This window comes from Pseudophryne corroboree, chromosome 9, assembly GCF_028390025.1.
Source record: "Pseudophryne corroboree isolate aPseCor3 chromosome 9, aPseCor3.hap2, whole genome shotgun sequence".
NCBI classification, from domain to species: Eukaryota; Metazoa; Chordata; class Amphibia; order Anura; family Myobatrachidae; genus Pseudophryne; species Pseudophryne corroboree.
In genome coordinates, this window is record NC_086452.1 from 172185872 (window position 1) to 172330050 (window position 144179).

A 144179-nucleotide genomic window follows, 5' to 3' on the forward strand; every position below is an offset into this window, starting at 1 on the left:
TGAAAGACAACAGTAAATTCAAATGCACAGATATAATTTGTACTGGTGTAAAAATGGCCAATCAAGTGTCCATTTCAGTCACACACCTTCTGTATTTGGATATTACACTTTGGGTATGGATATTACGGACTGCTGGCACATGCTCAATGCCTAAAATCCTAACATACTCAGTAAGCAGCAAACTGGTTTTAATAAGCAATATTATAGCATAAAACTGGAAGTGAGGCATTATTGATTGTGGTTTATTCTCATCAGTAACTACTTTTCTCTATTGTTCAATTTATTCCTATTCCATCCCTATTTTCTCCAGTCCCGTTACAGTTTTGACAATCTTGCGCTTGGTTACTTATTTAATGAAACACAATAACTAGTTTATAACAAAGGGGGAAAAACATAAAATATGACCACAGACACAAAATAGCATTGTGAACAATCTGTCACTTTAAGCGTTAGATAAAATTTCAAGTCCTGGCCAACAGGCTGAAAAGTTTAGCAAGCAGATTTAGGGGGTCATTCAGACCCGAAGGCAGCCACGCATGTGTACACAGCGGCTGTATTCGGGTGGCCTGGGCACACGCACCACGACCTTACACATTGCGGATGTGGCCGCAACATATAAGGTCATGTACGCGGATGCGGCCGCAGTGTTATTGAAGCAGCGGGGAGGCAACGTGGTGATGGGGGTGTGGCAGGACGAATGGGGGCAGGAGCATTTTAGGGGTGGCTGTGTGATGTCACACACAACCGCTGATAAAACAAAATGGTGGCAGACCACCTGACAGCGCAGCCAGACTGCGCTGCCAGGGGTCAAACTTAACTTGATGCATCCGCAATGTAACTGCAGACACATCGGGAGGTGGATGCAGATCTGGCTACGTATGCAGCGATCTGCATCAATCTCTGAATGAGGTCCTTAGTCCACAGTAGCCATACGAAAAGTTGTTAAAAAAAATAAACAAATCCTAATCAATGGAAGCATTGACACTTGTGCAGTGTTTTTGGTGCAGATTTCATCTTAATTTTAAAAAAAAAGTTTCTACAGCAATTTCACATTTGCTACCATTCATACATAGCAACCAATTATATTGTAGCTATTATCTTCTAATCTAGAAGGTCCTAGATAAATAAGTAGAATTTGATTAGTTGCTATGAGCAACATCTCCACTTCTATAAACCAACACTTTAGTATACATACACTATGCAGTGGGGCAAAGTACTGTACTGTGAAAATTAAAAAGGAATTTCAAGGGCTATTATAGCCTGATGTACTTACATGCATCAGGCTAGTAGCTCTGCGCAATCTCACCACTACATCATCCTACAGTCAACTAAACATGGATTTAATTGCATTTTATTATATCATATTAAATAGGGTTGTTTAATAAATATGAACTTATGAAGCCAATATTGGAGGGGGAGACAATCGCACAGTATCACAGACTCTGCATTGTTGGCTACCAGAGACCAGAAATGTGTTTGTCAACTCTTTATAACAAGTTCTCATGATCAGATTTTACAGGTCCTAGATTGCAATGTGCTAGAAGGTGTGACTGGAGGTGTAAAATATCCGCACAGCATGGATAACAAGACGTTTAGGGACTTGTGCATTTGCATTACATTGTTATGTAGAGAAGAAATCGCAATTATATTAAATGCAAAATATGCCCGGTTTGGCACTGAGTATTGCCACTTTAAATCCCGCAGACAAAACCGCTGACAACTAGCAGCTTTGAAAACCTACCACATATTAAATATGCCACCTAAAATTACAGTGCATGCAGTACATCTGGGCGATTGGAGACCTGTCACCTACATAAAATGAGACATTAAACAGACAACACATATATATACACACATTATATTTCCTGCATATTATGCCTGCTCAGTTTGGGCGCTGGTATACAATTTTTATAATTGTTTGGAACATCTATAATGGCCAGATCTTACTTGCTGTGCTTGGTAGAAGCTGCGTGACCTCAGAAGACTGCAGTAAGATACTCCGGCTCCTGCTTAGTTCTGAATGATGATTGGTGCCACAGAACCAAACCAACCATTGATTCCCTTAACATTATAGCCCGAACCACTAGACCATGGGGATTTTCTAGCAGATTATTTTGTGCAAACTTTACCATTGAAGTTTAATTTCAAACATTTGTTTAATCTGAAAAACTATTCAGCTGGGTACACACTAGATGATATGTCAATCCGATCCAGCGGATCAGACCGTCATGTTGGGCACATCGTCTAGTGTGTACCCACTATGTCCCTGATGATGCTCACACACACGGGTCATCAGCGGCATCCTACATATGTCCTGCATGCAGGAACAATGGGCGACATCGCTAGCACTCCCGGCATCGGCCAGTGTGTATGCACTTGCCAATGCCAGTCCACTCTGCCGGGTACCGTTGCTAGTGATAACGATGTGTACCCAGCATTAGACATATACTGCAGACTTTAGCAGGTGTTACTTGGCAGCCACACTGTTCTTTACATTGCTATAGACCAGGCCTGGACAACCTGTGGCTCTTCAGCTGTTGTGAAACTTCAAATCCCAGCATACCTTCTTACCGATCAGCTGGTAAAGCATGCTGGGACTTGTAGTTTTATATCAGCTGGAGAGCCACAGGTTGGCTTAACATGCTATATCCTATTCCTCTGTAACAATGCTATTAAAATATAAGCAGGGATCATGCACATTTACATATAGAGCTTAGACTAGCTGTTAAGGTCTAAATTTTAGCACATGCAAGAAAATAATTTAAAGAATGTATATGTTATGCCAACTCGCCGAAAGTGACTTCTCTATTCCTCATTCCTGTAGATCCATCTAGAACTTTAGAAACTCATTTTCGGTTTATGAAATGTAATAAACTATAGCTTAATGACACACTTTGGTGCATATGTTTGAGAATGCTACGTGTCAAGTGGTTGATATAAAAGAGAAGCAATATGTTGAAGCTTTTGCACAGGCAGCCTGGCCAGATTTCTCTTCAGTTTGGCCACAATTAGAACAGGTTCAATTGCTTGTTTCTATGATCCACAATTAGTGTGGTTGACCAAAGCCACACACAATGTTGTATCATAGCCATCAACAATTAACTGCCATTTTCACCAATCCCAACTGACGTCTGATATATGCTGCAATTGTCATAGTAGTCTATTCGTGAAGCAGTGAAAAGTGTGGAAAAGTAAGCCAGTGGAGAAGTAATATTTATAATTTGCATACTATACAATTGTATGGAGCAGCTAATTGGTTGCCATGGGCAACTTCTCCAGAGGCTCACTTCTCCACTATTTTTACTGCTTCATAAATAGACCAAAATTAGGTTTACTGGTGGGAGATATATCAAACCTTTGAGATAAAAGTAGAGAAGTTACAATCTAATAATGTCATTTTATAGACAGAGCTAGATAACGGATAGCTAGAAGCAGATTGATTGATATGGGCAACATCCCCCCACTTTATGGGGGAGATGTACTAAGCAGTGATGAGTGTGGAGAAATTAGCCAGTGGAGAAGTTGCCCATGGCAACCAATCAGCTGCTCTGTATAATTTTATGGTATGCAAATTATAAATGTTACTTCAATGCTGTCTGGTTGCCATAGGCAACTTCTTCACTGGCTCATTTCTCCACTCTTATCACATCTCCCCATAGTCTCTAGAACAGGCCAATCGGTGGTTCGACAGCTGTTGTGAAACTACAAGTCCCATCGTATCCTTCCTCAGTTTTGCCATTAAGGTATGCAAAAACTTTGGCAGGGCATGCTGAGTTGTATAGTCTTACAACAGGTGGAGAGCCACATCTTGGCCAGGCCTGCTCTAGAAGCTTTGATACATCTGCCCTAAAATTTATCAGCTGGCCCCCAGGGTGTGTGAGAGCTACTTTAAATGCAAAAAAAAAAAAAAGAAGAAAAAAGAAAAAAAAAAGGCCAGAACAAAATTCCCAAAACAAATAAATTGTATATATTTCTGGAGGTAAGAAAACTTTATGTATGCATGCATGATGCTAAGATCAGCTTGTAGAAAGGACTGGTATGAGAATGGCTATTTTGTCAGCTTTGAGATTTAAAACTACAGTAGTTGAGGAAGCACAAGACCAGTTAATAAAAGGCCATTAGCACAATTGTCTCCTTTAGGGGGACATGTACTAAGCAGTGATAAAAGTGGAGAAGTGAGCCAGTAGAGAAGTTGTCCATGGCAACCAACCAGCATTTACGTAACATTTATAATTTGCATACTATAACATATACAGAACAGCTGATTGGTTGCCATGGGCAACTTGTCCACAGGCTCACTTCTCCAGTTGTACTACTGCTTAGTGTACATGTCCCCCTTACTGTAGTTCTATTTCATAGCCACTTAAGAGCCTTGACGGGTTTTCAGTCCTGCATTCAAACGCAGGTATTCAGTATGTGTAGAGATTGTGTGTGGTGAATGCAAACAATGCTGTGTACAAAAACAGCATCCTGTTGTCATGGAGGTACAATTCAAAAAGTCCCTGTACAAGCCAGACAATAGGTATCACTTTTTGGGCATTTTATAAACCACATCAGTTAATGGGCGGGATGTACTAAGCGGAAAATGCGGTAAACTCCCTGTTTACCGCATTTTCCTGATGTACTAACCCCCGGCCGGCAGGTCAGCACCGCGGCGGGGTACGCCAGCTTTTGCTGGCGATAGTCCATAGAAGCCTATGGGCTTCTCTCAACGGCACTCTGTTAGGGATCCGATCGGATCCCTCCCAGCATGCCCTGCGGCCGCCCCCGTCACCCCGCGCATGCGCAGACTGACTCCCGGAAGTCAGGCTGCCGCTGTGCATTGCGGAGGACAGCTCTTATCGGAAGAGCTGTCCTCCGCAATGCTGATCGCATATGTTAGTACATATGCGATCAGCATCGTGGCACAGGGCGGCGATGTACATTAGTACATCCCGCCCATAGTATTGTGGGTGTAGCCCAAGAGCAGTCCCAAAAACTGTATTTTCTTTCATTAGAACTTTCAAGACCCAATTTAACAATAGCATTTTAATCTTTTATTACTTAAATACACCATACTAGAGCAAGTCTCTGAAAATATCACAAATAAAAGATTTCTTCAATCAGCAAGTAGGTGAAAATTTCTACACAATAGCAGATTTCTTTTCCCGCATCTTCCCCCTTTTTGCTATGGGAAGTAGCAACAATAGGACAAACAAAAACAATAAAAAATAAAATAATAACACATACATGCATACGTACATTGTATTTTACAGAGCGATACAATAAAAGTGTTTGTGATAAAGTACCACATTAGCTACAACTCCCCTTTATCTTATGTTCAGTTTGATTGGAGTATTCTTCCTCACAGCACGTAAAATATACAAAGAGTGAGTAGAGTGTTATCAGGGGAAAAGGGTGCAAATGCCGGACAGTGCCCTGCTAATCGTACATGAGAGTAATAAGCAGTTTCTGAATGTATCTTCTAATTGGTTTCATTAGTCCATTTCACCCTCATAAAAGAAGTCCTCTGCTGAACTGCTCATTTTATTTTTTCCAAGAGTCTCCCCCATTCACCCAGGTTCTAGGAGTCCTGAATATGTGTCTTCAGTCATTTTCATACACCAACAAAATGTGGGAAGGAACCAAGAGGAGAAAAGGTGCAATGGCATGAAGCTGGCACGGATGCTAGCTACAAAAGGTGACTTGTCTAGTGGAGACATATGGGATCCATCTGTGATGAACAGAACTTGAGATGAAGGCACGCATTCTGTTGTATTCGGACCTTTTAACAAACCTAGAAAGCAAGGAACAAAGTGGTAAGTACTTTTGATCTCGACCAGCCTGAGGAAAATTAGGTGTGTGGTTAAACATGTACTTAAAAGGTTTTCTTCACCAACATTAAAGTGTAGCCATTTCCTGCTCCAGGTGAGGGCTTCAACTGTAGTGACTGAATCAATAATCACCATTGTTCTACCTACTAAAATTCACAAAAGTGAAGGTGCCCAATTACATCCAACAAGGTTTCTCTGTATCTTGTAAAGACAGATGAAATACTGAAATTGCACTATTAGGGAGAGATTTATCAAAGTTTGGAAAGTTAACGTATTAACCAACCACATCGACTTCTGCCATGTTTGATAAGTGACAGGAGCCGATTGGTTGGTACTTTCTCTCTCCACAAGCTTTGATAAACACCCCCCCCCCCTCCCGTTGTAAAGTCAATTGGAGTGAATAAAATAACTGTATTACTACACACTCCTATTATGCAACATACATTTAACACACAAGAGTTATAGCTGCTACTTATTGATGCAATGGAAGCTCGCTCCCCCACACACACAAAGAGTAAAAAGATGGCCAATTGGGAGTCATCACCACTATTAAACCTTACAAACCATGCAAGACTGAAGACTTGAGATTTCAAAAAGGATATAAAATACCTCTCATACGGCAAGACTGGCTGTGACCACATAAAGCTGGGTACACACTGGCCTGGGCAAATTACAGTGATACAGCATTTCAAAGGCACTCAAGGTTCCCAGTGTGTGAAACCGGGGGTCAGTGATAAACTTTACAAACATAAATGGAAGCACTTTGGTTGGTGCTTTCATGTATGCTGCCTACTCTCAGTAGGTATATTGGTCTATGCCCTTCATGTTCCGTCCTATAACTTACTACTCATCCCTTCCTGTTATTTCTCTTGACAGGACCTCACATGCTGCAGTTATAAACTTGATATACATTTTATAACAGGGCCAAGCTCACATTCCACACTTTGAGACTTATGTAATAACCTGTGAGATGCAGGCTGTGCAAGAATTCCGGTCTAGTATACTCTGTATTTTTAAAGAGGCAATCATTTACAAGGCAAAACCAGGTTGTTTCTGCCTTTTAAACGATTGCCGTTTTAAAAATAAGGGCATACCTGCCGGGACTCCTGCACAGCCTGCAACATCTTGCAGGCTGTTACATAAGCCCTTTAGTGTCACCAGATTACCCCTGTAAATCCAGATACACATGAATTACACGTTCTGCATGGACTTAGTTTATGTGCATGCTACATACGTGCATAGTGCAAACAGCACATATGTAAAGTGCAACAGAATATGCTGGTGCAATATAAGCAAATGTTAATAAATAAAGTGACTAAGCTATGCAGCATGTGTACACCGAACAAGACTTACATGCCAATCTGCATGCAATATGGTGTTACGATGTCTACGGTCTCTTATTTGATGATGATATGCAACAATTTCATTAAAATGCTTAAAAAAAAAAAAAAAAAGAAGGACACCCTGCTGTGGTTAGGGGGATGTTATAAGTATGTGAAGGGGGCACCACAGGTGATTATTAATAATCACTACCTGTAACCACAAAATACAATCTAATTCTAACAAATCTCCTCATAAAGTTAGCAACACTTTATACAAGACAAGTATTATACGCAGGAGTTTCTGGATAATGTTCTGAACTTACTAGTGGCACAGAGTTCGTAAAAGCAGAGGTCTATGAATAAGTTCAGGCCCCCGCACCCCCTCCATCAGCAACACCACACTTTCAAGCTAATTAAAGTGGTGCAGGAGTAGAGCTTCAATTCCCAAGAGTTGAAGCTCAGTGTGAGAAAGGTAATTTGGCTGTCCAGAACAAAAAGAGATTAGAGAGCAGCGAGTGAGCATATTTAATAAATGAGCATCAAATGTCCTCTGCTATGGACACAGACAACTCCAATTATATAACAACCAGGAAATTGTTGAGTGATCTATAAACTAGTTTTTTTTCTTCTTAATATCCAGTAAAGTGAATGGTACAGACCTGCATTCAAAACAATCCAGAACAGATAACATAATACACTAAATGTTGATGGATGGTACAGGTGAGTTTGCTCGCTGTCACCACTTTCCACCCCCCCTTGTCAAACACAACAAAGCACTGTTTACTCACTTGTTAATGAAATTATTTGAGGGGTACAGACACTGGTAACAACTAGTAACATTGCTATAATTACTGGAATTTAAGTTCTAGATTTTATATATCTACTAAAATCAGTACTAAAATCAGACAAATACCAGCAATAGTGGTCTTAGTGCTATATTACTATTATTTTGTTTTTCACTTTCACTCCTTTTAAAAGCAAATGTGATAGATCCTAATGGGATATTCAGAATTTGTATTTGTTTGCAGTACTTGCTTGTAGGTCTTTTTCGAGGTGTAAAAAAAAATAATTTTTTTTTACAATACTATTTTATACTGGCACTGATTTATATTAAAAGGTTGTTCTTCAGATGTACAGTATTTGTTTTTGGATATGTATCCAAATTAATGATCATTAAGTATTACAAAGTAAAAAAAACCATTACATTTATTAGCAGTTTCTTATATAGCGCAGCATATTCCGTAACGCTTTACAATTAGAACAACAATTATAGAACAAAACTGGGCAAAGACAGACATAGAGGTAGGAAGGCCCTGCTCGCAAGCTTACAATCTATAGGGAAATAGGCATTGATACACAAGGATAGATGCTACCTGTTACATAATGGTTCCCCAGGTTGCTAGGTTCTTAATGGGTTGTATATGATATGATCACCCAGCAATGTTGGAAGACAAAATGTGAGTTTATGTGGACTGTACAGAGGGGATGTAACTTGATAGGGAAGCTGTTAAGGTTATGTGTGTGGGTCTGAAATTTGGTAGGCTTGTCTGAAGAGATGAGTTTTCAGAGAACGTTTAAAGGTTTGGAGACTAGAGGAGAGTCTTATTGTGCGTGGGAGTGCATTCCACAGAGTTGGTGAAGCCCGGGTAAAGTCCTGTAATTTTGAGTGGGAACAGGTAATGCATGTGGATGAGAGACACAGATCTTGTGCAGAGCGGAGAGGTCTGGTAGGAAGATATTTTGAGATGAGTGAGGAGATGTATGATGGTGCAGTTTGGTTAATAGCCTTGTATGTAAGTAAAAGTATTTTATATTTGACACGGTAGAAAACCGGTAACCAATGGAGGGACTGACAGAGCGGATCAGCAGATGAAGAACGTCTGGCGAGGAAGATTAGCCTCGCAGCTGCATTTAAAATGGATTGAAGTGGTGATAGCCTATGTTTGGGAAGACCAGTAAGGAGACTATTATAATAATCAATGCGGGAGATGAGTGCATGGATTAGAGTTTTTGCAGTGTCTTGTGTAAGATAAGGGCGTATTTTGGATATGTTTTTAAGGTGCATGTAACATGATTTAGAGACAGATTGAATGTGTGGAACAAAGGACAGTTCAGAGTCAAGGGTGACACCTAGGCAACGAGCTTGTGGGGTGGGGTGGATAGTTGCATTGTCAACAGTTATAGAGATATCAGGTTGGTAACTACTCTTAGCTGGTGGGAAAATAATTAATTCGATTTTGGAAATGTTGAGTTTGAGGTGGCGAGATGACATCCAAGATGAAATGGCAGACAGGCATCCAGTGACACGAGCCAATACTGGTGGTGACAAATCTGGGGAGGATAGGTAGATTTGAGTATCATCAGCGTACAAATGATACTGAAATCCAAAGGAGCTGATTAGTTTACCAAGAGAGGAGGTATAGATTGAGAAAAGCAGAGGACCTAAGACTGAGCCTTGCGGTACTCCCACTGATAGAGATAGAGAAGAGGAGGTAGAATCAGAGAAGTGAACACTGAAAGAGCGATTAGATAGGTAGGATGAGAACCAAGAAAGGGCTGTGTCCTGAAGACCTAGGGATTGTAGTGTTTGTATGAGAAGAGAGTGGTCAACAGTGTCAAAAGCAGCAGAGAGATCTAGAAGAATAAGTAGTGTGTAATGGCCTTTTGATCTAGCAGTGACTAGATCATTCACTACTTTGGTCAGTGCCGTCTCTGTGGAGTGTTGGGCACGAAAGCCTGACTGAAGTGGGTCCAATAAGTTGTGCGAGTTAAGAAAGTGTGTAAGGCGAGTGTAGGCAAGCCTCTCAAGTAGCTTGGAGGGACTGAGTAGCTGAGAAATGGGACGGTAGTTAGAGAGTGTGTTTGGGTCAGAGTTGTGTTTTTTTAGAATGGGAGTAATGACTGCATGTTTAAACAGAGAGTGAAAGATATCAGGAGAGAAAGAGAAAGAGAAAGAGAAAGAGAAAAAGAGAGAGAGAGAGAGAGAGAGAGAGAGAGAGAGAGAGAGAGAGAGAGAGAGAGAGAGAGAGAGAGAGAGAGAGAGAGAGAGAGAGAGAGAGAGAGAGAGAGAGAGAGAGAGAGAGAACAGATTTTAGTTAAGGTTGGGATAAGCACAGGAGACAAAGTTTTCCTGACCTGTGAGGGTATAGGATCAAGAGGAGAGGTAGTGGAGTAGGAGGATGAAAAGAGTGTTAATACTTCATCTTCACTTGTGGGATCAAATGAAGAGAAAGTGCCAGAGGGTTCAGGTAGGAAATTGAGCAGGTCACTGGCTGAGTTCGAGCATACCATTTCATCTCGGATTTTATCAATCTTATCCTTGAAGTAGGAAGCAAGTTCTTGTGCACGGATAGTAGCTAGTGGGGGAGGTGAGGGAGGGTAAAGAAGTGATTTAAATGTATTAAAAAGTCGCTTGGGGTTGTTGGCATGATAAGAGATGAGAGATTGGAAATATGTTTGTTTGGCAGTGTCCAGGGCCTGACGATAGGAGTGGTAGGTAGTCTTATATGTGAGAAAGCCCATGTTCTCAAATCCTCACAAGTTACATTTGTACAATTTGGTTGCCCGCAGGCTTATGCAAGCGCAGTTTAAGAATATACAGCATGCACAAGTTATCAACTATTGTGTGATTGAACACATACACACACACAATATTGACAGTCTATGGACACTATCCTTTGCACAATCATGTCAGAACTAAATTTGGTCCATGCCCCTGATCAAACTGTGATTGCCTTGCAACTAAACAGCTAGATCTGTGCAATTCAGTCTTCACACGTGTGTTGATATTGCCCATATATCCTGCAAGTGGGCTAAGGATGGTATTCAATTAGCTCCGGTAATCTCCGAGTTGTTGAATTCACCCCTCCTGCCTATTCAATTGGGGGCCATTTTCACCAATGCCTTTTCACCTTTTTATTTGTGTGAAAAGGCATTGGCGAAAAATGATTCAAAATCAGCGAAAATGGCCTGGATTTTTTGGCAGCGCAGGTGAAAAAACATGTGGATTCGTCGATCCACATGTTTATCGGTCCTGCTGAATTTTTCGCCAAGGCGAAAAAAAAACAGCCCTGCTATTGAAAAGGGCGAATCCCCATTTCTAAAGTAATGTGTTTCGTGGTTTTGAAAAAAGAAATCATCCACTTAGCCCCTCTCCTACTGCATTCTGCATGGGATAATCTTTGTCTAAAACAGTGAATTTCTTAAAAAAAAAATTAAAAAAAATCTTGCAATTAACAAAAAGCGTCCAGACAGATATTACCCAGCTAGTGCCACACAGCAGGAAATTGCTTTTCTTCTTCCCTTCATTTAACCTCATAATTGCAACACTTAGTCACAAAGCATTTATATCATCTGTGTTTTCTAGATCTACTTTTGATTGTTAAAATGGTGCATTGTTCTATTAATTCTCCAGGGATGTATTAGCCATATATTTAGAATCAGAATCCGCTTTATTGGCCAGGTGTACTCACGTACACCAGGAATTCCTTGAGGTACAATGCATCGCCAAGCAGCAACATGAAGGAGGAATACATTAATTATTGTGCCTAGACAGATTTTGTTCTACCCCTGGTGTTAATCATGATCATCATTTTATATAGTGCTACCATATTATATAGTAAGCTCCAATGGGTGGGAGAAATCTTAATCTGTGTCTATGGGGGGTATTTATCAAAGCTAGAAGAGGTAAAATGGTGATAAAGTACTAACTAATCAGCTTCTTCTACCTTACATTTTACAGGCTGTGTTTGAAAAATAGCAGTTAGGAGCTAACTGGTTGGGACCTTCTTACAATTTTGGAAACTAGGAAAAATCTTGGTGATGTATACAGCGCTATTTCTTGAATGATTTTAAATATGTTCAGTTCTTCTTTCTTAGAAGAAAAGGAAATATCAGTCCGAAGAATACAACATGTCCATCCAAATTTAAAAACCAAAAAAGAAAGTTTATTATTTAAAATGTCACTAAAACATCCTTGGCTCAAACGTCACAACTAATCAGATGATTTTCACAGATCAGCGTTAGTCACCAGACAAAAAGAAAGGGGTTTATCTCACCGGACCTCCCGGACGTTGGACGGATTGCTCTGGCCTTCCCTCTGCTACCGGAGATGTTGCTTATGCCGGAGCTATGCGTCTGAGGGCTTCACCACCGTTAAACGTCCTCTGGTCTCACTGCACGTGAGGCGTCTATCTTATCCCCCTGTTACCGCTGCTATGCGGCTGGTCTGTACTGGGACGTCCCGCTCTCCTATTCCACTCCGGTGCGTCTGTGATAAAACACACGTCCTGCTCCTTCCTTACGCTTGAAGTGACCAGATCAACCTACTGCAGCCGACGCGTTTCCACCCAATCAGGGTCTTTGTCGAGGCATAGGTGGGTCTGGTCTGGTCACTGTTACTTGAAGTATACTGCACCTTTAAAAAACCCGGCATGTATATAAGAAACGATGGAACATGTATAATGAAAAACAGGGCTGACACACCGGGTCTCCCGGACAAGGTATAAATTAGTGACCAGACCAGACCCACCTATGCCTCGACAAAGACCCTGATTGGGTGGAAACGCGTCGGTTGCAGTAGGTGGATCTGGTCACTTCAAGCGTAAGGAAGGAGCAGGACGTGTGTCTTATCACAGACGCACCAGAGTGGAATAGGAGAGCGGGACGTCCCAGTACAGACCAGCCGCATAGCAGCGGTAACAGGGGGATAAGATAGACGCCTCACGTGCAGTGAGACCAGAGGACGTTTAACGGTGGTGAAGCCCTCAGACGCATAGCTCCGGCATAAGCAACATCTCCGGTAGCAGAGGGAAGGCCAGAGCAATCCGTCCAACGTCCGGGAGGTCCGGTGAGATAAACCCCTTTCTTTTTGTCTGGTGACTAACGCTGATCTGTGAAAATCATTTGATTAGTTGTGACGTTTGAGCCAAGGATGTTTTAGTGACATTTTAAATAATAAACTTTCTTTTTTGGTTTTTAAATTTGGATGGACATGTTGTATTCTTCGGACTGATATTTCCTTTTCTTCTAAGAAAGAAGAACTGAACATATTTAAAATCATTCAAGAAATAGCGCTGTATACATCACCAAGATTTTTCCTAGTTTCCATATGTGACACGCTGATTAGCCGATCAGCACTTGCTTGGTGATACAGCTGCTGTTGATTCCACAGCGCTTTTGAAGGATTCCATTTTTTTGTTTGTTCTTACAATTTTCTCTCTTCAAGCTTTGATAAGTACCAAAAACAAGACATGTATTAGCGATGGTACTGGTTCCCAGCGAGCAGACTATCTATTCAGCTCACAAAATGTCTGCTTCCACAGTAAGAAGATAAGCTCATTTTAAGGACAGCATAGTTATATATTTTGTGCAAAACTTTGCACAAAAGTCTAAAGGTGTATTTTAGTGCATTACTGTACAGAATGCAGCTATTATGATAATCGATCCTCTGTGCAGCCACAGCAGCTCGTCGTGTTTCACTGTGCTGCAAACAATAGACAGCTGCATTATCACTAATTAGTTGACAGTGTTGACTGTAGCCTAGTGTCCTGAGCCAAGCTACATGTGTGTAAGTTACACAGCGATATCACCACGTCAGAACAGACTATTGTGCAAACCTTTGATTGAGCCTATCCCAACCAATGAGACATTTCTATCACGTAGATTTTTAGAATACTGATGATAGGACACTGGCCACCATTAGAAAGCAAAGAGTATTAAGCATTTTGCTCACAATAGTGACCTTGTAGGCAAGTACTCTCACTTGGTTTTGCTGATAGTTCATGTAAGACCAAAATAATAATCTAAAATGAAAAACACCAATAATAATGTTGACAGGAAAGGTTTTCTACTCCAAATAAAATAAAAAATACTGCAAACCCTAATCTATGGGATCAAAATGGGTTTAGTCAACAGAAACAGTCTAAGAGTACATGGACAATGACGGCATGTCATCATTATGCAGTATTTTTTCTTTGCATAAGCTGGGTACACACTATACGATATATTGTGCGACGCTGGTACTTTAGACCAATCTGCACGACCATCATATAGTGTGCACCCACAGTCCTTCACACCTGGCCATCATTCGCTGAATCGTTCCAATGCATGTGCTGCACGCCCAATGGGACGATTCCATGGGTGACGCGGTAACGATACATCACCCAGTCGTAAAGCGGATCACGTAGTGTGTGTAATGGGTGTAGTATGGTATGTCGGCTGTCGGGGTCCCGGCGCACAGCATCCCGACCGCCGGCACACCGACAGCGTGGCGAGCACAAATGAGCCACTTGCGGGCACGGTGGTGCGAGGGGGGTCGTGGACCCCCAAGAGGGAGAAACTGTGTCAGTATGCCGGCTGCCGGGATTCCGGCGCCGGTATACTGTGTGCCGGGACCCCGACAGCCGGCAAACTGAAGACCACCTGGTGTAATGTACACTGCATTGGTGCCTTGCTGGGATGCACTGTTGTTCAGGTGTGTACCCAGCTTTACAGAGAAGGCACCAGATTACTTACCGCCTGTTTAAAAAGGATAATATTGTTTTCTCTTCTTCCCATGTAATCCTATATACAGTTAATAGCTTCTAGAAACGGCAGAGAATATTTGGTTTACATAATATATTAACATACGGGAAAGCTTTTACAAAATAGGATGGTGGGTTTACACTTCCACCTGGATACGAACAGTAGAGAATAAGAGCATTTTCCTTCCTTAATTCTCAGCATATTAATGAAGTGTCTATTTCGGATCTATAGCGTAGCAGCAACTGAAGTATGCATTTTTTGTTTCGCTGCAATAACTCAGTGCAGCGTGATTGCTTGGGTTAATGATGAAAAAGTCAAATACGCTATCAGAGCTGATGGAAAAATCTATCACCAATTTGAAATTAAAATTCATATGTGGTCAATAAGATTTACTACCCATGCAAGTGGAGCTGTAAAGAGTAAATGAATCAATGTCATCAATACATAATCAGTATGAAATATGATGTGAATACAATTATGTGCAGGAGTCGCGTATTCCTTCTCTTTTCCCCTGAACCAGTGTGGAATGAGCAGACTTGGTGAGGACTGACAGTAATTGTTACAAATTAGACACAGCAGTTATCAAAATGCACTCACTAGAATAGCAAGGAGACTTATTAGGAAAATGGAAATAGATCTTAAACAGTCTCTTTCGCAGAGATATTGTACAACTGTTGATCTGACTGCTGGTCTCAAAACATGCACAGTCTCATTTATATCTATTGGGCAAGAAAAACATTATGTATATCGGAAAAAAAAAAAGAAGCTATTTGTTTTAATTCTGTTGTACTATTTGGCAGTACTTACAGTGTAATTATATTTGCAGACCACTGTTCGATAACCCTGGTTTCAGAACACGTTCTTTACCACATTTTGTAGAATGCATACAGTATATATTCTATACCTACCCCATGGGGGTTTGGTGCAGGATAAAAATGACATTCAAATGATACACATCTATGTATTTTACATTTATTTTATTCTATTTTGTTTTTGAAATAGAATGTATATTATACACTAGGCCTGGTTGTATGCGCAAATTACTGAAGCAAACAATTACAGTACGTCTGTCTTGTTTATCAGATAAAGGGGGACATTTACTAAGCAGTGATAAGAGCGGAGAAGTGAGCCAGTGGAGAAGTTGCCAATGGCAACCAATCAGCACTGAAGTAACATCTATAATTTGCAGGATATAAAATTATACAGAGCTGCTGATTGGTTGATGGGGCAACTTCTCCGCTCTTGTCACTGCTTAGTAAATGTCCCCCATAGTCTCCACCTAGAACAAGTCTGCTAACATAGTAAAAAAACAAAACAAAAAAAGAAAAAGGAAATAAAGTAGTACAATAAATATGTGGGAAAGAAAATAGTCACTCCATCGAACAGTAAGGCTGGAAAGGACATGGACTATGCTACATGCTGGAAGATACTACAATATAGGAAACTACCATAGTTCAGACTATTTCTTAATTGATGTCTTTTGAAAAGTATAACAGCATGAGTGAGGTTTATCAAATCTTGGAGACCGCTAAAGTGGAGAAATTGTCCATAGCAACCAATTAGCAGTCTGTCATTTTTCTAACACAGCCTATAAAATGACAGTTAGAAGCTTAATGGTTGTTACATTATCTTTCTCCACAATTTTATAACTCTCCCCCTGTATATTTCACATATCAATAGGTTTTCCTTCCATACACTGCTATGGCGCCCAGATTCCTTAACGGACCAGAAAATGTAACCCCACAGGCACTGCATTTTTCTTTACTGGCTATGGCGTGTTCTAAGTGCGAGATTCAAATGTCCACCCCATATCGCGCCCGTCGGCAGTATTCAAAAGTTGCTGTTAACGGGCACCACATCAGCATTTCAGCTTGCTACCTCTGGGGGTGGCGAGCTGAAATGTGCGAAAAGGGACCTGTTTGGCCGCCCAAACGGGACTTTTCGCATCGTGCCCAATAGTTTAGTCGGGTTTAGCCACTTTACACGCCTAAAGTAATCTGCTATGAGCACGATCAGCACGAAAACGGGGACATTTGAATATCGCCCCCTCCGATCTCCAGTCCATTCAGATGTGAGATAGGGGGCGATAACATTTGAATCTCGCCCTAAGACACATACAGATGTAGCCAATCTTACCTAATTTTTTAGTAACCGTTTCTTACATAGCGCAGCATATTCCATTGCACTTTAAAATTTGATCTCACCTGCGATGCGTAAGCACGGGGGACTCACTGGCTATTTACACCCGCAATCGCACAAAATAAAGTGAATGGACTGCGGGTGCGAATAACACCTGTGGCAAACGAGACGCAGGTGCCTAGTCGCAACCAAGCTGAGCTTGGCTACTTCTGTATAAGGGCCCATTATAATCAACTTGTTAACAAGATTCAGAAATACAAATTCTAGGCCCTAAAGCCTTTAAAGTTAAAAATGAGATATCCCTAGTGAACCTTTATGTGCAAGTCCCTCCCCTGGAACAGCAATATTAATCCTAATGAGCATGCACATCACATTTGGTAAGTAAACGTCAAACCTTCATCAATGTACATATTATACAGATTGCCTCTAGCTTGTGATCACTCCTGCCAGCTTTAATATGGAGTAATAAAAGCCTGGATTTACTTGTCACCTGGGACCTGCATGTTCATTTCAATTGATTTTGATATACTAATTGTTATGATGAACTGTGGGGTTTGGAATAGCTGACCTGTACAACAGCAGCCATGAATATCTGGCATTCACTACTCCCAGATCGTATTTACATTTGATTGTTGATAACATGCCCTAACTTGGAGCCCCCTTCATTCAATCTAGACCTACAGAGAAGATGAACGGACACCATCAATTCATCACTACATTTTAGTTTCCTAGTCCATACAGTTTAAAAAGGGGTAACACCTGCTGTCTTGGTTCTTCCAGAGTGAAGGCCCGAAAACAAACTTTCAGGGTTATGTAGGGTCGATATCAAGGACTGGCGTTATTAGGACTATTCTTTGTACAAGATGCAATACCAGCTAAAGTGAACATTTCTAACCAGATTTTTCATGTATAAATATTTCATGAGCGCCACAAACTTATAAAGATAGCAGAAATTATGTAGTTTAGTACAACAGTGTCCTTCACTTTAACATCACAGCAAAGTAATGAATTCATCTGTTCATCACACCAGAGTATGTTAAGAAAAACTGCACAATATATTGGTGGCAATTAGCATCCAGGTAAAACAAAAAAGCCTATTAATAAAAAGTCATGTATTCACCTTCTGGTCTGGCAGTAGTGGATTGCTCTGAAGTGAATTCAAATGACCATTGATAAGAGCTGTAGGTCTATCATGTTCACAGAATAAACTGCCATTGATGTAGTGAAACCGGTCCCCTGGGACAAGGCGATTCCGACAGGTTGAGCACGTAAAACACTATGGCAGAAAAGGGGAAGGCAGTGAAACAAATGACTCAAACACACACACAAATGTTAAATATAGACCACAGCTTCAATCTAGCAAGTGAGCAGAATCCAAAAGGATTGTGCTAGAGGCCGTCAGATACCTATTATTACGGATGCCATTAGTGACAGTGTTGTCAGTATGTAGACCAGTCAACCAATTAAATAATGCAGTTACCTTAAGATGATAAACGTTCCCTTGTGCCCTCATGACCAGTTCACTGGCTGGAATTGACTGTCCACAAGCACTGCAAGCTCCACTATTGCCAAATAACCTATACAAAAAGCACAAGGTAAAGAGAAAGTTAAAAGACGGTGGTCACAAAGTACACCTTACAGTCATAAACACAATACAGTGGAAAACAGATGTAAAGAGGAACGAAGAACATCATTTGAAAAACTGGTGCGAGGCTTATAAATAATACTATATACACACTATATTATTTACACAAACACACCTGTAAATACATACACAGACACTACAAAACCTGTGGGTATAACCGAAAGATGCGATCTTCCTCCTATTTGCAAGGAGTCATATGATTTAATAAAAAACACTGACTTATACCACAAGCAAATACAGAACAATTCTGTTATACACACATATCAGATAACCTGATTCATCATAAGAAAAAAAAAATAAAATTATAATTATATATATATATATATATATATATATATATATATATAAGATTCATGACTACAGTTTAAATGAATTGTGTCCTTGAAATTATTTGAAGAACTCTTTTTTTTGTGCTTTAATCATATCAAGAGATATACGAGTCATCAAAAGGGTTAAGGGGATTTGATTGTATATCTAAGAAGACATCATGCTCTGTGTATTGAAACTCCAGCAAACCGCCATCAGAGCACAGTTTCCATTAGGAAGTCACTGCTATCCAGGTTGATATATAATGTGTATGGGTTAACCTTTTCAATCATAGTGTCAACACTTTAGATTTGCCTCCGCTCATCTCTTTCATTCTAACCTTCTCTCTCTCTCTCTTGATAATGAAATGCTTGCTCCGACTTCCCTCTATCTGCTCCTGAGTCCACAATTTAGATTACTTCATCTCTGCTAGCAACAAACTGAATGAAATTTCGATTTGAGCAGAAAGTAATTTACCGGGATCTGGACCCATTTGTCATCATATCTCTCTGGGTGTTTGTTGTATCACTGCAGTTTTCCTATGCAATCAAATGAGACCACAACATCTGCTATAGGGGGAGTGAAGAAGGGAAAGTGAAAAAAATATATAATTTTCTTTTAATACATTTAAGCACTTGCCAAAACAGTGCACATGGAAGTTAATGAAGATTTCATTATACATCCACCATGCATGGGATAATTTAATTTAGTTTACATGTTAGGGCTTTGATAGGCTGCTGGTCAGTGACTGGGACTGTTCTTCTGATAAGGAAGGATAAGCTTTTCTAGTGACTGGCTAGATTCTAACCATTTTGTCTCTAGTCGATCATAAAAAAAAATTGATTGACAGTTTCTCCTGGACTAGATCACCAAGGTTCTCATTCTGATCCCGAAGGATCTGCAGTACATGCCGCAAAGTACCGATGTTCGGTACATTGCGCATGTGCCAGACCAATACTGTGCATGTGCAGTACAGGCATGCGACAGCAGACACGGGGCGGCATTAGACCATCAGTGATAGAAAGTCTCATGTCATTTGGAGGTGGAGACTGCCTCAGTTTCTTAAAACTGAGGCGTGACGCCAGCTACTGCATTACCATATTTGAGGTATCGCTGCAGCTTCTATGTAAGCAGCAGCGACAGCTAGTCCAACCACATCTGAATGAGGGCCCAAATGCATGGGAGAGTGTATAGAGGGCGTTCATACTACTGGTTCAGCCAGTTTTATTTATTTTTTTAACATATTTTGGACTGTATACGATATGTACCATCCACGCTGTGCTAGCGAGCTCCCAGAGGGGAGATGCAGGGGGGCACTGTGGGGAGCAGGCGAATCACTGCCTTGAATCGCACCATTCTGCTGAGTGGAGAGAGCCACAATGTGTATCACATTGTGCCAACTTCACTAGGAAAAGGGAGGGGGATGTAGGGGGAGGGGGATGTAGGGGGAGGGGTGACCTGCTCTCACTAGAGTCCGGGGGACTCCCCAAACTTTAAGAAAAAAGGAGGCTGCGCTGTCAGAGGAAAGAACAATGTCAATCACTGAATGTGTAATTTTTAAAACAATTTATTAAAAAGCAATAATTCATTAAAAAAAACAGTATTCTGTGCAAGATAATATGCCAAATATATGCAAAAAATGGATTTTACCAATTATATGCAAGAAATGGAGTTTACCCAAGGTATTGGTACAGGACTGATGGTTTATATTCTATAGGATCCGTTCCACATTTTGCCCATGAATGATACGTCCAGTTATAATCCACTATGGAGAGTCCCTTTTAGATGGTAATTTAGAGAGTCCATGAAAAAGTTCCATATGCCGCTAGAGGGTTAGTGCAATGTCCCATAAATGGTGAATTACTCATGCAGTGCGGAGATAGGATGGTGCCTCTCTTGGACTCCTCTGGATAGCTGGTCAACGGTTTTGGGCTGGTTCGGGTCCAATTCAAAGATGTCCTGTTCCAAAGGGTACCCTTTGGAACAGGACATCTTTGAATTGGACCCGAACCAGCCCAAAACCGTTGACCAGCTATCCAGAGGAGTCCAAGAGAGGCACCATCCTATCTCCGCACTGCATGAGGTATTCACCATTTATGGGACATTGCACTAACCCTCTAGCGGCATATGGAACTTTTTCATGGACTCTCTAAATTACCATCTAAAAAGGGACTCTCCATAGTGGATTATAACTGGACGTATCATTCATGGGCAAAATGTGGAACGGATCCTATAGAACAGGCCTGGCCAACCTGTGGCTCTCCAGATGTTGTGAAACTACACATCCCAGCATGCCCTGCCACAGTTTTAGCCTTCCCTAATAGCAAAACTGTAGCAAAGTATGATGGGACTTGTAGTTTTATAACAGCTGGAGAGCCACAGGTTGGCCAGGCCTGCTATAGAATATAAACCATCAGTCCTGTACAAATACCTTGGGTAAACTCCATTTCTTGCATATAATTGGTAAAATCCATTTTTTGCATATATTTGGCATATTATCTTGCACAGAACACTTTTTTTAATGAATTATTGCTTTTTAATAAATGGTTTTAAAAATTACACATTCAGTGATTGACATTGTTCTTTCCTCTGACAGCGCAGCCTCCTTTTTTCTTGCAGTTTTCCTCTAGGGAGTGACTTCCCCGTAATATTGGCTGCTGCTTAGCCAAGCAACTCGCCTCACAGCGCCCGAATACCTTTGGGTATTTCTTTACCTTATTTTTTGCAACTCCCCAAATTTTGTCTCCTGGAAGTTCAAGGAGAATAGGCAAGAATGACATGAACAGACAGAGACCTCTGTTGTAAAAAAAAAAAAAAGGCAATACAAGTTTTTATCCTTGCCCAGTGGAATCAATGGGGTTGGGGTCACCAAGTGCGCCAAACTGAGCCTGGAAAGGTAGATAGTTACCTTGTGGTGAAGGGGCATGGCCTTGCAGCAAGCTCTCGTTTTACTCATTCTGGGGGTGTACCCAGAATTCCTGGAGATGCTGGGCTGCCCCAGAGACACTCCCATTACTGCTAGCTCCTCCTCAGTGACCATAGGTCAGGTGCTGCTCAATAAGGTCACTGTGTAGCACCCGGCTCCCAGTCACTGAGAAGCCGGTTCCCCCCCCCCCCCCCCCCCCATTCCCAGTGACACAACCGTCCTTGCCTAATGGTCTGCAGTAAAGGGTAATAAATCACATTATAATGGGATGTACCAAAGATATGTTTACCGAGCTGCACAAAAAGTTAACGTTTAAGATCTACCGCTACCCCTAGGATCGTTAATGCAAGGCCGGGGTTTTCACATAGAAGGACTGGATCCACATAAAGTTCGTATTTCAGGGCAGAGCTTCTTAAGTGCTACTTTTTAGATGAAAGTTTCACATCTACTGAAGCTTTCTAGCAATAGGAAGGTCTGTTCTTCATCAGCGTTCCATTGTTTAGAGATACACTTGTGTTAATAATGCGGGACAAGGAGCACCAAAGTATCCTGTTATTAGCTTAGCATGAACTGGAGAGATCAAAGCTAATATGTCATTGTTTGTTATAGGTTATAGAACATTGAATTCACAAAATGTTCTTGTAAAAGTCTTTTTACACTTTTAAAAATGTAAATTGGGCCTATTATAGAAAACAAAAAAAAAAACGAAAGAATATTTTATTTTTCATATGAGAAATCAATTTAATATTCACATTCAATCCTTAAATGTTTATTTTTTGCAGACATGAAAAGGGATAATTCTCAGCCATCTAAAACAAACCGCTATAGGTAGGCATCCATCTTATCAATGACATAACACGGGTATGATATAAGTAAAAAGTTACACTAAAACGGGCCACACACCAATGCTGGGTACACATTACACGACGTGTGTACCCAGCCGACGCAACAACCTATGTAATGATACATTGGCCATCGCGTACACACTGAACGATGTAATGAACGATCTGTGGTCCTGTCCTTCATTAATATGCACGGTGTCGCAAACGACATCGTCAGATTGAGCAGAATGTATGGTCAATCTGACGGTGGAACATACGATACAGCGGGAGCGCACATAGTGCGTACACACTGGATGATTTGTTGTTCTGATCTGGCGGAAATCAGCAATTTGTTCGCAATATCATCTAGTGTGTACCCAGCTTATCAGTCAATTTCTGGTCACATTTCTGCCATGCATAATAAGGAGTCTATCAAGTTTATGGGACCGGTATCTGACATCACAATCACTAAGGACACATTTGGATGTCAGTCCAGTAAGTCACATAGCTTCATAGAAGCCTAGCACACTGTTTCTGCGCACATTATCAACATTTATGGTAACGAAAACATGGTTCGTTAGCACCATTGGAGGTGTGAGCAAAAATGAGTGAGGAGAACAAGGAAACAAAGACTGAAACTACAAGCAGGACCTTGCGGCTTATTTAATTGGCTGCATAGATCATACCCGGTAAATGCTTACTATTACACCATGAGTGTTCAGTTAGGTGCAGGATATGCAAAAAAAACAACTGCACAGGAAGAGGAATTTAAAAAAAAAAAAAAATTATGTACTCCAGCGGGGCCTATTTATTAAACATCCATATTTACACAAGAGCTGTAAAATTAAGCAACTTTTCTATTAATGCAATAATGCCGTAGAACTAACAGATATCTTCAGCGTTTACTAAACCTTCACTAATTAGGGGGTTATTTGACAAGTTCCAAAGAGCTACACTGTTTCAGTTAGCCAAGTTTATGGTGCAAGGCAGGCCGAACAGAGATCTGATCCTTCCTCAATAGGCCAGAGCTCCTCCCTTCTTCATAGCAAAGGGGTTTTTCAATGAATAGGAGCAGCCTAGAGTGCCACAGTCAGGTTCTAGGCCAGCAGTATTGCTATAGCAAACATTATCACTCTAGTGTTTTCTGTCCACTGGGGCATCATCTAATCTGATGAAATGTCACAGCTGGGAATTCTTGCTTAATTGCCCCTAAGCTTTGCAGCAATAACAGATGATATTTGGGTGTGGGTGTATAGGAGTGTAGAGGGGGAGGGGCGGTTGGTGTTGGGGAAATGTGTTCTATATTAAATATGTCCCTAATTCTATTAAACTAAAAACATAGCAAGCCAGAGGTTGGCACAGTCTAATGAACTGGCACCCTGAACCCAATTAAAAAGTAGATAGAATGCTGAAGCTGGTTGACATTTGGAATGCTGTGACTGCCCAGAACACCTCTGGAATACAATAGGGAATTCCCTGTGCATTTTTGAAGATGTTCTGCAGCAGCCATGGTGTTTAAACTAGCCTATGTATGGAGAAAGACAGCCTCATGGTAATTATTGGTGGTCTAATTGACACACAAGAGACTGTATGTGCCCCTCTGACACCCAGCTTGAATGCATTGTGCTATCCTGCAGCACAGCAGAGGTTAATAATTTGTCTGCACCAGTCCAAGTGATTCTCATTACTGCTACATGCTTCCTCCTTAGGAAAGGAGAAAAAAAAAAAACTAATTGCCCAGAGTTTTCTGAATCTGATCTTGCAGGAGGCTTGTCATGTTCAAACTACTAATTTGCTGTCGCCACTTTATTGAAAATAGCCTGTAAGTTGTTATTAAATGTATCGACTGAACGACAGGGAGAGTAGTAAAAACTGCCCCTTAAGATGGCTTTTAATAGGAAGCCCGAGAAACAAATTTTGCAGCGGCATCGATTTGGACAGTTCAATCAAAACTCCATTTCAAAACTAATTAGTCTGAGGCCCGGGATCGCACGCTGACACGTTCCTGCAGAATGCTCAGGGTGGTGGGAGCCGGGGAGGGGGAGGCCGAGGCCGGCACACGTGGTTCTCTGGACACCAGAGCCTCTGGCTGCTGGGCCCCTCACAAGAGAGTAAGGGACATTAACTTTTCCTGACATGCACCAATGCAAGGTGGTATTTCACTAGGTGAACTTGTAATTACTTCATTATAGAAGCTGTCGCAGAGAAGACTACGACTCCCAATAGCAGCTAAGTCCTGTAGTCACTGGGATAGGATAACCCGAGCTGTAGCCATGCAGATATACAGTATAGGCCTGTCTGATGTTCCTATGATGGCGTTCGTCTGTCTGCTGCATTTAACTATGGAACAGGCAAGAGTTTTACCACTGCAGCACTGCTAGGCACAGGTCCTGAGTGGACAAGGTAGATGATTCTCATACCACCTGTAGTCTTCCGGCTGTTGTGGGATTACAACAGCATACAAAGTCACTGGATAGCCAACATCTTACAGTATATGATAACTGATTGTTGTGGAGCTACAAGTCCCAGCATGACATGCCAGGCATCAAATATGATTAGGGAAGGTGGTGGTGGTGGGGGGAGGGGGGAGGTGCTTAAATGTTCCACAACAAGGATGCCACCTGGAGAACCAACAAACCTGAGGCTAAATGCACACTGGCGTTAAAAATGTGTTTTAGTTGCAATTTCTAATTTATCTACTTTTAAAAATGTGGTTCTCCAGGATGTACGGATTGGGATAGAGAATCACTGCACTGTGGACCCACCTCTGCTGTGGCATGCCCGGATAACGCGACTCACTGCGAATCTCGTCATCAAGCCTTGAACCGCCCACTTTACTGAATTTAAGCACAGTAAGCAAATAAAGAGAAAATACTCATTGCCCCAAATGAGCCTGTATATATTTGCTTTTACCTTGTGTTAGAGTATTTTTGATTTAACACATCTGACACTCATTAATATAAAAACATATATTCATGCAGTGTAAAAGAGCTTACATATATGTTTGGCTTCAAAAAGGCAACTCCCTGATTTGCATGCTTAAAAACTAATCTAAGTACTGAGTAGACGCAATGCATATTCATTAATCTCTCTATAAAATAATAGTGACCAGAGACTAAAATAACACTTCTCGCATGAAAGTAACATAATTTGCAGCTATACATGTCACATTTTCCAGACCTGAAGTTTGGCATGCTATGGACATTTACGGTGTAGCAGAGTGAGAGCTATTGTTATCTGTTATCGCACTATTAGGTCTGTCCTCCAATGACTGCTGTGCATATGATGAAAAAACGATTCCTGCCATAACATTGATCTGAAACAGCAACACAGAAATTTGCAAATGGTATCAGTTACTCTTCTATGAGGCACAACCTGAGCGAGATATTCTGGTCCTTTAACAGTAAAATGACATCACTGATGCATGTTTACTAGCTTGGAAGGTTTATAGAAGGGTTCATTAAAAGTGGCAAACCCACTATAATTTAATTGGTCGGACATAGCGTATTTGTTCCAGTATATCATTATGCAGTTTGTGTGCTACAAAGTCCTTCCAATACTTTTACGGACCACAAGCTTTTGCATAAAAATATTAAGTTGCTACAATAACAAAAGCTAATGGGTAAACACCATATTTACCAAACAAGTCACAGCTATGGCGTACCGATCATGAAACCTGCAATTTAGTATCCTTTATGGGTCATATAAAAAGTTGCAACATTAATCATCTGCTTGTAACTTGTTCAGTGTTATATTGCTAAAATGTAAACAAGTGCAAGTCGACAAATGCAGCTGTCATAACGTATTATATAAAAAATCATCTTCAGTGTTGTTTAGAATTCATTAGCAGTCATTAAAATTCCATCTTTTGTTCCACAGTTGTCAGTTTGTCACTTAATTGAATCATTGGACCTATATGAGCAAGTTTGTAAGCCACATTAAACTTATGCAGGATGGCTGTCTGCATGATGTTACAGTCAATTGGCCTCATATTGATGTGTCATACATCAGACCCGAGGCCTTTTTTACTCAGAAAAGCTTGTTTTAAAACTAGCCAATATGCGGTTTGCTCTTGGAAGTAATAATGTGTATGTTAAAATGGGTATAGTAACTGGGTAACAGTGTACCTTCAGAGACTGTGGCAGAACGGCACGCAAGTCTGCTTTGCGGATGGATCGCGTGATCGTTAGCAACTGCGCATGTAGACAAATTGTATATTACTCAGAGGTTAACACAAGTAGAGATCAGTCACATTTCAGATGGATCTTCTGTACCAATAAGAGACCTGGTGCCTATGCCAGTGATAGAGGCCACATAAAACGTCCATATTCTCCTACCAGTCTACATAAAATGTAAAAGACATTGCGCCGCATGTTGCACTATTCTGACTTACGTACAAGGAATGACAAAGACCACCCACTATAATAAAAGTGATGCGAGGCAAGCCTTAAACAGCCGATTCATCTAAATATCTCCCTCAGTGAATGACAGTTTTGGTGTGGATACAACCCTATTCCAGCACAGGCCTCTGGGTAGAGATAAAAGCCCACCTCAAATGCAGACTCTCCATAACTTATAGAACTCATTTTAGATCTGTCTTGACCAAGTTCTCCAGGGCGTTCGCTTAGGGTTTCTGCGCTGTGTGCAGTTCTTTATTACCAGCCTATGATTGAAACAGGCTATGTTTGAAAAGTCAATTCCTGTTTATCAAAAGAAATAATTCACCATCACATAATTGGACAGTAATTGCTTCCTGAATGCCACTTCAGTTGCAACAGTACATGATTTTCCAGTAAATGGTAACCCCCCCTCCCCCCAAAAAAAAATAAAAAAAATAAGGTGGGTACAACATACCAAATAAGAGCCTTTGTTTTGAAAACACATTTAAGAACAGAAGTGCCACACCTGTAAATTATATGTGCCATGTCTGATCTGTTCCACGATCAATGACACAGCCTTCGGCTAATGTACTATACTTGGTCGATGTTTATCTTAGACGTAACTTTAGCTTATTACTCACAGAATATAGTACAAACACATTATGCATGTTTTGTGTTTAATAACGCAGTGAAAACTGTACTACAGACATGAAGACAACCCGTGGCCATCTAGTTTTGTGGAACTACAAGGTCCAGCATGCCTCACTATACTTGAAGTTCCACAATCACTTCAGAGGGATTACCTAACGGGAGTGCAGCAGACTGTGCCTTGTACCCCTACCCTAAAGGGGGGTACACACGGAGAGATCCGTGCTTAAAATCTAAGCAATCTTGCTAGATTGCTTAGATTTTAAGCACGGATCTGCCGTGTGTATGCCCTCCAGCGATAGCGATGCGCGGCCCCGCACATCGCTATCGCCGATGCTAGATTGAGCTGCATGCAGGCTCAATCTAGCGGGTCGCTCACTTCACCGTTGTGTGAAGTGAGCGGCCCCCCCGTCGGCTTTCCCCCTCGCTCAGCACATCGCGCTGTGCTGAGCGGGGTGAGAGATGTGTGCTGAGCGGTCTGTGTTAAGATCGTTCAGCACACATCTCTCCCGTGAGTACCCCCCTTAAGTGTGCACCATCGTTTGCAATTGCTAATTGGAGCAAGAACTCCTAACATAATTAGAGTTTAAACTGGTGTGGTCACTAATAAAGGCCAGTTATGTTTATTACGTGGTACACCTTTACCAGAGCATCCTAATGAGCAATCACTGCCTTATTGGGGAGAATGGTGGTACATGCAATTATTAGGCAGGAAGGAAAGTTATTACTTGCTGGACCACATAATAGCCCTTAGTGCTTTTAAAACAGGGTTTCTATTGTACTTCTTATTTTGTCCTCACTTCTTTGTATCAAACAACCACCCAAGACCATATTGGCTACAAAATACAATCCAGTCTATTGTTCTCTTCTAATTGCCTGGATGTTGGTTATCAGTCTTAGCGCATGAAGGTCGTTTGTAGGTCATACCCAATTTCCCTAATGTTGTCCAGTATGATATGTTTGCGTTTCCCTTTCTCACGCTCCCTTACATAAGATTGGTCAATTTACTTTCATGGGAATGCTCCCATCAGTGTGTATGGTCAGAATATTTAATTATATCATTTTCTGGAAATTGAAAAATTCTCAGTGAATGTAAACCCTTGTAAATTAAGACAAGTAATTGCTTTTCATTTTGAGCCAAGAAAGAAGGCAACTATGTAACTACAGCCTTTTCTAAAAACTTGTTTTCACAGTTTCTGCAAGGCAGGAGAGTTAATTATCTAACCAGGGGATTGTGCAGGACAGTGTTTGATTTAAAAGGCTTGAGGCTTTAGGTGCTCAATTAAGTAGCTATCAGTCTCAGTCTGGACTTTAATGGGCTTCCACCCCCCTCCTCTACAACTCTAGCTATGGAGGGGAGATACACCCCAGGTCAGACTAATTAAAGCCAGGGGACTCCTTAATTGTGATGACAGAAATGGTTTCAGTTTCCTCTGTTCAGGTCTTCAGACTAGAGGAGATCATTAATATTTTAGCATTTGGGGAACACAATCAATCACAAAACAGCAAGATGTGCCTAATATAGTGAGACCATTTACAATTACAGGCAGATCATTGTTCTGAATGTTAGATCGGACATAAGAGATTGCTTACAAGCAAATATTTTATTTAAATGATCTCGACTGCTTGGTGTTACTGGATCTCATGAAAAATCGACAGATGTAGCCGGAGTTAAAGTACTACAGGAGACAGACTAGAGCATTTGGCAGTGCACAATTCTTCTGGTGGTACCAAAATCTAATGAATGTCAATTGAGAGGTACATTGCATTACTCCTGCACACCAAGAGTCACCATGTAGGTATTCAGCTAAGGAGACAAAATAATCCATCAATAATTGAAAATATGAAAAGTAGTACTACTTTATCCTAAAAAAATACTTCTTACACTCAAACTATACGTACATATACATAAGATAGGTGTTCCTGTTTGTGCAAGCCAACACCCTGTAACAGGGATTTACATGACTGAAGGAAAAAAATAATAATAAATAATGGGCAGGCATTAGTATGTATAATATGTGTTATTTATAATGCTCACATATATATTTTGCCAATACACACACTAAAAATTAAATAACACACAAATATTTGTATATATATATATACACATATATACACACACACACACACACACACACACACACACACACACACACACTGCTTTTGTCAGTTGCCGTTCAAATTGGTTTTAGCGCTATATACATTTACATTATTACTTCCTCCTCATTTAGCAGGTCGTTAGTCCTGTAAAGTAGTAAAGAGATCTTTTTACTGTACCTACCCTATAACCAATATCATTTTCAATGTTTGGTGTAGTTACAGGCATTCTTAAAATAATATTCACACAATTGTGCTATTGGTTGTGGATAATTTATGGTCTTCAAGGTCATATACATTATTTCATTTTTTTTACCTATATATAAAACGCTGTTCTTTGCCATTAACTGTTTCCTAAGCAATTATGTGCGTCTTCCCTTTTCATTTAAGTCCTTTCTACAAAAGTGCAATACATTAACCTCCAGCTCTCCAGGGGTTAATGGGAGGTGTATTAAATGCTACAAAGTGATGCCAAGAGCCAAGTCCATTAAAGGTACTTCATACTAACTGGATACCAAGGCACCTTAAAAGGTCTAGGAGCTATTGATACTTAGAAAAGGGCTGTGCATAATGGCTGCAGCTACATTAGAGAAGGGAAAAAAAAAATCTGCCAAATTACGCTTGGTTAATTCAGAGTAACATATCTGCCCCCAAGTGAATTGGAGGCCTTGAATTAATTCTGTTATGACAAATCAAGATAAACGTTCCCCCTAAATTGCATGCGATTTAATTAATTTTTGAGATCCAGTTTTTTTTTCCCCTCTCTCCCAGCTAATAGTTCACATGCTCCTGTGCTGTCATTGTGCTTGAGTGGGCAGACTTCAAAGTGATATTAAATAACCAACTATTAGATTTACCTAGCACGTCCTATTGGAAAAACGCCATTTAATTACCTAGCCTGTTCAATTAAAGGGACAGCATTCCCTGAATATAGCAGCTTGCTGTTGATTACCAGGGAAATTAACTCTCTGCATGATGTCTCTTGGATTCCTTCTAAACCATAGCAAAGAAAAAGGAGGGGCTTGGGGGAGAGCTACCAGACGTATTCCAGCAATTACAGTGAAGACCACTATCTAAACTAGGATTTAGGAGTAGGGCGCCAGGGACTGTCACTGTCCTCATAAACCTCTGACTCATGTCAGCCGGCTAAAATACTGTTACTTATTTATCCAGGGATGTCCAAACCGTCCTCAGTGGACCATGTCTGAGTAGAGGTTTCTTCAACGAGAACATAACTTTGTGGTTTGGGAACCACAATATGTAAATAACCTGAAACTCATGTGTCCTGGGGGTGATCATGGCCAGCTGTAAACAGCATATTAAGCTTGCGTTATCGCATAAGGGTTAACGCAGCAACCCTCCTGCAAAGTGTTGGGACAATAACACAACAGGCTCTAAACTGTCAGAATTGATGGCAAAGGGCCATCACCAGAATCCTATAGTACAGTAGAGATGCAGGTGAATTGCTTCTACCCTGTTTTATATTTTGTGGGCAAAATGCAATGTACGATTGCAAAGCAGCAATGTTTAGGGATCTGCAGAATCAAAGATTGTCTAATCACATCAACATCTCGCCAAATCCTTTTAATGTTTCCCAGTGATCACACTCTGGCCCTTTAACAGTCTGAATCCTCAGCCCTGGTTAATAATCCCCTCTCTTACAGGCCAATTTTGTTAATTAAATGTTTTGTTTGCGATGCAGCTCTCATTCATTTCGGACACGTCATTCCGAGCAGATCTAAGCCAGGGCCCAGATCTCATTAGATAAAACCTATCAGGACTAAAAGAAAATGGAGGAGTCACTAATTAAAGCTTTTAATTGTGTGTATTCACTGTCAGGCTGTTTTATCTTGAATCTATGATTGTAAGCTGCATGTCAGTCTCCCACCAAAAGCACTTTCATTAATGGAAGAGGAGGATTCTGGCCCCCCTCATGCTTAAAACGAAGGGGACAGCTGAAGCACTTTGTTTGGTCTTCCTCAGAAGGTGCATTTCAAAGGCACAATCATAGCCTCACATCAAACTCTCCATAGACATTTTGTCCAGCCCTCTACCTTTGTACTTGGACACTCTATAAGGCAAGCCGCCGTTAAGGCCAAAACACCCGACGTGAAGCTTCTCCACTGTGGCTGACAGCACCATAGCCACCACGTTACCATATATTTGCCTTATCCATCGTTCTAAAAGTTCATTAGTAAAAGGTTTACACTTTAGCTCAGATTAAATAATTATTGTAAAATATTAGGTTCAAGTATTTTATGCCCGATAGCACCCAGTTAGTTGCCCGACATAGCAGGCTTCCTCAGACATGTCATACATTGAGTAAACAGCGCAACAGAACCATCTTGTTTTATACAAATCTTCTGCCCATTTTAAGATGGAGAAAAAAAAAAAAAAACCACACCAAACAACACACGTTTGATGAATATGCCCCGAGGATAACACAGCAACAAACTCTAATTAGTAATAAGCAGAAGTTACTTTCTGCTGAATGGTGTTTATTGTCAGATGCATCTGTAGCATGAGAGGGCATTGGGACAGTGGTGTCATTTTTTTCCACTTCAAACAAATGGCTCTTCCCCATGTTCTGCTCAATTTAATTAAAATTATGTCAACCTTACAGTTGCTCTTGCAGACGTGGAGAGAGGTATAAAATAGGAACTGGTTTGTTACAGCATGTGCTGATTTTCTAACATTTAAAGTCAGGGGAAAAAAAAAAAGAAAAAAAAACACTTAGTGAAATTAATGTTCCAATCCCTCAATGGCCTTTTCACCAGCATATTACTTCTATTTAGCTGATTGAGGACACTGGGGTTCTACAGGACATAGGCTATAGTATATGGACTCCATCATTTTAAAACTAAATGGATTGTAAAGTGTGCTTAAACTTAACCTATGGCATATATAAAGTCTTTAACAATTAGATAAAAAGTGCTTCTGGTTAGACAATTCAAGCAGTTTCCCCAGCACAATTATTCTCAACTAAACCATACGCCTCCTTTTGATAGAATAATATTTTTTTTTATTTTTGCTTTTATTTGATCTCCAAATTTGTTATTTATGGAATAAAATAATCCTGAATCGGACATAATTTAAAAGTACAGGACACCCAGGTGCATCAGTGTATTAAACCGTTCACTTAAATTAAATATGTAATCCTTCAAATGCCTTTCAGTTTAATGACTTAAGAAGCTTGGTTTCACCTGGAAAGATCACATAGCCACACTACCTTATTGATTCCTATCTTTAAAATTACATTAGGAAGTATGATGGGCATCTAATTAATCTGTGCACACATCTTGCGCAATTAATGGGTTATTACTTTGGATGATTACATCCAGAAGTCAGGAAATTTATCATTTTTCTTAAGGAAGGGAATGCAAAAGATGCCTAAACCAGTTTGGTAATTAGGATATTCAGCATGTCCAATCATGTGTGAAGTTGAAACTATGTACAGATAAAATCATGCAATATTTAACTTATTTCACGATGAACCTTTGCATAGAATGTTATCACATGATTTGGCTCACACAGTACATGTTCTGCAAATGTTAATTGCTAGAAAAAGACTGGATTGTAAACATTCGATTCCTGGCATATGCGTGATTTTCAGATACCTGGCATTTTAAAACAGACATAAAACATTTAACAGACACAAACCTAATGTAGTCATTTCTGCAGAGGATCATCCCACTCTTCGTATAGCATGAAGTGCCAATTTCCCCAAGTTGAGCTTGACAGCAAGAGCATTTAAGACATCTACTGTGCCAGTAGCTATCCATGGCATACAGCAAGAACCGGTCTGCAATCTTCCCTCCGCACCCAGCGCATCGTTTCCAGGAGAGGGTGCTAGCAGTCACCGGAGGAGGCTGAGCACTACTACCTGGATTCACCATGGTCTAAGAGAAGAAGATGAGCAAAAAAAAAAAAAAAGTTATTCTAGATTTTGTTCAAATTGCGGTCAGGTTTTCAATACAGTAGCAAACTGTTAGACCCAGCTAATTAAGAGACCTGCAAGTGCTTATTTATTTTGTTTAGGGTCAATGATCCATCTCCCTCAGAGTTACCACCACCCACCAGATCTTCTTATTGATAGTCTGGTAACTGTCTGGAGTTGTGTCAGGACAGCATGACAATAGTAGCCTTGAAATGTAAAGAAAGGTTGACGATTCTGGGTAGATACAAAGGCAAATTATGATATGAAGGGTAGTGGTACAGTGTTTGCTAAAGATAAAGTGATAGATAATTACAGGAAAAGGTGATAACTTTATTGGTTTACTAAAGAGGATTAAAGAGCAAGCTATTAAAACTATTTAGGTCTCTTGTCTATGGCAGGTCATGTCCAAACAAAACACTTGTAACAAAGTATCAATCACCATGCATACAGAGAAGGGGGGTACAAACTTGTTGGGACAGTTTTTCATATGTTCTGTTATGGTGCTTTTGTACTCAATTTCTCATTATCATATCAGCTGAAATAGAATTTGATTTCAAGCAAATCACTGAATGTCGCTACGGAATTAGGCTTCAACAGAATGAAACTTAAGAAAGCCCTTTCATTTATTACACAAAACAACAGTTGTCACAGTAATCAGTGCTTGATCAGTAATTAAATGCAATGAATCTACACCTACAGAAGGAATGCACTGACAGATAAAAGTCACACAACTGAAGCAACTTCTGACTGTCAACAGGATGGCAAAATCACCTTGTGTATACACTCAGCAGACATGGCACATACTGCCAGGGACAAACTGGTTTCAAGTGGCCTCTTGACCCCTGTACCAAAATGACTATAATTATTTGGACCATCATTAGAGTTAGGACTAGACAAACTCCAGTAGGCAGGTAAGAAGAGCACTTAAAACTTTATGGCCAACATAAATCTTTCATCGCCGCTGAAAATGTCCACCTGATTTTAGAATCTTAACTATCACCTGTCAGTGGGTCAAAAGGTTCTAAAAAAATCTTTGGTGTTATGTGACACTATTATTATTCCCAGGTCCACAATGATTATTTTCTATATGACAATATAGAAAGTTTGCAGCCTGTGAAGTTGGTGGCAGCAGTGTTCTAAGACATTTTGCAAAGGACAGTAAATAAACCACATAATCTGCCATAATCAGAACTGTACCTATTAAGATGTAACAAAACACTAGGGCTTGGGAAACGGAACCACTCTAAAAGCCATTATCTTCATGTACCCGAATGCATCGTACCTTTATGTAAATTGATTTATCTGATGCATTACTCAACGAATAGCTTTTGGTAACAATTTCATCTCCAACCCCTAAATGAATCTGCATTTCCTGCCCAGAGCATACCAAGTGTTTTCATTTTTTTTTTTTTTTCTCTTCGCTTCAAATTTCTTTAGGGAGGGCGGTCTACGACCTGCCCCAATCCTGGCTGAAAGGTAAATAAAAAAATAAATAAATGAAACGTGACACTGTGCCAGGCATCCAGTAACCACATTAAGTAAAGCTCTTAAAGACAAGCAATACCTTAATGCTGATTAAATCTACTAGAGATGAATCCTGCTGCACTGACCAGCAAAGGACTCACATGATAACTTATAGGGAAAGCTCTCATCAAGTTTCACTGCAGTTGAGGAAATAAAACCTTTTAACTTTAATAGAGCTGCTGCATAAATGATCTGGGCAGACAATTTAGAGATGCGAGAGGAAGGCAGCTAGAGGCAAAGGCGACGGCTCCTGTCTAATGGAGATCTCTGATGAGGAGGGGGACATTCATTTCTCATACCAAAACTAGCTTCTTATGCAAAGCTGGGCTGTAATGAGGCAACAGTCCGGGACACAAAGACAAGTTGAGCCCACTTTGATCTTTCTGCCACTGTTTCCTATAGCAGGGATTCCTCAGTTCCCCTGTGCAGGGAAGGGAGGCGATCTCCCAATGTAAAGCCATGCCAAGCAGCCCTGTCCATAGGGAGCAGGAGGGATGAGGGGCTGGGGGCCAGCGTTCGCCCTTGTACAGCGATTTCTCTCATGCGATCCTCTACATATCTACCAAGGGCATCATGGCATAGGTGCGGGGGCTGCAGGCAGGGGCACCGGGACTCTGGGGAGCAAGTGGCCGATCCTTGCCAGCGGCAGCCCTGATACCCATAGGTGGGGCAGGAGACGTGGGCACAGGAAGACTGGCCAGGACAGGACATGAGGAAGGGAGCCGGACATGCAGCCCGCACAGGAGTGTGCATGCAATAGCCCCGGAGAGCCAGCTTGGCTTACCTCTGCCGTCCTCTCGCTCTCTATGGCACACCGCCGCCGCCGGATCAGTGGGGATGGGTGCAGTAAGGAGAACGCACAGGTCCCGGAGTTGCTGCTGCTGGTAGCGCTGCTCTGCGATCCCAGGTGCAGTTAGTTCCCTAGGCACAGATCCCGCCTATCCCCGCTGATGCCCAGCTGCAAGTTTCCACCCGACCGCGGATCAAGTCCTGGATATCTCCTCTGTGGCCGGCTGCACCGGTGGAAAGGGCGAAGCTCTCACGATGGGACGTCAGATAGGAGACGGGCTGCTGGCGGAGAGCTGGAGGCCCAAGGTTACCGCTGCTGCTGTCTGTGTGCGCTGAGCTCCCGGTTGCTGCAGCTCTCTCCCTCTCTGTAGCCCTCTTCTGCTGCTGCTGACATGTGTTAGTGACGGAGCTCTCAGCCCAGCTCGCTGCTGCTGCTGCTGCTGCTGCTGCTGCTGCCGCCGCTCTGGCTCCTCCCAGCCCAATCCCTTCTCTGATTGTTGAGGCGGAATAATAAAATGAGCACAAGGCAGGCCGGCGCCGGGACCGGGGGCAGGGCCACAGCGTGATGGACAGATCAGGTGGCAGCGCGATGCCCAGATAAACCCTCTGTAGCTGCCACTCTGGCAGCCATGTGGTTACAGAACTTACAAAGTTACTCATTACCCATCTATCCCCAGGTACCCATCCCCAAGTCTTCCTCTTATCCCAGGATCTGTTATGAAAATCAAAGGGAGCTCCATTCAGATAACCATAGCCTAATGCAATGTATTTGCCATATTTAGGTGACGTATAGCAGGGAAATTGGGTCACTCTACCATTTATGGGCAACAGGCGTCTCTGAGGCAGAATTCCCCTTCAACCCGTCACTTGCAGCCTCTAGCTTCTTCCTGCTTTGTTGTCATACTGTGGGCCCCATTTATCAACATGGAGAGTGATAAAGTGCATGGTGATAAAGTACCAGGCAATCAGCTCATAACTGCCATGTTACAGGCTATGTTTGAAAAATGACAGGAGCTGATTGGATGGTACTTTATCACTCTGCAATTTATCTCACTCCAAGGCTTGATAAATCTGTGTCTGTATTTGTTTGTTATACCGTGTATTGCTTGTTTCAAAGGCCTGCCGGTACATTTATTAGATAGATGTCTCTCATGGGTTGGGGCTGAAATGCCGGCGGTCGGATTCTGCTGGCTGTCAAAATACCGTGGCATCCCTCTGTTTAGAATCCCGACACACAAGGTACCCTCACCCCCTAACCCTCCCTTACTGCAGCCTAAACCTAACCCTCTCCCCCTGCAGCCTAACCCTCTCCGGTGGTACCTAAACCTAACATCCCCTCCCCACAGCCTAACCCTCCCCCCACAGTCGAAACCTAACCTCCCCTACCCGTCGCTTACCTCTTCGGTGGCAAGCTCATTCGGAATGCCAGCGCTGGCATTCTGATAAGTGTCGGGATTCCAGCGTCGGTGTTTGAGCGGATCCCATCACTTACATTAATCACGTGTATTAATCTAACTTACTACTGAGTTTAAAGGGCGTATTTATTATTATTATTATTATTAATCAGTGGTCTGCCCTCGGATATAAAAATGAATTGTTGCCACAACTGGCTTGTACAGGAATCTTTGAATAGACGTACCATTGGTGAGTCTCAGAGGTTAAAATAGGAGGCTGTCCAACAATCCCGTTGCCAAAGGGGAGGGATCATTTGGATCCCTCACAAAAAATACTGCGAAGGGTAGCCCATAGGCTACTATAGGTTAACACCATCTGGAGATAGCGTTAGATGCATTCCGGAGCTTGGTAAATCTGGCAGCACAGCAGCCCCTCCCCCCCTAGAAAACCTAGGGGGCTACAGCTGCAATCGGAAATGGAGTGACTGCAGGGTCCCACCTTGTTACATCTTGGGGATACTTAATATTTGCGGGTATCCTCCATGTGCAGGTGTTTTTTCAGGTATGCTGCAAATATACTTTAATAAATAGGCCCCTATGGGTAATTGCAGCCCTTTTGAAGGTTAGAGGGCCACACGGTTACGGCACTTGAAGTGGAATCCGGTCTCTAGGTCGACAAGATTTCGGTCGACAATGTCTAGGTCGACCACTATTGGTCGACAGTAAGTAGGTCGACATGGTTTCTTGGTCGACAGGGACTCTAGGTTGATATGTGCTATGTCGACATGACAAAAGGTCGACGTGGGTTTTTCACTTTTTTAAATTTTTTGAACTTTTTCATACTTTACGATCCACGTGGACTACAATTGGGAGCGAAGCGAGCCATGCGAGGGGACATGGTGCACTAATTGGGGTTCCCGTTCACTCTACAAAGAAAATGACACCAAATTTAAAAAACAACTCATGTCGACCTTTTTTCATGTCGACCTAGAGTCCCTGTCTACCTAGAAACCATGCTGACCTACTTACTGTCGACCAGTAGTGGTCGACCTAGACACTGCCAACCTGATAGGCCCTACACACTGGCCGACATGACTGCACGATATGAACGATCTCGTTCATTAATGAACGAGATAACGTTCATATCGTGCAGTGTGGAGGCTCCAGCGATGAACGATGCACGTCCCCGCGCTAGTTCATCGCTGGTCCCCAGTCGGCTGTACATGCAGGCCAATATGGACAATCTCGTCCATATTGGCCTGCACTTCAATGCAGCCGGGTGACGGGGGGAGTGAAGAAACTTCACTCCCCCCGTCACTGCCCCCTCGCCGCCGGGTCGCCTGTCGGCCGTATCCGCCGTTGGGCAGCTCGGCGGCGGATCGGCCAGTGTGTAGGGCCTATAATTCTAGTCTATCTAACATACCATACCCCTTGAAGTGTATCAGGCTGCCTATCACTGATTTATATTCAGTACATATTTTATATAAGTAATTAGTGCTCATGTAATTGTAGTGGAATGCACGGGGGAAGCCAGTTGATATTCTGTTACCTACTAATGTTACTATAATATGTCACCATTACAAAAAGTGACTTTTCTCATTTCAGTTAAGCAGCTATTTTACTGAATGTATTTAGTTTCTTCATGTGAATAGGTTGCAAGCTCTTTTATAACGAAAGTGATTGTCTTTGCACAAATAATAAAATAAGCACTATGGTAACAACAAAAACGACTATATAGTCAACTCTCCAATATATCAGCAAGTTACTGAGTCTGTTTCTGAATAATACAATAATAGATGCATAAAAATGCCATCTTTAAAATAAAATAATAAAACAGAGAATCAACAAAAACTTATAATAATAAACATGCTGGGTGACTGCACTTGTAACACTGTTTTAATCCACTCTGAGGACACAAGGTTATTCAGGTAACAGTTTTTCTAAGTCATGTTGTGTATATTGTGTTCAAGCAGTTATTAATTGTTGGCAGAAGTAGCTCTCTAATGGAGGTGAAGGCCACATTGCGCAGGTGGAACATGCCATTAAGTGATTATTGATTTTAGAGGGGAAAAAGCAGAAAGTAAAAAGAATAATAACTTTTTCTTTTCTGCTTTTCTTGTCATAAATGTTTCTGAAAGCCCCTGTTGTGAAATTGCATGTTTATCCTTGATGTAAATGCATCAAGGCGATATATATAACTAACCCTTAATATTACCCGGCAAAGCTGCTTTTAAAGCTTGTGTTTGCTGTATACTTCGATTTCACACAGCTCCCTAAATATCATCTATTTAAAAGAGATATTTAACACCAGCTAGGTTGGGCACCTCAATAGGCTAAACATATATTGCCCTGAGGGTATACCGTTCTCAGATATATTGTGTTTTTAGCTATGAGACAATTTTAATACCAATACATGATGTGTGTATACTAAGGAATTTGTCATTTGAAATCATTAGTCTGTGAATTAATTTTTTTTAAAAAGCATGTTTTATTCATGGCTAGTCCATACATTTTTTTCATCTCCATAGTCCGTAAACAATCCCAAGAAGTATATTTGTCCTCAAAAATGTATATTTATGTACATATAGTCCATTTGGACCTGAGGAGCCTGCACACTGCATGCCCTTAGTGTCAAGCATTGTTTTTTTCCTTTATTGCTCATCTCTGATGTCACATCGAGATAACACAAAGCTCAGTCTCTCTCTAGGTCACTAAGCTATCCAATAGTGAAAACCCCATCCAAATTCATCCAGAAGTTTTTGCGTAATGCCAGAACGAACAGACAAACAAAAAGGACAACTTACTACTAATATATATATATATATATATATATATATATATATATAAACGTCCACCAAATGCCGGCCCTCACATTCCTCAAAAACAGCTTGCTCTGGTGCTCAGAATCCAAGACACAATAATACCATATAACGACGGCACTCGGAGACATCCATATTTGCAAAAAACGTACTGTATTGGCCTAGTACTTTCGGGGACAGCACCCCGTCCTCAGGACCACACAGAGAGACAGTAACTAGACCAATACAGTACGTTTTTTTGCAAATATGGATGTCTCCGAGTGCCGTCATTATATATATATATATATATATATATATATATGACAAGAATTACTCTCCCACTGCGCTATTTCAAATAAAACACTAACATTAATTAATTATATGGCTGCCTGTATCCTCTAAGTTCCCTGTTAGGAGGAACTAAATGTGTGAAAATATGAAACGAAATAGAGGAGATGGCGCCAAGGGAGTTATATCAACGCCCTACCTAAAAACGGACCCTTACAGTACTCTCCGGATAAATTACGTCAATTAACAAATACTAACATAAAAATTTATTAAAACAACATATAAACCCGACACAAATGTTCATAAGTATACAGAGTTGATACATTTACATTTGTCGCACAATTTGAACAATCAGTTTGTAGTGATGAGGAAAAAGCGTAGATATATCACTACGATTTCCTCCTTCTCCTTATTGTAGATTCGGAGGTAACATCAGATAATAGATAGATAAATAACCCAACGCGTTTCGTCTTGTTCCAAGACTTCATCAGGGGTAAAATCTCTTCATTTCAGAACATATTGTCAGCACATAAAAGGTCATTCAAAGATGTATGAACAACGTTTCAATATTTCAATGGGACTTGATTGATACAGCGAGGACCATACCTCATATATCATCAGCTTGAGTCTGACATTCAGATATTCGAATATGGGGAAGATTCATATGTGTATAGAATCTAACTGGTTCGCAAGCATAAGGAACCTCGTCGGTCAGCAGCTTGAACCTGACACTCAGAGACTCAGGAGTGAAGGCAATTCAAATGGGTATAATGTCTAACCAATTTAGAACACGTGGTAGACCCTCCAGTGGTGCAGTGCTGACAGCCAAGTCTCTGTATACAGAGACTTGGCTGTCAGCACTGCACCACTGGAGGGTCTACCACGTGTTCTAAATTGGTTAGACATTATACCCATTTGAATTGCCTTCACTCCTGAGTCTCTGAGTGTCAGGTTCAAGCTGCTGACCGACGAGGTTCCTTATGCTTGCGAACCAGTTAGATTCTATACACATATGAATCTTCCCCATATTCGAATATCTGAATGTCAGACTCAAGCTGATGATATATGAGGTATGGTCCTCGCTGTATCAATCAAGTCCCATTGAAATATTGAAACGTTGTTCATACATCTTTGAATGACCTTTTATGTGCTGACAATATGTTCTGAAATGAAGAGATTTTACCCCTGATGAAGTCTTGGAACAAGACGAAACGCGTTGGGTTATTTATCTATCTATTATCTGATGTTACCTCCGAATCTACAATAAGGAGAAGGAGGAAATCGTAGTGATATATCTACGCTTTTTCCTCATCACTACAAACTGATTGTTCAAATTGTGCGACAAATGTAAATGTATCAACTCTGTATACTTATGAACATTTGTGTCGGGTTTATATGTTGTTTTAATAAATTTTTATGTTAGTATTTGTTATCTGACGTAATTTATCCGGAGAGTACTGTAAGGGTCCGTTTTTAGGTAGGGCGTTGATATAACTCCCTTGGCGCCATCTCCTCTATTTCGTTTCATATATATATATATATATATATATATACAGGTTGAATATCCCATATCCAAATATTCCGAAATACGGAATATTCCGAAATACGGACTTTTTTGAGTGAGAGTGAGATAGTGAAACCTTTGTTTTTTGATGGCTCAATGTACACAAACTTTGTTTAATACACAAAGTTATTAAAAATATTGTATTACATGACCTTTAGGCTGTGTGTATAAGGTGTATATGAAACATAAATGAATTGTGTGAATGTAGACACACTTTGTTTAATGCACAAAGTTATAAAAAATATTGTCTAAAATGACCTTCAGGCTGTGTGTATAAGGTGTATATTAAACATAAATGCATTCTGTGCTTATATTTAGGTCCCATCACCATTATATCTCACTATGGTATGCAATTATTCCAAAATACGGAAAAATCCGATATCCAAAATTCCTCTGGTCCCAAGCATTTTGGATAAGGGATACTCAACCTGTATATATATATCTGTCAATAGAACATATATAGGGGGCGCTCCATAGTGCATAAACCTTTTTTTATTTTAAAAACACAAAGTACTTAAAACAAATGTTTTACATTCGTACCAGACGGCAACCAGTGTGGGCTGGTTACCACGTGATTGTCCGGTGATTGTTTGTGGAATCACGTGGTAACCAGGCCACACTGGTTGCTGTCTGGTACGAATGTAAAACATTTGTTTTAAGTACTTTGTGTTTTTAAAATAAAAAAAGGTTTATGCACTATGGAGCGCCCCTATATATGTTCTATTGACAGATGTTTCTCTCCGGTGGAGTTCGGATTGTTTGAAGGGGAGCAGCGGTCCTGAGGTTTCACAGGAGGTTCTAGTGCTTCTTTGAGCGACTATTGAGTAGCTGCGGTTCCACTTTGAAATATATTCATCTATTTCATATGCGTTAACACTCCAGACTGTATCGACCTGCGCTATATCTTTCATGTCTGTATGTATATATATATATATATATATATATATATATATATATATATATATATATAACCCATGTCTTGTCTTTGCTTCAGTAACTGTTAGGGTGCACACACACGGTGAGATTCGGGCTATGGTCGGTATCGCAAGCAAAAATGACTGAGCTTGCGATACCGATTTTGGCTAAGTGACAATTTTGACTATCTATTCCACGAGATAGTCAAAATTGACTTGCCTGCACAGTCTATTTTTGCTTGCAATGCCGATCCCGCGGGACAGCGTATCGGCATCGCAAGCTGTGTACACACGATGCAATATGCACTATCCTTATGATTTTTACTATATAGTCAAAATCGTAAGAAAAGTTAAGTGCATATCGCACCGTATGTACACACCTTTACTAACATGGTATTAAGCTGACATATGTTGATGGATTACCAACAATTAATGACAGACTTGCACCTTCGGTCTGAGTCGCCCAACACTGTGCAAGTCCAGTTTGTAAAAAGCAAAGGAGATGAATGCACTTATCGTCACCTCTCTAATCACAGAGCTAATTTATTGCACTAGCCAAGCTGGTGGGCTCTTGGTCCCCATTAACTATGATGATTAGCAGTATTGCTGCCAAGAACAAGCAATGGGTCCCAGTAGGAAGAGTTATAACTCTGCTGAGTTGGGGTTCTACTTGTTACCCCAGCTTGACAAAGTACTCCAAATACATAGCTATTCACATACTGCCTGAGGGACTTTTAGCACAGAGGATCAAGGCTATTGTGACTGTGAATTTGGCTGAGCAATGTGAGGCACTACACGGGCATGCCTTAAACCTTTCCCTCTCAGGCCACTCCATACCACTGGACCTCTACATCTTTTACCCTACGGCAATCATTGGTAGAAAATCAAAGTGAAGATACTACCCTCTGTGTATATTTTTAACTAGTGAAATAGACTGTGAGAATAGGTATTGCTGTTTTACCCATTTGTAAAAAATTCTGTAACATATGTATGTATGTAAGTATATATTTATAGGTTTGCCCACTGGTTGCACTGGCCCTGGCTGGATGGTAAATGTGGCAATTGTCCAGCAGCACTAATGTTGCCATGATGTAGCTGTTCATCCTACACTAAAAAGGTCAACATCAGTGGCTGTATCAAAGTATATGAATGATGAAATACTCAAATGACTACACAACATAGCAAACTATGGGTAGGGGTCTGACTAATGGGGTAATTCAGAACTCTGCAGCGGCAGTGTTCGCAGTCTGGTGAGGTGTATGCACGCGCAGAAGCTGCACTGCGCGTGCGAACATGTGAGATGCACTGGTACGATCGCCCCTGTCTGACAGGCAAAGGTGGTCGTGGGGTGTGTTGACGGGGTGTGTCGGTGGCATTGGGGGGGGGCACAGTCCGGACAATGCAGGCATGTCCGACCGTTTGCGGGGCAGGCTGCGGCGGCTGCATGCTGTCACATGCATCCGCTGCGACCGAAAACATGGAGGGTGAGGGCAGGGAGTCACGTGGCAGGTGCAAAAGCATCACCGTTGTGCGATGCTTTCGCTCATGTGCGGGGCTGGGGGGGGGGGGTTACTTAGGGCCTGGCATGTGGGGCGGACTAGCCCTGTGCTGGGTGTCCCCCTGCATTTCAGAGATTGTGATCGTAGATGTGCGTTTTTCGCACATCTACAATCACCTCTGAATCACCCCTTATGTCGCTCTAGCCTCCTGGCCCCCTGACTCTATTCTCAGAAAAGAGGAGGCCTGTTCTGAGCTTGGATCACTGAGAAGAATCCTGCTAATTACGGGTAGAAAGGGAACCTTAGAGGCGGAAGTGGTGGAGTGGACTCAGAAGGGAGGGATGAATCAGCATCACCTCTAAACCCCATAGTGGCTGCTCTTGACTGAGACTATACAGTAAATATTGTTCTATTGATTGCTTACAGCTAGGAGCTTTTTGTAAAGCAACTGCATGTGTTGGCCATGACATCTTTTATTTCTCTCTCTGCATTAATATCTTCGTTAATTGGCCTGCTATTACTATATTTGTCTGCATTTAATATGCCCTGGCCTCCAGGCAAGATGAAGCTGGACCCTGGGAGGTGTGGGGAAATTACTTTATTTGGTCACTGTGGTGATACAGTTTTGCAAAACATAGGGCTATGATGACAGTTGCTGCAGAGAATTGCTTCACCATAGTCCATCTGGCCCATTTTGCTAGGACAGTGGTCTTCAAACTCTGTCCTCAGGACGCCACACAGTTCACATTTTCCATGATTTTAAAAATCCACTGATGACCTGGAAAACATGCACTGTGTGGGGTCCTGAGGACCGACTTTGAGAACCTCTGCACCAGGACATGGGTGTGATGTAGGAGGGTGTTTTATTCTTCAGAGAATCCATGCGATGAACCACAAACTTAGAGTATGGTATTATCATAGCAGATTCTAGTCATAATCTGCCTCAAGGTAAGTATAAATTTGGAGCACCCTGTTTAGAACCCTTTCCAAAGGAACATATGCCTCAAATTCTTGCCTGCATATAGTACAAGAAAAATGAGGATCGAACTATTACATATAGTGTAGTTGCTCGCTGTAGTTACATACTGTAACACAATAATATCTCTGTTTATCTCAGCCCAAACCCAGCGTCCCTGTGCAGTGGTAAAACAGCAAATGTTGACCCTTAAATTCCCTTAGGGATGGCACCAAATCCTTCTTAATTAGATTTTAATGAAGGATACATGTACTACTATCGATGAAACCAAATTTATCCTGGAGGCATACATCTACATAGATACAATAAAGAGACTGCATTACATTTTATGCAACTACTGGTTTTCTCTTGACAAATTGAGTCTAACGAACAGTCAGTGCCTTAGCAGGCTTAATAGTCACCGTCCTTTCCTCAGGCCTTAACTATATCCCAGTGCAACAGTTTCCCCTAACTAAATGCCCACTCCTACAGCCAGTCACATTATCCTTAATTAATAGCAAAGCTCTGACACCCTACGAACATTAATGTAATGAGGCTTTGGGGAGATCGGTTCACACGTAAAATGGAAAATGTCCTTATCTAAATAATAGAGGATGAATTGATGTTTAAATAAGAGCTAACTATAAGAAGCACATTAGTTAAAAACACATGCTGTATAGACAAATGTAATATTTATATCTTTTTGATTACGTTAGTAACAAGAAGAATGAGTTCCTTTATTCAGAAAGGTGATATGGATTTTGTCACTTTACTCGTGTCCTTTTACAAGAGTGCCATCTGTTGGTTATTTTTATTCAGTAATTCTACATGCACAACCGCGTTTCAAACAAAATATGAACTAGCTCTTTTTTCAAATGATATACAGTATATAATTTATTTTACATTGTGTCCATATAAACTGCAGAATATGCAATCATAAATTAATTTAGTGAACACAAATTATTTGCAAAGCAATCCCAGATAATCAATTATTAAAATATGTATTTAGCAACCAAGCCTAATTCAATTCTTTATCTTATGTGAAGGAAATACATGTTTTTTTGTAAATGTTTTGTAGAGAGAAGCAAAACTGATGGCAGGTTAAATTTATAAAAGTGATTTGCCATATCAGAACAGTACACTAGAATTCAGATTATATTGAAGAGCTCACAATTGGTATATTATAATGTTAAATCTGTTAGTATAATTTGTTTAGTACAAATTTTACAGTGATATCACATTTTAAAAGATAAGTAACTTAACAAGCATACAAGGATAATGAAAACCTTTCCATTGAGATGTTCCAATTTAAAGACTGGCATTTTTCAGAATTCCAAACCAACAGTGACACTCTACTAGCAATAATGTCTATACTCATCTGCCATTTACAGGCAGCTTTGTTTTACCATTCCACAGTGTTTCTAGGTACCCTTTCCTCCATAGAGACAGGGCTACAGCTGGAGAGGGGGGTGAGGTGTGTGTGTGTGTGTGTGTGTGTGTGGGGGGGGGGGGGGGGGGGTCCCGGATTTGAGTGGCCACCTGGACGGTCGGAGACCTAAAGTAGGAAACCCTGTGATGAGTCAGAAGCATGCTGTGGTGGTGGTAGGCTTTAGAGGGTAGGCCAGGGCCGGATTTAGGGGGGTGGCACAGAAGGCGAGTATCCCCGGGCCCCCCTCTCTCAGGGGCACCCTAGTCAGAGCTCTCCCTGAGAAATTAAGTTTGGTGATTGTGACCAGGCTCCATGCCTGCACCGCTGGACTAAGTAGCAGGGCACAGGCAAAGAGAGACAGGGATCACTCCTGGCACTGTAAAAAAAAAAATCCTTATCTGCACTGCATATGTGATGTCACGCGCACTGAAGAACAGTGTGTGAGGAGCCTGCAACTGCCTTAAGAAGGAGCAAGGAGAAGATCCAGGTATGGAGGGAGGGGGGAGACACAAAGGTTGCTGCTGTGATACGAAAGGACGGGGGGGGGGGGGGGAGAACACACACGTCAGCGGTGACTGGATGGGCCTTCGGAAACCCTGAGCATCCCTATGTTGTCTCCAGTTGCGCAGAGTGTGTGTGTGTCGGGGGGAGCGGGTACCCTTTACCTGGGCCCGGTCCTGTTGGAGGGGCCCAGGACCCGGTGCTCCCCCTTCCGACTTTGTAGACACCGCCGACACTTGGGGGTGGGGAGAGAGAGTATTGATTGCTGTTGCATAGTAAATTTAGCCCCATATGACAAAAAGGGAAAATTTGGGATTTGACCAAAACAAAAATTAAAAGTGAAGGCAACCTTTAAGCAAATGTCTTGCAGCAAAGGTCTAAGAGTAGGATAGTGGTTTAAACTAGCAAATATACCATATTGCGATCTGCAGAGCAGGTCCATCATTCATATCAGAAAGAGACGCCATGGTGAGGAAATTGGTCACCTGCAAGATCTTTGATCAAAGGGAAAAAAGGGAAAAAAAAAAAGCAGTACTTTATGCTGACACATATTTGAACAAACTATGTCACACAGTTGAATTATACAATTTTCCTTCAATAAAAGTTCAATTAACTACAAGAAAATAAGCACTGGCGGCTCAGTCCCGGGCCCTCCCCCTTGTCCCTTCCTTGGCCCTCAATAACTTGGCATTGTACATTGGGGATAATTCAGAGTTGATCGCAGCAGCAACTTTGTTAGCAGTTGGGCATAATCTTGTGCACGGCAGCGCGGCAGATATAACATGTGCAGAGAGAGTTAGATTTGGGTGGGGTGTGTTCAAACTGAAATCTAAATTGCAGTGTAAAAATAAAGCAGCCAGTATTTACCCTGCACAGAAACAAAATAACCCACCCAAATCTAACTCTCTCTGCAAATGTTATATCTGCCCCCCACCCCCCTGCAGTGCACATGGTTTTGCCCAACTGCTTACAAATTTGCTGCTGTGATCAACTCTGAATTACCCCCATTCTTGTGAGTTATTTCTGTGCTGCTGCAACAGAACAGCATGACACCATAGTGAGTATGGAGGTGGCTGGGTCCCGTCACGGATTGTGAGGGGGCGGAGCCATCGGAGACTAGGTAGGGGTTATGCACTGCAACAAAAGACTGCACAGTCTCAATAGGGGAGGGACAGGGAAGTTCATTCAACTGACCACAGACTGGCCATCTCCCTGACGAAAATGTACAAAAAAATGTACTGTAAAAGAAAAAAAAATACATATGGGACCTCTGAGCTGCCCCATTAGGACAACGGCCTAGAAAGGCATATGGTCAATAGCTCTCCCTGATAATTGAGTAGTCTATAAACCCCTATCCACATTCATTACACTAACTTGCTGTTCCATACGGACTCCTGAGCTGTATACAGTAGAGGCAGACTATGCTGTCTGCCTCCCTTGCTGACAACACATGGGGATGGCACGCATGTCAGGAGAAGCACAGCCCCATGCTTGACAGGAGCAGGGGCTGTTACTCTGTGGGTAGGGATACAAAAGGGGAGTCAGCCACAAGCATAGGGAAATGAAAAGAAGAAAGTGGGAGAGGCTGCAATACACTGAGGAGAGAGGGGGGAAACAGGCGTAGAGGCTGTCACATGTGAAGAGGAATACAAAGTTACAGGGAGGAAGAGTGCAGACTTTCACACATAGAAGGGAGGCAGGCAGCAGCATGCTGAAGGAGAGGGTGTCACATGAAGAGAAAGTAGGATGAAGAGCAGAGGCGTTACTAGGGTTTTCAAGGGCAAGATGAAAAATGTTGCGCCCCCCACAAAAAAAATATATATAAAAGCTTATATAGAAGAAATATATATACTGTAGGTTCTTAAACTAGGACAGGGATAGAGGAGGGGGGGGGGGGCTTTGCGGGGCAACAGGGGCAGGAAACAGGCAGTCTCTAGTATACATACTGTATACAGGATAGGGGAGGGAGGACTGTGAGAGGCAATATGGGCAGGGTGCAAGGGTAGTGCCTATATTACTATACATATAACACAAAGCATAGGACATAATGGGTGAAGGAGCTGTCCTTGGCAATAGGGGCAGAAAGTAAAGTCAGTCTCAATCAATGTATACAGTAGATATAACTGAGGACAGGAGAGGGAAAACTTTGAGAGGTAATAGGGGCAGATCTATGGATAGTGCCTGTAAAAATATAAGAGAGTAAGAATAAGGTGGGAGAAAGGACAAGGAGGAGGAAAAGGAGAAGATAGGGAGAAAGAGGAGTGTGGAGAAAAAGAGAGAGAAGGAGAAGAAAGAGGTTGAGAAGAAGAAAGAGGGAGGAAGTGAGAGAGGGGAAGAGAAGGAGGGAGGAGGATGATATGAAGAGAGATATGGGAGAAGGAGGAGGAGAGAGAGGAGACGGAGAAAGGAGGAGGAAAAGGAGGTGTTAAGAAGAAAAGAGAAAGACAGGAAAAGAAGGAGGAGAGGAGAAAGAGGGGGAGGAGGGTAAAGAAAGAGTGGGACGAGGAGAGGAGTAAAGAGAGAGAGAGAGAGAGAGGGTGGGAGGAGAAAGAGAAGAGAGACTGGGAAGGAGCTCTGTCTTGTAAAACGAGGACCGCTAAAAGTGGGACGGTTGGGAGGTATGCAACTGATGTCTAGAAACTAGTGATGAGCGGGTTCGGTTCCTCGGAATCCGAACCCCCCCCGAACTTCACCCATTTTACACGGGTCCGAGTCAGCCTCGGATCTTCCCGCCTTGCTCGGTTAACCCGAGCGCCCGAACATCATCATCCTGCTGTCGGATTCTCGCGAGATTCGTATTCTATATAAGGAGCCGTGCGACGCCTCCATTTTCACTCGTGCATTGGAGATGATAGGGAGAGGACGTGCAGCGTTCTCTCAGTTGTGTTCAGTGTGCTGCAAATATCTGTGCTCAGTGTGCTGCAAATATCTGTGCTCAGTGTGCTTGCAAATATCTGTGCTCAGTGTGCTGAAAATATCTACGTTCTCTGCCTGAAAAACGCTCCATATCTGTGCTCAGTGTGCTGCAAATATCTGTGCAGAGCCGGATTAAGGCTCTGGGGGGCCCGGGGCACTTCAGAGAGCGAGGCCCCTAATTAAAAGGCAGGCAGCTGATATATATATATATATATATATATATATATATATATATATATATATATACACACACACACACACACACACACACACACACGTAAACATACATACACATATAAATACAAATACATATATACACACGCATATACAGTATGTTTACATATACTGTATATGCACACACAGATATATACACAGATAAAGATATATACACAGATAAAGATATATACACAGATAAAGATATATACAGATAGTATTATATATATATATATATATATATATATATAAATACTAACAAACGTGAGCTATAATTATACAGCCAGCCTTACTTTTGCTGGCAGGCTGCTGTAGCACAGGAGACAGGAAAGTGAGTGTTCGTTCCTCTCCTTCTCCAAACACTGCTCCGTACTGCTGCCATTCCCTACACTACATTTTCTCATACAGCCTGCGCGCTCAGACGGTGACTGAGCCGCAGGCTGTTACACTATTGGACAGCTGAGCCGTCGCTCAGCTGTCCTGTACTGATAGGCGGCGCCGGAGCCACGGCTCAGGTGTTAGGTTGCCAGGGCAACCATACGGGAGCCGGAAATGCAGCGCAGCGCCGCAGATCGGTAAGAGCTCCGATCTGCGGCGGGGGGCCCTTTTAGGAAGGGGGGCCTGGGGTACATACCCCCGGGCCCCCCCCCTTAATCCGGCTCTGTATCTGTGCTCAGTGTGCTTTATTATGGGGACTGGGGACCACCAGTATTATATAGTAGGAGGACAGTGCAGAGTTTTGCTGACCAGTGACCACCAGTATTATACGTTCTCTGCCTGAAAAACGCTCCATATCTGTGCTGCATTGTAGTATATAGTAGGAGGACAGTGCAGAATTTTGCTGTGACCACCAGTATATATATATAGCAGTACGGTACAGTAGTCCACTGCTCTACCTCTGTGTCGTCAAGTATACTATGCATCCATACCTGTGGTGCATTTTAGTTGTACGCAGTATATATAGTAGGAGGACAGGGCATAATTTTGCTGACCACCAGTATATAATATATAGCAGTACGGTACAGTAGTCCACTGCTCCACCGACCTCTATGTCGTCAAGTATACTATCCATCCATACCTGTGGTGCATTTAAGTTGTGCGCAGTATATATAGTAGGAGGATAGTGCATAATTGTGCTGACCACCAGTATATAATATATAGCAGTACGGTACAGTAGTCCACTGCTCTACCTACCTCTGTGTCGTCAAGTATGCTATCCATTCATACCTGTGGTGCATTTAAGTTGTGCACAGTATGTATAGTAGGAGGACAGTGCATAATTTTGCTGACCACCAGTATATAATATATAGCAGTACGGTACAGTAGTCCACTGCTCTACCTACCTCTGTGTCGTCAAGTATACTATCCATCCATACATACCTGTGGTGCATTTAAGTTGTGCACAGTATATATAGTAGGAGGACAGTGCATAATTTTGCTGACCACCAGTTTATAATATATAGCAGTACGGTACAGTAGGCCACTGCTCTACCTACCTCTGTGTCGTCAAGTATACTATCCATTCATACCTGTGGTGCATTTAAGTTGTGCGCAGTATATATAGTAGGAGGACAGTACATAATTTTGCTGACCGCCAGTATATAATATATAGCAGTACGGTACAGTAGGCCATTGCTATTGATATATTACTGGCATATAATTCCACACATTAAAAAATGGAGAACAAAAATGTGGAGGGTAAAATAGGGAAAGATCAAGATCCACTTCCACCTCGTGCTGAAGCTGCTGCCACTAGTCATGTCCGAGACGATGAAATGCCATCAACGTTGTCTGCCAAGGCCGATGCCCAATTTCATAGTAGAGAGCATGTAAAATCCAAAAAACAAAAGTTCAGTAAAATGACCCAAAAATCTAAATTAAAAGCGTCTGATGAGAAGCGTAAACTTGCCAATATGCCATTTACGACACGGAGTGGCAAGGAACGGCTGAGGCCCTGGCCTATGTTCATGGCCAGTGGTTCAGCTTCACATGAGGATGGAAGCACTCATCCTCCCACTAGAAAAATGAAAAGACTTAAGCTGGCAAAAGCACAGCAAAGCACTGTACGTTATTCTAAATCACAAATCCCCAAGGAGAGTCCAATTGTGTCGGTTGCGATGCCTGACCTTCCCAACACTGGACGGGAAGAGGTGGCGCCTTCCACCATTTGCACACCCCCTGCAAGTGCTGGAAGGAGCACCCGCAGTCCAGTTCCTGATAGTCAAATTGAAGATGTCACTGTTGAAGTACACCAGGATGAGGATGTGGGTGTTGCTGGCGCTGAGGAAATTGACAAGGAAGATTCTGATGGTGAGGTGGTTTGTTTAAGTCAGGCACCCGGGGAGACACCTGTTGTCCGTGGGACGAATATGGCCATTGACATGCCTGGTCAAATTACAAAAAAAAAAAAAATCACCTCTTCGGTGTGGAATTATTTTAACAGAAATGCGGACAACAGGTGTCAAGCTGTGTGTTGCCTTTGTCAAGCTGTAATAAGTAGGGGTAAGGACGTTAACCACCTTGGAACATCCTCCCTTATACGTCACCTGGAGCGCATTCATCAGAAGTCATTGACAACTTCAAAAACTTTGGGTGACAGCGGAAGCAGTCCACTGACAACTAAATCCCTTCCTCTTGTAACCAAGCTCCTGAAAACCACACCACCAACTCCCTCAGTGTCAATTTCCTCATTAGACATGAAAAACAATAGTCCTGCAGGCCATGTCACTGGCAAGTCTGACGAGTCCTCTCCTGCCTGGGATTCCTCCGATGCTTCCTTGAGTGTAACGCCTACTGCTGCTGGCGCTGCTGTTGTTGCAGCTGGGAGTCGATCGTCATCCCAGAGGGGAAGTCGGAAGACCACTTGTACTACTTCCAGTAAGCAATTGACTGCCCAACAGGAAGATGAAATATCACAGCAGTCATCCTGCTGCAAAGCGGATAACTCAGGCCTTGGCTGTTATGCACACCAGTGCCTGCAGGAAAGTACTAGTGTCAGAACTGTTATGCACTCCAGTGTCTGCAGGAATGTACTGGTGTTTGAACTGTTATGCAAAACAAATGGACTCACAGACAAACTGGGGAATATGACATAACGTACACAGAAGGTGATAGGGTAACAAAATACACACACAGTGAACAGAGAAGCCCAGAGGCTAAGGAACTGGGTATCTCCCTTGTATTAGAACTGCTCAGATGTAAAAAGCAAGATGTTGTGTTTTAATACGTAGAGAACCCGAAATGCTGTTGCTAAAGGGCAACAGCAAAACCCTAAAGGGTTACCAACGGGTGTGGCAGTAAACTCCTTGGTCAGAGATGGAATGATAGACACAAGGAGAGCCTCCACAATCCTGATTCTCACTTGCAGTGCACAGGTTTAAGCTTACTGCCACTAAACTGACCCCTGACACCTAGCACAGTGAGACAGGATTAGACAGGCAAGTGTTAGAATACAGCCGCAAACTTGCTAAGTTCACAGAGTAATAACAGAACCCCAGCAAGCTAAACGACTGACTCCAGTCTTACTGCTAGGTCTGGATTGGCAGAGTGTAATACCAAATCCCCAGGCCTATTTGCAGTAAGCAACAAACAAATACAAAGCTACACAGTACTGGCTAACTTTCATGAACTGACTAACCAACAGAGATTCAGCAGCATCTGCTTACCCTGAAAAGAGGCCTTATAAAGCAGGTGCTGTCCACGCCCCACTCAGACCTCACAGACTTTGAGCACAAAAACCAGCACCGGATCCCCTGCCGTGCACAGAGCCTATAACCACTGCACAGCAAAAGACCCGAACCGGAGTATCAGCTGCGCTCAGGTTACTCCACTAGCACTTGTCTCCCGGTTGCCATGACGACGTGGCAGCACAGGGCAGGAGACCCTAACAGTACCCCCCCTCTGACGAGGGGTCAAAGAACCCCTACCACCGGGTTTATCGGGGAACTGCGAGAAGAAAGAGCGTATCAGTCTGGGGGCATGAAGATCACAACTGCGCACCCACGACCGCTCCTCCGGGCCATACCCCTTCCAGTGCACCAAAAATGACAGCCGACCCCGAACCACCTTGGAGTCAAGAATCCTTTCAACAACAAACTCCCTCTGGCCACGTATCAGAAGAGGGGAAGGTCTTCCGCTGGAAGAAGGATTACTAATCGCCCGTTTTAAAAGGGAACAATGAAATGTTTTATTGATACCCAAAGAACGGGGCAGATCTAACTGAAATGCCACCGGATTGATAACCCTGGTGATCTTATAAGGGCCGATGAACCGGGGCCCTAACTTATGAGATGGCTGTCTCAACTTCAAATTCTTGGTAGACAACCAGACGAAGTCTCCTAATTTGAAGCTGCAGGGTCTTTTCCGCTTATCAAAAACCCTTTTGGTCACTAATGACACAGACACAAGGGCTTTCTTCACTTTCCGCCAAATACCTCTAAGGACCGAAACCACAGAGGAACCACCAGGCGTGGAGTCCAGGGGGTCAAAAGAATTGGCCTTAGGATGATGCCCATACACAGAAAGGAAGGGAGAGATCCCTGTAGCAGAGTGAGCCGCGTTGTTATAGGCAAACTCCGCCATGGACAGATGAGCAACCCAGTCAGTCTGACACTTGGAGACATAACACCTGAGGAACTGCTCCAAGGACTGGTTCACCCTTTCAGTCTGCCCATTAGACTGCGGATGGTAGCCTGACGACAAGCTGACAGAAATCTGGAGATCGGAACAAATTGCCCTCCAGAATTTGGCCACAAACTGGGATCCGCGGTCAGAGACCACATCAAGTGGCAACCCGTGGAGACGCACAACATGCAGCATAAATAATTCAGACAGGCGTCTGGCTGATGGCAGCCCAACCAGTGGAACGAAGTGCGCCATCTTCGAAAACCTGTCAACGACAACCCAGATGGCTGTCATCCCCGAGGATTTGGGCAAGTCCACCACAAAATCCATTGAAATGTGGGTCCATGGCTTAGATGGGATAGAGAGTGGATGTAATGGGCCAACAGGAACCCCTCTAGGAGTCTTATTTCGGGCACAGATGTCACATGCCCGAACCCACTGATCCACATCCTTAGCCACCGAGGGCCACCACACCGCCCTAGATAGCAACTCCCGAGTTCTGGCAATACCCGGGTGACCTGCCGACTTCTTGGCATGGAATTCCAGGAACACTCGCTGTCTTAACCTAGGAGGCACAAACAAAAGACCTACCGGAAGGTCTGGAGGAGCCTGCTCCTGTGCTCTAAGGACTAATGATAAGAGGTCCTGGGTAATGCCCACTTTAATACATGATGGGGAAACAATGGGCAACGGCTCCTCGGTGGTCTCCTGGATTGGAGCAAAACTCCGCGAGAGCGCATCAGCCTTGATGTTTTTTGACCCAGGGCGATATGTTATCAAAAAATTAAAGCGAGCAAAAAACAAAGCCCATCGTGCCTGCCTGGCATTGAGACGCTTCGCTGACTCTAAATATGCCAGATTCTTATGGTCAGTGAGAATTGAGACCACAAACTTAGCCCCCTCAAGCCAGTGTCTCCACTCCTCGAGTGCATCCTTAATAGCCAACAATTCCCGGTTACCCACGTCATAATTCATCTCGGCAGGCGAAAATTTACGGGAAAAGTAAGCACAGGGATGAAGGCGATTATCAGACACTCCCATCTGAGAAAGCACTGCCCCAATACCCATCTCAGAGGCATCCACCTCCACCACAAAAGGACGCTCTGGATCTGGGTGTCGCAGCACCTTGGCCGAAACAAATGCCCTTTTGAGACGGGCAAAAGCCGCTTTAGCCTCACAAGACCAGTGAGCAACATCCGCCCCTTTCTTAGTGAGTGCCACCAAGGGCGCCACTATAGACGAAAATCCAGCGATAAATCGTCTATAAAAATTCGCAAAGCCCAGGAAACGCTGAAGCGCCTTCAAACTAGTGGGCTGCACCCAATCCAGGACTGCCTGTACCTTGGAACCCTCCATTTGGAAACCTTCTGGGGAGATAATATATCCTAGAAATGCGATTTGCTGAACTTCAAATTCGCACTTCTCCAGCTTCGCCCCAAGCCGGTGGTCTCTGAGTTTCTGGAGGACTAAGCGTACATGCTTCCGATGTTCCTCCAGGGAATGGGAGAAGATTAGGATGTCATCTAAGTATACAACTAAGAATCTATCCAAATATTCCCTGAGCACATCATTCATGAAATCCTGGAAGACTGCCGGGGCATTACAGAGCCCAAAAGGCATCACCAAATATTCATAATGCCCTGAGTGGGTATTAAAGGCAGTCTTCCATTCATCCCCCTCTCTTATTCGGATTAGATTGTACGCACCGCGTAGGTCAATCTTAGAAAAAATGGTGGCAGTACGAAGCTGGTCAAACAAGACCGAAATGAGAGGCAGTGGGTATGAGTTTTTAATCGTGATACGGTTCAATTCCCTGAAGTCGATGCAGGGTCGCAACGAACCGTCCTTTTTACCCACGAAGAAGAACCCCGACCCAACTGGAGACTGTGAAGGTCTGATAAATCCCTTAGCCAAGTTCTCCTGAATGTACTCTGCCATAGCCTGAGTCTCAGGACGTGACAGGGAGTACAACCTGCTCTTGGGAAGCTTAGCATTTGGCAACAAATCAATGGCACAGTCATAGGGGCGATGGGGAGGTAGTACCTCTGCAACTTTTTTGGAGAACACGTCCGCAAAATCTGCATAACACCCTGGCAATCCTGGCAAACTTAGCTGCGAGAGCCTGACTGGAAGGCTCAAGCAACTCCTGAAACAATCAGTACCCCAACTAAGAATCTCCCCAGAGACCCAGTCAAATTGAGGATTGTGGGCCCTTAACCAGGGTAACCCCAACACCAATGGGGCAAAAGTACAGACAGTCACATAAAAGGACAATTTTTCAGAGTGTGTGGCTCCAATAAACAAAGAAATCTGGCTAGTGCAAGAGGTAATTTTACCTTGGGATAATGGTTCCCCGTTTAACCCACAAATCTCAATTTCCGATGCCAAGGGTACTAAGGGAACAGAGTGTTTTAGGGCGAATTGGCGGTCCATAAAAACCCCGTCGGCCCCACTGTCCACAAAGGCCTCAGTCTTGACAGTTTGACCGAGGATCTTCAAGGTCACCGGAATGATAAAAGTCTTCTTGGGAAATTCTGACTTCTGGCCTGACAGGATATTTCCCATCACCCTCAGGCCCTGAAGTTTTCCGGCTTTTCTGGGCATGATACTACCACATGACCTTTATTCCCACAGTACAAACACAACCCCTGCTGTCTCCTCCGCGTCTTCTCACGCGAGGAGAGGCGGGTAGCCCCAATCTGCATAGGCTCCTCAGAAAATTCCTCAGAGTCTGAGGTTCCCTTGGGAAGGAAGGAAATCTCAGTCTCCCTTTCAAGCCTACGCTCTCTCAGCCGTCTATCCACCCGGATGGATAACTGCATGAGCTGATCCAAGCTATCAGGCAAGGGATATTGTACCAGTTGGTCCTTTATCTGGTTAGAAAGACCTCTTCGGTACTGGTGTCTCAGGGCTGGGTCATTCCACTGGGTATCATGGGCCAACCTCCGAAACTCCGTACAGTAAACCTCAACTGGCCTTCGCCCTTGCTTAAGGATCGAAATCTGAGCCTCGGCTGAGGCCGTCTTGTCAGGGTCATCATACAACATGCCCAGTGCCGTAAAAAAAGCATCAACACTTTTAAGCGACGGACAGTCAGGCTGCAACCCATATGCCCAGACCTGTGGGTCTCCTTGTAGCAAGGAAATCACTATGCCCACCCGCTGAATCTCCGACCCAGAAGACTGAGGCCTAAGCCGGAAGTATAGCTTGCAGCTCTCCTTGAAACAAAAGAACTGCGAGCGATCTCCAGAAAAACGATCCGGGAGATTTACTTTCGGCTCCTTAACCCCTGCAGGTGCTGCTGCTGCGGGAGCTCCGCCAGCAGCCTGGGAGGTGTGCATTTTAGTGGACAAATCATTAAATTGCCGAGTCAGGACCTGCACCTGATCGACCACCTGGTGCAACGTATTTTGAGGGGTATGCTCCATATTCCCACAAAATTTCAACAGGAGTATTAGGCTGCTGAATATGTTATGCACACCAGTGCCTGCAGGAAAGTACTAGTGTCAGAACTGTTATGCACTCCAGTGTCTGCAGGAATGTACTGGTGTTTGAACTGTTATGCAAAACAAATGGACTCACAGACAAACTGGGGAATATGACATAACGTACACAGAAGGTGATAGGGTAACAAAATACACACACAGTGAACAGAGAAGCCCAGAGGCTAAGGAACTGGGTATCTCCCTTGTATTAGAACTGCTCAGATGTAAAAAGCAAGATGTTGTGTTTTAATACGTAGAGAACCCGAAATGCTGTTGCTAAGGGCAACAGCAAAACCCTAAAGGGTTACCAACGGGTGTGGCAGTAAACTCCTTGGTCAGAGATGGAATGATAGACACAAGGAGAGCCTCCACAATCCTGATTCTCACTTGCAGTGCACAGGTTTAAGCTTACTGCCACTAAACTGACCCCTGACACCTAGCACAGTGAGACAGGATTAGACAGGCAAGTGTTAGAATACAGCCGCAAACTTGCTAAGTTCACAGAGTAATAACAGAACCCCAGCAAGCTAAACGACTGACTCCAGTCTTACTGCTAGGTCTGGATTGGCAGAGTGTAATACCAAATCCCCAGGCCTATTTGCAGTAAGCAACAAACAAATACAAAGCTACACAGTACTGGCTAACTTTCATGAACTGACTAACCAACAGAGATTCAGCAGCATCTGCTTACCCTGAAAAGAGGCCTTATAAAGCAGGTGCTGTCCACGCCCCACTCAGACCTCACAGACTGTGAGCACAAAAACCAGCACCGGATCCCCTGCCGTGCACAGAGCCTATAACCACTGCACAGCAAAAGACCCGAACCGGAGTATCAGCTGCGCTCAGGTTACTCCACTAGCACTTGTCTCCCGGTTGCCATGACGACGTGGCAGCACAGGGCAGGAGACCCTAACATTGGCAGCCTGGGCGGTATTAAACGTGTTTCCGATATCCACCGTTAATTCACAGGGAACCTATTGCTTGAGGTACTGTGTCCCCGGTACCAAATACCATCTAGGTTCCACTTCTCTAGGCAGGCGATACCGAGAATGTACACAGACGTCAGAAAAAGAGTCACCAGTGTCCTAAAAAATGCAGTTGTACCCAATGTCCACTTAACCACGGACATGTGGACAAGTGGACCAGGGCAGACTCAGGACTATGTGACTCTGACAGCCCACTGGGTAGATGTATTGCCTCCCGCAGCAAGAAAAGCAGCGGGGCACCAGTAGCAGCATCTCGCAAACAGCAACTCGTTCCTAGGCAGGCTACGCTATGTATCACCGCTTTTCAGAAGAGGTACACAGCTGACAACCTCTTACGGAAACTGAGGAACATCATCGCAGAATGGCTTACCCCAATTGGACTCTCCTGGGGATTTGTGACATCGGACAACGCCACCAATATTGTGCGTACATTACATGTGGGCAAATTCCAGCACGTTCCATGTTTGGCACATAAAATGAATTTGGTGGTGCAGAATTATTTAAAAAACGACAGGGGCGTGCAAGAGATGCTGTCGGTGGCCCGAAGAATTGCGGGCCACTTTCGGCATTCAGCCACCGCGTGCCAAAGACTGGAGCACCAGCCAACACTCCTGAACCTGCCCCGCCATCATCTGAAGCAAGAGGTGGTAACGAGGTGGAATTTAACCCTCTATATGCTTCAGAGGATGGAGGAGCAGCAAAAGGCCATTCAAGCCTATACAGCTACCTATGATATAGGCAAAGGAAGGGGAATACACCTGACTCAAGCGCAGTGGAGAATGATTTCAACGTTGTGCAAGGTTCTACAACCCTTTGAACTTGCCACACGTGAAGTCAGTTCAGACACTGCCAGCCTGAGTCAGGTCATTCCCCTCATCAGGCTTTTGCAGAAGAAGCTGGAGGGATTGAAGGAGGAGCTAAAACGGAGCGATTCGGCTAGGCATGTGGGACTTGTGGATGGAGCCCTTCATTTGCTTAACCAGGATTCACGGGTGGTCAATCTGTTGAAATCAGAGCACTACATTTTGGCCACCGTGCTCGATCCTAGGTTTAAAGCCTACGTTGGACCTCTCTTTCCGGCAGACACAAGTCTGCAGAGGTTCAAAGACCTGCTGGTGAGACAATTGTCAAGTCAAGCGCTCCTCCTTCACATTCTCGTCAACAGCTCCTCCTTCAACAGCTCCTCCTTCACATTCTCCCGCAACTGGGGCTGCGAGGAAAAGGCTAAGAATTCCGAGCCCATCCGCTGGCGGTGATGCAGGGCAGTCTGGAGCGAGTGCTGACATCTGGTCCGGACTGAAGGACGTGCCAACGATTACTGACATGTCGTCTAATGTCACTGCATATGATTCTGTCACCATTGAAAGAATGGTGGAGGATTATATGAGTGACCGCATCCAAGTAGGCACGTCAGACAGTCCGTACGTATACTGGCAGGAAAAAGAGGCAATTTGGAGGCCCTTGCAGAAACTGGCTTTATTCTACCTAAGTTGCCCCCCCTCCAGTGTGTACTCCGAAAGAGTGTTTAGTGCAGCCGCTCACCTTGTCAGCAATCGGCGTACGAGGTAACTTCCAGAAAATGTGGAGAAGATGATGTTCATCAAAATGAATTATAATCAATTCCTCCGTGGAGACATTCACCAGCAATTGCCTCCAGAAGATGATGGATTCCAGTGGGGATGAATTAATAATCGTGAGGAGGGGGATGTACACAGTGAAAGGGGTGAGGAATCAGACGATGAGGAGGAGGTGGACATCTTGCCTCTGTAGAGCCAGTTTGTGCAAGGAGAGCTTGATTGCTTCTTTTTTGGTGGGGGCCCAAACCAACCAGTCATTTCAGTCATAGTTGTGTGGCAGACCCTGTCGCTGAAATGATGGGTTTGTTAAAGTGGGCATGTCCTGTTTATACAACATAAGGGTGGGTGGGAGGGCCCAAGGACAATTCCATCTTGCACCTCTTTTTGCTTTCATTTTTCTTTGCATGATGTGCTGTTTGGGGACTATTTTTTAAATCTGCCACCCTGTCTGACACTGCAGTGCCACTCCTAGATGGGCCAGGTGTTTGTGTCGGCCACTTGGGTCACTTAGCTTAGTCATCCAATGACCTCGGGGGAAAATTTTAGGACTAAAAATAATATTGTGAGGTGTTTAGAATAGACTGGAAATGAGTGGAAATTATGGTTATTGAGGTTAATAATACTATGGGATCAAAATGACCCCCAAATTCAATGATTTAAGCTGTTTTTGAGGGGTTTTTGTAAAAAAACACCTGAATCCAAAACACACCCAAACCCGACAAAAAATTTTCGGGGAGGTTTTGCCAAAATGCGTCCGAATCCAAAACACGGCCGCGGAACCGAATCCAAAACCAAAACACAAAACCCGAAAAATGTCCGGTGCACATCACTACTAGTAGAAACTGAAGTAATTTTTTTAATTTTCCTTGTTTCCTTTGTGTTATACATGAGAATTTGAAGATGCATTTGATTTGCATCAGTTTGTTTTGGCAGCAGTGTGGATTAGACAGCGAGAGTCAATTATGACTTGAGATTCGGTAAGTATGAGCTGGTTGTTGCAGCGTTATAGCACTGGTGGAGCATTATGGTAGTTTTATTATAATACAGCTAGAGGACAGCAAGATGCTAAGCTTTATGCTGCACTAAATGCTATAATCAGTCATTTGGATTTGTCAAAATATAGTGACATTATTAAAGTACGGATGTTGCAGCCTAGAAAAGATACGTAAGGTAGGTCATACATTGTTACATTCATCCTGTTACTACGTAGGGACTAAACATATTTTCTGTAATATTTAATTTGTGGTTAAAAATGATATTTACAATTGGTCTGAATAGACTCAATCCCTCCCCTCATCGCTCTTCCCATACAATCTTTTTAACACATAACAGAAATGCCACGTCTGCCGGGAAAACAAACTGTCTTACACGACTATAAAGGATTAGTTGAAAAAAATGAGAATGTTATACATATATAATTATCTTTCTATTAAAGCAATTATTCTGAAGTACCCTCCTAGCATATGACTTTGCCTGCAAATAACCTTTCTATCATGATATTCATATCTATGGCTCTGAAGCCTGTAATTAAACCAATACATTAGAAAGTGTCATTTTCCGAGTTCACTGGATATCCTTCATTTATAAGGAACCTGCTGAAGTGTTCTATTTGACAATTTAGTGCATTCACCTGGGTTCAATAGTGAAGCTGAATGTTAACTGAATAAAAACAAAGGAGAAGTTGGGATGGACTATGGTCTTTATGACCAGTTATTGGTCACTACAGGAAAGGCTTCTTTCAAGGGTGAATACATATAAAATACAGGATGCCTCCTATAAAACAGATATTAAAAAGAACCTCTTCGGAATTTTGTATGTTTTAGAAGGTGGTGTCTTCCAGCTAGTCTTTTGCAGATAACAATAGCACAATAACAACAATAACACATTGGGGGTCATTCCGACCCGATCGCTCATTGCAGTTTCTCGTAGCGCAGCGATCGGGTCAGAACTGTGCATGCACTGGCGCCGCAGTGCGCCGGCGCATGCCAGCCGTCGTTGCCCAGCGATCCCCTCTGAGGCAGAGGCGGTCGCTGGGCGGGAGGGGGCTGGACGGTGGCCGGACCGCTGGGGTGGGGGGGGGCGGCTGAATGACGTCACACACAGCCGCTGCGGGCCAGCGAGCGACGAGTAGCTCCCAGCCAGCACGCTAAAGCTGCGTTGGTCGGAAGCTACTCTTGAAGTGCAAAGGCATCGCCGCTGTGCAATGCCTTTGCACTTCTGCGGGGGGGCGGCACTGACATGCGGGGCGGACTAGCCCTGTACTGGGCGTCCCCCCCGCATGTCAGTGTGAATGATGATAGCTATGCTAAATTTAGCACTGCTACGATCAACTCGGAATGACCCCCATTGTTCCTGATGTTGATCTCTAATGGCAAAGACTCTCTTATATGGCAGCATAGTAACAGATTTGCTCACGTCTTGATTTATTATGTACATGGTCACAGGGCCGGATTAAGGGCCTCATAGGCCTGGGGCTGAAATTGTTCAAGGGCCTATTACAAGAAGCAGCAGGAGTGTGACTAATGCTCTGTGGGCGTGGCCAGTGTCACATAGACATGTAGACCCTGTACACTATCAGCCCCAATGTATATGGAAATATGTAAAAATACAACAATTGCATAATTTTCGTGTGGAAAATAGAAATACAGTTGAATGCTGTGCAGCTGGTGATCATTATGCTGTCATGATGATGGGCCTATTTTTATGTGGAGGCCTGGCGCTGTAGCTCCATCCGCCCCATTGTTAATCTGGCCCTGCATGGTCAGCATAGGCAAATGCAAGGGAGGGGGGTTCGGGGTCCCAACCCCCCGCTACTTGGTAAGGGGCTCAAATGGTGATAATAGCAATGGTATATTGGGCATCATTTAGCTTGGCAGCCCAGCAGCCCCCCTCTCTCACCTGACAGTGTAGGCACCTGGGATTGTGCTGCTGCTACTGGCTGGGAGGACGGAGGAAGGAGAGGGAAGAGCGCTGGCCTCCGTCGCTCCCGCCGCACGCACCAGGGACAGCTGCGGCTCCAACACCAGTCACCACTGGGTCCCGGCGCCACTTCCGCCTGCCGTGCCGCATATGGGTGATTCGACAGCGGATCCAGCACTGGATCCGCTGTCCAATCAAAGCTGCCTCGCTGACATAGGCGTGATGTCCCTGTCAACGAGGCACTTGTAGATGTGCCGCTTTCAGTATGTTTTTTTAATGGGCTTTTACAGCCCAGTGCTTGGCCCTGCCCCCCCCGCTCAATCCCCGTTCCCACTGTCTACGGGAGGCACCGCTATCAGTGCCTCCCAAACTAATTTAATGAGGTAAAATTATTAGAATAAAATAAAGAAGATACTGATGACACAGAATATGTGCCATAAGTATCTTCTTTGTATTATTTTAATAATTAATCATAGGGGAGACACTGCCTCCCCTGACTGCACATCCCTGGTGTGTATTCAGCATAACTCTTCATTGTCCGTTCTTATATAGCTCTGTATATGTTATTATATTCTCATTTATATTACACAACTAATATAGACCTATCTACTTTCACTAATGTCCAGCTCTAGTGACCATTTGCAGAGTCTTCCAGTCTCTGTAATAGATACTTAGTTGTCCTAAACTTACCCTTATTTTTACTGTTACTAGAATCACCGGGTGTGGTATACAAGATCTATAATGTCTAGGCCAACAGTCATTAGGTCGACACCATATGGTCAACATGCATTTGGTCGACAATGACAAAAGGCCGAGATGGACAAAAGGTCGACCTATAAAAGGTTGACAGTGCAAAAGGTTGACATGGACAAAAGGATCAGGATCAAAAGGTCGACATGGAAATGATTGACACACCTTTTTTTTTGCATTTTTGGGGTTAATGTGAATAGTTTTTCCATTTGAAACCACCATTTGTAGAAATGTGTTCCCTCGCAGACTGGCTTTGCTCACCATGTTTCGGCCGCGGTGTCTCACTCCGCTCCACTTGACACAAGGTTATTATATGTTATGATTTGTGACATGGATAGTCAAGGATGGAAATAGTCCAAAAACATGAAAAAACCCTATTGCCATGTCATCCATTTGAACCGGTCGACCTTTCATAGGTTGACCTTTTGTCAATGTCGACCTAATGCATGTCGACTATATGGGGTTGACCTAATGACTGTTAACCTAGACATTGTCAACCTATAGTCCAGATCCCAGTATGAGCAAACTGGCCAATGTTACAGCATGTGTGCATCATTCAATGATATGAATGGGGGCCCACTCAATATAGCGGTAGCCTTGTCTGACACAATGAGTTTTTCTCTGGCGCTGGGCTGCAGCTGAAGGCACACATCCTGCACACTCCTAAGCTTCCACTGTGACACTGGCAGGTCCTCCTCTGGCATTGGCAGTTCTCTCTGTGACTCTGTAATCTTTTGCTATTAAACTATATACATACATACAGGGCCATACTGCCCATCTGGCTCTTGTGGCAAATGCCAGAAGGGCCAATGACCTGATTGGCCAGTCCGACCACACAGAGAAACCGTGCTGCATACAGTGACACAGGGGCCTGCCATGAGGTCAGGCCCCCTGAACTCACAGCATGCCCCCTTACAATGCTATATATTGTAACAAGGTCACAGTCAAAGTCAGGACACAGTAGACAGTATGCAGAGTTTGTGCGAGTATTTAATGGCAAACAGGCGGCAAACAAACTTCACACCATACAAAGGAAATACATTTTCCAATCCGCTGACCGTATACATGGTCTCTCTGTGCCTTCGGGCACTGATGGTCCAAGTCCCTAGCACTAGGGGAAACTTTCTCTACTCGCTGGCCACTTATCGGCACCAGTGTGTTGAGCAGTAGACTTAGCAGGGTTTAAATCCCTGCCAGTACAATTAGACCAATTCCCAGCTGTGGCTTGGAAGGTCAGAAAACCTGGACCTGAGCCGTGTGGTTGAGAGCCCACCCTTTTCTCCCTCAACCATACCTCAGAGCCCCTTTGCACTGAACCAGGTTCTTTTACCTGGCTGCAAAGCACTTTCTCAGAGGATGGATGGCTTTTCTTTAACCCTCTACAGAGAAGATGTGACCAGGGAAATACTGCATTCCCTGGTGAAACTAACCCTGTCTCACTACACATCCCCCCCTTCGCTTCTCCACAAGTGGGGAAGCGCCTTGCTCCCCTCGAGGGGTCAGATGTCCTTGTGGTCTTTAAAATTTCCTAGGAAGGGCATCAGCATTTTTATGTCGAGCCCTGGGACGGTGCTCCACTCTGAATTTATATTGTTGTAGGGTTAAAATCCACCTAGTGACCCTGGGATTAACCTCTTTATTGAGGTGCATCCATCTCAATGGTGCATGATCGGTGACCAGGACGAATTCTCGTCCCAATAAGTAATATTTTAAGGTCTCAATGGCCCATTTTATGGCAAGGCACTCCAACTCGACTATAGCATAACGAGTTTCCCTTGGCAAGAGCTTTATGCTTAGGAAAAGAACAGGCTTTTCTTCATTGTCTATTATTTGTGATAGGATGGCACAGTGGTCGAAGTATCTGTTTGTAGGAGGAACGGCTGAGTGAAGTCTGGTGCCTGAAGGACTGGATAAGTACATAGGGCCATTTCAGGTCCTTTCAGGCCCTCTCATGGAACAGTCCATACTATCTTCTCGGGAAAAGCCTTTTTCAGGGAGTCAGTCAAGGGCAGGGCTCTTGCAGCAAAGTTCTAGATAAACCTCCTGTAGTATCCCAGTAACCCCAAGAAGGTCTGGATCTGTTTCTTAGTGCTGGGTTTTGGCCAGGACATAATTGCCTCTACTTTTTTCAATTGGGGTTTTACTTCACCTTTGCCAATGACATACTCTAAGTAATTGGCTTCTGACAGACCAATATGGAATTTTTCAGGTTGGCAGTAAAGCCGTGTTGCCTGAGGGCATTTAGCACATTTGTAGTTTATCTAGATGACTCTCCCAGTTGGTACTGTAAATGACAATATTGTCGAGATATGCGACAGCATACCCCGGTGGGGTCTCAGATGGCAGTACCATAGCCCTCTGAAACACTGCCGGCGCTCCATGAAGTCCAGATGGCAGTACCAGATACTGGTGGAGACCATCAGGTGTAGAGAAGGCAGTTTTCTCTATTGCTGCTTTACTTAAGGGTATATGCCAGTATCCTTTAGTTAGGTCTAGAGTTGTGAGATACTTGCTACCGGCTAGGTCTTCCACCAATTCATCCACTTGGGAAGTAAGTAGGCATCAAACATAGAGCCTTGATTAAGGCGTCTGAAGTCATTTCAGAACCTCATTATTCCATTGGGTTTGGGTACTAGGACTATTGGACTAGACCAGTCACTTTTCAATTCCTCAATTATACCCAACTTTAACATTTCCTGCACTTCAGCACTTACCACCTGTTAGGGCCTTTGCTTTACTACTACTCCTTTAGGGGTGTGAATTTCATGTTCCACTAAGGTGGTCCACCCAGGAATGGATGAGAAGACATCATGATTCTTTCAGACTAGGGCTTCGGCCTCCTGCCTCTGAGTAGACATCAAAGTCTTGACTAATGGGATGTCCGAACTCCCTAATGCACTGGTGAGGAGGGTTGGAGTAGGTTCCTCCTGCCAAGGTTTCAGCAGATTAACATGATATATCTGTTCAGTATGACATCTCCCTGGTTGTCTAACTCGATAGCACACTGGACCTACAGCCTCCACGACTTCATACAGACCTCTCCACTGAGCAAATAGCTTACTCTCCTGAGTGGGAACAAGGACTAATACTTTGTCTCCTGGTTGGAATTCTTGAACTTCCACTGTGGCATCATAGGCTCACTTTTGTATGGCTTGAGCTTTTATGAGGTTTTCGCAGAAATTTGGGCCAATTTGGTGAAGTCACTGGTAAAGTTTATTACAAATTCCACAGAGTTGGATTCATCGGACTGCAGTCGTTCCGAGTCCTCTTTTAATATGTCCAGAACTCCACGGGGTTATCTCCCGTACAACGGCTCAAAGGGGCTGAAGCCAGTTGACGACTGCACGACCTCTCGAATGGCAAACATCAGGTATGGAAGTACATCGTCCCATTCCCGCTTGTTGTCCAAGACGGCCCTTCAGATCATTCTTTTAAGAGTCTGATTAAAGCGCTCTACCAATCCATCTGTTTGTGGATGATAGACGGAGGTGTGGAGGCGAGAAATCCCTATCTTGCGGCAGAGTACTGTAAAAATTTGAGACATAAAGGGGGTCCTCTGGTCCATTAGGATCTCCTTAAGAAACCCCAACTGAGTAAACAGCAGCAACAGCTCTTTAGCAATAGTTACCATTTTTATGTTTCGCAGCGGGATTTCCTCTTGGTAGCAAGTGGCATAATCCATTATGACTAGCATGTACTGGTTGCACTTCTTGACTTGTCCAGAGGGCCAACCAGATCCATAGCAATCCTGTCGAAAGGCACCCCAATGACATGCATTGGAACAAGGGAGGCCCTGAGATGAGGCTTTGGACAGGTTCTCTGGCAAATGGAGCAACGTTGACAGAACCCTTTTACTTCAGTGGTTACGCCCGGCCAAAAGAAATGCAGAAGTACCCTCTCATTGGTTCTCTTCTACGAGGGGTATTGAAGCTTCAGGCTGTTGGCTGCTATTACTTCATGACAGCTACCACTTAAGCCAAACCTGATTCGAACTTTTGGAAACCTTTCTTGGTGGAACCTTGGACGCACAATACGTCTACAGAGCCTAGACCTCTCTCTGTTACCCTGGGTAACATAGCCTCAGACACACGTGTCAATTCACTGCCTGTATCTACTAGGGCAGAAAATTTGCGACCCCCTAATACAACTGGTTCCCACAACAGGGGAGCCCGTGTAGTCAGTGGAACCATAGTACAAAAAACAGGGTAAGCTGGCTTCAAACTGGCAGAACTACAGTCGATTTGGTTCGGCTTTTTTAGGACAATCTCATCTCACATACCCCTGTTCGCCACATAACAATTTATGGAGATTTATTTATACCCTTCTACATTGCTAGGCCTTTCAAGAGGAGGCAAGCACCAGTGAGGTGCCAACTTCACCGTCTGCAGGGCCCTAGGCTCCATTTTAGGCATTCTAGCCATATTGACTACAGCTTCATACCGTTCTATAGAGAGGACCAACGCATCCAGCGACTGGGGATCCTGGTGAAGTACCTAGTGCTGCATCTCTCATCCCAGTGAACGTACACATTGATCTATGGCTACATCTCTACCACCTGCATAGCAGTATGAGCTTCTGGCTGCATCCAGCTTCTGCCATAGCGGGAGAGCACAGCCAGCTGCTTCCGGACTGATACCCCTGGACACAGGGCCCAGTCCCTGAAGCGCTGTGCTTTACCCACTGCCGTAAGACCGCTGCATGTTTTGACTTTCTCATAGTTAGCAGCTTCATTATCTGGCAAGTCTGCGTACGCTTTCTGTAACTCCCCAGTAAGGTAAGGTGCTAGTTTGTGTGCCAAGCAGGCTTGCAGCCACCTTAAACGTTGTGTCACTCGTTCAGAAATAAGGAGATATGCCGCTGGGTCATCCTTGGCAGACTTTTTTTTAACTGACCAGAGGTATGGCAGCCACCACATTGTAACAAGGTCGCCGTCAAAGTCAGGATACAGCAGGCAGTATACAGAGTTTGTGCGAGTATTGAATGGCATACAGGCGGCAAACAAACTTCACACCATACAAAGGAAATACATTTTCCAATCCGCTGACCATATACATGGCCTCTCAGTGCCTTGGGGCACTGATGGTCCAAGTCCCTAGCACTAGGGGAAACTTTCCCTACTCGCTGGCCACTTATCGGCACCAGTGTGTTGAGCAGTAGACATAGCAGTGTTTAAATCCCTGCCAGTGCAATTAGACCAATTCCCAGCTGTGGCTTGGAAGGTCTGAAAACCTGGACCAGAGCCGTGTGGTTGAGAGCCCACCCTTCTCTCCCTCAACCACACCTCAGAGCCCCTATCCGGGCTTTGCACTGAACCAGGTTCTTTTACCTGGCTGCAAAACACTTTTTCTGAGGCTGGACGGCTTTTCTTTAACCCTCTACATGGAAGTTGTGACCAGGGAAATACTGCACTCCCTGGTGAAACTAACCCTGTCTCACCACAAATATATATACATACCTCCCAACATGACCCTCTCCAGGAGGGACAGAATTCTCTGCTTCAGGACTTTTCTCTTAATTTATGATTGCCATCACCTGTTTTGAACAGGTTAATGGATAAGAAAGGTGTTTCAGCACAGGTGATGGCAATTGTAAATTAAGAGGGAAGTCCAGGGGCAGATCATTGTGTCCCTCCTGGAGAGGTCATGTTGGGAGGTATGTATGTATGTATGTATATATATATATATATATATATATATATATATATATATATACACACACACACACACAGTATGTGTTTCTCTCTCTCTCTATATATATATATATATATATATATATATATATGTGTGTTAAAGGAACGATCATTATATGGTGATTCTGTTACTTCTGTAATTCACAGTGCAGTTGACCAAACCATAATTTCCAAAAAACTGTACATCTGCATAAGTGGAAAACCTGTAAAATACACTTGTTCTAGCATGGATTTTGCATAACTGAACTTTAAACAAAAATCGACTAAAGTGGATTAAAAAAACACAGAGCAGAAAACCTTACCAGTTGAGAAAGGAAAATGTATGATGATTTTAATCTGCAGAACTATATATCTAAAATCGTTTTTCTACACTGACAAACATTCCTGAAATCATTTTGACTGATTGATCTGGGATTGGTTCCTTCATCTCTACTTTTAAGTTAAATTATTATGCCTTATGGATAATCTGTGTATATAACATTAGACTCCTTTTAAAATAATAAGCATGATGAAATTCTGTAAAGCGCCTTTAATCCTACTGTAGGAGAAATAGCACTATATAAATAAAATTATTATTATTATTATTATTATTATTATTATTGTTATTATCAGTTTTGCTTAAGGTTCACTTAACTCAATTCTATGCACTACTGCAAAACATTTAACATTTTATGAAAAGTAAATTGGCATAATAACAAGGGCCCTCATTCCGAGTTGTTTGCTCGCTATCTGCTTTTAGCAGCCGTGCAAATGCTAAGCCGCCACCCTCTGGGAGTGTATCTTAGCTTAGCAGAAGTGCGAACGAAAGGATCGCAGCGCTGCTGCAAAAAAGATTGTGCAGTTTCTGAGCAGCTCGAGACTTACTCCTAGCTTGCGATCACTTCAGACTGTTTAGTTCCTGTTTTGACGTCACGAACACGCCCTGCGTTCGGCCAGCCATGCCTGCGTTTCTCCAGGCACGCCCGAGTTTGTATCTGACATGCCTGCGTTTTTACACACACTCCCCGAAAACGGTCAGTTACCACCCAGAAACACCCACTTCCTGTCAATCACTCTGCGGCCAGCAGTGCGATTGAAAAGCGTCGCTAGACCTTGTGTGAAACTGCATCGGCTTTTGTGAAAGTACGTCGCGCGTGCGCATTGAGCCGCATACACATGCTCAGAAGTGCCAATTTTTAGCCTGATCGCTGCGCTGCGAACAGCGGCAGCTAGCGATCAACTCGGAATGACTCCCAATATGTATAAATTCCACAGCAATCAAAATGAAATCACTAATACTGGAGCTAATTAGGAAGATGTTGTAAAACATTGTTTTTGCAGTGTAACATCATTATTATATAAGTAATATGGTTATAGGTCACCGATTACAAAGAACTTTAATTCACTACTAGAAGTTGTTGACAAGTGTAGGTACCATACATTGCTTAGCAAAAATTAAATTGAATAATAGCCATACATTCTAGGGGGCACATTGTCCAGAGTGAAAAATACATCATCACAGAAAATGGTAGGATTCTTGTGTTTAACAAGCAATGCTGTCCACATTTTTATTTAACATGGACATATTTTGATTTGACCAACCATAGTAAAGTTTGTGACTACATCTTACTTAATCAATGCAATTGGATTGGTAGCCAGTGTGGTTTGCAAAAGAAGTAGCAAATATTGTGAAAGCAAAAAAGATGGCTTTTAGGAAATATTAGCAGACACAAAATAATGAAGACAAAGAGATATATCTTGTTAGATAGAAGAAGACTAAGAAGGTAATCAGATGTGCAAAGGTACAAGCTGAGGAGAAAATGGCCCAGTCAGTAAAAGGAGCAAAACTTTTTTCAGGTATATAAGCGAAAGGAGAAAAACAAAAGGTGGAATAATAAAATTAAAGACAGAGACTGGGAGTCTTGTTGAGGGAAACAATGTAATAGCAGATCATCTTAATAATTATTTTTGCTCAGTATTCACTACTGAAAGAGAGGGGAAGGGGCCACAGTTAAGTTGCAGGGATATTCAGGAAAATGAAACAAGTGCATTTACAGAGGAGAAGGTCCTAACAGAACTCTCAAAGCTGAAAGTGAACAAATCTATGGGCTCCAGATAGGATACATCCAAGGATACTAAAATAACTATAAAGAGGTGCTGGTAGCACCAATGACAGAATTATTTAACCAGTCATTAGCTACAGGAGTAATTCCAGAGGACTGGAAAAGAGCGAACGTAGTCCCACTGCACAAAAGTGGATGCAAAGAAGAGGCAAACAACTACAGACCAGTGAGTCTTACATCAGTAGTAGGAAAATTGATGGAAACACTCTTAAAAGAAAGAGTTGTAGATTATCTCAAATCCAGCAATTTACAGGATCCCAAACAGCATGGATTCACTGGGGGGAGATAATGTCAAACAAATCTTATTGACTTTTTGACTGTGTGACTAAAGTGATGGATAAAGGTGGAGCCGTGGATATAGCTTATCTAGACTTCAGTAAGGCTTTTGACACTGTTCCTCCTCGCAGACTGCTAAATAAACTTGGAAGTTTGGGATTGGATACTAGGAATATTGAATGTATAAGATCTTGGTTGCAGGATAGAAAACAGAGAGTTGTGGTAAATGGAGTGAATTCACCAGGGACGTGCAGTCAGGGGAGGCAGGGGAGGCAGTGCCTCCCCTGTCATAATGATTAGAATAATACTAAGATACTTATGACATGTTCAGTGCCATAAGTATCTTCTTTAGTCTTTATATTATTTTAATCATTTCTATAAAGTCTACAACGTTTTAAATATGTTTAGGAGGCACCGCTGTCGGTGCCTCCTGCTGTGAGTGTGAAAGGGCTGTAAGCGGGGGGGGGGGGGGGGGGCAAACAATGGGCAGAAAAAGACCATTAAGAAAAGCATAGTAAGCAGCACCTACTGGAAGTGCCTCTATTACAGGGGCGTGCTTTCAGCCCATGTGAAAGCACACCCCTGTCACCTAGGTTGATCTGAGTGGACAGTGGGCAGGGTCCGACTGGCTACCCGTCCCCCAAACCACTTCCCTTTCTGGGGCCGGCTACCGCAAGCGTGCGCCGTCCCCTCCCCTTTCCCTCTACCCTGCAAGAGTTTGTAGCTGCGGCATTTCCTCTTCTGCCGTGAGCTTACAGCAATGGCGCCGATAGTGCCAATCCACACACAGAAGTATACAGCAGCGGCTTTACCGCTCCTATTGCCACTTCATATGCAGGCCTGCAGCGGAGGTCCCAGCCGCCAACCGCACTCAGGGGAATGTCTGCATTGGCCGGCACCAGTAGTGAGGCGGACACTGTTGGAGGCACTGAAGAGCTGAGGTGCGCCCCTCCCCGCAACCCACTGGACCGTGCAGGGAAAAGATGGGTGTGAGCTGCCTGAGAAGCAGGACCCATCACTGTCCCAGTGTACATCCTGTGTGAGCCTGCTGTAAAGAGGTGAGGTTCAACTTATGCTCAACGGGTCCCTTCCACTCCCATCCTGCCCACTTGACACCACTACTCCCATCTTGCCCATTTCACACCACTACTCCCATCCTGCCCATTTCACACCACTACTCCCATCCTGCCCACTCCACACCACTACTCCCATCCTGCCCATTTCACACCACTACTCCCATCCTGCCCACTTCACACCACTACTCCCATCCTGCCCATTTCACACCACTACTCCCATCCTACCCACTCCACACCACTACTCCCATCCTGCCCACTCCACACCACTACTCCCATCCTGCCCACTTGACACCACTACTCCCATCTTGCCCATTTCACACCACTACTCCCATCCTGCCCATTTCACACCACTACTCCCATCCTGCCCACTCCACACCACTACTCCCATCCTGCCCATTTCACACCACTACTCCCATCCTGCCCACTTCACACCACTACTCCCATCCTGCCCATTTCACACCACTACTCCCATCCTACCCACTCCACACCACTACTCCCATCCTGCCCACTCCACACCACTACTCCCATCCTGCCCACTCCACACCACTACTCCCATCCTGCCCATTTCACACCACTACTCCCATCCTGCCCATTTCACACTACTCCCATCCTGCCCACTTCACACCACTACTCCCATCCTGCCCATTTCACACCACTACTCCCATCCTACCCACTCCACACCACTACTCCCATCCTACCCACTCCACACCACTACTCCCATCCTGCCCACTTCACACCACTACTCCCATCCTGCCCACTCCACACCACTACTCCCATCCTGCCCATTTCACACCACTACTCCCATCCTGCCCACTTCACACCACTACTCCCATCCTGCCCATTTCACACCACTACTCCCATCCTGCCCACTCCACACCACTACTCCCATCCTGCCCACTTCACATCACTACTCCCATCCTGCCCACTCCACACCACTACTCCCATCCTGACACCTTTTTATTACTCTCTGCCTGCTCCTCCTCCCCCCCTCTAAACAGGATGCAGTTAAGTTCCTGAGGGATGGGATCCCGGCGTTTTATATATTGACAACAGAATCCTGAAGGATGACAAAAGCCCGGTGTCTAAATACCAACGCTGCTCGGGATACAGGTGTCAGAATACCAACAGTCGGATTCCTGAACGTCCTACCAGCGGGACGTGCTGGGTCAGGTTTAGGCATGAGAAGGGGGGTTAGGATTAGGGTGCAGGGCCGGGAAGGTACCGGGAAGGGAGGGTTAGGTATAGGCACGTAGAAGGGGAGGTTAGGGCTAGGCACCAAGTGGGAAGGGTTAGGTTTAGGCACCCACAAGGGAGGGTTAGGGTACTTTACAGGGGGCTGTCGGCAATCATACTAAACCCCTCTGCAATACTATTACTCACTGCCTGCCCCCCTATTCTGAACTACTATTACTCCCATCCTGTCCCCACTACTATTCCCAGCCTGCCCTCTGCTCTCCACCATTACTACTCCCAGTCTGTCCCCCCCTCCTCACTACTACAACTCTCAGTTTGCCCCCTGCTCTCCACCATGACTACTCCCATCCTACCCCCTGCTCTTTCTCCCATCTCCCCATATTCCTTCCTTTCCAATAAAAAAAAAAAAAAAAAACAATATACAGATGGAGCCACGCTAATCGTGGCTCTGTCTGTGCCTGGGCGTGCCTATCGCCGTGTCTGTGACAGAGATGCGCTCCATTCACTAGAATTGGAGATCGTCTCTGTGCACTCCCTGCAGGGTTAGGCGGACGGATCACCTAGTCACGCCGGGAGTGCGCGCCTGTGATGGAGCCACACTGGATGAGTGCGGCTCCATCTGTATTAGCCGCCTGCTCTTTACAAGTTTGAGGAGCAGGCAGGCTGCGGCATTGGCAGTGGAATCGGACTGAGATGTGGATTAGCAGATGGAGGCTGGGCGGTTGATGGCGGCGATTTTGTAGGCCATTGGCGGGGGCAACGGCAGTAGCGGACATTGGCTCGGCAGTGGTAGGAGTCATTGGTGGGACTCGACGGACATTATGGCTGCAGTGCCTCACCAGCCACTGACCTCACCGCACGCCACTGGAATTCACAGGAGGGAAATGTTACCGATGGAGTACCCCAGCGATCTGTACTTGGACCAGTGCTTTTTAATATCTTTATTGGTGACATTGCAAATGGCATTAAAGGGAAAGTATGCCTTTTTGCAGATGACACAAAGGTATGCAACAGGGTAGACACACCAGGTGGGGTAAAATAAATGATTGGGGAGCTAGGTAGACTAGAGGAATGGTCAAGAGTGTGGCAATTACAGTTTAATGCCAAAAAATGCAAAATCATGTACTTGGGTCTCAAAAATCCAAAGGCTAAATAGGGTACTAATGGCTCTATACTGGAAACTACTGAGGAGGAAAGGGATCTACAAGTCACTATTTCATGTGACTTAAAGGCAGGTAAGCAATGTAACAAAGCAATGAGGAAAGCTAGTCAGATGTTTGGCTGCATTGGGAGAGGAATCAGCAGCAGAAAGAAAGAAGTAATGCCATGGAATATGTCATTGGTACGGCCTCATCTAGAATACTGTGTTCAATTCTGGAGGCCATATCTTCAAAAGGATGTAAATACAGTACAGATTGTACAAAAAAGGGCAACTAAAATGGTGTATGGCCTACATCACAAAACATACCCAGAAAAACAAAAAAATCTCAATATGTATAATATGGAGCAGAGAAGGGGGAACATGATAGAAACTTTCAAATATATCAAGGGTTTTAACTAAGTCCAGGAGGGAAACATTCTCCAAATGAAGAGAAGCAATAGAACACGAGGACATGCACTGAGACTGGAGGGGGGGAAGGTTTAGGGGAAATGTGAGGAAAAATTACTTCACAGAAAGGGTAGTGGACAAGTGAAATAGCCTTTCATCAGAGGTGGTAGAGGCTAAGACAATAGAGCAATTTAAACATGCATGGGATAGACATAAGGATATCCTTGCAAAGAAATAAGGGTCAAAAAAGGTTTGAGATAAAAATATGGTAAAAAAAAAAAAAAAGGCAGACTAGATGGGCCAAGTGGTTCTTATCTGCCGTCAAATTCTATGTTTCTATGGATTTGAAAAACAGGTTAGCAAATGCTCCTTATGTGAGTAAGGTCATAAACTCCTTTACTGTGTGTTAGATATGGGCAAACCCAAATACACAGAGGCAGAACTACCATTGGTGCAGTAGGTGCATTGCACCGGGGCACCTGAGGGCTAAGGACTGCTGACCCAGACCACCAATGAGTTATCCCCTGGAGCCCGGTAGACCATATTAAGCAACGTCAGATGAATCAGCTCTGGTGATCACAGCCACATACTGCCTCTAATTAACAGACAGCTGTACATTTGTTCTGATTCACTGTTGTCTGCCAATTAAAGGCAGCTCACAACCAGGGTAACTGGCACTGTTAAGAGTCTGCCAGACTGAGTGCCAAACTGAGGAAAGCACAATGGCCGGGGGCCCCTGTCAAATACAAAGCAGAGGCCTCTGTGTTCCTGCCCCCACAAAGGTACATGCCTCGTTCTCCACACCACACAGGACATTGTGCTTGTACCCAGTGCATAATTACCATGGGTGCAGGGGGTGCAGCTGCTATGGGTCCCAGGCTGCTTCCATGACCTGCATCTCGCCCTGCATGCCGTCATGGGTTGCCTACAAGGCCCAACACTCCCCATTCAACCCTGCCATCCGGACAGAACGGCCACTACGAATAGCAGCCTTGCAGACTGCAGCTGCGGAAGATGCAGCTGGAGTGGGGGCCCCCACACTGCTGCAAACTTTGCCCTAGCCAGGCCGGCTCCCAGCAGAAGGGTAGTGCTGTGCCGCAATTTGTGGGTATTTAGGGGGCAGAGCTTAATGCCATGAGTGCCCTCCCCATCAGTGACCTGTGGCTGTGCTGTAGTCATGTAGTGCTCGCTCCTCCTCCCTTTACTTTCTCCATGACATCCTCTTTTTAGCTCTCCTCGCTCTTTCTCTCCCTGACACTCTCTCTCTCTTGCTCCTCTCTCTCTCCCTGACTCCGTGTCTGTCTCCCTGTCACTCTCTCTCTTGCTCCTCTCTCTCCCTGACACAGGCACTCTCCTCCCCCCTGACACTGTCTCTCTCCCTGACAATGTGTCTCTCTCTGACAGTCTCTGTCCTTCACTCTCTTCTTGACTCTCTCTTTCTCTGACACTGTCTCTCTCTCTAACACTGTCTCCCTCTCTCTCCTTGACACTGTGTCTCTCTCCTCCTCTATCCTTGACACTCTCTCCCTCTCCTTTACAGTCTTTCGCTCCCTTTCCCTCTCCCTAACATTGTCTCTCTCTCCATGACACGGTCTCTCTCTCCATGACACTGTCTCCCTCCCTCTCTCCTTGACACTTCTCTCCTTTTCTCTCTCTCTTTGACACTGTCTCTCCCTCCGACACTGTCTCTTTCTCTGACAGTGTCTCTTCCTCACTCTGTCTCCCTCCATGACACTGCGTCTCTTTCCCTGACACTGCCTCTCTCTACATGACACTGTCTGTATCTCTCTCCCAGACACTGTTTCTCTTTCCCTCTCTACTTGACACTGTCTTTCCCTTTCCCTCTCTCCTTGACACCATGTCTCTCTCTCCCTCTATCCTTGACACTATCTCTCTCTCCCTCTATACTTGACAGTTACTTGCTCACTCTCTTTCCCTAAGAATGTCTCTCCCCTCTCTCCCTGACACTGTCTGTCTCCCTCTCTCTCATTATCCCTAGAACTGTCTCTCTCTCCCTGACACTAGGGGTCATTCCGACCCGATCGCTCGCTGCAGTTTATCGCAGCACAGCGATCAGGTCTGAACTGCGCATGTGCTGGTGCCGCAGTGCGCCGGCGCATGCCGGATGACTGAAGGCCGTCGTTCCCTAGCGATCGTCTCTGCCTGGTCGCTGGGTGGGAGGGGTTGGCACGGCGGCATTTGGCTGCTGTTTTGGGGGTGCGGTCTGGCCAAAGCAGGCATGGCCGGACCATAAGGGGGGCGGGCCACAGCGGCTGCGTGACATCACACGCAGCCGCTGCGACCAGGGGCAGCGACGAGCAACTCCCGGTCAGCCGCAGGAGCTGCTCTGTCCGGGAGTTACTCAACAAGTACAAAAGCATCGCCGCTGTGCAATGCTTTTGTACTTGTGTGTGTGTGTGGGGGGGTGGACAAACATGCGGGGTGGGCTAGCCCTGTGCTGGGCATCTCCCCGCATGTCTGGGAAGATGATCGTAGCTGTGCTAAATTTAGCACAGCTACAATCACCTCAGAATGACCCCCACTGTCTCTCCCTCTCGCCTTGACACTCTTTCTCTCCCTTTCCCTCTCTTCTTGACACTGTCAGACTGAGTGCCAAACTGAGGAAAGCACAATGGCCGGGGGCCCCTGTCTCTCTCTCCCTGACACTGTCTCTCTCCCTGTCTCTCTAAATGACACTGTCTTTCTCCCAGTCACTGTCTCTCTCTCCATAACCCTGTCTCTCACTTCCTCTCTCTCCTTGACACTGTCTCTCTTTCCCATACACTCTCCCTGACACTGTTTCTTTCCTTCTGTTTCTCTCTCTCTTCCTGACACTGTCACGCTCTCCCTGTCTCTCTCTATAAACACTTTCTATCCATAAAGGTGGGCACATACATTAATACCAGTGCTTTCAGGGCCTACAACACCCTAGAATGACGTTTCTTATAGGCCAATCTGAAAATTGTAATTGCTTTAAATTAGAGATGTGCAACGGAAATTTTTCGGGTTTTGTGTTCTAGTTTTGGATTCGGTTCCACGGCTGTGTTTTGGATTCGGACGCGTTTTGGCAAAACCTCCCTGAAAATTTTTTGTCGGATTCGGGTGTGTTTTGGGTTCAGGTGTTTTTTTTCAAAACCCCCTCAAAAACAGCTTAAATCATAGAATTTGGGGGTGATTTTGATCCTAAAGTATAATTACCCTCAATAAACATAATTTCCACAAATTTCAAGTCTATTTTGAACACCTCACAATATTATTTTTAGTCCTAAAATTTGCACCGAGGTCGCTGGATGACTAAGCTAAGCGACCCAAGTGGGTGGCACAAACACCTGGCATATCTAGGAGTGGCACTACAGTGTCAGACAGAATGGCAGTTAAAAAAATAGTCCCCAAACAGCACATGATGCCAAGAAAAAAAGAGGTGCACCAAGGTCGCTGGATGGCAAAGCTAAGCGACCCAAGTGGCCGGCACAAACACCTGGCCCACCTAGAAGTGGCACTGCAGTGTCAGAAAGGATGACACTTAAAAAAATAATCCCCAAACAGCACATGATGCAAAGAAAAAAAGAGGTGCACCAAGGTCGCTGGATGACGGTTGCTGGATGGCTAAGCTAAGCGACCCAAGTGGCCGGCACAAACACCTGGCCCATCTAGGAGTGGCACTGCAGTGGCAGACAAGATGGCACTTAAAAAAATTGGCCCCAAACATCACAGATAAATTAAAAAAAAAGTGCAAGATGGAATTGTTCTTGGGCCCTCCCACCCACCCTTATGTTGTATAAACAGGACATGCACACTTTAACAAACCCATCATTTCAGCGACAGGGTCTGCCACACGACTGTGGCTGAAATGACTGGTTGGTTTGGGCCCCCACCAAAAAAAGAAGCAATCAATCTCTCCTTGCTCAAACTGGTTCTACAGAGGCAAGATGTCGACCTCATCATCATCCTCCGATTCCTCACCCCTTTCACTGTGTACAGTGGGGATCGAAAGTTTGGGCACCCCAGGCAAAAATTCATTCTAATGTGCTAAAAGAAGCCAAGGAAAGATGGAAAAATCTCCAAAAGGCATCAAATTACAGATTAGACATTCTTATAACATGTCAAAAAAAGTTTGATTTTATTTCCATCATTTACACTATCAAAAGAACAGAAAACAAAAAATGTCATCTGCAAAAGTTTGGGCACCCTGCAGAGTTCATACCTTGTACTGCCCCCTTTGGCAAGTATCACAGCTTGTAAACGCTTTATGTAGCCAGCCAAGAGTCTTTCAATTCTTGATTGAAGTATCTTCGCCCATTGGGGGTCATTCAGAGTTGTTCGCTCGGTAAAAATCTTCGCATCGCAGCGATTTTCCGCTTAATGCGCATGCACAATGTCCGCACTGCGACTGCGCCAAGTAAATTTGCTATGCAGTTAGGAATTTTACTCACGGCTTTTTCATCGTTCTGGCGATCGTAATGTGATTGACAGGAAATGGGTGTTACTGGGCGGAAACAGGCCGTTTTATGGGCGTGTGGGAAAAAACGCTACCGTTTCCGGAAAAAACGCAGGAGTGGCCGGAGAAACGGGGGAGTGTCTGGGCGAACGCTGGGTGTGTTTGTGACGTCAAACCAGGAACGACAAGCACTGAACTGATCGCAGATGCCGAGTAAGTGTGGAGCTACTCAGAAACTGCTACGAGGTGTGTAATCGCAATATTGCGAATACTTCGTTCGCAATTTTAAGATGCTAAGATTCACTCCCAGTAGGCGGCGGCTTAGCATGAGCAAATCTGCTAAAATCCGCTTGCGAGCGAACAACTCGGAATGACCCCCATTCTTCCTTACAAAAGTCTTCCAGTTCTTTAAGATTCCTGGGCTGTCTGTGATGCACTGCTCTTTTAAGGTCTAGCCATAGATTTTCAATTATGTTGAGGTCAAGAGATTGTGAAGGCCATGGCAAAACCTTCAGTTTACGCCTCTTGATGTAATCCACCGTGGATTTTGAGGTATGTTTAGGATCATTATCCATTTGTAGAAGCCAGCCTCTCTTTAACTTCAGCTTTTTCACAGATGGCATCAAGTTAGCGTCCAAAATTTGCTGGAATCTTATTGAATCCATTTTTCCTTCTACTCATGAAATGTTCCCTGTACCACTGGCTGCAGTACAACCCCAAAGCATGATTGATCCACCCCCATGCTTAACAGTTGGACAGAGGTTCTTTTCATTAAATTCTGTGCCCTTCCTTCTCCAAACGTACCTTTGCTCATTCCGGCCAAAAAGTTCTATTTTAACCTCATCGGTCCACAAAACTTTATTCCAAAATGCATCAGGCTTGTCTATATGTTCATTTGCAAACTTCAAATGCTGATTTTTGTGTTGAGGACGTAGAAGAGGTTTTCTTCTGATGACTCTTCCATGAAGACCATATTTGTACAAGTATCTCTTTATAGTGGAATAGTGTACCACAACTCCAGTGTCTGCCAGATCTTCCTGGAAGGATCGTGCAGTCAAACGTGGGTTTTGACTTGCTTTTCTCACAATCCTGCAAGCTGTTCTGTCTGATATTTTTCTTGGTCTTCCAGATTTTGCTTTAACTTCCACTGTTCCTGATGACTGCCATTTCTTAATTACATTCCGAACAGAGGATATGGGCATCTGATAACGCTTTGTTATCTTCTTATAGCCTTCTCCTGCTTTGTGAGCGTCAACTATTCTCAGTTTCAGTGTTCTACACAACTGCTTAGAGGAACCCATGGTGCTGATTGTTGGAGCAAGGTCAGATGAGTCTGGGCTTTTAAAACCTTTGAGATTGACATCACCTGGTCTTTCCAGACGATGATTGAGAACAATCCATGACACTGCCTGGTCTCAGCTGTCCAAAGGGGGCAGTACATGGTATTAACTCTGCAGGGTGCCCAAACTTTTGCAGATGCCATTTTTTGTTTTCTGTTCTTTTGATAGTGTAAATGATGGAAAAAAAATCAAACTTTTTTTGACATGTTATAAGAATGTCTAATCTGTAATTTGATGCCTTTTGGAGATTTTTCCATCTTTCCTTGGCTTCTTTTTGCACATTAAAATGAATTTTTGCCTGGGGTGCCCAAACTTTCGATCCCCACTGTACATTCCCCTCCTCACAGAGAATTAATTCATCCCCACTGGAATCCACCATCACAGGTCCCTGTGTACTTTCTGGAGGCAATTGCTGGTAAATGTCTCCACGGAGGAATTGATTATAATTCATTATGATGAACATCATCTTCTCCACATTTTGTGGAAGTAACCTCCTACGCCGATTGCTGACAAGGTGACCGGCTGCACTAAACACTCTTTCGGAGTACACACTGGAGGGGGGGCAACTTAGGTAAAATAAAGCCAGTTTGTGCAAGGGCCTCCAAATTGCCTCTTTTTCCTGCCAGTATACGTACGAACTGTCTGACGTGCCTACTTGGATGCTGTCACTCATATAATCCTCCACCATTCTTTCAATGGTGATAGAATCATATGCAGTGACAGTAGACGACATGTCAGTAATCGTTGGCAGGTCCTTCAGTCCGGACCAGATGTCCGTTTTTGCTCCTGACTGCCCTGTATCACCGCCAGCTGGTGGTTTTGGAATCTGATCCTTTTCCTGGCAGCTCCAGTGGCGGTAGAAAATGAAGGAGGAGCTGTTGGTGGGTCACGTTCCGCTTGACTTGACAAGTGTCTCACCAGCAGGTCTTTCAACATGTGCAGACTTGTGTCTGCCGGAAAGAGAGATACAATGTAGGCTTTAAACCTAGGATCGACCACGGTGGCCAAAATGTAGTGCTCTGATTTCAACAGATTGACCACCCGTGAATCCTGGTTAAGCGAATGAAGGGCTCCATCCACAAGTCCCACATGCCTAGCGGAATCGCTCCGTTTTAGCTCCTCCTTCAATCTCTCCAGCTGCTTCTGCAAAAGCATGATGAGGGGAATGACCTGACTCAGGCTGGCAGTGTCTGAACTGACTTCACGTGTGGCAAGTTCAAAGGTTTGCAGAACCTTGCACAACGTTGAAATCATTCTCCACTGCGCTTGAGTCAGGTGCATTCCCCCTCCTTTGCCTATATCGTAGGCAGATGTATAGGCTTGAAGGGCCTTTTGCTGCTCCTCCATCCTCTGAAGCATATAGAGGGTTGAATTCCACCTCGTTACCACCTCTTGCTTCAGCTGATGGCGGGGCAGGTTCAGGAGTGTTTGCTGGTGCTCCAGCCTTCGGCATGCGGTGGCTGAATGCCGAAAGTGGCCCGCAATTCTTCTGGCCACCGACAGCATCTCTTGCACGCCCTTGTCATTTTTTACAAAATTCTGCACCACCAAATTCATTGTATGTGCAAAACATGGGACGTGCTGGAATTTACCCACATGTAATGCACGCACAATATTGGTGGCGTTGTCCGATGTCACAAATCCCCAGTAGAGTACAATTGGGGTAAGCCAATCTGCGGTGATGTTCCTCAGTTTCCGTAAGAGGTTGTCAGCTGTGTGCCTCTTATGGAAAGCGGTGATACAAAGCGTAGCCTGCCTAGGAACGAGTTGGCCCTTGCGAGATACTGCTACTGGTGCCGCTGCTGCTGTTGTTGCTGCGGGAGGCAATATATCTACCCAGTCGGCTGTCACAGTCATATAGTCCTTAGTCTGCCCTGCTCCACTTGTCCGTGGTTAAGTGGACATTGGGTACAACTGCATTTTTTAGGACACTGGTGAGTGTTTTTCTGAGGTCTGTGTACATTTTCGGTATCGCCTGCCTAGAGAAATGGAACCTAGATGGTATTTGGTACCGGGGACACACTACCTCAAGAAATTCTCTAATTTCCTGTGAACTACCGCCAGATACCGGACGCACGTCTAACACCAACACAGCTGCCAAGGCCTGAGTTATCCGCTTTGCAACAGGATGACTGCTGTGATATTTCATCTTCCTCACAAAGAACTGTTGGACAGTCAATTGCTTACTGGAAGTAGTACAAGTGCTCTCCATAAGATTCCTCCTTGTCAATTTCCTCCTCAGCGCCTGCAACACCCATATCCTCATCCTGGTGTACTTCAACAGTGACATCTTCAATTTGAATATCAGGAACTGGACTGTGGGTGCTCCTTCAGCACTTGCAGGGGGCGTGCAAATGGTGGAAGGAGCCACCTCTTCCCGTCCAGTGTTGGGGAGATCAGGCATCGCAACCGATACAATTGGACTCTCCTTGGGGATTTGTGATTTAGAAGAACGCACAGTTCTTTGCTGTGCTCTTGCCAGCTTAACTCTTTTCATTTTTCAAGCGGGATGAGTGCTTCAATCCTCATGTGAAGCTGAACCACTAGCCATGAACATAGGCCAGGGCCTCAGCCGTTCCTTGCCACTCCATGTCGTAAATGGCATATTGGCAAGTTTATGCTTCTCCTCAATAGGCAATGGTCTACTGTACTGTACTACTATATACTGGTGGTCACCAAAATGCTGCACTGTACTACTATATACTGCTCACAACAATGCAGCACAGATATGGATATTTGAAGTGACATGGAGCTGCAAGATACAGCAATGGCCTACTGTACTGTACTACTATATATATTGGTGGTCACCAAAATGCTGCACTGTACTACTATATACTGCTCACAACAATGCAGCACAGATATGGAAACTTGAAGAGACACGGAGCTGCAAGATACAGCAATGGCCTACTGTACTATACTACTATAATTACTGGTGGTCACCAAAATGCTGCACTGTACTACTATACACTGCTCACAACAATGCAGCACAGATGTGGATACTTGTAGAGACACGGAGCTGCAAGATACAGCAATGGCCTACTGTACTATACTACTATAATTACTGGTGGTCACCAAAATGCTGCACTGTGCTACTTTATACTGCTCACCACAATGCAGCACAGATATGGATACTTGAAGAGACACGGAGCTGCAAGATACAGCAATGGCCTACTGTATTGTACTACTATATACTGGTGGTCACCAAAATGCTGCACTGTACTACTATATACCACTCACAACAACGCAGCACAGATATGGATACTTGAAGTGACACGGAGCTGCAAGATACAGCAATGGCCTACTGTACTGTACTACTATATATACTGGTGGTCACCAAAATGCTGCACTGTACTACTATATACTGCTCACAACAATGCAGCACAGATATGGATACTGTACTGTCCTACTATATATACTGGTGGTCACCAAAATGCTGCACTGTGCTACTATATACTGCTCACCACAATGCAGCACAGATATGGATACTTGAAGAGACACGGAGCTGCAAGATACAGCAATGGCCTATGGTATTGTACTACTATATACTGGTGGTCACCAAAATGCTGCACTGTACTACTATATACTACTCACAACAATGCAGCACAGATATGGATACTTGAAGTGACACGGAGCTGCAAGATACAGAAATGGCCTACTGTACTGTACTACTATATATACTTGTGGTCACCAAAATGCTGCACTATACTACTATATACTGCTCACAACAATGCAGCACAGATATGGATACTGTACTGTACTACTATATATACTGGTGGTCACCAAAATGCTGCACTGTACTACTATATACTGCTCACAACAATGCAGCACAGATATGGATACTTGAAGAGACACGGAGCTGCAAGATACAGCAATGGCCTACTGTATTGTACTACTATATACTGGTGTTCACCAAAATGTTGCACTGTACTACTATATACTACTCACAACAATGCAGCACAGATATGGATACTTGAAGAGACACGGAGCTGCAAGATACAGCGATGGCCTACTGTACTGTACTACTATATATACTGGTGGTCACCAAAATGCTGCACTGTACTACTATATACTGCTCACAACAATGCAGCACAGATATGGATACTTGAAGAGACACTGAGCTGCAAGATACAGCAATGGCCTACTGTACTGTACTACTATATACTGGTGTTCACCAAAATGCTGCACTGTACTACTATATAGTATATACTGGTCACACAACAATGCAGCAGAACCCCATTTTTCTTGGACACAGGCAGGTCGGGGGGAGGGGGGGGGGGGGGAATAGAGAGCCGGAAGACTGCTCTGCATGCGCCAATCCCGGTTCTCTGTATGGCAAGTCCTGACCCTAATCCAATTTAAATGTTGTGGAAGAACTTGAAGCGAGCAGTTCATGGGAGGAAACTCACCAACATAACAGAACTGAAGCTGTTTTGTATGGAGGAATGGGGTAAAATTCCTCCAAGCTGATGTTCAAGACTAATCAACAATTGCTGTTATTACTGCACACGGGGGTCATATCTGATACTGGAAACAAAGGTTCACATACTTTTGCCACTCACAGATATGTGATATTTTCCTCAATGAAAAACGTCTTATTTGTTTGTCTAATTTTTTTTTGATTCGGTTCTCTTTATTTACTTTTAGGACTTGTGTAAAAATCTGAGGTAGCTTTAGGCCAAATTTCAGAAGAAATATAGAAAATTCTGAAGGGTTCGCAAACAAGCACCACTGTATATTACAGGTGTATGTCGGCAAACCTTACCTGTCTGACTGGCCTCGGCAGACACAGATGGTTACCCAGTGCCGGACCTTCCCCACAGGGGTAACTGATGCTTCTCCCTGATCTTCATCATGACTCTGACAGATTCTTCTTCATCCAGGTGTCTCTCTGCAGTCTTGACTCTTGGTTTTATATTAACATATTAGTATATATCAGAAATGCATAGTATCGTTGAAAACAATGTTGAGAAAGGTGCCCCACTGAGGCCTTATCTGTCTGTCTGATCTCGACCCCACAGCGTTCAGAGACGTTCCTACCTGATCCTCTGTTTGACTATCGGCAGTTCATCTTTGTCCAAGTGTTTCTCTGCAGTCCTGACTCTCAGTGTTACATACCTCCCAACATGACCCCCTCCAGGAGGGACAGAATGCTCTGCTCCTGGACCTCCCCCTTAATTTATGATTGCCATCACCTATGGTGAAACACCTTTCTTATCCATTAACCTGTTCAACACAGGTGCCGGCAATCATACATTAGAAAAAAAGTCCAGAAGCAGAGCATTGTGTCCCTCCTGGAGAGGGTCATGTTGGGAGGTATGGTGTTATTTTAACACATTAGTATATAACAGACATGCATACTTATATTGAAAACAGTGTTAAGTTGAGAGAGGTGTACTACTGAGGTCTTATCTGTCTTATATGTATGGATAACCTTGGTGGGCACAGAGAGGCACCCTGTGCCGGCCCTTCCCTGCTGGGGTCAACAACGCTACTCCCTGATTCTCAGATTGACTCTTGATGCTTCTTTTTTGTCCAGGCGTTGCTTGGCTCGCAGTGTTACAGTAACACATTAGTACAGAGTTTCTCAAATGCATCCTCAAGGCATCTCAACGGTCCAGTTTTTAGGTATATCCATGGCTCAGCATAGATGGTTAAGTCAAATTGACTGAGGTGTTAATTAAGTAACCTGTAATCAAGCATGGATAAATGTAAAATCTGGACCGATGGGGTGCCTTGAGGACTGCATTTGAAAACCTCCACATTAGTATATAATAGACATGATAGCTGCATTAAAAACAATGGGGGTCATTCAGACCTGATCACTGCTAGAATTTGCATCGCAAGCGTCGGGCTTTAGCCAAATGCCAGGATTGCGCATGTGCCGGTCTTGTTGCCGTGCGAAGAATGTGCAGCTATACACATGGGATTTGTGATCGCTGTCAGGCAATGACAAAGAGGCGTGGTGAAGGCGGTGCGGGGGCAGCATTGCTTCGCAGGCTATCGAAAAGGGGCGTGAAAATGGGGGAGTGTGATAAGGGCTGCAAGTGTGGTTTTAGCACTGCTGCAAAGCTAGTCACTGTCAGTGCACACTGGGCGTTCGCAGCTGACGAGTAAGTCTAGGGCTGTGCACGGCTTGTGAATGCTCTGTGCAGGTGTCCTGTCAGGCCTCTCCCAGCGATTAATTGCAAATCAAACACACCTGTTTGCAATGCAAGCAACTCAACAGCTCGTTGCATCTCTAGCTCTCTCTGAAATGGTATGTAGAGTTTCACTCCCTGGAACACACAATCTTCTCAAATGTTTGTTTATAACTATTACAAGTGTATTGCACATGTACTACATGTGTTGTTTGTCAAGCAATTGTTCACATTACACACATCAGAATTATTTTTTTAAAGGCCGGCTTTCTGTGTTGACATTGCTTTAAGCTGTGTATGAAGCTGCTTTTTGCTTTCAAAATACACATATTATATTCATATATCCCACATACATGCCATGTTTTCCTGAGGAATACATTTGTTGTCTGGTTCTTATAACAACATTTCAAACATAATGCATGTTTATCTATAAGGTTCATCAATAATGCTTCAGGTACTACATTCTTAGGGGTAAATTTACTTAGCTGCGAGTTCTTTTTAAGATGGGATGTTGTCCATAGCAACCACTCAGATTCTACTTCTCATTTATCTAACACCTTCTAGTAGTTAATACCTGAATTCTGTTTAGTTGCTATTGGCAACATCCCATCTTAAATACAACTCCAATCTTTGTCAATTTACCCACCAGAATGTTTGTTTTCAAAACCAAAAAACTACTCATATTTTCTTTGTTTTGTTTTAAAAACACAAAAACCTTCATCATGCATAACAATTGAAAAAACACCATTTCAGGACAAAGTGTAAGGGGTTAAAAGATTTTTACTCATAACTCCACAAACAAATAATCATAACACAAAGGGAAAGGGAAAAAAAGTCGAAACACAAAGGGAAAGGGAAAAAAAATGAAATTGGCACAGCAACTAGCACCTGGCTGTGCCAAAAAGAGGATTACAGTACCCAGTAGTCAGGTTCACCCATCTCTGCAACAAAATCAACAAGAGGCTGGTGTCAGTACCCTGGCTGAGGAAGATGTTGGGCAAATTGAGGAAGATTCTAGGGCTAAAGGGGGTCATTTCGACCTGTTCGCACGCAGCGGTTCATTGCTGCAGTGTGAACTGGTCGGAACTGCGCATGCGCGGCAGCCGCATTGCGCATGTGCATCATTGCTCGGCAACAGTTTTCGCCGGGCAGCGGCCAGAATAAAGAAGAAAGTGATCGCTAGCGCGATCGCAAGAAGATTGACAGCGGGGAGGCGTTCCGGGGCGTCTACTCACCGTTTTCCGGGCGTGGAGATCCGAAAGCAGGTGTGTCCAGGCATTTGGAGGGCGGATGTCTGACGTTAATTCTGGGACCTTCATCGCTGGATCCTTCGCACAGGGTAAGTAACTACAGGGCTAGTCTTGTTCTGCACAAAACTTTTTTTTAGCGTAGCAAGGCTGCACAAGCGATCTCAGCCTTGCTATACTAAAATACAATCCCCCATAGGTGGAGTCTAGTTGATCGCACGAGCAGCAAAAAGAGGCGGCGTCTAGTTGATTGCACGAGCAGCAAAAAGAGCAGCGTAATGTGTAAAATGGGAACACTTGCCTGCCGCAATGTGTAAAATGGGGACACGTGCCTGCTGTAATGTGTAAAATGGGGACTCTTGCTTGCGTAATGTGTAAAATGGGGACACTTGCCTGCCGCAATGTGTAAAATGAATGGGGACACGTGCCTGCTGTAATGTGTAAAATGGGGACTCTTGCCTGCCGTACTGTGTAAAATGGGGAGACGTGCCTGCTGTAATGTGTAAAATGGGGACTCTTGCCTGCATAATGTGTAAAATGGGGACACTTGCCTGCCGCAATGTGTAAAATGGGGACACGTGCCTGCTGTAATGTGTAAAATGGGGACTCTTTCCTGCCGTACTGTGTAAAATGGGGACACTTGCCTGCCGCAATGTGTAAAATGGGGACACGTGCCTGCTGTAATGTGTAAAATGGGGACTCTTGCTTGCGTAATGTGTAAAATGGGGACACTTGCCTGCCGCAATGTGTAAAATGAATGGGGACACGTGCCTGCTGTAATGTGTAAAATGGGGACTCTTGCCTGCCGTACTGTGTAAAATGGGGAGACGTGCCTGCTGTAATGTGTAAAATGGGGACTCTTGCCTGCATAATGTGTAAAATGGGGACACTTGCCTGCCGCAATGTGTAAAATGGGGACACGTGCCTGCTGTAATGTGTAAAATGGGGACTCTTTCCTGCCGTACTGTGTAAAATGGGGACACTTGCCTGCCGCAATGTGTAAAATGGGGACACGTGTCTGCTGTAATGTGTAAAATTGGGACTCTTGCCTGCCGTACTGTGTAAAATGGGGACACTTGCCTGCTGCACTGTGTAAAATGGGGACACTTGCCTGCCGCAATGTGTAAAATGGGGACACGTGCCTGCTGTAATGTGTAAAATGGGGACTCCTGCCTGCATAATGTGTAAAATGGGGACACTTGCCTGCCGCAATGTGTAAAATGGGGACACGTGTCTGCTGTAATGTGTAAAATTGGGACTCTTGCCTGCCGTACTGTGTAAAATGGGGACACTTGCCTGCTGCACTGTGTGAAATGGGTACACGTGCCTGCGTAATGTGTAAAATGGGGACACTTGCCTGCCGCAATGTGTAAAATGGGGACACGTGCCTGCTGTAATGTGTAAAATGGGACTCTTGCCTGCCGTACTGTATAAAATGGGGACAGTTGCCTGCCGCAATGTGTAAAATGGGGACACATACCTGGTGGCCTTGTTCAACCTGCCCCTCATCCTCGAAGGCCAATGATGCATGCAAGGCGACGTATCTTTCATTCCCGTGTTAGTCTTTTTGGAATGCCAGATGACGTGGTGGTGCGACCCTATAGGCTGCCACCTCATGTCATCTTAGATACTCTCTGAATAATAGAGAATGATCTGGAGGGTTCAATATGGCATCCTACAGCAATTCCACCACTGACACAATTCCTTGCTGTCTTACATTTCTGCGCCTCAGGGTCCTACCAGCATGTGGTTGGAGTCCTAGTAGGCGTCTCCCAGGCAGCATTTTCAAGGATCCTGAGGCACGTAATTGCTGCTTTCTTGAAAAGAATGAAGCAGTTAATTTCAATGCCATTGGATGTGGGGTCCCTAGCTGTGGTGAAGCGGCAATTCCATGAAGGGGGTAGTCACTTCCCACACGTTACTGGGGTAGTGGATGGGACACACGTTCCACTTATGCCACCAACACATAATGAAGAAATCTTTAGGAACAGAAAAATGTTCCACTCTTTGAATGTGATGGTTGTTTGTGGCCCATCCCTCCAGATCCTTTCCCTGTATGCACGGTACCTAGGAAGTGCTCATGATTCCCACGTGGTCAGGCAATCAGGGATATGGCAAAGATTACGTTTGTTGGAAGGACAAGATGCGTGGATATTGGGTGACTTTGAGGCGCATCATGTAGTAAAGGTTCTTTTTATTTGTATTTGCCAGAAATAGTAAGTAAAATCGTGGTCCTGTGTGTAATCCTCCACAATATTGCTGTAAGGAGGCGTGTGGAGCTGCCTCAAAATGAGGTATTGGCCCCAGAGGATGAGGAGCCAGAGGTTGGCCCGACATGGAGAAAAGACATGCCCTAAGGTCAAGAATAGTGCAACAATATTTCAGGTAGGTTTGAGTTATGAGCACGTCAGACAAGTGTTTAATGGTTTTTTTGAAAATCATATTTTTGTAATGTATAACATATTTATTTATTAATAAAAAAACAATGCCATACCAAATTGTTGGCAGATTTGGAGTTGCTTACAAACATTATTACAGGTTTTTTTTTTTGGATACAACAATTAGAGCAATGTTAGTGGTTGAACATAAAAAAATATTGAAGGTTTTTCTAATCCAAAATAAACATGTCATGAGTTAATGAACACCAGTAGTGTTGTGTTGACAACATATATATTGTTTATAAGAACAATGATGTAATGTTTGTATTGTGACATTACAATGTTTAAAAAAAACAAAAACCTGCTGCATATGTGTTTGATTGCGATGCCTTTATGTGTATTAAATGTTGCTGTTGTTGTTTTTCAAAAACTAACACAACGATCCTGCAATGTATAGTTGAGTGCAGAACATAAATGAAAGGTACGTTTTTTGCAAATTTTCTAAGTACAGTAGCATACACTCGCAATTGCGTATGCAACCGAGAGTACGGACCATACTGTTAATGTGTATTAATATTAGTGATGAGCGGGTTCGGTTTCTCGGAAACCGAACCCCCCCGAACTTCACCCTTTTTACACGGGTCCGAGCCATACTCGGATTCTCCCGTATGGTTCGGGTAACCCGAGCGCGCCCGAACGTCATCATCCCGCTGTCGGATTCTCGCGAGATTCGGATTCTATATAAGCAGCCGCGCGTCGCCGCCATTTTCACTCGTGCATTGGAAATGTTAGGGAGAGGACGTGGCTGGCGTCCTCTCCGTTATTGTTGAACTTGATTGTGCTGTGCACTATTGCTTAATTGTGGGGAGGGCTGGGGAGCAGCTGTATATAGGAGGAGTACAGTGCAGAGTTTTGCTGATCAGTGACCACCAGTTATCTGTTCTCTGCCTGAAAAAAACGCTCCATATCTGTGTTCACAGTGTGCTGCATATATCTGTGCTCACACTGCTTAATTGTGGGGACTGGGGAGCAGCTGTATTATATAGCAGGAGTACAGTGCAGAGTTTTGCTGACAGTGACCACCAGTATACGTTGTCTGCCTGAAAAACACTCCATATCTGTGCTCAGTGTGCTGCTTTATTGTGGGGACTGGGGACCACCAGTATAATATTATATAGGAGGAGTACAGTGCAGAGTTTTGCTGACCAGTGACCACCAGTATATAATATATAGCATTACGGTACAGTAGGCCACTGCTGTACCTACCTCTGTGTCGTCATTAAGTATACTATCCATCTACATTCTATACCTGTGGTGCATTTTAGTTTTGTAGTTTGCTGACACAGTGACCACCAGTATACTACATATAGCAGTACGGAAGGCCACTGCTGTACCTACCTCTGTGTCGTCATTAAGTATACTATCCATCTACATTCTATACCTGTGGTGCATTTTAGTTTTGCAGTTTGCTGACACAGTGACCACCAGTATACTATATATAGCAGTACGGAAGGCCACTGTTGTACCTACCTCTGTGTCGTCATTCATTAAGTATACTATCCATCTACATTCTATACCTGTGGTGCATTTTAGTTTTGCAGTTTGCTGACACAGTGACCACCAGTATACTATAGCAGTACGGAAGGCCACTGCTGTACCTACCTCTGTGTCGTCATTCATTAAGTATACTATCCATCTACATTCTATACCTGTGGTGCATTTTAGTTTTGCAGTTTGCTGACACAGTGACCACCAGTATACTATATATAGCAGTACGGTACGGAAGGCCACTGCTGTACCTACCTCTGTGTCGTCATTCATTAAGTATACTATCCATCTACATTCTATACCTGTGGTGCATTTTAGTTTTGCAGTTTGCTGACACAGTGACCACCAGTATACTATAGCAGTACGGAAGGCCACTGCTGTACCTACCTCTGTGTCGTCATTCATGAAGTATACTATCCATCTACATTCTATACCTGTGGTGCATTTTAGTTTTGCCGTTTGCTGACACAGTGACCACCAGTATACTATATATAGCAGTACGGAAGGCCACTGCTGTACCTACCTCTGTGTCGTCATTCATTAAGTATACTATCCATCTACATTCTTTACCTGTGGTGCATTTTAGTTTTGCAGTTTGCTGACACAGTGACCACCAGTAAACTATAGCAGTACGGTAGGCCACTGCTGTACCTACCTCTGTGTCGTCATTCATTAAGTATACTATCCATCTACATTCTATACCTGTGGTGCATTTTAGTTTTGCAGTTTGCTGACACAGTGACCACCAGTATACTATAGCAGTACGGAAGGCCACTGCTGTACCTACCTCTGTGTCGTCATTCATTAAGTATACTATCCATCTACATTCTATACCTGTGGTGCATTTTAGTTTTGCCGTTTGCTGACACAGTGACCACCAGTATACTATATATAGCAGTACGGAAGGCCACTGCTGTACCTACCTCTGTGTTGTCATTCATTAAGTATACTATCCATCTACATTCTATACCTGTGGTGCATTTTAGTTTTGCAGTTTGCTGACACAGTGACCACCAGTGAACTATAGCAGTACGGTAGGCCACTGCTGTACCTACCTCTGTGTCGTCATTCATTAAGTATACTATCCATCTACATTCTATACCTGTGGTGCATTTTAGTTTTGCAGTTTGCTGACACAGTGACCACCAGTATACTATATATAGCAGTACGGTACGGAAGGCCACTGCTGTACCTACCTCTGTGTCGTCATTCATTAAGTATACTATCCATCTACATTCTATACCTGTGGTGCATTTTAGTTTTGCAGTTTGCTGACACAGTGACCACCAGTATACTATAGCAGTACGGTAGGCCACTGCTGTACCTACCTCTGTGTCGTCATTCATTAAGTATACTATCCATCTACATTCTATACCTGTGGTGCATTTTAGTTTTGCCGTTTGCTGACACAGTGACCACCAGTATACTATATATAGCAGTACGGAAGGCCACTGCTGTACCTACCTCTGTGTTGTCATTCATTAAGTATACTATCCATCTACATTCTATACCTGTGGTGCATTTTAGTTTTGCAGTTTGCTGACACAGTGACCACCAGTGAACTATAGCAGTACGGTAGGCCACTGCTGTACCTACCTCTGTGTCGTTATTCATTAAGTATACTATCCATCTCTTTTATCCGCCTCTTTTTTTCTTTGCATCATGTGCTGTTTGGGGACTATTTTTTTGAAGTGCCATCCTTCCTGACACTGCAGTGCCACGCCTAGATGGGCCAGGTGTTTGTGTCGGCCACTTGTGTCGCTTAGCTTAGTCTCGCAGCGACGTTGGTGCGCCTCTTTTTTTTCTTTGCATCATGTGCTGTTTGGGGACTATTTTTTTGAAGTGCCATCCTGTCTGACACTGCAGTGCCACTCCTAGATGGGCCAGGTGTTTGTGTCTGATACTTGTGTCGCTTAGCTTAGTCTCACAGCGACCTTGGTGCGCCTCTTTTTTTCTTTGCATCATGTACTGTTTGGGGACTATTTTTTTGAAGTGCCATCCTGTCTGACACTGCAGTGCCACTCCTAGATGGGCCAGGTGTTTGTGTCGGCCACTTGTGTCGCTTAGCTTAGTCTCACAGCGACCTTGGTGCGTCTCTTTTTTTCTTTGCATCATGTGCTGTTTGGGGACTATTTTTTTGAAGTGCCATCCTGTCTGACACTGCAGTGCCACTCCTAGATGGGCCAGGTGTTTGTGTCGGCCACTAGGGTCGCTTAGCTTAGCCATCCAGCGACCTCGGTGCAAATTTTAGGACTAAAAATAATATTGTGAGGTGTTCAGAATAGACTGGAAATGAGTGGAAATTATGGTTATTGAGGTTAATAAAACTATGGGATCAAAATGACCCCCAAATTCTATGATTTAAGCTGTTTTTTAGGTTTTTTTGTAAAAAAACACCCGAATCCAAAACACACCCGAATCCGACAAAAAAATTTCGGTGAGGTTTTGCCAAAACGCGTCCGAATCCAAAACACGGCTGCGGAACCGAATCCAAAACCAAAACACAAAACCCGAAAAATGTCCGGTGCACATCACTAATTAATATCATTAAAACTAATTTGTATTTATTAGCGTCACAGCTGTTGACCAATCAACAGCGGGCAGACAGTATAAATATTTGCAAGTTAGCTGAAGACGCCATTGGCACAATGTGAGCTGACACATTTACTATGAGGGAGCTGCTGCTCCTCACCTCATTTATGGACCGCCTCATAGGCCGCACGGGCCCATATGTGTCAAGCGCTCGTAAGCGTGCGGCCTACGCGGAGGTCCAGAGAAAACTACGGGTGAGGCTTCGCTCTCGGCGGACCATTGTCCAATTGGAGCAGTGGTGGTCAGACCTCCACCGTCGTCAGCTGTGCTTGCTGGCACAACTGCGCCAGCAGATAACAGCCAGTAAGCAATGCATACTGTAGTATTTGTGTATACATGAGTGTTTTTGCAGTTTAATGTTGCATAATATTTGCATGCATAAATGTGTGTATGTTGTTTAGCCTGCATATATTGAGAATGTATGTTGGTATATGCACTTTTTTGTTTGGATGTTTGTTCTGAATATATAGAGTATGTGTGAGTTGTGTGTTGAGTAAAGTACAAACATTAGCATAGCAGTAAGAATTGTGTGTTTATTTGTAGCATCATTTTTTTTTTTTTTCTTATTTTAAATGTAGGTTTCATGTTGATTATTGAGTAGGGTTTTTTGCTGTGGTCCGGACCAGAGTGTCTGGTTACCATGGAGATTATATGAACACTTCGGTGTTCTAACGTGTTTTGGTTGCCGCCGGAGCCCGTCCAGTGTCATAGATATTGTGTATGGAACGCATAGCGGCATTATGTAACTTCCTGGTGCGCTACCCGGAAGTCACAAACGGTCTCGGCGCCACCCAGCTCACATTCACGGGATTAGTGGGGACTTGTGGAAAATGAATATGTTTGTGTATTTAAGGTATGTACTGTTGTAGAGATGAGCGCCTGAAATTTTTTCGGGTTTTGTGTTTTGGTTTTGGGTTCGGTTCCGCGGCCGTGTTTTGGGTTCGACCGCGTTTTGGCAAAACCTCACCGAATTTTTTTTGTCGGATTCGGGTGTGTTTTGGATTCGGGTGTTTTTTTCAAAAAACACTAAAAAACAGCTTAAATCATAGAATTTGGGGGTCATTTTGATCCCAAAGTATTATTAACCTCAAAAACCATAATTTACACTCATTTTCAGTCTATTCTGAATACCTCACACCTCACAATATTATTTTTAGTCCTAAAATTTGCACCGAGGTCGCTGTGTGAGTAAGATAAGCGACCCTAGTGGCCGACACAAACACCAGGCCCATCTAGGAGTGGCACTGCAGTGTCACGCAGGATGTCCCTTCCAAAAAACCCTCCCCAAACAGCACATGACGCAAAGAAAAAAAGAGGCGCAATGAGGTAGCTGTGTGAGTAAGATTAGCGACCCTAGTGGCCGACACAAACACCGGGCCCATCTAGGAGTGGCACTGCAGTGTCACGCAGGATGGCCCTTCCAAAAAACCCTCCCCAAACAGCACATGACGCAAAGAAAAAAAGAGGCGCAATGAGGTAGCTGTGTGAGTAAGATTAGCGACCCTAGTGGCCGACACAAACACCGGGCCCATCTAGGAGTGGCACTGCAGTGTCACGCAGGATGGCCCTTCCAAAAAACCCTCCCCAAACAGCACATGACGCAAAGAAAAAAAGAGGCGCAATGAGGTAGCTGTGTGAGTAAGATTAGCGACCCTAGTGGCCGACACAAACACCGGGCCCATCTAGGAGTGGCACTGCAGTGTCACGCAGGATGTCCCTTCCAAAAAACCCTCCCCAAACAGCACATGACGCAAAGAAAAAAAGAGGCGCAATGAGGTAGCTGTGTGAGTAAGATTAGCGACCCTAGTGGCCGACACAAACACCGGGCCCATCTAGGAGTGGCACTGCAGTGTCACGCAGGATGTCCCTTCCAAAAAACCCTCCCCAAACAGCACATGACGCAAAGAAAAAAAGAGGCGCAATGAGGTAGCTGACTGTGTGAGTAAGATTAGCGACCCTAGTGGCCGACACAAACACCGGGCCCATCTAGGAGTGGTACTGCAGTGTCACGCAGGATGTCCCTTCCAAAAAAACCCTCCCCAATCAGCACATGATGCAAAGAAAAAGAAAAGAAAAAAGAGGTGCAAGATGGAATTGTCCTTGGGCCCTCCCACCCACCCTTATGTTGTATAAACAAAACAGGACATGCACACTTTAACCAACCCATCATTTCAGTGACAGGGTCTGCCACACGACTGTGACTGATATGACGGGTTGGTTTGGACCCCCCCCAAAAAAGAAGCAATTAATCTCTCCTTGCACAAACTGGCTCTACAGAGGCAAGATGTCCACCTCATCTTCACCCTCCGATATATCACCGTGTACATCCCCCTCCTCACAGATTATCAATTCGTCCCCACTGGAATCCACCATCTCAGCTCCCTGTGTACTTTGTGGAGGCAATTGCTGCTGGTCAATGTCTCCGCGGAGGAATTGATTATAATTCATTTTAATGAACATCATCTTCTCCACATTTTCTGGATGTAACCTCGTACGCCGATTGCTGACAAGGTGAGCGGCGGCACTAAACACTCTTTCGGAGTACACACTTGTGGGAGGGCAACTTAGGTAGAATAAAGCCAGTTTGTGCAAGGGCCTCCAAATTGCCTCTTTTTCCTGCCAGTATAAGTACGGACTGTGTGACGTGCCTACTTGGATGCGGTCACTCATATAATCCTCCACCATTCTATCAATGTTGAGAGAATCATATGCAGTGACAGTAGACGACATGTCCGTAATCGTTGTCAGGTCCTTCAGTCCGGACCAGATGTCAGCATCAGCAGTCGCTCCAGACTGCCCTGCATCACCGCCAGCGGGTGGGCTCGGAATTCTGAGCCTTTTCCTCGCACCCCCAGTTGCGGGAGAATGTGAAGGAGGAGATGTTGACAGGTCGCGTTCCGCTTGACTTGACAATTTTGTCACCAGCAGGTCTTTCAACCCCAGCAGACCTGTGTCTGCCGGAAAGAGAGATCCAAGGTAGGCTTTAAATCTAGGATCGAGCACGGTGGCCAAAATGTAGTGCTCTGATTTCAACAGATTGACCACCCGTGAATCCTTGTTAAGCGAATTAAGGGCTGCATCCACAAGTCCCACATGCCTAGCGGAATCGCTCCCTTTTAGCTCCTTCTTCAATGCCTCCAGCTTCTTCTGCAAAAGCCTGATGAGGGGAATGACCTGACTCAGGCTGGCAGTGTCTGAACTGACTTCACGTGTGGCAAGTTCAAAGGGCATCAGAACCTTGCACAACGTTGAAATCATTCTCCACTGCACTTGAGACAGGTGCATTCCACCTACTATATCGTGCTCAATTGTATAGGCTTGAATGGCCTTTTGCTGCTCCTCCAACCTCTGAAGCATATAGAGGGTTGAATTCCACCTCGTTACCACTTCTTGCTTCAGATGATGGCAGGGCAGGTTCAGTAGTTTTTGGTGGTGCTCCAGTTTTCTGTACGTGGTGCCTGTACGCCGAAAGTGTCCCGCAATTCTTCTGGCCACCGACAGCATCTCTTGCACGCCCCTGTCGTTTTTTAAAAAATTCTGCACCACCAAATTCAAGGTATGTGCAAAACATGGGACGTGCTGGAATTGGCCCAGATTTAATGCACACACAATATTGCTGGCGTTGTCCGATGCCACAAATCCACAGGAGAGTCCAATTGGGGTAAGCCATTCCGCGATGATCTTCCTCAGTTGCCGTAAGAGGTTTTCAGCTGTGTGCGTATTCTGGAAAGCGGTGATACAAAGCGTAGCCTGCCTAGGAAAGAGTTGGCGTTTGCGAGATGCTGCTACTGGTGCCGCCGCTGCTGTTCTTGCGGCGGGAGTCCATACATCTACCCAGTGGGCTGTCACAGTCATATAGTCCTGACCCTGCCCTGCTCCACTTGTCCACATGTCCGTGGTTAAGTGGACATTGGGTACAGCTGCATTTTTTAGGACACTGGTGACTCTTTTTCTGAGGTCTGTGTACATTTTCGGTATCGCCTGCCTAGAGAAATGGAACCTAGATGGTATTTGGTACCGGGGACACAGTACCTCCAACAAGTCTCTAGTTGGCTCTGCAGTAATGATGGATACCGGAACCACGTTTCTCACCACCCAGGATGCCAAGGCCTCAGTTATCCGCTTTGCAGTAGGATGACTGCTGTGATATTTCATCTTCCTCGCAAAGGACTGTTGAACAGTCAATTGCTTACTGGAAGTAGTACAAGTGGGCTTACGACTTCCCCTCTGGGATGACCATCGACTCCCAGCGGCAACAACAGCAGCGCCAGCAGCAGTAAGCGTTACACGCAAGGATGCATCGGAGGAATCCCAGGCAGGAGAGGACTCGTCAGAATTGCCAGTGACATGGCCTGCAGGACTATTGGCATTCCTGGGGAAGGAGGAAATTGACACTGAGGGAGTTGGTGGGGTGGTTTGCGTGAGCTTGGTTACAAGAGGAAGGGATTTACTGGTCAGTGGACTGCTTCCGCTGTCACCCAAAGTTTTTGAACTTGTCACTGACTTATTATGAATGCGCTGCAGGTGACGTATAAGGGAGGATGTTCCGAGGTGGTTAACGTCCTTACCCCTACTTATTACAGCTTGACAAAGGGAACACACGGCTTGACACCTGTTGTCCGCATTTCTGGTGAAATACCTCCACACCGAAGAGCTGATTTTTTTGGTATTTTCACCTGGCATGTCAACGGCCATATTCCTCCCACGGACAACAGGTGTCTCCCCGGGTGCCTGACTTAAACAAACCACCTCACCATCAGAATCCTCCTGGTCAATTTCCTCCCCAGCGCCAGCAACACCCATATCCTCCTCATCCTGGTGTACTTCAACACTGACATCTTCAATCTGACTATCAGGAACTGGACTGCGGGTGCTCCTTCCAGCACTTGCAGGGGGCGTGCAAATGGTGGAAGGCGCATGCTCTTCACGTCCAGTGTTGGGAAGGTCAGGCATCGCAACCGACACAATTGGACTCTCCTTGTGGATTTGGGATTTCAAAGAACGCACAGTTCTTTGCGGTGCTTTGCCTTTTGCCAGCTTGAGTCTTTTCAGTTTTCTAGCGAGAGGCTGAGTGCTTCCATCCTCATGTGAAGCTGAACCACTAGCCATGAACATAGGCCAGGGCCTCAGCCGTTCCTTGCCACTCCGTGTGGTAAATGGCATATTGGCAAGTTTACGCTTCTCCTCCGACAATTTTATTTTAGGTTTTGGAGTCCTTTTTTTACTGATATTTGGTGTTTTGGTTTTGACATGCTCTGTACTATGCCATTGGGCATCGGCCTTGGCAGACGACGTTGCTGGCATTTCATCGTCTCGGCCATGACTAGTGGCAGCAGCTTCAGCACGAGGTGGAAGTGGATCTTGATCTTTCCCTAATTTTGGAACCTCAACATTTTTGTTCTCCATATTTTAATAGGCACAACTAAAAGGCACCTCAGGTAAACAATGGAGATGGATGGATTGGATACTAGTATACAATTATGGATGGGCTGCCGAGTGCCGACACAGAGGTAGCCACAGCCGTGAACTACCGCACTGTACTGTGTCTGCTGCTAATATATAGACTGGTTGATAAAGAGATAGTATACTCGTAACTAGTATGTATGTATAAAGAAAGAAAAAAAAAACACGGTTAGGTGGTATATACAATTATGGACGGGCTGCCGAGTGCCGACACAGAGGTAGCCACAGCCGTGAACTACCGCACTGTACTGTGTCTGCTGCTAATATATAGACTGGTTGATAAAGAGATAGTATACTCGTAACTAGTATGTATGTATAAAGAAAGAAAAAAAAAACCACGGTTAGGTGGTATATACAATTATGGACGGGCTGCCGAGTGCCGACACAGAGGTAGCCACAGCCGTGAACTACCGCACTGTACTGTGTCTGCTGCTAATATATAGACTGGTTGATAAAGAGATAGTATACTCGTAACTAGTATGTATGTATAAAGAAAGAAAAAAAAACCACGGTTAGGTGGTATATACAATTATGGACGGGCTGCCGAGTGCCGACACAGAGGTAGCCACAGCCGTGAACTACCGCACTGTACTGTGTCTGCTGCTAATATATAGACTGGTTGATAAAGAGATAGTATACTCGTAACTAGTATGTATGTATAAAGAAAGAAAAAAAAACCACGGTTAGGTGGTATATACAATTATGGACGGGCTGCCGAGTGCCGACACAGAGGTAGCCACAGCCGTGAACTACCGCACTGTACTGTGTCTGCTGCTAATATATAGACTGGTTGATAAAGAGATAGTATACTCGTAACTAGTATGTATGTATAAAGAAAGAAAAAAAAACCACGGTTAGGTGGTATATACAATTATGGACGGGCTGCCGAGTGCCGACACAGAGGTAGCCACAGCCGTGAACTACCGCACTGTACTGTGTCTGCTGCTAATATATAGACTGGTTGATAAAGAGATAGTATACTCGTAACTAGTATGTATGTATAAAGAAAGAAAAAAAAAACACGGTTAGGTGGTATATACAATTATGGACGGGCTGCCGAGTGCCGACACAGAGGTAGCCACAGCCGTGAACTACCGCACTGTACTGTGTCTGCTGCTAATATATAGACTGGTTGATAAAGAGATAGTATACTCGTAACTAGTATGTATGTATAAAGAAAGAAAAAAAAACCACGGTTAGGTGGTATATACAATTATGGACGGGCTGCCGAGTGCCGACACAGAGGTAGCCACAGCCGTGAACTACCGCACTGTACTGTGTCTGCTGCTAATATATAGACTGGTTGATAAAGAGATAGTATACTCGTAACTAGTATGTATGTATAAAGAAAGAAAAAAAAACCACGGTTAGGTGGTATATACAATTATGGACGGGCTGCCGAGTGCCGACACAGAGGTAGCCACAGCCGTGAACTACCGCACTGTACTGTGTCTGCTGCTAATATATAGACTGGTTGATAAAGAGATAGTATACTCGTAACTAGTATGTATGTATAAAGAAAGAAAAAAAAACCACGGTTAGGTGGTATATACAATTATGGACGGGCTGCCGAGTGCCGACACAGAGGTAGCCACAGCCGTGAACTACCGCACTGTACTGTGTCTGCTGCTAATATAGACTGGTTGATAAAGAGATAGTATACTACTAATATTATATACTGGTGGTCAGGTCACTGGTCACTAGTCACACTGGCAGTGGCACTCCTGCAGCAAAAGTGTGCACTGTTTAATTTTAATATAATATTATGTACTCCTGGCTCCTGCTATAACCTATAACTGGCACTGCAGTAGTGCTCCCCAGTCTCCCCCACAATTATAAGCTGTGTGAGCTGAGCAGTCAGACAGATATATAATATATATATAGATGATGCAGCACACTGGCCTGAGCCTGAGCAGTGCACACAGATATGGTATGTGACTGACTGAGTCACTGTGTGTATCGCTTTTTTCAGGCAGAGAACGGATATATTAAATAAACTGCACTGTGTGTCTGGTGGTCACTCACTATATAATATATTATGTACTCCTGGCTCCTGCTATAACCTATAACTGGCACTGCAGTAGTGCTCCCCAGTCTCCCCCACAATTATAAGCTGTGTGAGCTGAGCAGTCAGACAGATATATATAATATTATATATAGATAATAGATGATGCAGCACACTGGCCTGAGCCTGAGCAGTGCACACAGATATGGTATGTGACTGAGTCACTGTGTGCTGTGTATCGCTTTTTTCAGGCAGAGAACGGATTATAAATAAAAGTGGTGGTCACTGGTCACTATCAGCAAAACTCTGCACTGTACACTACTGAGTACTCCTAATGCTCCCCAAAATTAGTAAATCAAGTGTCTCTCTAATCTATTCTAATTCTAAACGGAGAGGACGCCAGCCACGTCCTCTCCCTATCAATCTCAATGCACGTGTGAAAATGGCGGCGACGCGGGCTCCTTATATAGAATCCGAGTCTCGCGATAGAATCCGAGCCTCGCGAGAATCCGACAGCGTCATGATGACGTTCGGGCGCGCTCGGGTTAACCGAGCAAGGCGGGAAGATCCGAGTCGCTCGGACCCGTGAAAAAAAACTAGAGATGAGCGCCTGAAATTTTTCGGGTTTTGTGTTTTGGTTTTGGGTTCGGTTCCGCGGCCGTGTTTTGGGTTCGAACGCGTTTTGGCAAAACCTCACCGAATTTTTTTTGTCGGATTCGGGTGTGTTTTGGATTCGGGTGTTTTTTTCCAAAAACACTAAAAACAGCTTAAATCATAGAATTTGGGGGTCATTTTGATCCCAAAGTATTATTAACCTCAAAAACCATAATTTACACTCATTTTCAGTCTATTCTGAATACCTCACACCTCACAATATTATTTTTAGTCCTAAAATTTGCACCGAGGTCGCTGTGTGAGTAAGATAAGCGACCCTAGTGGCCGACACAAACACCGGGCCCATCTAGGAGTGGCACTGCAGTGTCACGCAGGATGTCCCTTCCAAAAAACCCTCCCCAAACAGCACATGACGCAAAGAAAAAAAGAGGCGCAATGAGGTAGCTGTGTGAGTAAGATTAGCGACCCTAGTGGCCGACACAAACACCGGGCCCATCTAGGAGTGGCACTGCAGTGTCAGGCAGGATGGCCCTTCAAAAAAATACTCCCCAAACAGCACATGACGCAAAGAAAAATGAAAGAAAAAAGAGGAAGGTCAGGCATCGCAACCGACACAATTGGACTCTCCTTGGGGATTTGTGATTTCGAAGAACGCACAGTTCTTTGCTGTGCTTTTGCCAGCTTAAGTCTTTTCTTTTTTCTAGCGAGAGGATGAGTGCTTCCATCCTCATGTGAAGCTGAACCACTAGCCATGAACATAGGCCAGGGCCTCAGCCGTTCCTTGCCACTTCGTGTGGTAAATGGCATATTGGCAAGTTTACGCTTCTCCTCCGACAATTTTATTTTAGGTTTTGGAGTCCTTTTTTTACTGATATTTGGTGTTTTGGTTTTGACATGCTCTGTACTATGCCATTGGGCATCGGCCTTGGCAGACGACGTTGCTGGCATTTCATCGTCTCGGCCATGACTAGTGGCAGCAGCTTCAGCACGAGGTGGAAGTGGATCTTGATCTTTCCCTAATTTTGGAACCTCAACATTTTTGTTCTCCATATTTTAATAGGCACAACTAAAAGGCACCTCAGGTAAACAATGGAGATGGATGGATTGGATACTAGTATACAATTATGGACGGGCTGCCGAGTGCCGACACAGAGGTAGCCACAGCCGTGAACTACCGCACTGTACTGTGTCTGCTGCTAATATATAGACTGGTTGATAAAGAGATAGTATACTCGTAACTAGTATGTATGTATAAAGAAAGAAAAAAAACCACGGTTAGGTGGTATATACAATTATGGACGGGCTGCCGAGTGCCGACACAGAGGTAGCCACAGCCGTGAACTACCGCACTGTACTGTGTCTGCTGCTAATATATAGACTGGTTGATAAAGAGATAGTATACTCGTAACTAGTATGTATGTATAAAGAAAGAAAAAAAAACCACGGTTAGGTGGTATATACAATTATGGACGGGCTGCCGAGTGCCGACACAGAGGTAGCCACAGCCGTGAACTACCGCACTGTACTGTGTCTGCTGCTAATATATAGACTGGTTGATAAAGAGATAGTATACTCGTAACTAGTATGTATGTATAAAGAAAGAAAAAAAAACCACGGTTAGGTGGTATATACAATTATGGACGGGCTGCCGAGTGCCGACACAGAGGTAGCCACAGCCGTGAACTACCGCACTGTACTGTGTCTGCTGCTAATATATAGACTGGTTGATAAAGAGATAGTATACTACTAATATTATATACTGGTGGTCAGGTCACTGGTCACTAGTCACACTGGCAGTGGCACTCCTGCAGCAAAAGTGTGCACTGTTTAATTTTAATATAATATTATGTACTCCTGGCTCCTGCTATAACCTATAACTGGCACTGCAGTAGTGCTCCCCAGTCTCCCCCACAATTATAAGCTGTGTGAGCTGAGCAGTCAGACAGATATATAATATATATAGATGATGCTGCACACTGGCCTGAGCCTGAGCAGTGCACACAGATATGGTATGTGACTGAGTCACTGTGTGCTGTGTATCGCTTTTTTCAGGCAGAGAACGGATTATAAATAAAAGTGGTGGTCACTGGTCACTATCAGCAAAACTCTGCACTGTACACTACTGAGTACTCCTAATGCTCCCCAAAATTAGTAAATCAAGTGTCTCTCTAATCTATTCTAATTCTAAACGGAGAGGACGCCAGCCACGTCCTCTCCCTATCAATCTCAATGCACGTGTGAAAATGGCGGCGACGTGCGGCTCCTTATATAGAATCCGAGTCTCGCGATAGAATCCGAGCCTCGCGAGAATCCGACAGCGTCATGATGACGTTCGGGCGCGCTCGGGTTAACCGAGCAAGGCGGGAAGATCCGAGTCGCTCGGACCCGTGAAAAAAAACATGAAGTTCTGGCGGGTTCGGATTCAGAGAAACCGAACCCGCTCATCTCTAAAAAAAACATGAAGTTCTGGCGGGTTCGGATTCAGAGAAACCGAACCCGCTCATCTCTATACTGTTGTGGGTTCACTGTGAGTTCTTGATAAAGGTGGAGACACCGAAACGTTGAACAGAGCCTGACTTTGCAGTCGTGTGATTTCTTGTATACAGACCAGTGAGTGCCGCCTACAAACCATGGATATATCAAGGGTGAGTTTTCTCCCGGGAGGAGGGCACCGTAGCAAGTAATATTGTACAGTGGGAGTGCCGGCTCATTTTGTATTGTGAATATGTCTCCCATGTTGTGACGGCATGGCACCCAGATAAATGTATTAATCTTACCTTTTTCTACTGCACAAACAGTGGTTCAGTGACCCTTTTAGCTCAGGATTAACCCCCTGTGTTATCTCGTGTATTGCACCCACATCTGTTTGACCAATGACTTCAATATATTGGTTAAAGCAAGAGCTAGAGATGTGCGGCTGGCACTTTTCGTGTTTTGTGTTTTGGTTTTGGTTCTAATTCCATTTTCGTGTTTTGGTTTTGGCTTGGTTTTGCCAAAACCACCCTTTCGTGTTTTGGTTTTGGATCTGGATGATTTTTGGGGGGAAAAACCATAAAAACCGCTAAAATCACAGAATTTGGGGGTAATTTTGCTCCTACCGTATCAATTCCACTAATTTTCAGTCTATTCTGAACACCTCACAATATTGTTTTTAGGCCTAAAAGTTGCACCGAGGTGACTGTATTACAGCTAAGCGACACAAGTCTGTGGCACAAACACCTGGCCCATCTAGGAGTGGCACTGCAGTTACAGACAGGATGGCATTTAAAAAACTAGTCCCCAAACAGCACATGATGCAAAGAAGAAAAAGAGGTGCAATTAGGTAGCTGGATGGCCAAGTTAAACGACACAAGTGTGCGGCACAAACACCTGGCCCCAGAGCCGGCCCTAACCAATATGATGCTCTAGGCAAGATTTTGGCTGGTGCCCCCTAGCACCACCGCTAGTTCTGTAGGAGATGCCTGGCATGAGTCAGCTGGCAGCTCTGCTAACGTCGGGCGCCTTTTGTTTATGAAATTGCATCTTATTTGCACTGCTATGTGGCTAGGATGCACAAGCAGCTTCTGCTGATTAAAATGATATGCAGCATGCCTATATTCTGTGTATGACTGTGGCTGTATCTGCATACGAAATGCTACATTACAGTGATTTCCAGGAATACACACAATGTAGCATTTCATATGCAGATACAGCCTCAGTCACACACAGAAAATATGGGTGTAGTATGGTATGCCGGCGGCCGGGCTCCCGGCAACCAGCATTCCGGCGCCGGGAGCCCGACCGCCGGCATACCGACAGTGTGGCGAGTGTAAAGGAGCCCCTTGCAAGCTCGCTGCGCTCGCCACGCTGCGCTCGCCACGCTGCGAGCACGGTGGCGCGCTACGCACGCCGCGCTATTTTATTCTCCCTCCAGGGGGGTCGTGGACCCCCATGAGGGAGAATAGCTGTCGGCAGTGCTTAAAGTGGTCCTAGAGAGGTGGTGGAACTCACTCCCGTCCCCACGGTGCCCATCCAACAAAGGTATTGCGCGCGCCGCAAAAAAGGGCGTGGTCTAAAAAAGGGGCATGTTACACAATAGTAATAATGCCCACAGTAGTAGCACCCCATAATACACATAATGCCCACAGCAGTAGCGCCTCTTATACAATGCCCACAGTGGTAGTGCCCCTTATATAGAGCCCATAGTAGTGGTGCCCCTTATGCAATGCTCGCAATAGCAGTGCCCCTTATGACCCCAGGAGTGATTCCCCTTATGAAGTGCCCCCTTTACAATGCCCTCATTAGTAGTGCCCCCGGTAGTAATGCCCTTAATGGTAATGCCCCCAGTAGTAATGTTGCCTGTAGTAATGCCCCCAGTTGTTTAGCCCCTGTAGTTATGCCCCCTTGTAGTTTAGCCCCCAGTAGTAATGCCTCCAAGTAGTAATGCCCCCAGTAGTTTAGCCCCTGTAGTTACGCCCCCAGTAGTAATGCCACTGTAGTTATGCCCCCAGTAGTAATGCCCTCCTGTAGTTTGCCCCCTGTAGTTTGCCTCCCAGTAGTTTGCACCCAGTAGTAATGTCTCCCAGTAGATGCCCCTCTGTAGTTTGCCCCCCAGTAGTAATGCCCCCCCAGTAGTAATGCCCTCCTGTAGTTTGCCCCCAGTAGTAATGTCCCCCAGTAGTAATGCCCCTCAGTAGTTTGCCCCCCAGTAGTAATGGCCCCCAGTAAATGCCCCCGAGTAGTTTGTCCCCAGTAGATGCCCCTCAGTAGCTTTCCCCCCAGTAGTAATGCCCTTCTGTAGTTTGCCCCCTTGTAGTAATGTCCCCCAGTAGTACTGCCCCTCAGTAGTTTGCCCCACAGTAGTTTGCCCCCTTGTAGTTTGCCCCAGTAGTAATGTCCACCAGTAAATGCCCCCCAGTAAATGCCCCCCAGTAGTAATGCCCCCCAGTAGTTTGCCCCCCAGTAGTAATGCCCCCATAGTAATGCCCCCTCAGTAGTTTGCCCCCCAGCTGCTACACAAATAAAAAAAATAAAAAAACACAGCACACACAATACTTACCAAGCCCCGCTCCGTGTCCGGCCGCTGCAGTCCTCTCGCCGCCCGCTCCTCTGCACTATGAGAGAGACGTCATGACGTCTCTCCCATAGCGCGCACTGACTGAGCCGGAAGCCGGAGCTCAGTACTGAGCTCCTGCCTCCGGCTGCTGCTGTGCGGGGAGAGGGGTGCCCGCTGGTAACACACTCTCAGCGGGCGCCCATCATCTCCCTGCAGCGACGGGGACACATCGCCGGGTTAGGTGAGCCAGAGGAGGCGGAACTGCGTTCCGTCTCCAAGTGGAACTGACGGAACGCAGTTCCGCCCCGTTCCGGCTCACTTTAACCCCTGGCTGTCGGTATGCCGGGTGTCGGGATCCTGGTGCCAGTATACTGTGCGCTGGGATCCCGACATTCGGCATACTGAAGACCACCCAGAAAATATAGACATGCCACATATTATTTTAATCAGCAGAAGCTGCTGGTGCCTCTAAGCATACCAAATGCCCTAGGCATTTGCCTAGTTTGCCTATGCCTAAGGCTGACTCTGCCTGGCCCATCTAGGAGTGGCACTGCAGTTACAGACAGGATGGCACAAAAAAAACTAGTCCCCTAACAGCACATGATGCAAAGAAGAAAAAGAGGTGCAATGAGGTAGCAGGATGGCCAAGCTAAGCGACACAAGTGTGCGGCACAAACACCTGGCCCATCTAGGAGTGGCACTGCAGTTACAGACAGGATGGCACTTAAAAAAACTAGTCCCCAAACAGCACATGATGCAAAGAAGAAAAAGAGGTGCAAGATGGAATTGTCATTGGGTGCTCCCACCCACCCTTATGTTGTATAAACAGGACATGCACACTTTAACAAACCAGTCATTTCAGCGACAGGGTCTGCTACACGACTGTGGCAGAAATAACTGGTTTGTTTGGGCCCCCACCAAAAAAGAAGCAATCAATCTCTCCTTGCACAAACTGGCTCTACAGAGGCAAGATGTCCACCTCATCATCATCCTCCGATTCCTCACCCCTTTCACCATGTACATCCTCCTCACTGAGTATTAATTTGTACGCACTGGAATCCTCCATCACAGGTTCCTTTGTAAGTTCTGGAGGCAATTGCTGGTAAAGGTCTTCCCGGAAGACTTTATAATTCATTTTGATGAACATCATCTTATCCACATTTTGTGGAAGTAACCTCCTACGCCGATCGCTGACAAGGTTACCGGCTGCACTAAACACTCTTTCAGAGTACACACTGGAAGGGGGGCAACATAGGTAAAATAGAGCCAGTTTGTGCAAGGGCCTCCAAATTGCCTCTTTTTCCTGCCAGTATACGTACCGACTGTCTGACATGCCTACTTGGATGCTGTCACTCATATAAGCCTCCACCATTCTTTCAATGGTGACAGAATCATATGCAGTGACAGTAGACAACATGTCAGTAATCGTTGGCAGGTCCTTCAGTCTGGACCAGATGTCAGCTTTCGCTCCTGACTTCCCTGCATCACCGCCAGCGGGTGGGCTAGGAAATGTTATCCTTTTCCTTGCAGCCCCAGTGGCGGGAGAAATTGAAGGAGGAGCTGTTGATGGGTCACGTTCCGCTTGAGTTGACAAATAACTAACCAGCAGGTCTTTGCACATCTGCACACTTGTATCTGCTGGAAAGAGAGATACAACGTAGGCTTTAAACCTAGGATCGAGCATTGTGGCCAAAATGTAGTGCTCTGATTTCAACAGATTGACCACCCTTGAATCCTGGCAAAGCAAATGAAGGGCTCCATCCACAAGTCCCACATACTTTGCAGAATCGCTCCGTCTTAGCTCCTCCTCCAATCTCTCCAGCTGCTTCTGCAAAAAGCCTGATGAGGGGAAAGACCTGACTCAAGCTGGCAGTGTCTGAACTGACTTAACGTGTGGCAAGTTTGAAGGTTTGGAGAACCTTGCACAAGACGGAAATCATTCTCCACTGCTCTTGAGTCAGGTGCATTACCCCTCCTTTGCCTATATCGTAGAAGGATGTATAGGCTTGAATGGCCTTTTGCTGCTCCACCATCCTCTGAAGCATACAAACAATTTGGAAGCTGCTCAATCATACCTGGAGATAATTATATATCAGGTGCTGGAAGGGGGAGGGGTCATAGACAGACAAACAAAGAGGAAGGGGGGTGCAAATCCCCACCCCCAAATTCCCTTCCGCACACTGAAAATTACCTGTAACCATCCCTGAATCTATCTGGTAATAAAATTCAGAGAATTTGTCACAAATGTTTGCAAACACATGTTTAAGCTGCTGGCCACTTCACGGCTTCTCTGATACAGCAGTCCTAACTACTTAATAGCAGTGCCCACATTGGGCCATGTAATTTGTCACAGTACGCCTCATGATAAAGGTCATTACTAAAACATTTCCAGACAGAGAGCTAACTTACCAGGGAGCCACCCCCAGGATCTCCCATTGGCACTACAAGGAACAGCATGCCTTCCAAATGCTGCTCCCATTCAATGCCTCATGCACACAAGCAGACAAACAATTTGGAAGCTGCTCAATCATACCTGGAGATAATTATATATCAGGTGCTGGAAGGGGGAGGGGTCATAGACAGACAAACAAAGAGGAAGGGGGGTGCAAATCCCCACCCCCAAATTCCCTTCCGCACACTGAAAATTACCTGTAACCATCCCTGAATCTATCTGGTAATAAAATTCAGAGAATTTGTCACAAATGTTTGCAAACACATGTTTAAGCTGCTGGCCACTTCACGGCTTCTCTGATACAGCAGTCCTAACTACTTAATAGCAGTGCCCACATTGGGCCATGTAATTTGTCACAGTACGCCTCATGATAAAGGTCATTACTAAAACATTTCCAGACAGAGGGCCATGTAATTTGTCACAGTACGCCTCATGATAAAGGTCATTACTAAAACATTTCCAGACAGAGGGCTAACTTACCAGGGAGCCACCCCCAGGATCTCCCATTGGCACTACAAGGAACAGCATGCCTTCCAAATGCTGCTCCCATTCAATGCCTCATGCACACAAGCAGACAAACAATTTGGAAGCTGCTCAATCATACCTGGAGATAATTATATATCAGGTGCTGGAAGGGGGAGGGGTCATAGACAGACAAACAAAGAGGAAGGGGGGTGCAAATCCCCACCCCCAAATTCCCTTCCGCACACTGAAAATTACCTGTAACCATCCCTGAATCTATCTGGTAATAAAATTCAGAGAATTTGTCACAAATGTTTGCAAACACATGTTTAAGCTGCTGGCCACTTCACGGCTTCTCTGATACAGCAGTCCTAACTACTTAATAGCAGTGCCCACATTGGGCCATGTAATTTGTCACAGTACGCCTCATGATAAAGGTCATTACTAAAACATTTCCAGACAGAGAGCTAACTTACCAGGGAGCCACCCCCAGGATCTCCCATTGGCACTACAAGGAACAGCATGCCTTCCAAATGCTGCTCCCATTCAATGCCTCATGCACACAAGCAGACAAACAATTTGGAAGCTGCTCAATCATACCTGGAGATAATTATATATCAGGTGCTGGAAGGGGGAGGGGTCATAGACAGACAAACAAAGAGGAAGGGGGGTGCAAATCCCCACCCCCAAATTCCCTTCCGCACACTGAAAATTACCTGTAACCATCCCTGAATCTATCTGGTAATAAAATTCAGAGAATTTGTCACAAATGTTTGCAAACACATGTTTAAGCTGCTGGCCACTTCACGGCTTCTCTGATACAGCAGTCCTAACTACTTAATAGCAGTGCCCACATTGGGCCATGTAATTTGTCACAGTACGCCTCATGATAAAGGTCATTACTAAAACATTTCCAGACAGAGAGCTAACTTACCAGGGAGCCACCCCCAGGATCTCCCATTGGCACTACAAGGAACAGCATGCCTTCCAAATGCTGCTCCCATTCAATGCCTCATGCACACAAGCAGACAAACAATTTGGAAGCTGCTCAATCATACCTGGAGATAATTATATATCAGGTGCTGGAAGGGGGAGGGGTCATAGACAGACAAACAAAGAGGAAGGGGGGTGCAAATCCCCACCCCCAAATTCCCTTCCGCACACTGAAAATTACCTGTAACCATCCCTGAATCTATCTGGTAATAAAATTCAGAGAATTTGTCACAAATGTTTGCAAACACATGTTTAAGCTGCTGGCCACTTCACGGCTTCTCTGATACAGCAGTCCTAACTACTTAATAGCAGTGCCCACATTGGGCCATGTAATTTGTCACAGTACGCCTCATGATAAAGGTCATTACTAAAACATTTCCAGACAGAGAGCTAACTTACCAGGGAGCCACCCCCAGGATCTCCCATTGGCACTACAAGGAACAGCATGCCTTCCAAATGCTGCTCCCATTCAATGCCTCATGCACACAAGCAGACAAACAATTTGGAAGCTGCTCAATCATACCTGGAGATAATTATATATCAGGTGCTGGAAGGGGGAGGGGTCATAGACAGACAAACAAAGAGGAAGGGGGGTGCAAATCCCCACCCCCAAATTCCCTTCCGCACACTGAAAATTACCTGTAACCATCCCTGAATCTATCTGGTAATAAAATTCAGAGAATTTGTCACAAATGTTTGCAAACACATGTTTAAGCTGCTGGCCACTTCACGGCTTCTCTGATACAGCAGTCCTAACTACTTAATAGCAGTGCCCACATTGGGCCATGTAATTTGTCACAGTACGCCTCATGATAAAGGTCATTACTAAAACATTTCCAGACAGAGAGCTAACTTACCAGGGAGCCACCCCCAGGATCTCCCATTGGCACTACAAGGAACAGCATGCCTTCCAAATGCTGCTCCCATTCAATGCCTCATGCACACAAGCAGACAAACAATTTGGAAGCTGCTCAATCATACCTGGAGATAATTATATATCAGGTGCTGGAAGGGGGAGGGGTCATAGACAGACAAACAAAGAGAAAGGGGGGTGCAAATCCCCACCCCCAAATTCCCTTCCGCACACTGAAAATTACCTGTAACCATCCCTGAATCTATATTACCAGATAGATTCAGGGATGGTTACAGGTAATTTTCAGTGTGCGGAAGGGAATTTGGGGGTGGGGATTTGCACCCCCCTTCCTCTTTGTTTGTCTGTCTATGACCCCTCCCCCTTCCAGCACCTGATATATAATTATCTCCAGGTATGATTGAGCAGCTTCCAAATTGTTTGTCTGCTTGTGTGCATGAGGCATTGAATGGGAGCAGCATTTGGAAGGCATGCTGTTCCTTGTAGTGCCAATGGGAGATCCTGGGGGTGGCTCCCTGGTAAGTTAGCTCTCTGTCTGGAAATGTTTTAGTAATGACCTTTATCATGAGGCGTACTGTGACAAATTACATGGCCCAATGTGGGCACTGCTATTAAGTAGTTAGGACTGCTGTATCAGAGAAGCCGTGAAGTGGCCAGCAGCTTAAACATGTGTTTGCAAACATTTGTGACAAATTCTCTGAATTTTATTACCAGATAGATTCAGGGATGGTTACAGGTAATTTTCAGTGTGCGGAAGGGAATTTGGGGGTGGGGATTTGCACCCCCCTTCCTCTTTGTTTGTCTGTCTATGACCCCTCCCCCTTCCAGCACCTGATATATAATTATCTCCAGGTATGATTGAGCAGCTTCCAAATTGTTTGTCTGCTTGTGTGCATGAGGCATTGAATGGGAGCAGCATTTGGAAGGCATGCTGTTCCTTGTAGTGCCAATGGGAGATCCTGGGGGTGGCTCCCTGGTAAGTTAGCTCTCTGTCTGGAAATGTTTTAGTAATGACCTTTATCATGAGGCGTACTGTGACAAATTACATGGCCCAATGTGGGCACTGCTATTAAGTAGTTAGGACTGCTGTATCAGAGAAGCCGTGAAGTGGCCAGCAGCTTAAACATGTGTTTGCAAACATTTGTGACAAATTCTCTGAATTTTATTACCAGATAGATTCAGGGATGGTTACAGGTAATTTTCAGTGTGCGGAAGGGAATTTGGGGGTGGGGATTTGCACCCCCCTTCCTCTTTGTTTGTTTGCTTATCCTCTGAAGCATATAGAGTGTTGAATTCCACCTCGTTACCACCTCTTGCTTCAGTTGATGGCAGGGCAGGTTCAGGAGTGTTTGCTGGCTCTCCAGTCTTCCGCACGCAGTGGCAGAATGCCGAAAGTGGCCCGCAATTTTTCGTGCCACCGACAGCATCTCCTGCACACCCCTCTCATTTTTCAAAAAAATCTGTACCACCAAATTAATTGTATGTTCAAAACATGGGACATGCTGGAATTTGCCCAGTGTAATGCACGCACATTATTGGTGGCGTTGTCCGATATCACAAATCCCCTGGAGAGTCCAATTGGGGTAAGCCATTCTGCGATGATGTTCCTCAGTTTCCGTAAGAGGTTGTCAGCTGTGTGCCTCCTATGGAAAGCGGTGATACATAGCATAGCCTGCCTAAGAATGAGTTGGCGTTTGCAAGATGCTGCTACTGGTGCCACTGCGGGAGGCCATACATCTACCCAGTGGGCTGTTACAGTTATATTGTCCTTAATCTGCCCTGTTCCACTTGTCCACATGTCCGTGGTTAAGTGGACACTGGATACAACCGCATTTTTTAGGACCATGGTGACTCTTTTTCTGACGTCTGTGTACATTCTCGGTATCGCCTGCCTAGAGAAGTGGAACCTAGATGGGAATTGATACCGGGGACACAGTATCTCAAACAAATCTTTAAGTGACTCTGAACTAATGGTGGATACCGGACGCACCTCTAACACCAACATAGCCGTCAAGGCCTCAGTTATCTGCTTTGCAAAAGGATGACTGCTGTCATATTTCATCTTCCTCATAAAGGACTGTTGGACAGTCAATTGCTTTCTGGAAGTAGTGCAAGTGGTCTTCGAACTTCCCCTCTGGGATGACGATCGACTCCCAGCAGCAACAACAGCAGTGCCAGCAACAGCAGGCATACCACTCAAGGATCCTACGGAGGAACCCCGGTTAGGAGAGGACTCCTCAGTATTGACAGTGACATGGCCTGCAGGACTACGGACGTTCCTGACTGAGGAGGAAGTTGACGTTGAGGGAGTTGGTGGTGTGGCTTGCAGGAGCTTGGGTACAAGAGGAAGAAGGGATTTAGGTGTCATTGGACTGCTTACGCTCTTACCCAAAGTTTTACAACTTTACACTGACTTCTGATGAATGCGCTGCAGGTGACATATAAGGGAGGATGTTCCTAGGTGGTTAACATCCTTACCCCTACTTATTACAGATTGACAGAGGCAACAGATGGCTTGACACCTGTTGTCTGGATTTGAGGAGAAATAATTCCACACTGAAGAGGTGGCTTTTTTGGTAGTTTGCCCAGGCATCACAATGGGCTTCTTTGTCCCAAGGACAACAGGTGTCTCCCCTGGTGCCTGACTTAAACAAACATCACCATCAGAATCCTCATTGTCAACTTCCTCCTCAGCGCCAGCAACACCCATATCCTCATCCTGGTGTACTTCAACAGTGACATCTTCAATTTGAATATCAGGAACTGGACTGTTGGTGCTCCTTCCAGCACTAGCAGGGGGCGTGCAAATGGTGGAAGGAGTCACCTCTTCCAGTCCAGTGTTGGGAAGGTCAGGCATCGCAACCGCCGACACAATTGGATTCTCCTTGGGGATTTGTGACACCATCTCAGAGCGCACAGTTCTTTTCTGTGCTCTTTACAGCTTAACTCTTTTAATTATTCTAGTGGGATGATGAGGGCTTCCATCGCCATGTGAAGCTGAACCACTAGTCCTGAACATAGGCCAGGGCCTCTGCCGTTCCTTGCCACTCCGTGTCGTAAATGGCATATTGGCAAGTTTACGTTTCTCCTCAGACGATTTAAATTTCTTTTTTTGGTTCTTTTTACTGAACTTTGGCTTTTTGGATTTTACACGCCCTCTATCATCACATTGGGCATCGGCCTTGGCAGACGACGTTGATGGCATTTCATCGTCTATGTCATGGCTAGTGGCAGAAGCTTCAGCACTAGGAGGAAGTGGTTCTTCTTGATCTTTCCCTATTTTCTCCTCAAAATTTTGGTTCTCCATTATTTTTTGGGAGTTATAAAAGACAATGGGGGTAATTCTGAGTTGATCGCAGCAGGAACTTTGGGGGTAATTCCAAGTTGATCGCAGCAGGATTTTTGATAGCAACTGGGCAAAACCATGTGCACTGCAGGGGAGGCAGATATAACATGTGCAGAGAGAGTTAGATTTGGGTGGGTTACAGTGGCGTAAATTAATCCCAGTTGCCCGGAGGCAAGAGAAATATTGGTGCCCCCCCATATTTAGATAAATTTATATGTGTGTGTGTGTGTGTGTGCGCGCGCGCTCGTGTGTGTGTGCGCGTGTGTGGAGTGTTCTGAAATTTTTTTTATATACTGTATATATACATTTCATTGTCTTTTATTTTAAATCACACATTTCTTAGCAGTCATGCCCAGGTTTAGAACCCATGACCTGTTACACTTTACTGGTGGAGCTATTTGCTCCTGTACTGGAAGCATGAGAATTCTTACTATATGAAGTTATGTCTAATTGTCAGAGAAGTAACTTGATATAGTTAGAATTATCTTATTTCCTATACAGGAGCAAACAGCTTCATCAGTAAGGTGTTATAGGTTGTGGTTTCTAATCCTGGGTATGACACTTGTAAAACGTGTATCTACAGTGTAATAACAAGTGTGATTTGTAAGGTGCAAGGACCAGTGAGGAAGTCGGCCACTGAAGAGATAGTGGCAGCTATCTATTAACTTCATTCAAAGGTGTCAGAAAATGGAAGGAGAGGTGCCCCCCTTCAGAGCAGGAGCCCGGCGGCAGATGACTCCGTTGCCTCCCAGAGTTACGCCTCTGGTGGGTTATATTGTTTCTGTGCAGGGTAAATACTGGCTGATTTATTTTTACACTGCAAATTAGATTGCAGATTGAACACACCACACCCAAATCTAACTCTTTCTGCACATGTTATATCTGCCTCCCCTGCAGTGCACATGGTTTTGCCCAGTTGCTATCAAAAATCCTGCTGCGATCAACTTGGAATTACCCCCTTTGTTAGCAGTTGTGCAAAACCATGTGCACTGCAGGGGAGGCAGATATAACATGTGCAGAGAGAGTTAGATTTGGGTGGGTTATTTTGTTTCTGTGCAGGGTAAATACTGTCTGTTTTATTTTTACACTGCAATTTAGATTGCAGATTGAACACACCACACCCAAATCTAACTCTCTCTGCACATGTTATATCTGCCTCCCCTGCAGTGCACATGGTTTTGCCCAACTGCTAACAAAGTTCCTGCTGCGATCAACTCAGAATTACCCCCAATATGCTTCACAGGAATGACTGGAATTACTGATGACACTTCCAATGGTGATGCAGCCTAACAGGTTGTTATAATTGTTATACTGCTGCTGTGAATATATATATATATATATATATATATAGCAGCAGCATATATCGTCACTGGAATTACTGATAACATAGGACACTACCACTGGTCTGATGCAGCCCAACAGGTTGTTAATAATATAATTGTAATTTGTTATACTGCAGTAGTGGATATATATTTAGCAGAAGCGTATATCGTCACTGGAATTACTGATGACACAGGACACTACCAATGGTCTGAAGCAGCCTAACAGGTTGTTATAATTGTTATACTGCAGCAGTGGATATATAGCAGCAGCGTATATCGTCACTGGAATTAATGATGACAACAGGACACTAACAGTGGTCTGATGCAGCCCAACAGGTTGTTAATAATAATATAATTGTAATTTGTTATACTGCAGCAGTGGATATATGTAGCAGCAGCGTATATCGTCTCTGGAATTACTGATGACACAGGACACTGGATATATGGCAACAGAGAACACCAACACTGTGAATGGCTGGACTGATACAGCACAATACACTGACTAACCTGGACTGGTCTGCACAACACCGCCCCACTTTACAGCTACACTGGATATATGGCAGCTGAGAACACCAACACTGTGACTGCCTGGACTGAGGCAGCACAATACACTGAGTGACTACACTGGACTGGTCTGCACAACACAGCCCCACTTTACAGCTACACTGGATATATGGCAGCAGAGAACACCAACACTGTGACTGCCTGGACTGATGCAGCACAATACACTGAGTGACTACACTGGACTGGTCTGCACAACACAGCCCCACTTTACAGCTACACTGGATATATGGCAGCAGAGAACACCAACACTGTGACTGCCTGGACTGATGCAGCACAATACACTGAGTGACTACACTGGACTGGTCTGCACAACACAGCACCACTTTACAGCTACACTGGATATATGGCAGCACAGAGAACACCAACACTGTGACTGCCTGGACTGATGCAGCACAATACACTGAGTGACTATACTGGACTGGTCTGCACAACACAGCACCACTTTACAATAGTGATGAGCGGATTCGGTTTTACTCGGTTTTACTCGGTTTTACTCGGTTCTCAAAACAGAATCTTATTGGCTATCCAAAACACGTGACATCAGTGAGCCAATAAGATTCTGTTTTGAGAACCGAGTAAAACCGAATCATCACTACTTTACAACTACACTGGATATATGGACTGGACTGAGCAGCACAACACTTGTCACCCCACTTTTCCGCCCCAATAAACAGAGACTGAGCACACTGAATACACGTCCTCTCACTCTCCGAGACTGGAGTGAAAATGGCCGTAACGCGCGGCTCCTTATATGGAATCCCCAACGATAATCCGACAGCGGAATGATGACGTTTTGCCGAGTTCGAGTTTCCGAGTCAAGAGGGAAGATCCGAGCCTGGCTCGGATCCGGACTCGAAAGGCAAAGTTGGGGGGGGGGGGTTTGGTTCTCTGAGAACCGAACCCGCTCATCTCTACTTTTTACAGTGATATTGGTTGGTGGACTTATTACTGCATTTGTTGCACACATTCCCTGCATTTGCACTTTATTGCAGAAAGTTTGCACTTAGCATCTGCATTTGCACTTTATTGCAGAAAGTTTGCACTTGGCACCACACACTTTAGATTTCGTTGTCTACAAATATGGCGGCTGGCAGCTCCAATGATGGTTTGAATCCCTCTGATGACAGTGGGTTTTATGAATCTCCATCTCCCCATAGGAGAAGTTTTGAGTTTTAGTGACTCGGAAGCTGAAAATGTATATTTTAAGTAGAGATGAGCGCCTGAAATTTTTCGGGTTTTGTGTTTTGGTTTTGGGTTCGGTTCCGTGGCCGTGTTTTGGGTTCGAACGCGTTTTGGCAAAACCTCACCGAATTTTTTTTGTCGGATTCGGGTGTGTTTTGGATTCGGGTGTTTTTTTCAAAAAACACTAAAAAACAGCTTAAATCATAGAATTTGGGGGTCATTTTGATCCCAAAGTATTATTAACCTCAAAAACCATAATTTACACTCATTTTCAGTCTATTCTGAATACCTCACAATATTATTTTTAGTCCTAAAATTTGCACCGAGGTCGCTGTGTGAGTAAGATAAGCGACCCTAGTGGCCGACACAAACACCGGGCCCATCTAGGAGTGGCACTGCAGTGTCACGCAGGATGTCCCTTCCAAAAAACCCTCCCCAAACAGCACATGACGCAAAGAAAAAAAGAGGCGCAATGAGGTAGCTGACTGTGTGAGTAAGATTAGCGACCCTAGTGGCCGACACAAACACCGGGCCCATCTAGGAGTGGCACTGCAGTGTCACGCAGGATGTCCCTTCCAAAAAAACCCTCCCCAATCAGCACATGATGCAAAGAAAAAGAAAAGAAAAAAGAGGTGCAAGATGGAATTGTCCTTGGGCCCTCCCACCCACCCTTATGTTGTATAAACAAAACAGGACATGCACACTTTAACCAACCCATCATTTCAGTGACAGGGTCTGCCACACGACTGTGACTGATATGACGGGTTGGTTTGGACCCCCCCCAAAAAAGAAGCAATTAATCTCTCCTTGCACAAACTGGCTCTACAGAGTCAAGATGTCCACCTCATCTTCACCCTCCGATATATCACCGTGTACATCCCCCTCCTCACAGATTATCAATTCGTCCCCACTGGAATCCACCATCTCAGCTCCCTGTGTACTTTGTGGAGGCAATTGCTGCTGGTCAATGTCTCCGCGGAGGAATTGATTATAATTCATTTTAATGAACATCATCTTCTCCACATTTTCTGGATGTAACCTCGTACGCCGATTGCTGACAAGGTGAGCGGCGGCACTAAACACTCTTTCGGAGTACACACTTGTGGGAGGGCAACTTAGGTAGAATAAAGCCAGTTTGTGCAAGGGCCTCCAAATTGCCTCTTTTTCCTGCCAGTATAAGTACGGACTGTGTGACGTGCCTACTTGGATGCGGTCACTCATATAATCCTCCACCATTCTATCAATGTTGAGAGAATCATATGCAGTGACAGTAGACGACATGTCCGTAATCGTTGTCAGGTCCTTCAGTCCGGACCAGATGTCAGCATCAGCAGTCGCTCCAGACTGCCCTGCATCACCGCCAGCGGGTGGGCTCGGAATTCTGAGCCTTTTCCTCGCACCCCCAGTTGCGGGAGAATGTGAAGGAGGAGATGTTGACAGGTCGCGTTCCGCTTGACTTGACAATTTTGTCACCAGCAGGTCTTTCAACCCCAGCAGACCTGTGTCTGCCGGAAAGAGAGATCCAAGGTAGGCATTAAATCTAGGATCGAGCACGGTGGCCAAAATGTAGTGCTCTGATTTCAACAGATTGACTACCCGTGAATCCTTGTTAAGCGAATTAAGGGCTGCATCCACAAGTCCCACATGCCTAGCGGAATCGCTCCCTTTTAGCTCCTTCTTCAATGCCTCCAGCTTCTTCTGCAAAAGCCTGATGAGGGGAATGACCTGACTCAGGCTGGCAGTGTCTGAACTGACTTCACGTGTGGCAAGTTCAAAGGGCATCAGAACCTTGCACAACGTTGAAATCATTCTCCACTGCACTTGAGACAGGTGCATTCCACCTACTATATCGTGCTCAATTGTATAGGCTTGAATGGCCTTTTGCTGCTCCTCCAACCTCTGAAGCATATAGAGGGTTGAATTCCACCTCGTTACCACTTCTTGCTTCAGATGATGGCAGGGCAGGTTCAGTAGTTTTTGGTGGTGCTCCAGTCTTCTGTACGTGGTGCCTGTACGCCGAAAGTGTCCCGCAATTTTTCTGGCCACCGACAGCATCTCTTGCACGCCCCTGTCGTTTTTTTAAAAAATTCTGCACCACCAAATTCAAGGTATGTGCAAAACATGGGACGTGCTGGAATTTGCCCATATTTAATGCACGCACAATATTGCTGGCGTTGTCCGATGCCACAAATCCACAGGAGAGTCCAATTGGGGTAAGCCATTCCGCGATGATCTTCCTCAGTTGCCGTAAGAGGTTTTCAGCTGTGTGCGTATTCTGGAAAGCGGTGATACAAAGCGTAGCCTGCCTAGGAAAGAGTTGGCGTTTGCGAGATGCTGCTACTGGTGCCGCCGCTGCTGTTCTTGCGGCGGGAGTCCATACATCTACCCAGTGGGCTGTCACAGTCATATAGTCCTGACCCTGCCCTGCTCCACTTGTCCACATGTCCGTGGTTAAGTGGACATTGGGTACAACTGCATTTTTTAGGAGACTGGTGAGTCTTTTTCTGACGTCCGTGTACATTCTCGGTATCGCCTGCCTAGAGAAGTGGAACCTAGATGGTATTTGGTAACGGGGGCACACTGCCTCAATAAATTGTCTAGTTCCCTGTGAACTAACGGCGGATACCGGACGCACGTCTAACACCAACATAGTTGTCAAGGACTCAGTTATCCGCTTTGCAGTAGGATGACTGCTGTGATATTTCATCTTCCTCGCAAAGGACTGTTGAACAGTCAATTGCTTACTGGAAGTAGTACAAGTGGGCTTACGACTTCCCCTCTGGGATGACCATCGACTCCCAGCGGCAACAACAGCAGCGCCAGCAGCAGTAGGCGTTACACGCAAGGATGCATCGGAGGAATCCCAGGCAGGAGAGGACTCGTCAGACTTGCCAGTGACATGGCCTGCAGGACTATTGGCATTCCTGGGGAAGGAGGAAATTGACACTGAGGGAGTTGGTGGGGTGGTTTGCGTGAGCTTGGTTACAAGAGGAAGGGATTTACTGGTCAGTGGACTGCTTCCGCTGTCACCCAAAGTTTTTGAACTTGTCACTGACTTATTATGAATGCGCTGCAGGTGACGTATAAGGGAGGATGTTCCGAGGTGGTTAACGTCCTTACCCCTACTTATTACAGCTTGACAAAGGGAACACACGGCTTGACACCTGTTGTCCGCATTTCTGGTGAAATACCTCCACACCGAAGAGCTGATTTTTTTGGTATTTTCACCTGGCATGTCAACGGCCATATTCCTCCCACGGACAACAGGTGTCTCCCCGGGTGCCTGACTTAAACAAACCACCTCACCATCAGAATCCTCCTGGTCAATTTCCTCCCCAGCGCCAGCAACACCCATATCCTCCTCATCCTGGTGTACTTCAACACTGACATCTTCAATCTGACTATCAGGAACTGGACTGCGGGTGCTCCTTCCAGCACTTGCAGGGGGCGTGCAAATGGTGGAAGGCGCATGCTCTTCACGTCCAGTGTTGGGAAGGTCAGGCATCGCAACCGACACAATTGGACTCTCCTTGTGGATTTGGGATTTCAAAGAACGCACAGTTCTTTGCGGTGCTTTTGCCAGCTTGAGTCTTTTCAGTTTTCTAGCGAGAGGCTGAGTGCTTCCATCCTCATGTGAAGCTGAACCACTAGCCATGAACATAGGCCAGGGCCTCAGCCGTTCCTTGCCACTCCGTGTGGTAAATGGCATATTGGCAAGTTTACGCTTCTCCTCCGACAATTTTATTTTAGGTTTTGGAGTCCTTTTTTTACTGATATTTGGTGTTTTGGTTTTGACATGCTCTGTACTATGCCATTGGGCATCGGCCTTGGCAGACGACGTTGCTGGCATTTCATCGTCTCGGCCATGACTAGTGGCAGCAGCTTCAGCACGAGGTGGAAGTGGATCTTGATCTTTCCCTAATTTTGGAACCTCAACATTTTTGTTCTCCATATTTTAATAGGCACAACTAAAAGGCACCTCAGGTAAACAATGGAGATGGATGGATTGGATACTAGTATACAATTATGGACGGGCTGCCGAGTGCCGACACAGAGGTAGCCACAGCCGTGAACTACCGCACTGTACTGTGTCTGCTGCTAATATATAGACTGGTTGATAAAGAGATAGTATACTCGTAACTAGTATGTATGTATAAAGAAAGAAAAAAAAACCACGGTTAGGTGGTATATACAATTATGGACGGGCTGCCGAGTGCCGACACAGAGGTAGCCACAGCCGTGAACTACCGCACTGTACTGTGTCTGCTGCTAATATATAGACTGGTTGATAAAGAGATAGTATACTCGTAACTAGTATGTATGTATAAAGAAAGAAAAAAAAAACCACGGTTAGGTGGTATATACAATTATGGACGGGCTGCCGAGTGCCGACACAGAGGTAGCCACAGCCGTGAACTACCGCACTGTACTGTGTCTGCTGCTAATATATAGACTGGTTGATAAAGAGATAGTATACTCGTAACTAGTATGTATGTATAAAGAAAGAAAAAAAAACCACGGTTAGGTGGTATATACAATTATGGACGGGCTGCCGAGTGCCGACACAGAGGTAGCCACAGCCGTGAACTACCGCACTGTACTGTGTCTGCTGCTAATATAGACTGGTTGATAAAGAGATAGTATACTACTAATATTATATACTGGTGGTCAGGTCACTGGTCACTAGTCACACTGGCAGTGGCACTCCTGCAGCAAAAGTGTGCACTGTTTAATTTTAATATAATATTATGTACTCCTGGCTCGTGCTATAACCTATAACTGGCACTGCAGTAGTGCTCCCCAGTCTCCCCCACAATTATAAGCTGTGTGAGCTGAGCAGTCAGACAGATATATAATATATATAGATGATGCAGCACACTGGCCTGAGCCTGAGCAGTGCACACAGATATGGTATGTGACTGACTGAGTCACTGTGTGTATCGCTTTTTTCAGGCAGAGAACGGATATATTAAATAAACTGCACTGTGTGTCTGGTGGTCACTCACTATATAATATATTATGTACTCCTGGCTCCTGCTATAACCTATAACTGGCACTGCAGTAGTGCTCCCCAGTCTCCCCCACAATTATAAGCTGTGTGAGCTGAGCAGTCAGACAGATATATATAATATTATATATAGATAGATAATAGATGATGCAGCACACTGGCCTGAGCCTGAGCAGTGCACACAGATATGGTATGTGACTGAGTCACTGTGTGCTGTGTATTGCTTTTTTCAGGCAGAGAACGGATTATAAATAAAAGTGGTGGTCACTGGTCACTATCAGCAAAACTCTGCACTGTACACTACTGAGTACTCCTAATGCTCCCCAAAATTAGTAAATCAAGTGTCTCTCTAATCTATTCTAATTCTAAATGGAGAGGACGCCAGCCACGTCCTCTCCCTATCAATCTCAATGCACGTGTGAAAATGGCGGCGACGCGCGGCTCCTTATATAGAATCCGAGTCTCGCGATAGAATCCGAGCCTCGCGAGAATCCGACAGCGTCATGATGACGTTCGGGCGCGCTCGGGTTAACCGAGCAAGGCGGGAAGATCCGAGTCGCTCGGACCCGTGAAAAAAAACATGAAGTTCTGGCGGGTTCGGATTCAGAGAAACCGAACCCGCTCATCTCTAATTTTAAGGATACCTATCGGGAGTCAGCAGGTGCAGACCCTGCAGATGAATTATTTCAAACACTACTCAAACTAAAAAAGAAAGAAGTAGATTATTACCTCCATGGGGTAACATTGTCAGATTACCATAAAGAATGTAAAATACCGCAAGGTTTTAGAGTAAAAAATGTGCCAACAATTGGATGGAACAACACTGACTTTTGCAGACGTTGGGTAGCAGTGTGCAATAAATGTGCTTTAGATCTTATATTACTAGTCATTGAAGAGTAGGCCCGAGAATTGAGTAATATCAAAGCGACAATCAGTTTATTTGAAGCAAACCATAAGAGCACCTTAGAAGCTGATGATCAAAATAAATGGCTAGAAAAACTAGGAGCACACGTGGAAGAGCACAAAAGGACTTTCATTAAATTTAAGAAAGAGAAACTGACGAAAGTCAACTCTGATTATCAGGAGCAACGGGTGTATACCTGGGCTACTGGGAGGAACCCAGAGGGAAAGTTCAGGCGTGGGAATAGAAGGGCCTATGCCCGACACTTAGACACTGAGGCCTCAAGTGGGCTTACATCATCTGCCAGTGACACTAACTCTGCATCTAATATTAGTCAGAAACCCCCTTTAGGGGTAACCACTCGTGCCCGCAAAACCGGAGGCCGCGCATGAGACGTGGTGGCCAAAGGGAGAGGCAAAAAAACGCAGAGGTGTCACATGCCATAGGCAGTGTTCACCGCGCTTACCCCTGCGTGCCTGCTGGTCTGTGTTGCGGCCTCCGCCTTCGTTGGTCCACGGGCTCCGGCGCCTGGCTGGCGCGGCTCCCGGCGGTTCTCCGGGGCAGGGGCGCCGCCATGAAACCCGGCATCACGTGGGCGGGGAACAGGTGATGTCATCAGACTGTTCCGCCAATCCAGCGGAGGCGGGAGATTCAAAGGCAGACGCCGGGCAGCGCCTCGGCGCCTGAGTATCGTCTTTTCCCCTGAAGTGGATGCCAGTGCTTCTGTCCTCAGCGGATCTCTATGCAGCATACCCCAGTGTCTCCGGCATGTCCAGGTGTCAGTTGTTGCACAGCTTCCAGCGTTCCCAGCTTCAACTGCGCTCTAGTCACCAGTGCTTCTTGGAGTCAGCGTGGGCTGCAGGTTAAACGTCGCTCTCAAGTTATACAAGTCCTCAGTGTCTTTAACCCTCGCCCTCAAGTTATACAAGTCCTCAGTGTCTTTAACCCTCGCTCTCAAGTTATACAAGTCCTCAGTGTCTTTAACCCTCGCTCTCAAGTTATGCAAGTCCTCAGTGTCTTTAACCCTCGCTCTCAAGGAATACAAGTCTTCAGTGTCTTTAACCCTTGCTCTCAAGTTCTTCAAATCATCAGTGTCTTTCACCACCGCTCTCAATTTCTTCAAATCATCAGTGTCTTTAACCACCGCTCTCAAGTTCTTCAAATTATCAGAGTCTTAATCACCGCTCTCAAGTTCTTCAAATCATCAGTGTCTTTAACCACCGCTCTCAAGTTCTTCAAATCATCAGTGTCTTTAACCACCGCTCTCAAGTTCTTCAAATTATCAGAGTCTTAACCACCGCTCTCAAGTTCTTCTAATCATCAGTGTCTTTTAACCACCGCTCTCAAGTTCTTCAGTCACCAGTATCTTTTACCGTCACTCACAAGTACTTCCTGGACATTTCTCCATACACTCCTTCTCTATTATGTGACATTGTGTTGCTCTCTTCCTGCAATAAAGTACTTCAATATTTTTACCAAGCTTTTCTGTCAGAGTCCTGTATGAGGAAGACCGATATCAAGACATCCCTGTTCCGACCCAACTGTGGTTCCTCTCCCCTACCATCGGGAGAAACCCCGAGTTCACAACACTCCCAACCTAGGTCAGTGACAACAGGTAGCTGACATTGTAGTCAATTTATCCAAACATAACCTTAGTGATATTGAAAGGCAAGTTCTTAATAAAGGTCTCACATTTGTACCAACAAATGCTTTTAACAGTTTTGAGTGGAAAAAAGAAATGTGGAGACTATATCGTAGCATTAAACTAAAAGATTTTTTTCTGCAGCTGCTTCTTACATTGATGAAAGTAAATCTATGTGTCCAGTTAAGAAACAATCTAATTTTGAGCCTCAATCTCATAATCCCTCGATAAAAAGTTTTACACGCCTTTTAGATAAGGTGATGTCCCATCTAACATACAGCATAATCTGTCCCACGATGAACACAGAGCTTTGAAAGCTTTAAGTGAAGACAATTCCATTGTCATATGTCCAGCAGACAAGGGGGGAGCCCTTGTCATACAGGACATGTCTGCCTATAAAAAGGAAATGTATAGACAGCTGAATGACAGTGAGGTGTACTCCAAGCTAGAGAAAGATCCGACGGCTGCATTCAAACAAGAAATGGACATATTACTAACAGAAGGTGTGAATAACAAGTGGATTACAGATAATACCAAACAGAATTTACTCATGGAGAAACCTTTGGTTCCTGTTATATACACGTTGCTGAAATTGCACAAGTCACTGGTATCCCCCCCCCCCCCCTCCCCCCGGGCGCCCGATTATCTCTGCACAGTCGTCACTTTACAGCAGTGTCTCAATATACTTAGACTATTACCTACAGCTCCTCATTGCCTTGGAGCATTAATTTTTAAGAGACACAAACATGCTTTTGGAAAAACTGGACGAACTACATGACTTACCTGAACATCTGGTACTTTGTACGATTGTTGTAGTTTCGCTCTATACCAGCATCCCTCAATCACTTTTTTCACCGATCTTATCTACAGAACTGTCCGCAGTATCAGGGGCCGAACATCGACTTTTTTATTAAGTTATTGGAGAAGACGTTAGTGCATAACTATTTTTTATTTAGCAATCAATTCTATATACAACGCAGAGGATATGCCATGGGGTCTCATGTAGCCCCCTCGTTCGCCAACATATATATGTTTTAGGTGGAGGAGGAGGTATTTGTAAGGAATCCGGAATTCCAGCCATACGTAGCATTCTTTGGTCGATACATTGATGACATTCTCGTGCTGTGGACGGGTACAGTACAACAATTTGAGGCAGCCATGACAAGGATCAATCAACTGCATCAACACATCAAGTTTACATATGAATGCAGTGTTACAGACATCCATTTTTTGGATGTAAATATCAACTGGAATGGAACTGTTTTCAATACATGGATCCTGCATGCACAAAGTCATCATCCGATTCCTCTCAAGAAAGGCCTCGCTTTTTCCCAATTTCTAAGGATTCGAAGGATCACCAAGGATGATGCCTGTGCTGTTAAAGAAATTGATGACATGTTGCACAAATTTTTGCAAAAACGATATTCCCTTAAAGATTTGCAGACAGCCAAATCAAATGTACTCGATCGACCAAGGGCAGAATGGCTAGTTAAGACCAATCAGGAACGTCGCGGCAGGGAGAGGTTTTTACCATTTGTCACCAACTTCAATACTTCCAGCAAATTCATTAGCTCCACCACCAAGCAGTTATGGCCCATCTTAAACACAGATCAAGCTTTACAACCATTGAAGGACTCACGAGTCATGATGTGTTACAAAAGGGGCAGGAACTTGAAGGACTGGCTGGTTCACAATGATGTGTCCAGACCAGTTCACAGTTCTGACCAGCACTTCCTTAGCAGGAAACCTGTGTGCTATAAATGCACCGGGTGCACAACCTGCAGCTACAGTTGTGCTCATAAGTTTACATACCCTAGCAGAATTTGTGATTTTCTGGCCATTTGTCAGAGAATATGAATGATAACTCACAAACTTTTCTTTCACTCATTGTTAGTGGTTGGGTGAAGCCATTTATTGTCAAACAACTGTGTTTACTCTTTTTAAATCATAATGACAACAGAAACTACTCAAATGACCCTGATCAAAAGTTTACATACCCTGGAGATTTTGGCCTGATAACATGCACACAAGTTGACACAAACGGGTTTGAATGGCTACTAAAGGTAACCATCCTCACCTGTGATCTGTTTGCTTGTAATCAGTGTGTGTGTATAAAAGGTCAGTGAGTTTCTGGACTCCTGAAAGACACTTGCATCTTTCATCCAGTGCTGCACTGACGTGTCTGGATTCTGAGTCATGGGGAAAGCAAAAGAATTGTCAAAGGATCTGATGGAAAAGGTAATTGAACTGTATAAAACAGGAAAGGGATATAAAAAGATATCCAAGCAATTGAGAATGCCAATCAGCAGTGTTCAAACTCTAATTAAGAAGTGGAAAATGAGGGATTCTGTGGAAACCAAATCACGGTCAGGTAGACCAACAAAAATTTCAGCCACAACTGCCAGGAAAATTGTTCGGGATGCAAAGAAAAATCCACAAATAACTTCAGCTGAAATACAGGACTCTCTGAAAAAAAGTGGTGTGGTTGTTTCAAGATGCACAATAAGGAGGCATTTGAAGAAAAATGGGCTGCATGGTCGAGTCGCCAGAAGAAAGCCATTACTACGCAAATGCCACAAAGCATCCCGCTTACAATACTCCAAACAGCACAGAGACAAGCCTCAAAACTTCTGGAACAGTCATTTGGAGTGATGAGACCAAAATTGAACTTTTTGGCCACAACCATAAATGTTACATTTGGAGAGGAGTCAACAAGGCCTATGATGAAAAGTACACCATTCCTACTGTGAAACACGGAGGTGGATCGATGATGTTTTGGGGATGTGTGAGCTACAAAGGCACTGGAAACTTGGTCAAACTTGATGGCAAGATGAATGCAGCATGTTATCAGAAAATGCTGGAGGAAAATTTGCACTCATCAACCCGGAAGTTGCACATGGGACATACTTGGACGTTCCAACATGACAATGATCCAAAACACAAGGCCAAGTCGACCTGTCATTGGCTACAGCAGAATAAAGTGAAGGTTCTGGAGTGGCCATCTAAGTCTCCTGACCTCAATATCATTGAGCCACTCTGGGGAGATCTCAAACGTGCAGTTCATGCAAGACAGCCCAAGAATTTACAGGAACTGGAGGCTTTTTGCCAAGAAGAATGGGCAGCTTTACCATCTGAGAAAATAAAGAGCCTCATCCACAACTACCACAAAAGGCTTCAAGCTGTCATTGATGTTAAAGGGGGCAATACACGGTATTAAGAACTGTGGTATGTAAACTTTTGATCAGGGTCATTTGGGTAGTTTCTGATGTCATTATGATTTAAAAAGAGTAAACACAGTTGTTTGACAATAAATGGCTTCACCCAACCACTAACCATGAGTGAAAAAAAAGTTTGTGAGTTATCATTCATATTCTCTGACAAATGGCCAGAAAATCACAAATTATGCTAGGGTATGTAATCTTATGAGCACAACTGTATCTGGAGACTGGGGGTTTTGTCACTCAACCAAGATCAGACAAACGTATTCCGATTAAACACATTTTGACTTGCACCAGCAAGTTTGTAGTATATTACATTAAGTGTCCATGCAGCTTGATATATGTGGGCAAAACTGTGTGTACATTTCGGGAGCGTATGACACAGCATCGCTCAGCCATTCAGCAGGCATTGGGAGGCAAAGAAGTAGACCAGCCTGTGGCCAGGCATTTCAAGGAACAGCGTCACTGTTTGGCTACATTATTCTTGTCGGCGTCCGGGGTCTTACCGGAACGCTGGGGCCGCGGGGTGGGCTTCACGGGCGGCTGGGCAGCGGCGGAGGAGGGCTGCTGTGCTGGGTCCGGGGGGAAGGTAGCGGCGGTGAGGGGGTCCGCTCGTGGCGGTGGGATGCCGCTGCAGCGGCTCTCTCTCGCAAACCGTTACCTAGGAGACATGGGGCAGTGAGCAGCATGGTTATGAAAAAGGTCTGCATTACTAGGCACCGCCATGTTGGAGACCAAGTTTCTGGCATAGTTCTTGTTTCCTGGTTCTTCCAGCCAATCCAGGGAGACTTCTTCCTATAAAAAGAGGCTCGTTTAGGACAGGGACGCCAGTGCTTCAAGTTACAACCCTGTTGTAGGTGCTTTAGCCTGTGCTCCCAGGATTCCTGCTGTATTCTGGTTACTCCTAACCCTGCTTTGCCGGTTCTCAGTTGCTGCTGCAGCCCTGCCGTTCCTAACCTGCTGCTGCCTGTGGAGACGCTCCTGGAAAACCCGGTCCAGTAAGACCCTCTGGGTACGGACGACCTCGGGATTATGCCCATATAAATATTATAGGAAATAGTTAAGACCTAACTGCTCATTAAGACCTTTAGGAGCTAATGTATTAAGCCGATATATCTATTCCAACTCTCATCTGAGTAATTTTAATGATTTATTACCACCCCGGATAGACTCCAGGATGTGGTCGATCATACGATACTTCAACGACACCAATGAATGTCTAAACTGCGCGAAATGGCGCACAACAGGCTGATTGCTACTGTTAGTAGCAAGTGCTGCCTTAATCGATGATCTATGTCCTGCCATTTTCTCACGGAATGTCCGCTCTGTCTTCCCTATGTAAGAGAGACAAAAGGGGCATATTATTTGATATACCACAAATTTTGTCAGGCAGGTTAAGCGGTGTCTGATGGAATATTGGTTTCCTGAGTGCGGGTGATAAAATTTATCACCTGGGATTAAGTAACTGCAGGTAGTACGTAAACATTTCATCTATCCCTTCCTGGTATTTACAGCAAATTGTTTAATATCTCATCCAGTAATATCAGTTTTGACCAATCTGTCCCTGATGTTATGGCTGCGGGTATAATAAGCCATAAGGCTAGTATCCCCTAATTTCAATTCTTTGTCAGTTTGTATCATTGGCCAGAGCTTTTTTGAGATACCATTGATATTAGAGCTTATATCCATGAATTCTTTTACCCATGGGAGCATGGGTTTTTTACTTTTAGTATTTTTCTCTTTCAAAAGCTCCACTCTACTCATGCTAACTACCTTTTTTTATTAGATGCTATCAATAATTCTAATAGATAACCCCTATCAAGAAATTTTTCAATGAGATCATCCATTTGTTGCACAGCAACAGATTGGTCGGTTGTTATCCTTCTTATTCGTAATAATTGTGAATAGGGTAGTCCTCTTTTGAGGGACTTGAGGTGATAACTACTATTGTGGAGTAGGTTATTTCTATATGATGGTTTTGAATATAATGAGGTTTCTACTTTACCCTGATTAATTGTTATTTTAACATCTAAAAATATAACATCTGTATTACTGATGTGAAAAATAAATTAAACAGGGTGATCTTTGCTTTTATGTTCATTGATAAGATCAATAAACGCCTGCTTCGGACCTCTCCACATGATCAATAGATCATCAATAAATCATGAAAAAAAATAAAAATATTTTTGCTGCAATGTCTGGGTTATCAAAAAATATTTAATTTTCAACTAAAAACAAAAATATTGGCATACGATGGGGCCACAGAGGACCTCATTGCACACCCAACGGAGTTGCAAATAAAATTTACCATTAAATAGAAAATAATTTTTGTCAAAATCAAATGCAGTAATTCAACAATAAATTCCATCCTAGGCCCCTCATAATTTGGAATTCCTTCTATGAATTTTTTGACAGCTACTAGGCCCATATCGTGTGGTATTATAGTGTACAAATTGCACACATCCACACTACAAAGCCACACATCATTAATATCCTCTGGTAGTTCTTGTAACTTCCTTAGTAGTTTTGCTGTGTCCAATAAATAGTTAGGGTGTTGTTGAATATATGGCTGTAGTATGGTATCTAAATACATTGATATGGGCTGGAACAGAGAGTTTACTGCCGATATATTCAGCTGTCCTGGAGGGCATGTCATACTTTTATGAAGTTTAGGTGTGGTTTAAAACACCAGAACTAGCGGATATTCCAGGGTTAAGGCTTTTGCTAATTTGTCCGTGATGATATTTTCCTGAATGGCCAGTGAGAGAACATTCATAAGTTCTTTCTGAAAACCAGAGGTAGGATCCCTTGGCAACATCCAATATGTATTAGAATAATTCAACTGGCGGTACGCCTCTTTCTTATACTCTTCCAGATCTTGTTACGACCAGTGCGCCACCTTTATTCGCTGGGTGGAATATCAAAGAATCATTAGCTGCCAATCTTTTTGGTGCTTCATGTTCCAATGTTGACATATTAGGCACAGCATTACTTGGTTGCGCTAAACTGGTGTCCACCTGTTGGTGTAATAGGTGCATATATGGTTTAACTGTAGGGTTGTATGATGGCGGGCCAAAGGTTGATTTAGGTTGTAGTTTTCTGATTGGCTATGGAATGTCCTCGCTGTTGGTGTTAACTGTGGGGTTTTTTGCAAAAGACTCCTTAAGTTTTAATTAGAGATGAGCGGGTTCGGATCCCTGAGATCCGAATCCTACCGAACCTCCCTACCCGAGTCTGGATCCAAGTCAGGCTCTGGTTTTCCTGCCTGACTCAGAAACCAGAACGAGGCAAAACGTCATCATCCCGCTGTCAGAGTCTCGCGGGATTTTGATTCCATATAAGGAGCCACGCATCCCCGCCATTTTCACTCTGGCATTGGAGAGTGTAGAGAGAGGACGTGTCTCCGTTCTCTCGGTGTCCTTAGTGTTTGTGTCTTGTGCTGCATCTGTCCAGTCACAGTGGTTGTGTCCTCTTGCTGCCATATGTCTAGTGCTGTTGTATAGGGTGCTGTGTTGTGCTGCATCAGTTCAGTGGTGGTGTATTGTGCTGCAACAGTCCAGTCACAGTGGTGGTGTCATCTTCTGCCATATGCCCAGTGTTGCTGTATAAGGTGCTCCATTGTGCTGCATCAGTTCAGTGGTGGTGTATTGTGCTGCATCAGTCCAGTGGTAGTGTCCTGTGCATCAGCCATCAGTCATTCCAGTGACCAGTCACAGTGGTATCCTCTGCTGCCATATGTCCAGTGCTGCTGTATAATAATAACAAGTCCCTTACAGTGTTGCTGTGTTGTCCTACGTCAGACCAGTGGTAGTGTCCTGTGCATCAGCCATCAGTCATTCCAGTGACCAGTCACAGTGGAATCCTCTGCTGCCATATGTCCAGTGCTGCTGTATAATAATAACAAGTCCCTTACAGTGTTGCTGTGTTGTCCTGCATCAGACCAGTGGTAGTGTCCTGTGCATCAGCCATCAGTCATTCCAGTGACCAGTCACAGTGGTATCCTCTGCTGCCATATGTCCAGTGCTTCTGTGTCGCATATTGTGTTATATAACTCCAGAAAAATAATGGAGAACAAAAATTTTGAGGATAAAATAGGGAAAGATCAAGGACCACTTCCTCCTAGTGCTGAAGCTGTTGCCACTAGTCATGACATAGACAATGAAATGCCATCAACATCATCAGCCAAGGCCGATGCCCAATGTGATAGTAGAGGGCATGTAAAATCCAAAAAGCCAAAGTTCAGTAAAAAAACCCAAAAAAATAAACTGAAATGGGCTGAGGAAAACGTAAACTTGCCAATATGCCATTTACTACACGGAGTGGCAAGGAACGGCTAAGGCCCTGGCCTATGTTCATGACTAGTGGTTCAGCTTCACATGACAATGGAAGCCCTCATCCTCCCGCTAGAAAAATTAAAAGAGTTAAGCTGGAAAAAGCACATAAAAGAACTGTGCGTTCTGAGATGGTATCACAAATCCCCAAGGAGAGTCCAAGTGTGTCGGCGGTTGCGATGCCTGACCTTCCCAACACTGGACGGGAAGAGGTGACTCCTTCCACCATTTGCACGCCCCCCTGCAAGTGCTGGAAGAAGTGCCCACAGTCCAGTTTCTGATATTCAAATTGAAGATGTCACTGTTGAAGTACACCAAGATGAGGATATGGGTTTTGCTGGCGCTGAGGAGGAAGTTGACGATGAGAATTCTGATGGTGATGTGATTTGTTTAAATTAGGCACCGGGGAGACACCTGTTGTCCGTGGGGTGAAGAAGCCCATTGTGATGCCTGGGCAAAATACCATAAAAGCCACCTCTTCGGTGTGGAATTATTTCTCCACAACTCCGGACAACAGGTGTCAAGCTGTGTGACGCCTCTGTCAATCTGTTATAAGTAGGGGTAAGGATGTTAACCACCTAGGAACATCCTCCCTTATACGTCACCTGCAGCGCATTCATCAGAAGTCAGTGTCAAGTTGTGAAACTTTGGGTAAGAGCATAAGCAGTCCAATGACACCTAAATCCCTTCTTCCTCTTGTACCCAAGCTCCTGCAAGCCACACCACCAACGCCCTCAACGTCAACTTCCTCCTCAGCCATGAACGTCAGTAGTCCTGCAGGCCATGTCCCTGGCAAGACTGACGAGTCCTCGGGAGGATCCTTGAGTGGTACGCCTACTGCTGCTGTTGCTGCCGCTGCTGCTGTTGTTGCTGCTGGGAGTCGATTGTCATCCCAGAGGGGAAGTCGGAAGACCACTTGTACTACTTCAACTAAGCAATTGACTGTCCAACAGTCCTTTGTGAGGAAGATGAAATATGACAGCAGTCATCCTGTTGCAAAGCAGATAACTGAGGCCTTGACACTTATGTTGGTGTTAGACGTGCGTCCGTTATCCACCATTAGTGAAGTGGGCAATTTATGGAGGATTTGTGTCCCTGGTATCAAATCCCATCTTGGTTCCACTTCACTAAACAGGCTATACAGAGAATGTACAGAGATGTCAGAAAAAGTGTCGCCAGTGTCCTAAAAAATGCGGTTGTATCCAGTGTCCACTTAACTACAGACATGTGGACAAGTGGAACAAGGCAGACTAAGGACTATATGACTGTGACAGCCCACTGGGTAGATGTATTGCCTCCCGCAGCAACAACAGCAGCAGCGGCACCAGTAGCAGCATCTCGCAAATCCAAACTCATTTCTAGGCAGGCTACACTGTGTTATACCACTTTCCATAAGAGGCACTCCGCTGAAAACCTCTTACAGAAACTGAGGGACATCATCGCGCATTGGCTTACCCCACTTAGACTCTCTTGGGGATTTGCGATATTGGACAACGCCACTAATATTGTGCATGCATTACAACTGGGCAAATTCCAGCACGTTCCATGTTTTGAACATACAATTAATTTGGTGGTGCAGAGTTTTTTGAAAAATGACAGGGGTGTACAGGAGATGCTATCGGAGGCCCGAAAAATTGCGGGCCACTTTCGATATTCTGCCATTGCGTGCCAAAGACTGGAGTGCCAGCAAACACTCCTGAACCTGCCCTGCCATCAACTGAAGCAAGAAGTGGTAACGAGGTGGAATTCAACGCTCTATATGCTTCAGAGGATGGAGGAGCAGCAAAGGCCATTCAAGCCTATACATCCACCTACGATATAGGCAAAGGAGGGGGAATGCACCTGACTCAAACGCAGTGGAGAATGATTTCCGTCTTGTGCAAGGTTCTCCAACCCTTCGAACTTGCCACACGTGAAGTCAGTTTAGACACTGCCAGCTTGAGTCAGGTCATTCCCCTCATCAGGCTTTTGCAGAAGCAGCTGGAAAAATTGAAGGAGGAGCTAAGACGTAGCGATTCCGCAAAGTATGTGGGACTTGTGGATGGAGCCCTTCATCCGCTTTGCCAGGATTCAAGGGTGGTCAATCTGTTGAAATCAGAGCACTACATTTTGGCCACCGTACTCGATCCTAGGTTCAAAGCCTACGTTGTATCTCTCTTTCCTTCAGACACAAGTGTGCAGAGGTGCAAAGACCTGCTGGTGAGTAAATTGTCAACTCAAGCGGAATGTGTCTCGTCAACAGCTCCTCCTTCAATTTCTCCCACCACTGGGGCTGCAAGGAAAAGGATAAGATTTCATAGCCCACACGCTGGCAGTGATGCAGGGCAGTCAGGAGCGAAATCTGACATCTGGTCCGGACTAAAGGACCTGCCAACAATTACTGACATGTCTACTGTCACTGCATATGATTCTGTCACCATTGAAAGAATGGTGGAGGATTATATGAGTGACAGCATCCAAGTAGTCATGTCAGACAGTCCGTATGTATACTGGCAGGAAAAAGAGGCAATTTGGATGCCCTCGCACAAATTGGCTTTATTTTACCTATGTTGCCCCCCCTCCAGTGTGTACTCCGAAAGAGTGTTAAGTGCAGCCGGTAACCTTGTCAGCAATCGGCGTAGGAGGTTACTTCCACTGAATGTGGAGAAGATGATGTTCATCAAAATTAATTATAAATTCCTCCAGGAAGACCTTAACCAGCAATTGCCTCCAGAAAGTAAACAGGGACCTGTGATGGTGGATTCCACTGGGGACGAATTAATACTCTGTGAGGAGGGGGATGTACACAGTGAAAGGTGTGAGGAATCGGAGGACGAGGTCAACATCTTGCCTCTGTAGAGCCAGTTTGTGCAAGGAGAGATTGATTGCTATTTTTTTGGTGGGGGCCCAAACAAACCAATAATTTCAGCTACACTCGTGTGGCAGATCCTGTCGCTGAAATGATTGGTTTGTTAAAGCGTGCATGTCCTGTTTATCCAACATAATGGTGGGTGGGAGGGCCCAAGGACAATTCCATCTTGCACCTCTTTTTCTTCTTATCATCATGTGCTGTTTGGGGACTAGTTTTCTTAAAGTGCCATCCTGTCTGACACTTACGTATATGTCCAGTGGTACGGCTATATAATTCTAGTGATATTGCCGTATAATTCCAGTGATATTGTTGTATAATTCCAGTGGGAATTGTTTGTGTCGCTTGGCTTAGTTAGACAGCTGCCTCATTGCAACTCTTCTACATCTTTGCATGAAGTGCTGTTTGGGACCTATTTTTTGAAAGTGTCATCCTGTCTGCCACTGCAGTGCCACTCCTAGATTGGTTAATTGTTTGTGTCTCATGGCTTAGTCATACAGCTACCTCATTGCACCTCTTCTACATCTTTGCATGAGGTGCTGTTTGGGGCCTTTTTTTATATCTGCCCTCCTGTCTACCACTGCAGTGCCACTCCTAGATGGGCCAATTGTTTGTGTCGCTTGACTTAGTCATACAGCTACCTCATTGCACCTCCTCTACATCTTTGCATGAGGTGCTGTTTGTGGCCTTTTTTATATTTGCCCTCCTGTCTGACACTGCAGTGCCACTCCTAGATGGGCCAGGTGTTTGTGTTGTCCACTTGTGTCGCTTAGCTTAGTCACACAGCCACCTCGGTGCAACCTTTTGGCCTAAAAGCAATATTGTGAGGTGTGTGAAGTGTTCAGAATAGACTGAAAATGAGTGTAAATGAATGTTATTAAGGTTAATAATACCGTATGATCAAAATTACCCCCAAATTCTGCGATTTTAGCCATTTTTATATTTATTTTAAAAATCATCCAGATCCAAAACCAAAACAAGAAAGTGTGGATTTTGCAAAACCAAGCCAAAACCAAAACACGAAAGTGGAATTAGAACCAAAAACAAAACACAAAACATGAAAAGTGCCAGCCGCACATCTCTAGTTTTAATTGTCTATGGAGTCTGTGTTGTTCTATCTCTCAATTAAACGGATTGAATTTATTTGTGGGGACGAATGAAAGACCTTTTGCCAATACTTGGACCTCAATTGCTGATAGATCGTAGCTAGATAGATTCACTACTACTTTTTTGGTCCCCTTGGGGTTCTTCCTCCACGACCTCTTCCTCTTCCATTCTTGGCCCCTCCGCATGTAGCGCCTGCATCGTCTCCTTTGATCTTTGCCCTTGTTTTGACACCTAAAGGGTGGTAGTCGCCTGTGGGTAGTTTTTGAGAATCTGATCTTTCTGAGTCGCTGTATGATGACTGGTATTCAGATGATGTGTCAATGTCAGGTTGTTTTCTGAAATTTCTTGACAGGGGTTATCCATTAGAATTATTGATAGCATCTAAAAGTAAGGTACTTAGCATGAGTAGAGAGGAGCTTTTGAAAGAGACAAATACTAAAAGTAAAAAACCCATGATCCCATGGGTAACAGAATTCACGGATATGAGCTCTAAAATTAATGGTATCTCAAAAAAGCTCTGGCCAATGATACAAACTGACAAAGAATTTAAATTAAGGGATACTAGCCTTATGGCTTATTCTACCCGCAGCTGTAATATATATATATATATATATATATATATTAGAAACAGATGGGTGCACTCATTGGACTTGTCACAACTGAGGGCCTGAGCTGACGGGAGGCAGCCTCAGTTGTAGGGGCTGAGATGTACCGGAACCTGGGAGGTTGTATCAGACCCCTGGACATGTAAGTAACATGAATAATAACTGCCCGAAGGCGTGACCACGACAACTTGGATAAAAGTCAAAGATGTTTATTATGACAACTCCGCAACACAGCAGCAGTAAAAGAAAACGTAAAAGTCAGCAAAGAATAAATACAGTTCCTGGGTACTACAGGATGGCAGGAGCCACAGGGCACTGGTAGTGTGAGATAGTTCTTATGATCTTCTAGATGGAAAGTCCTTACCAGGCCCGACTGTAGCAATGGAGATAACCCAGGATTGTGCCAGCTGGTGTTCCAGGAAAAGCTGGGTTGCTGAAGATAAAACAGCTGCTGTGGATACTGGCTGGAACCAGACTGTTGTTAGCACGGAGTGGATACTGGCTGGAACCAGTTAAATAATAAATGAACTTGGGAGCGATGAAATATGAACTGAAATGTAGAACTTGAGAGCGGAGAAATAATAATACCGGTGGAGAGTGGTAAAGTGTAGAAAGGACACCGGCCCTTTAAGGGAAGCTGTACTCTGCTGGAAGCTGAGCTGGAAGCAGGTAATGTTGTAGCTGGAAACAGATGAATCCACAATGGATTGGAGAGTCAGGCTACACCGCAGGTGGAATGCTGGTGCGGGTCTCTATGGTGGAAGTCTTGAGACAGGAGCTGGAACCTGGAAGACAATCACAGGAGAGAGACAAACAGGAACTAGGTTTGACAACCAAAGCACTGACGCCTTCCTTGCTCAGGCACAGTGTATTTATACCTGCAGCAAGGAAGGGATTGGCTAGGCAATTATGCAGATTATCAATACTAAGAACAGATTGGTGGAAATGATCAGCTGACAGAATCCAAGATGGCTGCGCCCATGCAGACACTTGGAGGGAAGTTTGGTTTGTAATCCATGTGGTAATGAAAACAGTAATGGCGGCGCCGGCCACCGGAGACAGGAGGCGCCAGGCTGACAGATGCACATCCAACCACGCGGACACAGCGGAGGCCGCGGCTGACGTAATCGCCACTCAGACACTCTGCATGCAGAAGTTCAGGGACGGCGGCGGAGGCCGCGGGAGACGCCATGCCAGGTGTAATATGGCGTTTACTGTGACAGCGTCCCAGAGTGACAGGAGAGGATACAGGAATGTAAACATCAGGATAACAGATGGGATCCGGTCCTGGAGCGCTGAGCCAACCTTAGGAGGCATCTGATGGGTAAGAAATGGCGTCCAGATACCCGGATCGTGACAGGACTGAATCAATGAAGAATAACATGACTGACAAGTCCTTCTTTTAGTTCAACATTTCAGTGTCTGCACCTTGATCAAGAACTCACAATATAATGCAATATACACATACCTTTAATACATTTCCTTAACAGTTATCCTCCAATCACCAACACACTCATTCCCCGCCGTCTGGAAAGCACCCTTCCGCTTCCCAATGTCCGTGCCAAAACGGCTTCCGGCTACTGTGCGTTCCAGACGATGCGTGCCACCGTCTCTGTATCATGAATAATGACCTGAGCGTCCACCTGACGGCGGGGGCGGAATTCTCCATACTGCACCAAACTTAACCATAGAAACTAGACGCATATTAACAAATAAAACAGCACCATTTAGATGCTGATAAAAATAGCATAATATTTTACATAAATGTCCAAAATTATACCTCATAATGCATCCAAAGTATGGTAGTCATATACCCAGTGAACATAAAACAGTGTACATAAAACACATAATGACCAACAATTACTAAATTCCAAAATAACACCCATGCCTGACCAAATTCCCACATTATAATGAGCAGCTGGACTTCCTTTACTACAAAAACTAATCAGACTCTGTGGCTAATATGAGCTAGCTGCATATATAACACTACCCATATAAATATAGGCCCTCATTCCGAGTTGATCGGTCGCAAGGCGAATTTAGCAGAGTTACACACGCTAAGCCGCCGCCTACTGGGAGTGAATCTTAGCTTCTTAAAATTGCGACCGATGTATTCGCAATATTGCGATTACTAACTACTTAGCAGTTTCAGAGTAGCTCCAGACTTACTCTGCCTGTGCGATCAGTTCAGTGCTTGTCGTTCCTGGTTGACGTCACAAACACACCCAGCGTTCGCCCAGGCACTCCCACCGTTTCCCCGGCCACTCCTGCGTTTTTTCCGGAAACGGTAGCGTTTTCAGCCACACGCCCCTGAAACGCCGTGTTTCCGCCCAGTAACACCCATTTCCTGTCAATCACATTACGATCGCCGGAGCGAAGAAAAAGCCGTGAGTAAAAATACTATCTTCATAGTAAAGTTACTTGGCGCAGTCGCAGTGCGAACATTGCGCATGCGTACTAAGCGGATTTTCACTGCGATGCGATGAAAAATACCGAGCGAACAACTCGGAATGAGGGCCCTAGTACCCATATATAACATAATAAGCAACAATAATAGATCCCAAAGGACACATATCATGTATAGTAAAAATACATCCCAAAAGGACTGTGATGCGTACATTGGTGGTCATTCCGAGTTGTTCGCTCGCTGCCGATTTTCGCAGAGTAGCGATCAAGTGAAAAAAATGCAAAAATGCGCATGGTACGCAGCGCGCATGCGCTAAGTACTTTCATACAAAACTTTGTAGATTTACACAAGCTCGAGCAATGTTTTTTCATTGCTCGAGTGATCGTAGTGTGATTGACAGGAAGTGAGTGTTTCTGGGCGGAAACTGGACGTTTTCAGGGAGTGTGCTAAAAAAACGCAGGCGTGCCAGGTAAAAACGCAGGAATGGCTGGGGAAACGGGGGAGTGGCTGGCTGAACGCAGGGCGTGTTTGTGACGTCAAACCAGGAACTAAAGGACTGAGGTGATCACAATCTAGGAGTAGGTCTGGAGCTACTCAGAAACTGCATGAAAATTTTTAGTAGCAATTCTGCTACTCTTTCGTTCGCTATTCTGCTAAGCTAAGATACAACTCGGAATGACCACCATTATTCCAAAAAGCAAGAGAAGGAAATAGTTTCATTCAGTCCCTAGGAGACAAAGCAGTCAAAGAGTGTATCCAATAAGACTCTAATTGTAAAAGTTTTTTATCACGATCACCACCACGTTTATTTGCGGAACATGATGTATAATTTTATATGACAACGTGGCCAGAGATTGTCTGTGTTCTTTGAAGTGTCTGGCCAGTGGCTGATCAACTTCCTTGCCCCCCAGAGCTAATCTGATAGCTGAGCGGTGCTGTATCATCCTCTCTCTAAAAAGTGCAGGATGTCTTACCCACATATATGAGACTGCAGGGACATTTAATGTAGTATACTACAAATCTGCTGGTACAAGTTAATACATGATGTATAGGAATACGTTTCCCAGATCGAGGATGTACCACAGCACACCCGGTCTTTAGATACCTGCACGTGGTGCACCCGTTGCACTTGTAGCAGCTGGGTTTTTTACTAAGAAAATTATGGTCAGAGGGAGGCGTTGATCTTGATATGTCGTTGGCATAGGCAGTACGGATAGTGTAATGGTTAGCATTACTGACTCACACCACTGAGGTCATGGGTTCGATTCCCACCATGACCCTAACTGTGTGGAGTTTGCATATTCTCCCCGTACATGTATGGGTTTCCTCCGGGTGTCCCGATTTCCTCCCACAATCCAAAAATATACTGGTAGGTTAATTGGCTCCCAACAAAAAAAAAAAAAAATTAACCCTAGCGTGAATGTGTATATGTGGTAGGGAATATAGATTGTAAGCTCCACTGGTGCAGGGACTGATGTGAATGGACAAATGCTCTCTGTAAAGTGCTGCGGAATATGTGTGCGCTATACAAATAAATGGTAACAATAATAATTGT

General features: G+C 44.5%; 1 protein-coding gene across 3 annotated transcripts; it reads right to left on the bottom strand.

The window, feature by feature from the left end:
- Nucleotides 1–5013: 5013 nt before the first annotated feature.
- Nucleotides 5014–87488, bottom strand: LMO4 (LIM domain only 4). 3 transcript variants are annotated; one of them, XM_063939954.1, is made up of 7 exons: nt 87383–87488; nt 87108–87247; nt 47627–47706; nt 33281–33519; nt 18279–18375; nt 17919–18074; nt 5014–5776 (listed from the first exon to the last, which is right to left on the bottom strand). In XM_063939954.1, exons 3-7 carry the CDS (start codon nt 47627–47629, stop codon nt 5768–5770), a joined length of 504 nt encoding a protein of 167 aa, XP_063796024.1. In that variant the 5' UTR covers nt 47630–47706; nt 87108–87247; nt 87383–87488; the 3' UTR covers nt 5014–5767. The 3 variants fall into 3 exon arrangements, with proteins under 3 accessions (XP_063796024.1, XP_063796026.1, XP_063796025.1); XM_063939956.1 differs by lacking the exon at nt 47627–47706; XM_063939955.1 differs by lacking the exons at nt 47627–47706; nt 87108–87247; nt 87383–87488 and adding an exon at nt 35866–36374.
- Between the last annotated feature and the right edge of the window lie 56691 nt (nt 87489–144179).

Coding starts and splice junctions, on each gene's coding strand:
- LMO4 (XM_063939954.1), bottom strand. Junction 18,376..33,280: donor TGCAGAAATGACTACATTAG/GTTTGTGTCTGT, acceptor CTTTTTGTATAG/GTTATTTGGCAATAGTGGAG. Junction 18,075..18,278: donor GGAACGTTTATCATCTTAAG/GTAACTGCATTA, acceptor TTTCTGCCATAG/TGTTTTACGTGCTCAACCTG.